This window comes from Salvia splendens, chromosome 21 (assembly GCF_004379255.2).
Source record: "Salvia splendens isolate huo1 chromosome 21, SspV2, whole genome shotgun sequence".
Taxonomy (NCBI): Eukaryota; Viridiplantae; Streptophyta; class Magnoliopsida; order Lamiales; family Lamiaceae; genus Salvia; species Salvia splendens.
In genome coordinates, this window is record NC_056052.1 from 15,567,618 (window position 1) to 15,711,796 (window position 144,179).

General features: G+C 40.1%; 2 protein-coding genes, 1 long non-coding RNA gene and 1 pseudogene across 3 annotated transcripts; 1 reads left to right on the forward strand and 3 right to left on the reverse strand.

Annotated features, from left to right (window-relative positions):
* Nucleotides 1-50,946: 50,946 nt before the first annotated feature.
* Nucleotides 50,947-111,890, forward strand: LOC121784277 (annotated as a pseudogene).
* Nucleotides 111,891-113,159: 1,269 nt separating this feature from the next.
* On the reverse strand, nt 113,160-114,739 carry LOC121785137 (protochlorophyllide reductase-like). Its single transcript, XM_042183510.1, has 3 exons — nt 114,579-114,739; nt 113,535-114,506; nt 113,160-113,421 (listed from the first exon to the last, which is right to left on the reverse strand). Exons 1-3 carry the CDS (start codon nt 114,630-114,632, stop codon nt 113,263-113,265), a joined length of 1,185 nt encoding a protein of 394 aa, XP_042039444.1. The 5' UTR covers nt 114,633-114,739; the 3' UTR covers nt 113,160-113,262.
* A 16,111-nt stretch (nt 114,740-130,850) lies between these two features.
* Nucleotides 130,851-132,602, reverse strand: LOC121783836. Its single transcript, XM_042182012.1, has 2 exons — nt 131,213-132,602; nt 130,851-131,097 (listed from the first exon to the last, which is right to left on the reverse strand). The coding sequence occupies exon 1, from the start codon at nt 132,525-132,527 to the stop codon at nt 131,835-131,837; it is 693 nt and encodes a 230-aa protein (XP_042037946.1). The 5' UTR covers nt 132,528-132,602; the 3' UTR covers nt 130,851-131,097; nt 131,213-131,834.
* Nucleotides 132,603-132,760: 158 nt separating this feature from the next.
* Nucleotides 132,761-134,453, reverse strand: LOC121783837. Its single transcript, XR_006046655.1, has 3 exons — nt 133,602-134,453; nt 132,934-133,521; nt 132,761-132,794 (listed from the first exon to the last, which is right to left on the reverse strand). It is a non-coding gene; the product is annotated as an uncharacterized LOC121783837 (long non-coding RNA).
* Between the last annotated feature and the right edge of the window lie 9,726 nt (nt 134,454-144,179).

The window sequence follows — 144,179 nt, forward strand, 5'->3', positions numbered from 1 at the left end:
AAGTGGGAAAAACCGTCGGCCACCTTGTGGGAAAGAGAAAGAAGAAAGCTTTTGGGCTTGGAAAAAAAGTAATTCACTTCTATGTTGTGGGCTCAATTAATTTATTTTTGGTTTGGGTTAAAAGATAAATTGGAAGCCCAAGTTAGTAACATACTATTATTTGGTGGATTTAAAAAGTAATAAGAATCCAATTATTTTGTATTTAATTGGACTTCAAATTTATTTTGGAAAGTCCAAAATAAATTCATACATTATAATTTTTTTCGTATTTTCCCTCGTCAATTAAAAATTCACGGGAACTTTATTAAATTTCGTTATCTTGTCTTTACAACGATTAAAAACGCCCAACACAAAATTATACTATTTGGTGTTGTTTCAAATATAATTCCTTCGACCGTTCCTCGATTTACGTGCGTCATCTTCCATAAAAAGTACGGGCGTTACATTCTACCCACCTTAACAGAAATTTCGTCCCGAAATTTGCTCATCTCATACTATCATCAATCATACTCCATTCATCATCACGTCCAACATCATTTGCATAAACATTTCTCATTTAAAAACATTTTACCTTCTCTCTTGTTGAGCGCGGCGAGACGTCACGCCCGCATTTTCACCACATTTTGTTGCTCAAGATCCAATATCTAGAGGTATAGCATAATGTTCGATCCCTTAGCAACTCGCTATTAGCGGTATGTAAAAGCTGAAAAAAAATTTAACACCTCGTGTTCGTGGTTATATCGTTGCCTCTAGTTGGTGTATCACTTTTACGCATTTCTGATTATGGAAATTTATTCCCCCGTGTGCATTCGAAAAGCTCAACCTCACTCTTTCCGCCAATTCTAGTATCAAGAACTCGAAAGTTGATCAAACAGTCTTACTTGGATATAAACTGATTTAAAAATTGTAGCAACACTGCTGAAAGTGTCTTAATCAAAAAAAGCTGCAGAATTGATCAAGAAAACAATAACAACATTTCTAGCTCGACTCTTCTTAATCTCATCACCAACTTGAGAAAATTGGTTTGTAAACAAAGCAAGGACTAAAGCCATTGAACTTAACACATCCATTCTGAGATTTAAATGGTTTAAACGGTATCAAATAAAATCCATAGAGCTTGGGAATTTACTTCTGATGAGAGCTCGAAAGAATATGAGATAGGTCATGAAAACATGATGAAACTGAATTAAGTCTCAAATTCCATAGTAGGCTGCCAAATAAGATATTCAATTGTCAAATCAATGTGCAAAATATCAGCATCAATGAATGATGGCTCAAACATGTCATGGCATGAGATGATCAATCGTGGGAGGGTTTAGAAGCATAGACAAATGTCATGATGTAGCACTGATCAATTCTGTCACGATCGCGCTTCCTAAGGATAGGAAGCACGAGGAATCGTGACTAGTGGGGGAATTAAGAAGCGGGGAAGAAAGGGAAACAATCAAAGAAAGTACGACATATCGATCGAAATACGAAATTTCATTTATCAACAGGGTTCCAAATCCCGAAGGTACATAACGTGAATGACATAGTTTGACAATTCAAAGGAAATCAAAGAAATTCCTAAACTTGGCATAGCAGAAGCATTTGAGAGTTAGCTACTACTATGTATGAAGACACAATAGCAAGCGGATCATTTATTGAATATTGTCTCTGTCCAATGCTCAACATCCTCCGTCCCCCGTCCACGCTCAACCTGCACATAGGGAAAACATATACAGGGGCTGAGTACTTGATGCACTCAGTGAACTCATGCCCGGAATACATTCATCAATAAAGTTATGTCAAGTCATCATTGAGTGAAACTAGGGTTTTACTTTAAAAATGCCGAGAAACACTAAAATCATTTCTATCGTAAAACATGGCTGCGCAGCCCATCATCATCATCCTCCCTCATCCTCCATCATGTACCATATCTGAACCATCATGTGAAACGAGAATGTGGCCACAAACTCGATCACTGGACCGGCCGACCACAAAGGACGGCTCACGATCCCCATCAGTGCACTAGTCTGAGTAGGGACTCACTCCCTAGTCAGACCCGAATTCGTTAACCATCAAAGTCTAGTAGAACGTTATTATAGTAGACAATCAGATAGGCAATTCAAAACATAAAATACGGCATGACATAACATTTAAACCACCCTTATCTCACCATATACATATCATTGCAAATAAAAGAGTTTAAGTAATAAAGCCCACCTCAAAAGCTTAGGATTTCTGTAAAAAGTTCCTCGTTCTGACTTTTAGCGTGCGTGCAAACCACCTTCTCGGAAAATACATAAAATTCATATCAATCTCGGTAACAAAAACCATTTTAGAATGCATGCACTCTAATTAAATCTTTTAATTTGTTTTCTCGGTTTTCGTGCATTTTCAGTTATTCGGCGGCCGCCCAAGGCGTCGCGTGCGACGCCGGTCGGCCGCTTACGCTCTTTCTTTTCCTCCGTTGGCTCCTCGTATTTTCCATGTCGTCGGAATAATTTCTAAAAAATTATTCAAGCGCATGCTTAACTTTTCGTAATTATTTACCGTTGAAAAAGTATCATTTCATACTTAGGTAAATTATTCATTCTTCAAAAAGTCTTACGGGAATTAATTAAATAATTCGCCACGATTATTTATCGGCCCAACGATTTAATTAAAGTCCAAGAATTAAAGAGTTGCCCCCAACCAAAATCTCCTTAATATTAAAAAGAAAGGCCCATTCTTATTTTCTCAATTTTTACCTTTAGAGTCCAAACAATTGAAAGGTTTGGCCCAATTTCTACAAACAACAAAAGAGGCCCAATCTTCTTCACTCTCCTACCCCACTTCTCTCTCTCCTTTTATCTTCTTCTTCTCTATCTTCTCTCTACCCGCCTCTCTCTCGGGAAAAAAAAAGAACGCAGCAGCCGCCTCTGCCGTGAAGACACGCCCCCGTAGCTGCTGAACCGGCCTGCTGTTCGTCGGCGTCTCCACTCCTCGGCGGAAATCGCCGCTGCAGCGAGGAGGGAGGACGCCGTGTGCTGCCATCGCTGCTCACTGCCGTCGCTGCCGCCGCTGACCGCCACTGCTGCTCCGTCGCCACCTGGAGTCAGCCGCCGCTGCTGCTCCGTCGACAGTTGCTGCTGCCACGAGGAGGAGCCGCTGCTGTCACCGGCAGCTCGCCGCTGCCGGCTGCTTCCTCTTCTCCGGAAACACTCCGAACCACCCCGAATCAACCCGCAACAAGCGTTCTCATTATAAAGTTAAGTTCTTTCGTATCTTCGATTGTGTTCGGCGCTTGTTCGATTGGTTGATTGTTAATTGGTTGAGTTGGTTATGGAAAGGAATTATGAAATTGATATATGCAAGCTATCATTTAATCATGCTTTAAGATTTAGAAAAGAGTATACCTCAAAAATGGTTGATTTTGGTGGTGAATGGACAAGAATGGTGAAAACAAGAATGAACTCTTTCTCCTCCTGCTTCCTCTCGGCCATCTCTCGATTTCTCTCACTCTCTCTCTCTATTTTTCTTGTTTGAAGTTGTGGATGTGAAGTGTTAGAGAAGAGCATAAGTTGAGGAGTGGTGGTGACTCTTGGTTTGTGGGTATTGATGGTGGAAGGTAGAAGGTGGAGGAAATGGGGAGTCCCCCCCATGAAGTGGGAAAAACCGTCGGCCACCTTGTGGGAAAGAGAAAGAAGAAAGCTTTTGGGCTTGGAAAAAAAAGTAATTCACTTCTATGTTGTGGGCTCAATTAATTTATTTTTGGTTTGGGTTAAAAGATAAATTGGAAGCCCAAGTTAGTAACATACTATTATTTGGTGGATTTAAAAAGTAATAAGAATCCAATTATTTTGTATTTAATTGGACTTCAAATTTATTTTGGAAAGTCCAAAATAAATTCATACATTATAATTTTTTTCGTATTTTCCCTCGTCAATTAAAAATTCACGGGAACTTTATTAAATTTCGTTATCTTGTCTTCACAACGATTAAAAACGCCCAACGCAAAATTATACTATTTGGTGTTGTTCCAAATATAATTCCTTCGACCGTTCCTCGATTTACGTGTGTCATCTTCCATAAAAAGTACTGGCGTTACACTTTCATCTAAGTTTCTGAATTTTGGAAGTCTAAAATATAGATGATGCTCATATTTGTTCCTGTGGGGGACTTGTTCTTGTAGCTATTTGTTGGTTTCGAAGCGAAACTCCATGTTGTGATTATACTAATAGGACTGTCGAGCATAGGTTTATGTGATGTCTGTTCAAGTGATTATTTCATACTGTTTAATCCTAGCTGTGGCATTGCAAGGTTCGAATTTAGTTCTTGAGCATCTATGCTCCTAGGTTCTCATGTTCTAGCTATTTGCTTGTTCTATATGATTCAATTATGGTGTTAAGGGGATTACCTCTTGTGAATGTGTTGGTATGAAGTTGTCGGTCTCTGGCCACGTCTTAAGCCGAGCTCTCTGCTTACAACTCCTGATTCCTCTTCCCTCTCTCCCTTCCAGTCTTGGCTAAAATCGAAGTTGATATGTGGTGTGAAAGACAGGCTAAGGGTTACTCCTATATTTATCCTGAATCTGTAACTGAAAGCCTGATAAGGCTGATGTACTTGGCTGAAACAAGATCCTTAGGTTGTGCCAAAATTGGTTGGCCTTCCTGCAACTCTGTAGGCTGTGTACTCGTGGTTTTATTTGAGTTGCTGAGATTTTGCTATGCTCTGCAGCATTTTAACTGTTTTTGGCTTCATGTGGGGGTCTAGTACTTGGTGTATTTATGGAGTGTTGTCTCATTTGTCTCATTTCTGGTGGTAGCAGCCTTCATTCTTACCTATTTTGGTGAGTTTTCGGTTCCCACATCAGATAGTATTGTCTCTCATTCTCATTTGGTTTTGCTTATCCAATTGCCTTGTTTGCTAATGCATTTTCTTGTTGGTTCGGTTAGTGCTCGGCAGAGAAATAGGGATGCTAAGTGTGGTTCTCACCTTGGTGTCCCAGTTCGTGTATTTGGACAACGTTTTTTAGACTTAGAACATACTACACCCTAGCCCCTAGGCTTGTTAAACCCTTAGGGAAAACAAGAACGTGCGCCAAACATCGAAACACGACCCAGCTTTAATTAAACGGGTCAGGATAAATGTTCATTACGTATCACAAATAATGCATTACAGAAACTAATCTACGCATTATACTCTACAATATGTACATTATGTATATAAGAAAAAAATACCTACACGATATGCATGTGCAACCCCATCTGAATTACTGTAGCTCGTGTATTTGGACAACGTTTTTTAGATTTAGAACATACTACACCCTAGCCCCTAGGCTTGTTAAACCCTTAGGGAAAATAAGAAGTCAAACATCGAAACACGGCCCAACTTAAATTAAACGGGTCAGGATAAATGTTCATTACGTATCACAAATAATGCATTACAGAAACTAAACTACGCATTATACTCTACAATATGTACAATATGTATATAAGAAAAAAATACCTACGCGCTATGCATGTGCAACCCCATCTGAATTACTGCAGCTCGTGTATTTGGACAACGTTTTTTAAGACTTAGAACATACTACACCCTAGCCCCTAGGCTTGTTAAACCCTTAGGGAAAATAAGAAATGTGCACCAAACATCGAAACACGGCACAACTTAAATTAAACGGGTCAGGATAAATGTTCATTATGTATCACAAATAATGCAGTACAGAAACTAAACTACGCATTATACTCTACAATATGTACATTATGTATAGATGTTCATTCCATGGTTCAGCACAACAAAAGCACCGACGAACAGGTTGTGGATATCTCTGCACTTCGCCGAGTCAATCAGGCTATTTATCTGCTCACCACCGGTGCCCATGAAAGTGCCTTCCGAAACGTCAAGACTATTGCCGAATGCCTTCCTGATGAACTAATCAATGCCGACAAAGGTTCTTCAAGCAGGTGAGCAACCGCCGATCTCAATCTCAATCTCAATCTCATCACTTTTTTAGTCTAATCTATGATGTCAATTTGTTTGTATTGACAGCTACGCCATAAAGAAGAAGGATGAGATTGAGAGAGTTGCTAAGGCTAAGAAATCGGTGACGTCCGCCGCAAATATACAAACGGTGTTTCTCACTAAACAAAACCTGCGGTGAACCAGCGGTGATCTGCAATGATAATAACCGCAGAGATTTAGGAGAGAAGAGATATTGAAATCGTGATCTGCAATGACAATAACCGCAGAGATTTAGGGAGAGTAAATCAAGGCAGTTACCATAACAAACATCTTTGCATATACCGAATATAGCCTTTTTTGATTTTTTAATGATTATAATTTAAGTTCAGTTGGCAATATTTGGGGCCGTTAGATCTCCAGATTGAATGGACGAGATTAAAAATATCAATAGAACAAAAGATACAAAAAGGAAATGAATACAACCCTATATATATATATATATATATATATATATATGTTTGTGTTAAAATGACAACACCTCTTAAAGTGACACCTTACCACCTAGCCAATCATTTGTACACATGGACGAATAATCAGCTGCCATGTGGCAATCATAAAAAATGGTCTAGGGTAAATTTTCTCGGCCTGCAATATCCAGTACGCTAGACTGCAATTTTTGTCCGTCTGCAATATCCAATACGCTAGACAGCAATCTATAGATTACAGTGCAACATTTATACTATTGCAGTGTAGCTTTTATAATATTGCAGGATACGTGGTGTCATAGTGTCACTTTAAGAGATGTTGTCATTTTAACGCACCCCTATATATATAAACATATATATTGATAAGTCGTATTCTAGGCCTTGGTTACTGGTTAGTATGATGTGCAAAATTGATTATATCTGCAAAACAGTTGCTCAAAGTGTGCAGGTTAAGTGTTCTAGCCAGTAGGGAAGTTTCGGAATGTTCAGGTGAAAAAGGGCGCCAGCATGATCTCATACTGATCAGTATTCGTGCTGAAACGGCTTGAGATGGAGAAGACGGATAGCTGGGACGGATTACCCACAATTGAGGGCAAAGAAGTCAACTTGCAATGAGGATTTACCCTAAAATCAAGGGTAAGCCTCCCTATAAAAGGAAGCCAAGAAGGAGAGAGAAAAATATACACATTCACTCATTCACCACCATCTTTAGGTAGAGATTTCTCTCGGTAATACCAGTCTTTCAGCCGTGTCCCACTTCTTGACTCGCCGCAGCCATGATCACCTGACGCCCAGATGTTCCCGGAGTACCAGTCATCCTTATTTCCAGCCAGCAAGATCATAGTTTAGGAGTTCCATCGCCCGGAGTGGCAAAACACTTTTATTTCGCTTTCGTAGTTTAATTTACTTGCATTTTCCTTACGTTGGATCTTTGCTGCTTTTGAATTTCACTGCTTTGAAGTATTTTGTTGAAGATCCGAACAATGTTTAATGCTATGAAGTTGTTTTCTGTTCAGTTTGTCGAGCTGCTTTCTTTCTTTTCTGCCTAGTTAGTTAGATCTAGAGTTTCTGGTCGTTTGAGTATCGAATCATATGTTTCCAGTTAGTAGTTTATTTCTTCGAGTTAGCATAATCTGTTTACTTTTATGTCATAGAGGTTTGTTTCATGCAAGGTGCAGTTATGTGTTTCTTGTCTTCTTCCATGCTGATCAGTAGGCGGGATTTCAGTTTCGATGTTTGATTTTCGATTTGGAATTTTTGATTGTAGATCTGTGTTCGTGAGCTATTAATCTGTGTTTTTATGGTGCTGAATCTGGTTTGTTTTCTGATTTTAGTTTGTGTTTGTTGAAGAAGATGATGTCCATATCCAAGTTTGGGACCACTTTTGCTTTTTAGATGCTTTTTGCTTTTTGTCCTTCACCTTTAGTTTGTACCCTGCAGATATGTCAGCCTAGTCACCACAACTACCACTTATTCTCTGCTTTTCTGTTTAGCCTTTTATAGAAACCTAGTACTTTCCGCATATTTTCTGTTACACCGCATCCACCATAATTCCACGTACACCACTACATGTCGACCACCATTCACCCTTCCTAGTCAGTAGGACATCATCTTAATTTCCCGTCTAGGTAGAGACTCAACCCAAGCGTGGTAGCTAACCAAACCTTTCCAGAATATCACCACAATAGTTTTAACGCACCATCTCTATGGGATTCGACCCCTACCTTCACTATACTACCCAGTAGAAGAGGGTTGAGGAATCTTTGAAACCGGGGTCTAGGCTTAGTTAGGATCTCTATCCTAACCAGTAGGATATATCCTTGCTTGAACGACACCTACGCACCCTTAGTCTCTTTCAAATGGCGCCGTTGCCGGGGATGGCTGGCGTTTTTGAGTTGCTATTGTGTGTGATACTTTGGTGTATATATTGTGTATAATTTTCCTTTTTCTTTTCATTTCAGTTTATGAGCAGTAGCTCGTCTCCTGATCAGTGGAGGCCGAAAATACTCAAGCGAGGAACTATACTCGTAACCACTCGTTCTGGCCTGTCGACCACCTTGTCTGACCTAGGCACGAGTAGTGACGAAGAGAAGGGCACCATAGAGGGACCAATACCAGAAGAGAAAGCACTGTTGGAAGCCAACCCAAGGGAAATGGCCAACCAGGGAGATGAAGACCCGGAGATCGGGACGCTGAACGCACATACTGAAGGAGAGCCCCCGCAAGCCATAGTCGTTACTCCAGGGCAAACCACCTGCGATGTGAAGCCTCATGTGATCGTGATCCTGCCTACATACTGTGGGAAGAGCTATGAAGGGCCGTATGAGTTTCTTCATGAGTTTTGTAAAATTTGTAGGGCGCAGAGGAGACCAACAGGAGCGACTGAGGATGATTATAGGCTGAAGGCTTTGCCATTTGTGCTCCAGGGGGAAGCTAACACCTGGTTCATGCGCCTGCCCCCCAACTCTATTGAGACTTGGGTCGATTTCAAGTCAGCATTCCTGGGCGTGTTTTTTACGTCATCCAAGACAAGCGCGCTGAAGAGGGAAATAACTAATGTGAAGCAAGGGTATGATGAACCCTTGAGTGATTATTGGGCAAGATACATGGGTCTTTTGGAATCATGTCCCAACCATCGCATGGCGGACATTGAAGTATATCATACTTTCTACGAAGGTATGAACGCGGTAACCAAGGACCTGGCAAATTCATCGTTAGGAGGAAGCTTCACGCAATTACGGGTCAGTGAAGCAAAGAGAGTCCTAAGGAAGCTACTGAATGCAAAGAAAGAGTATGACCATTCAAGGGAAGGATACAACCGAGAGCGGGCTGCTGTTGCCTCGTTTACTGATCAGGAAAATAAGCTGGAGCAGAAAATGGATTTGAAAATGGATGAGCTGAAGAAGTCACTTCTGAGTGCGATCGAGAAGAGCACTCCACCACCTCCCCCAGCTGGGAATTACAAGGGTGCAGAGCAGGGATATCAAGGACCGAACTATGATCAGCCTAATGACTTCGGGAATATGGAGCAAGTTAATGCTGCAGGGTACTTCAATTCTAGTGGGCATTGGATTCAAGGTAGACAACGGGATGCACCATGGAGGGATCATCCAAACTTCCGATGGGGTGACGGAAGCCAAAATCAGAACCAAGGTCAGAACCAGTATAACCCCCATCCGAACCAAAACCCTAACCGTGGACCAGCAAACCCAGACTACCAGCCCAACTGGTCAGGAAAAAACCAACAATCCCAAAACCAAAACCCACAAAACCAAAACCCGAACCCTGTCTATGTGCCGCCCCACCAGAGAAACTTCCAAAATTTCCAAAATCAGCCGAACCCAGGACCCCAACACCATCAGAACCGAAATCATTTCCAAGGCCAGCACCAGAATCAATATCCTCAAGATCAGTACACCCCTCCTGCCCAGTATAACCAATACCCGCCTAATCAAGGCCAGCAAAACTCCCAGAACTATCAACACCAAGGGCCGAGTCATTTCCAAAATTCGAACAGGCCAAGGAGATCCGTTGAGGACATGATGGGTGAAATGCTAGCATCACAACAGAGCATCAAAGGAGAATTGCAATCCCATAATGAGGTCGTGCAGGGGATGCAAAATGCCCAGAAGGAACATAAGGTGAACATGGATATGATGAACAGACAGTTAGCCCAACTGGCCAGTTCGATGGGTGATTTGAAGGGAAATGCGGGGAAACTCCCATCTACAGTCCAAATGACCAAAAAGGCAAATGTGAGTAAGGTTACGTTGAGGTCAGGAACTACTTATGACGCGCCTCAACCGAAATGACCTAGTGGAGGATCCAATGGAACGAAGATAGGAGGCGATACCATTTCAGCGGAAGAATTAGGGAGACCTATGCCTCGGATGCAGGATCCATTCTTCTTGGATGATACACCAAGTGTAAGAGGTGAACCCGACACCCTACTGACCAGGAAGGAACCTCCTCAAGAGGAAGAGCCCAGAATGGAGGCCCAGACCCAGGAACTACCCAAGAAAGACTCCAAGAAGGTTGCTGAGGGGCCAGTAGAGGAGAAAAAAGGGGAGAAACCATTCCCATTCCGATTTGTTACAAAGAGGAAGAAAGAGAACCCGGTTGACTACTTGTCGATTTTTGGGAAGTTGGATGTCACCATACCATTCCTCCAAGCCGTGAAGCTACCCCCTCTCGGGAAATTCATAAAGGACTTCATAGCTGGGAGAGCCCAGAAGGATGGCAAGATTATGGTGGAAGGGATAGCGTCAGCGGTAGTGCAAGAGAAGTTACCACCCAAGAGAGCCGACCCAGGTAGGTTCACCCTACCCATAACTGTAGGAGATGTGAAGGTCGAACATGCAATGTGTGATTTGGGGGCATCTATAAATGTCATGCCATTGTCTATCTATAACCGGTTGAAAGGAGTGAGGCTGTCAAATACTAGGGTGTTGATCCAACTGGCTGATAGGTCGTGCATAAGTCCTGAAGGAGTTTTAGAAAATGTGTTAGTAAGAGTGCATGATTTTACATACCCTGCTGATTTTTATGTGATCAAAATGAGTGAGCATGAAGCGAGGGAGTCTAGTGGAGTCTTGTTAGGAAGACCTTTTTTGAGAACGGCCAAGACAATAGTGGATATGGCTGAGGGGACTATTTGCATTGATTTTCAAGGGGAGAAGTTTACCTTCGATATAAATGATGCCATGAAGAAACCCATCGATTCTGAAAATCTATGCTATGTTGATGTGATTGACCCCCTAGTCCAAGATGTTCTTGAGACCAAACTATTGCAAAAGAAACTCCAGGCTTTAGATGTTTATGAACAGGCTGACATAGAAGCTGCTGCATGGTGTGATCTGATTAGTAGCCAAGGGTTGACTGATGAAGAAATAGAAGTAGCGATCAAGGAATTCTGTCAGAAATCGGAGTTCATTGGAGCCGCAGGGGCTCAACTACCAGTCAGTATAGAAGAACCATCAGAGGGAGATTTAGAAAAAGAAGGAGAGACTGAGAAAAACCCCTTACCCGAAGACACACTTCCACCCCAAGTTGAGCTGAAGAAGTTGCCACCGAATTTGATGTATGCCTTCCTTGGAGAGGAGAACTCATATCCAGTGATCATCAGTAGCAGCCTTACGAAGGAACAAGAGGCTAGGCTACTACTGTGTTGAGCAAGAACAAGAAGGCGATTGGATGGAGTCTTACAGATTTAGTGGGGATAAGCCCCGACGTCTGCATGCACCATATTAGGCTGGAAGAAGGAGCGAAAGCACATAGAGATGCTCAAAGGAAGGTAAACCCGAACATGCGAGAAGAGATATTGAAGGAAATCTTGAAGTTGTTGTCGCTAGGGATTATCTATTCAGTACCGGATAGTGAGTGGGTCAGCTCGATCCACATGGTCCCGACGAGGCTAGTCACGGGTTGGCGAATGTGCATCGATTACCGTAAGCTGAACAATGCGACCAGGAAGGACCATTTTCCCCTGCCGTTCATCGACCAAATGTTGGAGAGATTAGCTGGGAAGAAGTTTTTTTGCTTTCTAGATGGGTACAACGGGTATTTCCAAATTTACGTATATCCTGAGGACCAGGACAAGACCACTTTCACTTGCCCGTTTGGAACCTATGCATACCGTCGCATGCCTTTCGACCTATGCAACGCTCCAGGTACGTTTCAACGATGTATGATGAGCATATTTTCCGATTTGATTGAGGATTGCATAGAGATATTCATGGATGACTTCACGGTTTACGGAGACTCATTCAACTCTTGCCTTCACCATTTGGATATAGTTTTGGAAAGGTGTCAAGCAAAGAGTTTGGTGTTGAACTTTGAGAAGTGCTATTTTATGGTCACCGAAGGGATAGTTTTAGGACACGTGGTCTCAGAAAGAGGTATCCAAGTGGATCGAGTCAAGGTAGATGTTATATCCAAATTACCATTCCCTACTGATCAGAAGGGAATAAGGGGTTTTCTGGGGCACGCCGGATTTTATGGAAGATTTATCAAGGATTTCTCCAAGATCGCCCAGCCCCTTACCAGATTACTTCAGAATGACGTTGAGTTCATTTTTGATGAGCAATGCAAGGCTGCTTTCAACCTTCTCAAGGAAAAGCTGATATCCGCACCTATTATAAGGGCTCCTGACTGGAACCATCCTTTCGAAGTAATGTGCGACGCCAGCGATTTTGCGGTAGGAGCCGTGCTGGGTCAGAAGATCGATGGGAAGAGGTACGAAATTTTTTATGCGTCCAAGGCTCTGAATCAAGCCCAGCGGAATTACGATACCACTGAAAAAGAGATGCTGGCAGTGGTGTATTCTTTCGTGAAGTTCCGGCCATATTTGCTGGGATCCAAAGTCATAGTGTATACTGACCATGCAGCGATTAAGTATCTGATTGCCAAGAAGGAATCCAAACCACGCTTGATCCGATGGGTACTCTTGTTACAAGAATTTGATTGGGAGGTGGAAGATAAGAGAGGAGTCGAGAACAAGGTGGCAGACCATTTGAGCAGAATAATGCAAGATGGAAACGGTGAAGAAGTGCATGACAAGTTTCCGGAGGAACATTTGTGTGAGATGATTTTTGCGCCCAGAAAAATTGATTGGGAAGAAGTGTTCAAACTTACTGGTCAGAATGATACAGCAAAAGGGAAAGAGAAGGTAGGGCAAGAGCCATGGTATGCGGACCTGGCCAACTACCTAGTAACTGGAGAGCTTCCGGAAGTACCGAGTGTTACCAAAGCCCAAAGAATGAAGATCAAGAGTGAAGCAAAATACTAATTTTGGGACGACCCCTATCTGTGGAGAGTAGGGTCCGATCAAGTGATAAGGAGGTGCATTCCTGATTGGGAGCAGCGGGATGTTTTAACCCACTGCCATTCGTTAGCATGTGGAGGGCACTTCGGGTCCAAGAAGACGGCAAGGAAGATTCTGGATAGCGGCTTTTACTGGCCAACTCTCAACAAAGATGCGTACGAGTTCTGCAGGAGCTGTGAGCGTTGCCAACTGACCGGTGGAATATCTGCCCGGGATGAAATGCCGCAGGTACCCATAATAGTTTGCGAGCTATTCGACATATGGGGAATGGACTTCATGGGTCCGTTTCCTTCATCCTATGGGAATCTGTATATCCTAGTTGCTGTAGACTACGTCTCCAAATGGGTAGAAGCCAAGGCCACAAGCACGTGTGAAGCCAAGGAGGTGGCCAAGTTCTTAAAGAGTCATATTTTCAGCCGATTCGGTGTGCCCAGGGCGATCATATCTGATCAAGGTACGCACTTCTGTAACCGTACAATTGAATCCTTGATGAAAAAGTACGGTGTGCACCATAGACTATCCAGCCCTTACCATCCGCAAGCAAATGGTCAAGCGGAGATTTCTAACCGCGAGATAAAGAAAATTTTGGAGAAGACTGTGAACACTTCTAGGAAGGATTGGAGTGTAAGGTTAGAGGATGCTCTCTGGGCATATCGAACAGCCTACAAAACCCCCATAGGCATGTCCCCTTACCGGATTATTTTTGGGAAGATGTGCCACTTACCGGTTGGGATCGAGCATCGAGCATACTGGGCAGTGCAGAAAGTGAATATGGATGCTACAGCCTGTGAAGAGGAAAGGAAGCTGCAACTGCAGGAGCTTGAGGAACTTAGGTTGGAGTCATTCGACTCAGCCATGTGGTACAAAGAGCGAACTAAATTGTGGCATGATCGAAATCTAAGAACTAAGGAGCTCCATGTTGGCCAGAAAGTACTACTCTTCCAGTCAAGATTGAAGCTGATGCCAGGAAAGCTCAAGTCCAAATGGACAGGACCTTATATCATAACTGCGCTCCGTTCCAATGGAGCAGTGGAAATTTCAGGGAGTTTTTCTAACTCTGAACCTTTCATAGTAAATGGACATAGGTTGAAAATATTCAGGGATAATAGCGAGGTGGGTGTAGTGGATGAAATTCCACTACAACCACTTACATCGGTTTCATACTGATCAGTAAGATAGGAATTTGGAGTTACACGTGGCTAGTTTCTTTTTGAAAATAGTTTGCATATACTGGCCAAGTAGAATTCCAAATTGCCTAAGGAAGATGTAAATATTGTAAATACGTAGTTAATCTCTGCATGCAAGATAATTTCTAAAAATCCAAAAATATTTTCGGGCCTTAATTTTAATTTGGAATACGTATTGAAAAATTGCCTATCTGGTGCTATTTCAGATTTTATTTAAGGGCCCATTTGATTTATTTTCCTTATTAGGTAAGTATAGGGGGGATTATGGAGAGGACGAAAATTTGAATTAAAGTTGGTGCAGCTTTTGCAGGGTGGCAGCGGCTGGGAGTGGCGTGTGAGCAGAGAGAAGGGACACGCTGACCAATCAGAGGCCAGCAATCTCAACCGCCTCCCTTCTGAAGCGTCGCGACCGGCAACCCCTGATAACCGGTTACAACCACCTGCAACTGCTCTCTCTCACCCAAATTAAACTCACCGTCCCAACCCTTTTCCCTCACAAACCCTCATTTTCAAATTCGCTTTCAAGAAATTCTTGTCCATCTCTCTCACGGAAACATCATTCTCAACCCCAACTCTCTCCAAGATATCAAACCCTACTTTCCACCACTAAATCGCAGATTTCCGATCATGGGGAAGAGAGAGTTCGCCAAAAAAATCAAACCGCGCCGCCAAGAAACCCAGGAGGCACAACCACAGCAAAATCCACCACCACCAGCACTGACCGCTCAGCCACCACCTATGATTTCCATGGATGCCATGATGGCATTTCTTCGTCAACAGGACCCTACTCGGGACTGGACGGCGGCATTGGCTGGTTTCGGTCAAATGGGGGGCGTAGGAACCGCACCCAGTGAAATTTCACCTGCACCGGTCAGTCACGCAGAAGTACAATCGGAGGAGGGATCTCCCTCGGTGACCGCGCCATCGGAGACCTCGGTACCAGATTCGGCGGAGCTCGACGCTGTCGCCGCCCATTACGACTCCGACCCTGAGGAGCGTAAGAAAAGGGCTAGCCAAGAAGAGGCAACCCATGAGGAGTGGCAAAACGGAGAGGACGCCCGAGGAGGAGCCGGTGTCTCATGAAGTGGAAAGGGAGGACATAGATCTGAACGAATCAGCCCAGAAGCGGTCGTTGATGACAGATGAGGAGTTTGATTCCATCTTGAACCAAGTAGGCCAAGCAGCGGAAGCTACTGCCTTGGAGGCTGAGGGTCTAGACCTCGCTTCGAAGGCGGTAGGCATGAGCAAGGAAACAGGAACAGAGACAGCAGAACCAGAGGTAGAAGCATCCACCCTAGTGGCACCTCAGGTAGTAAAGCCGATTCCCATCAGACGGAAACTGGTAGTGAAGACAGACTCCAAGGCAGAGCCGGCCAAACCGCAGAGGATATCGCAACGTTGTTTGGGTAAGTGGGCAGCTAGTAAGGCGAAGCCGAACACAGAGGCAGATCCCGTGGAGATCTCGAGTGAAGAAGAAAGGACCACTCCCACAAAACCTGGGGAGGAGCCCTTACCTGTTACCGACCTAGAGGATACTGCAATGGAAACCAGAGCGGTATCTCCAACACTGAGTGGCCAAGGTGAAGAGGCTGACGGGATGGCTGAGGGTCTGGACCTCGCATCCAGGTCAGTAGGCCACAAGGAGACCAGTCCTACTATCCAGGATCCACTTTCAACACAAGCTGAGAAGGAACCCGAAGATGAGAAAGACATAGATGACGGAGAGGAAGTTAGATACCATGAAGAGAGAAAACGAAAGGAGAAGGCCCCTATGAGGAAGAAGCCCAGCAACAAGAAGCCACGTACAGTAAACACTGGCATAGTCATTACTGAGTCAGTTCAGCGAGTCCAGGAACACCGGAGGGAGCGAAGTGATAGCGAATACGCTGCCAGCGAGGAATCAGCCTCCGACAGCGATATCTCTTTGGAGGAAGAGGAGTACGCAGAACAACAGCTTCAGAATGATCATCGAGAGTTAGTCCACCCACCGGTAGAGAGATTGAGGTACCGGCGCTGGACAGTGGACCTTACTGATGATCTGGTGGAGGAGATGAAGCTTTTCGACTCGAAGGAGCTACAGAAAGCTTTCGATAGCAGAGATGAAGGGAGTAAGCAGGTGAAGAGCGGAAAGGTACTTCACATTCCTTCTTTAGATGAGTTAGGTGCCCGCGAGCAGTTTCTATCTTATTTGCACGCGTTAGGATTCGAATGGTTGTTGGAGAATGGGGATCCGAGTGTCCCGATTAGATTAGCGAATGAGTTTTTCACGACCTTTAGGTTTAAGGTCACCACTGATCTAGATGAGGAATGTATCAGTTTTAGGCTGTTTGGCGGAGAGATACGGATGAGCTTGAAGTGGACCGTGCGTCTGGGAATGTGCAGTTTAGAGGAGGCCATAGGGCCTGAGTGTAGAAGTAGGGAGCGGGGAATTCCCCGCAGACATGTGAAATTTTAGCCCCAGGAAGCCTGGGAGGAACTTACTCACCCTGATGCAGGGTAATTCCAGTCCACTATTTCCCGCTCCGTTCATTTCAACAACCCAATACTGCGTCTTGTACAGCTTTACCTGGATTTCAATTTATTGGAGAAGTCGAAATCCGCTGTTAGGACATCGATGACGGAGTTATATCTTCTCTGGTGTGCCAAGCAGGGAAGGAAGTTGCATCTGGGTTTTTGGACCGCTTACCAATGCTATCTAATTGCCACCCACCTAGCGAGGAACCTCACTCTCTGCCATGTCTTGGGAGTGTTCGTCAGAAACAACATCATCATCACGGAGGCCGAAGATTTATCCGACCAGATCATGGTGGATCCTCCTGGTCTTTTTGATACACCTTTGTTCGTCCGAACGAACACCGTTTACATGAGGCAGGGCGCACCCCAATTCTACGCAATGGGAGAAGAAGCTATACCTACCGGAAGGGTAGCAGCAACCCAGGAAGTTTCAGAACAAGAGCAGCGTCGCGAAAGGATGGAGAAAGCGATGGAAGAAGTGAAAGAAGAGACTCAGCAGTTGAAAGCGGAGGTGGTGCGATTGGCAACGGTAATGGAACGAATGTTGAAGGAGTCTGCAGGACAGACGAGGCAGAGTCAGAAGTAAGAAGCTTTGGAGACGATTGTTACCAGGCTAGGAGAGGAAAACCAACGGTTGATAACAGAAATGGCCAGGATGGCGTCCGTGATAGACGAGATATTGATGGAGTTAACACAACGAGGCCAAGAGGAAGCTGTTGAACCAAGTGGCCATGGAGGCCGAGCTAATGAACCACGAGTATCAGAGGAGGTATTAACCGAGACAAAAGAAACAGAGCAGAAACTAGAGGCGGAACAAGAGGAAGGAGATGCCAAAGAGTCGGCAGAATCTGGGAACAAGCAATCCGAGAATGAGGAGGAGAAACCGGTAGAAACACCTGCACCACAACCTGCCCCGCGAAGGAGCAGGAGGAACAAGTGACCACCACACCTACTGACCAGTTAGTTTTCTTTTTATTTTCAGTTTTTAGTTTTTCGTATTTTAATTGTGTGTTTTTTTTAGGTAGTATAATTTCTGTTTGTGCGCAAACCCCATTCATAACACTTAGCCTATTTTATAGTCTAAGTGTGAGAAGTTAAGGGTTTGTCTTTTTGGCGCATGTGTTTGTGTTTTCTGTTTTCTTTTTTCGTAAGCATGTTGGCTCACACTTAGCCCATTGCATGGCCTAAGTGTGAGGAGTTTTGTATATATGTGTGTTTTGTTTGTTGGTTTCTGTTTAGGTTTTCAAACTCTCCCACTTAGCCCATTCCATAGTCTAAGTGTGAGAAGTTTTAGTTTTAATATGTTGTTTTTGTCTGTTTGTCTATGTGTCCATCATACTGGCCATTACCTTTTCCACTTCACAACCCTATCTGAGGGCAGACACTTGTGAAGTGGGAGGGGGGACGCAATGGCCAATATGATGTATGTGTATATGTGTGGTTTGTGTTTGTGCTTGTGTTAGTGTCTTGTTAGGTCTAGTTTTTTTTTCTTTTGTGTGTTGATTGGGCTTAAAACTCAACTGTCATGAGCTGACGGTGAGGGGAATTGAGGGAGATACGACATGCTGGAAAACAGAAACCACCCCCCTTAGAACCTCCTAGCCAGGATAGATGATGCGAGTATGAAAGAAAAGCCCATACTTAGAGCCAAACACGAAAGCCCTCTTAAAATGTGAGTTATAAGCTTTAAGTGGAACCACTTTCCACATGTTTAGAAAAGAAAAGAGCGGCTGCCACAAATTGCCTAGGGTCAAGTGACTGCGTGTAGCAACACTGAAGGCAGTAGGAACCCCCCCCCCCCCCCCCTTAAAAAGAAAAAAAACCACCTTTAGAACCTCTTTTCTAACTCTTTATACCCAGATAAATACCCCTAGCCACTGGGATTGTGTGTGTGCAAGGCATGGAAAGAATGAAGCTTACTGGCCAGAAAGGTGTATAAGAAGGCAGGAACCAGCTGGGTAAGAAAGTTTGGAAGAAAATCGGCCAGGGAGTCATCCCAGGCCCAAAAAGAAGGTATAAGGGTGGCGAAGCCACAAAGAAAAAAAAGGGGGGAAAGAAAGAAAAAAAGAGAGAAAAGATGAAGGAAATTAGTCAGAAAAACTTGGCCACAAAAAAATGAAAAAGACATAAGGGTGGCGAAGCCACAAGAAGCTACTGACCAGTTGGAGACCAAAGCCAGAAGCACCAACTAAGAAAAGCAACTAACCAGAGGCCCAAATGCACACAGTTCCCCCACATCAAATAAAATAGAAGTGTTTTTTTTTTGAACCTAGAGCCTTAGGAACATCTACCCAAAACACTACAAACCAATAGCCCCGTTACAAGCCTTTAAGCCCTTCAGTAGCTGCACGTGAAATCTAAGTCCGAAACAATTGTGGTTGAGCACTATGAGAGAACAGTCCTAACATTCCCTGAGAGGTATGAGTGACTGAGTGAACCTAGTGTTTGGCCGAAAGTTTGGGCGATCTTGACGAGCGGATATACTGACTGAGAGAGAAAGGGGGGGCGGCGGAAGTTCAAGGCTGTCTAAGGCCGGGTTGCACCTGATCCCGAGGGGAGGGATGGTTGAAAATATAGCCCAATCTTTGTGTTTAGTCTTTCTGTGTTCGTTTATGTGTTTTTCTTTTCTGCGCTTGTTTTTGTTTTTTTTGTTTTCTCTTTCCGTTGTAGTCTAGGGTCTAGTTTAGGATTGAGTCAGTCAGGGGAGTAACCAGGCTAGAATCCGACTTATTTCTTTTCGTTTGTTCTTCACGTTGAGGACAAGCATGTGGTAAGTGTGAGCAGTTTGATAAGTCGTATTGTAGGCCTTGGTTACTGGTCAGTATGATGTGCAAAATTGATTATATCTGCAAAACAGTTGCTCAAAGTGTGCAGGTTAAGTGTTCTAGCCAGTAGGGAAGTTTCGGAATGTTCAGGTGAAAAAGGGCGCCAGCATGATCTCATACTGATCAGTATTCGTGCTGAAACGGCTTGAGATGGAGAAGACGGATAGCTGGGACGGATTACCCACAATTGAGGGCAAAGAAGTCAACTTGCAATGAGGATTTACCCTAAAATCAAGGGTAAGCCTCCCTATAAAAGGAAGCCAAGAAGGAGAGAGAAAAATATACACATTCACTCATTCACCACCATCTTTAGGTAGAGAGTTCTCTCGGTAATACCAGTCTTTCAGCCGTGTCCCGCTTCTTGCCTCGCCGCAGCCATGATCACCTGACGCCCAGATGTTCCCGGAGTACCAGTCATCCTTATTTCCAGCCAGCAAGATCATAGTTTAGGAGTTCCATCGCCCGGAGTGGCAAAACACTTTTATTTCGCTTTCGTAGTTTAATTTACTTGCATGTTCCTTACGTTGGATCTTTGCTGCTTTTGAATTTCACTGCTTTGAAGTATTTTGTTGAAGATCCGAACAATGTTTAATGCTATGAAGTAGTTTTCTGTTCAGTTTGTCGAGCTGCTTTCTTTCTTTTCTGCCTAGTTAGTTAGATCTAGAGTTTCTGGTCGTTTGAGTATCGAATCATATGTTTCCAGTTAGTAGTTTATTTCTTCGAGTTAGCATAATCTGTTTACTTTTATGTCATAGAGGTTTGTTTCATGCAAGGTGCAGTTATGTGTTTCTTGTCTTCTTCCATGCTGATCAGTAGGCGGGATTTCAGTTTCGATGTTTGATTTTCGATTTGGAATTTTTGATTGTAGATCTGTGTTCGTGAGCTATTAATCTGTGTTTTTATGGTGCTGAATCTGGTTTGTTTTCTGATTTTAGTTTGTGTTTGTTGAAGAAGATGATGTCCATATCCAAGTTTGGGACCACTTTTGCTTTTTAGATGCTTTTTTGCTTTTTGTCCTTCACCTTTAGTTTGTACCCTGCAGATATGTCAGCCTAGTCACCACAACTACCACTTATTCTCTGCTTTTCTGTTTAGCCTTTTATAGAAACCTAGTACTTTCCGCATATTTTCTGTTACACCGCATCCACCATAATTCCACGTACACCACTACATGTCGACCACCATTCACCCTTCCTAGTCAGTAGGACACCATCTTAATTTCCCGTCTAGGTAGAGACTCAACCCAAGCGTGGTAGCTAACCAAACCTTTCCAGAATATCACCACAATAGTTTTAACGCACCATCTCTGTGGGATTCGACCCCTACCTTCACTGTACTACCCAGTAGAAGAGGGTTGAGGAATCTTTGAAACCAGGGTCTAGGCTTAGTTAGGATCTCTATCCTGACCAGTAGGATATATCCTTGCTTGAACGACACCTACGCACCCTTAGGCTCTTTCATATATATATATATATATATATATATATATATATATATATATATAGGGGAGCACTAGTATGCATCCTTAATTAGAGTGCTAACATACATCCAATCACGTGCTGCTACGTGGCACGTAAAATGCAATATTATAAACACAAAAATGCAATACACATTTGTGAAGTAGTACATGCATTTTCGCAGATTGCATTTTAGTTATAGGCAAATTACATTTTATATTGTTAAGTTTGTATTTTAACATAAATTGTCTACAATGCAAAATAAGCTACATATAAATGCAAACCGTCTATATATAAAATGCAAATTAAACAGACAATATTTAAAATGCAAAACTCAGCAATAAAAATGCTATCTGCCTATAATTAAAATGCAATCTACCAAAATTCATCTATCACTTCTACAAATGTATATTGCATTTTTGTGTTTACAATATTGCATTTTTTGTGTCACGTGGCAGCACATGATTGGATGTATGTTAGCACTTTAAAATTAGTTAGCATATTAGTATATCCCTATATAAGGGAGGGATCAATTGCTAACTCAACTTTTAATTGCAAACTACAACTAATTTAAAGCCATAAGATATGTAGATATCTAGTGGGGGTTGTGTTAGTGTGCTAACTAATTTACAGTAATAACTAATAACTTTCAATTCTGTGTATTAAAATTATCAACACAAAGACATAATTATGTCAATACAACATGTAAATTTAAATATCAATACAAACACATAATTTATCAATACAAGAAAGATTGATAAAGATTGATAAATTTATGCCTTTGTAATGATATTTTTAACATACAAAATTGATATTTAGTCATTATTTATTATTGTAAAAAGTTAGTATTTGATCACACACCTATCTAGTGGTCTACAAATTGCCATACGTAATTTCATTTTATTATTATTTAATTTTTAAAAAATTAGAAAACTACCAAAATTAGGGTTCCGGAGCAAAATGTCAATATAGTGTATTAAACATATTAATATGATTCATTGAATATGTCAACACAATTTAACATTGACATTTTATGATAGCTACATTGACATAAAACTGATAATTGAAAAATACAAAAATTTAAAAAAAAAATCAAATTTTGACATCGAAACATATGCAAGTGAGATCTCGTTAGAATTCTTATAAAATTATCTTTAATTTGATGTATATTCTGTAAAACAATAATTTAAATTGAGATAACTATACTCATTTTAAGTTTTGGGATATTTTTTAAAAGTTAGTTATAACTAACTTTTTGTTAATTGACATTAATACCCATAATTGACCTTTTTTGTACACTAGATTGATATCCGTGACTAAATGCTCTTGTGACTTGATTTAATGATTCAAGGAATATCATTTAATTGTAGTTAGCAATTTAAGAATTAGTTAGCAATATAACACTACCCTAATGCAAACTCCTATATTTTACAAACTCCAAACTTTTCAACACCGTATCAACACAATGTCAACACAGTGTAAAATTTTGAGATTTTGATGTCAACACAATGTCAATACAATGTCAACACCGTATCAACACAAACTCCAAACTTTTCAACACCGTATCAACACAATGTCAACACAATGTAAAATGTCGAGATTTTGATGTCAGCACAATGTCAATACAATGTCAACACAATTTCAACACAACATCAACCGTTGACATGTTGACCATTTATTTTCATTCCATAATTCATGTCTCCCATGATTTGGTAGTTATATTGCATTGATTTATTTTCCTTTCTTAATCTTGAATATATTAGTTGATTAACTTAATTATTTTTGCACCATCTGTATATCAACTCATACATCAAGTTCTTATGATGGCTATGTTTAAAAGTGACAACGTACATTATTATAACGTTTTTGTACATTTGGTTTATGTTTCATATGGAACTTGATGTACGAATATGATTTTGAAATGCATGAAAGACTTAGTTTAATGTACGAAAGAATTAGTTTGATGTCTTGCAGCACGTTGAATCCATATCCTTTGGGTTTAGCATTCCATCGCGGCTAGGTTGTAGTACCGACCGACTAACGAAAACTTCACCAAGAGAAGTGAGATAACTCATTTCCCCTAGGGTTTAGCAATCCATTTGGCTAGGGTATATTACCAACAATTTCCTATAATTTCTGTTTATTTCCTTTGGGTTTTTGGTTTCAACTGGAACATGATGTACGAATATGGCTTCGTAATGTACGAATGACTTAGTTTAATGTACAAAAGGCTTAGTTTAATGTCTTGTAGCACGTTGCATCCATACCCTTTGTTAGAGTTTGTATACTAGAAATCACCTTTCGAGTGATTGAATTCTGTAAAAACTCTTATTTTATTTTCCAAGGAATAAAACATATTATTTTTGTCGTAATGTTGTTATATTTTACATTTAATGGTTGTTTTATTGCATATTTAAATGTATAACAATGTTAACAAAGTCTAAGTCTTTGTTTTAGTAGACCGGTTGTGGGCGACGTCCACTTTAAGCTAACACAATCAGTTCTGAACATAGAAAAAGAATAATTTCAAAACCTAGATGGAATTAGACTGCCCATCGTGAAATGTTGCAATGTCAGTCCACATATTTCTAAGCCTTACTGAAGTAAGATGACATTGGTGTGGTATAGCACTGAACGGATCTAACAGTAAGAATTGTCTTTATGCTTGATAAGGCTCGTTTCATGCATTGGTTTTTGGTGATATTATATGCTTTTGGAAGATATAATGCACAAATTGTGAGCTTAAGTGTGCAGGTATCTGCTGGATCAAGTAGATTGTGAGCATATTCAGATTGAGCAGAAATGGAGCAAAAGTGTAAAAAAAGTCGCCAAACAGATCAAGGAGACAGAATGACGTGCTGATATAACAAGTTGTAAGAGGAAATATCATAGTGAATGAGAAGGGAAAAATAGCCAAAAAGCGGAACGAACTGATCAAGTGAGTGAGGATAAAGTGACCATGCCAGGCAGCCATGCTAATTGATCAAGCTGGATCAAGTAGATGGTGCAAGCTGATCAAGATTGGGATGACATGCTAATTGATCAAGCTAGATCAAGTAGATGGTGCAAGCTGATCAAGAGGAGCTCACCACCAGAAGACATGAGATGATTGAGTTGATCAAGAGGAGCTCACCATGATCAAGAGGACCTCACCACATGAAGGCGTATCTGCTAGATCATCCTAAATTTCTGCAAGGGTAAAAGGGTCAAATCGGATGAGAAGTTGCCTTAGGGTTGAAGTTTAAGCTGCGCTATAAATAGAAGCTTTCCACAACGAAGAAGCGGTGTTTAACGCTATCGTAGTTTAGGTAGGAAGCTTTCATAGGCGCTTAACGCCACCGCTATCTTAGCTTAGTTTAGTTTAATTTGCTACTTTCTTAGTTCAGTTTCATGGTTTCGACAGAGGGATTGACAACTCCGATGTCGGGATTACATTTAATTTTATGTTTACAAGACTTTAGTGTAGATTTACAGTGTGTTGGTCGTTCAACGGTGCCTCCATCATAGAAGCTCTTTCACACCTCGCTTTCTAGTTAGATTTAATGGGTTCGGCAGAGGAATTGACGACTCCGGCGTCGGATTTCACTTATTTCCAGTTTTATGAAGCTTTGGTTTATTTTCATTTTAATGATGCTATTTACTCATATTTCTTGGATGCTTTTCGCAATTGGTGGTTTAGATGTTTAGATCCATGTAGCTTAGCTCTGTAGTTTCGACGGAGGAATTGACAACTCCGACGTCGGGAGTAACAACTCCGACGTCGGGATTAACAACTCCGACGTCGGGATTACATTTCATTTCATGTTTTCAAGACTTTAGTGTAGATTTACAGTGTGTTGGCCGTTTCATCGGTGGAATTGATGCCTCCATCTTAGAAGCTCCTTCACACCTTGCTTTCTAGTTAGATTGAATGGGTTAAACAGAAGAATTGACGACTGCATTGTTGGATCTCGGTTTATTTCCAGTTTTGAGAAGCTTTGGTTTATTTTCATGTTGATGATGTTATTACTCATGTTTCTGAAATGTATTCAAGGTTTTCTTTATCTCAAGTTGCCTTTAATTTAGGAATGTCCATGCCTAAGTCTCTTTCTCCAGTTAATTGCTTCGCACAATGCTTTCAAAACACTCTTCCATTCATGTTTTCTTAGTTAGATTTAGTTTAAGCTCTCAAACCCAGTTTAAATTTCAAGTTTCCCACTCTAGTGTTTACGCCCATGCTCAAGTGCTTAAGGCGTGGTGGCTAACACCAACCCCGTGTCGTAGAAACAATCTCGAGTAGGTCTATGGTCTCTGTGGTTCGACCCCGCTCTTGCCGCTTATACTTAGTAGTATTTGTTGCAAAAGTGGGAAACTATAAATCTTGTTGAACGGAGGGACACGTGCAAAATTCATCTCTTCAATGCTATCTTCTGAAAGACGAGGTCTAGATAAATATTTATTTCTTAATCAGTATATGTTAACATTGAGCATACGGTATTAGTTATGAACTACTTTGACCTATAAATTGTTCGGGTTTTTCGTCACCCAATAATCCTGATATATTGGGTAGTGGTGATTGATATCTAGCGGTGCTAGGATTTTTTATTATACTGAAACGTGTGCGAGGTGAGTCTCATTTGATAATGTCCTCAAGAGGAGCGTGAAACAAGGTTTTATTATTCGGAACCTAGCTAGTTGGAGTTTGATTACTCTCTGAATAATAAATAAGTGTTTCATGCTAAGTCCACTCTTTGAATTTATAAGAAGTTAAATAAAAATTAATGGACATTAATTAATTAATGAACATTTATATCTTAAGCGCGGTAAATAAAAGTTAAAACGGTAACCCGGATTACGTTTAATTTAGGATTTGGATGGGGAGTTCAATATTACTTCTGTAATGGCTGCTCGTAATATTCCAATTAAAGATTATATTAAATTGTGGGTTCAAATTAATTAGTAAAAAAAGGCTAATTGTGGGAGCTCATATCCAAAACCTTCCACAGATCCCTGTCTGGGCTCAATATGAACTTATTATAAATAGGAGAATAAATTAGACAGAATATACGCTTAATTAATTTATGAAAATTTTGACTACTCCTTCAAATGGAATCAGAGCCAGTCTTTGGCTATGATTATTTGGATTTAAATTTCACGAAATTCATGTATGCATGTGTTATATGATTTCGAAGCATGTTCTTGTATTTAGTTGTTATATTTTATGCATGATGAACTCAAGAACAATCGAAGCAAAGAACTTGAATTTTCGACCGCACGAGACGTGCGATCCGTCGACGCTCACGCCTAAACGAATCACGCTACGTGCGATCGTAGATAGGAATATCGAAACAGTGGGACAATCAGGCAGCGATCACGCATCGACGCGCATACGAGCGTGGGCTAATGCGCGCTGCCGACCGAGATCGCATGGCCCGTGCGGATCCCAGAACTGAGTCGATGACGGGGTCTGGCCTGGTAAGGTGGTTCGTCCGAGAACCAGCCGAGACGCCGAGCCGAAGGGCCCCGAGCCCTAGGCGGAAGCATCCGAGACGGAGCGCCCAGCCCTGGCCGAGAAATGCTCCGTGCATGACGTTACCGGAGCAGTGGGAGCATCAGGTCTCGGAGTGCCGTGATGGAGGGCGTCGGGTCATGCCAAGACGGCCACGGTGTGACCGAGATCAGTGACACCTCCGGGCGTGCTGCTGGCCGAGAGATCGAGCCTCCCCGATGAGCCGGTGTGCGAATCAAAAGGCCGAGAGCTGGTGCACGCGATGAGCACTGCTGGCCGTGACGCCGTGCGCGTCAGGTTCCGATGACGAACCTCGATTGATGAGATAACGATGATGGAATATTTTAATAATTATTTGATTCCTTAATTAAAAGATATCATTAAAATAATATTATTTTATGGTAATAAAATATTTTGGGAAGATTTCCCTAGATTTTTAGGAATATTTTAATTATTGACTATATTTATGGTAATAAATATATTTCTTTTATTCCAAGATGATATGGACACGATTAATTTAATAGTTTCATATATATAATATATCTAGAATCCTAATTAGGATAGATATAAGATTACATTAAAATAATATAATTATTCTCTTCCTAATCTTGAACATGGAAATAATTTGAATTTAGATTTTCATGTCTAATTAAGATTTAAACAATTTACTTTATTTTAGATATATCTGATAGTAGACGTGAATAAAAATTAAATTCTAGATTAATTAATTTCCTTAAGTAAGATACTAAAAGATAATAAATGTTTTAATTATCCAGCAAATTAAATACCAACAGAATTTAATTAAGTCTTTCTCCGCCTTAAGGCTAAGGATAATTAATGAAAAACCATAACCGAAATATCTAAGCGATAATTACGAACTTAAAGTTTGTATATGGTCTCCATCGGTTGGTCTACCAAATTTTGTGAAGCTAGTTTCTAATATTATCACCACCCATTATGTGGGGACAATAATCATACGAAACAGTAAGTTCATGAGGGTGGACTTCTCAAATAATAAATAGTATGAACTAGAAAGTGGTTCCTAATATTATCGCCACCCATTATGTGGGGACAATAATCATAAGGAACTACAACTTTCAGATGTTCAAATAGAATTTATGAGATAGCTTGATTTTGTTATCAGCACATGAGCATTGTTATGGGAGTGTGTTATATAAATAAAATTCTGTAATGCTAAATCTGATAGTTGTGCTTAGGCAACATTAGGCGGCCATGCCATTATATGGTCTCTGGACTATTCGTCGGTGTTGTGACCAGTAAAATTGCTAAAATTTTAATGCGTATTAACCTCTTATGGAGGGCACAAAATTTTAATTTTATGATTGTAAGATTTTGAAAATTTTTATGGTTAATCTAATCAATTATCTTACATAAGTTTATGACAAATAGTAAATCTTCTGTTTTTGCAGTGCGAATCAAATCGTCTAAATGTCATTCAATCCTCTTTCGCAATCCTTAAAGAAAACAAACTCGAGAGCTTTTGTTTACATAGAATGGAAACAAAATTTGGACATCGTTCTCACAGCTGAAGAGTATAGATTTGTGCTCACTACTCCACAGCCTCCTGTGACGGCTGCGAATGCTGCAGCGGCGGTTCGAGATGCGCATTGACGGTGGCATAAGGCGAATGAGATGGCTAAGTGCTACATATTGGCATCTATGTCTTCACTGCTCAAGCATCAGCATTCTACCATGGCGACTGCTGCTGAGATTATGCAAAATCTCACAAATCTTTTTGGTACTCAGAATCGAGCGGCTAAGTCTCAAGCCTTTCGGAGTATCATGACGAAGACAATAAAGGAAGGAACATCTGTGCGGACCATGTCCTCGAGATGATGAGCCACCTCAACCAGATTGAGGTTTTGGAAGGGACGATCGATCCCGAGTCCCAGGTTACTATCATCCTTCAGAGACTTCCCCCTAGCTTCCAGCAGTTCAAGCTCAACTTTGAGATGAACAAAAGGAATTACACCTTGGCTAAGTTGTTGACTGTACTTCATTCGGCGGAGGACCTCATGGTTCAAGCTAAGGTAGCTATACTGAGTTTGGTGCCTCATTCCTCTGGCTCTAAGCCTGGCACAGGAAAGAAGAAAGCACCGAACCTTGTTGCAGCTAAGAATGCTAAAGGAAAGAAGAAGAAGAAGAAGAAGAAGAAAAAGAAGAAGAAGAAGAATGCTAACAAGAAGCCTACAGGAAAGTGCTTCAAGTGTGGAGAGAAAAGGCATTGGAAGCCAGACTGTCCGAAGAAGGGCAAGGCTATAGGTATGCACCAAGCTCAAGTTGTTGAGTCATGTTTGGCTTCGAAATGTACTCATACTTGGGTTATTGACAATGCAACTACTGATCATATTTGTTTTGATCCTGACTTAATGCAGGTGACAAGATGGCTACATTATCGTGAGATCGAGGTCCAGCTGGGCGACGCTACCAAAGTGGCGGCCGTTGCAGTGGGAGACGTTTATTTATGTTTTAGTAGTGATAGATTTTTTATTTTGAAGAATGTTTTGTTGATACCTTCTTTTAGAAGAAATTTAATTTCAGTTTCTAAATTGGTTTTTGATGGATATTCGATTTCTTTTAATGACAATTGCATTATCAAGAAAGATGGTTCTTATATCTGTCGTGGTATCATGGAAAACAATCTGTACACAATCACTTCTACACAGTTTAACAAACGTAAATCAGAACTCAATACAACATCGAAAATTTCAAGGAAAGAAAGAACCTTCAAGTTCAATGAAGGAAACATACTTATGACACCTTTGACTTGGTCATGCCAACGAAAGAAGGATTCATTCTCTAGTGGATCAAGACCTTATTAAAGGTCTAGAGAAACAGCCGTTTTCAACGTGCGAATCATGTTTAAGAGCAAGATGACTAAGAAACCTTTTAGGGAAAAAGCTAATAGGGCCAAGGAAGTACTTGAGCCTGTTCATACTGATGAATGTGGACCGATGTCAACCGAGGCAAAGGGTGATTTTTGATACTTCATCACCTTCGTTGATGACTTCTCGAAAATTGGATACGCCTATTTGATGTGCTACAAGTCTGAATCTTTTGACAAGTTCAAGGAGTTTAAAGCTTATGTAGAGACGTATCATGGTAAGAGTATCAAGAGCCTGCGATCTGATCGCGGAGGCGAATACCTTAGTGCCGAGTTTTTAGACTACTTATCAGTGTAGGGAATTGAATCCCAACTGACTGCGCCGGCCACGCCCCAGCAGAATGGCGTAGCTGAAAGAAGGAATAGGACCTTGTTGAACATGGTCCGATCGATGATGAGTTATGCACGGTTACCAATTTCATTTTGGGGATATGCCTTGCTTTCTACAAGTCACATTTTAGACAACTTACTGTCAAAATCAGTACCTATTACTCCATATGAGTTGTGGACTAGGGTAAGCCCAATCTAGAACATCTCAAGGTATAGGAGTGTCCGGCTCATGTATTGGAAAAGGATCCAACTAAGCTTGAATCAAGGACTGAGGTATGTTTGTTTATTGGTTACCCTAGAGGATCAAAAGCTTATGAATTCTATGACATTGTGAGCACTCATGCCACATTCTTAGAGGAATACTTTGTAACGAATCATAAACCCAGCAGTGAAGTGGCTCTTGAGGAGCTAACTTCTGTCACAGGTTCCATAAACCAAGAACAAGTACCCAGTGTACAAATAGTTCCAGAAATTTCAGCTTCAACTCCGAATGTTGTAGTGCCGCTTCGCGGTGGGAGGGTTTCTCATGAACCCGATAGATACATTGGTTTGGGAGAATCTATGGATCACTCTTCAGACAGAATGTATTTGATCCCTGGATGCAGAGGCGCAGGCGGATGCCGATCATTGCAAATGGGTTAAAGCAATGGATTGAGAACTACAATATATGGTAGACAAAGACGTCTACGATTTGTCAGTCCTACCTGAAGGCTGTACTGCCATTGGGAGCAAATGGATATACAAGCGTAAACGTAGACCCGATGGATGAGTCAAAGTCTTTAAAGCCAGACTAGTGGCTAAGGGGGAAGGAGTCTTTAAAGCCAGACTAGCAATGCTCAAATCGATCCGTATACTTTTGTCTATAGCAGCTTACGTGGATTGAGATGTATGGCAAATGGACGTTAAGACTGCGTTCTTGAACGGTAGTCTTGAGGAGATCATTTACATGGAACAACCCGAAGGATATGTCGTGAAGGGCAAGGAACACATGGTTTGGAAGCTTAAGAATTCCATTTATGGTCTCAAGCAAGCATCTAGATTGTGGAACCAGTGTTTCGATCAAACTATTCAGAAGTTTGGATTCAAAAAATGCCCCAGAGAAAGCTGCGTGTATAAGAAGGTTGAAAAAGGAAATGTGGTGTTCTTAGTTCTATTTGTAGATGACATTCTTCTAATTGGAAATCATAAAAAGATGTTGTTATCAGTACAAACGTGGTTATCGAACCAGTTCGAGATGAAGGATATGGGAGAAGCGGGACACATTCTCGGCATCAAGGTTCTTCGTGACCGCCAAAAGAGGACGTTGTGCTTATCTCAAGAACCTTACATCGACACTGTACTTATACGCTTTATCATGCAAGATAAAAAGGTTTCTTACCTTTTAGACATGGCATCCATTTATCTCAAGAGATGTATCCTAAAACAACGTCTGAGATAGAAGAGATGAGAAGGATACCATATGCTTCAGCAGTTGGTAGTCTCATGTATGCTATGCTTTGTACTAGTCTCATGTATACCATAGGCCGTGAAGAACATACTCAAGTACCTTAAACGGACTAAGGACTATGTTTTAGTTTACAATGCAGCCGAGCTTTATAAGTCCTGGTGTTTCGATGAGATCAGCCCACACTGATATCGGAATATGAGTTCGGGAACCAGCCAGAAGATCCGTGGTCTAGTACTCGACGCCTCACGTGGAGAAGTCCCGAGCCATCATCGATTCTTTGGAGAATCAATAAGGTATTATTCCTACTCCGTAGAAAAGCATGTTTTAAGTTTCAATTGTACTTAAAGCATGTTTAATTCAAGTTATGAGCATGATACATGTGATAATTATGCGAATAGAATTTGTCTAAATAATCTGCTGAATAGATCTGATTATTATGTGATTTATTTGATGCACGCTTCCGCTATTTTATCCTTTGGTTTTGGTTTCATACAGAACTTGATGTACGAATATGGTTCTGTAAGGTACGAAAGACTTAGTTTAATGTGGATTATAATGTATGAAAATGGTATTTGAATATATGAATCCCAGACATTAATGTAATTAAAGTACTGAATAATGTATATACATATATAGCTACATCATGTCGCAGAGAATGATATTTTGAAGTCATGTAAAAATATGTACGTATAATGTATCATGGGTTGGGGAAGGTTCTATATCCTCCTTAGAGTGTCCAATATGGGACCGCCGCGCCTATAGCCCCGACGGGGGCTGTCTATAGTGGAGGTGTTGTCCGCCCCGGGGCGGTAGGCGGCGGACGGACATGCGGCGAGTTTGGGGCGAGGACGCGCCTACTCCGGGGCAGACGCGGCGAATAGGCGGGGCTGCTATAGTGGAGCCTTGCCCGGCGCGGCGATAGGCGGTTATTTTTTTAATTCAATTTAATTCTCCTATAATTACACCCCATTTCATTCATTATTTTCACACCATTCCAACTCTTAATCACTCAGAATTTCTCTCACTAGAATTTATGGTCAGAAATGGACAGTTTGTGGAAAGACATGTGGAATGATCTGATTCAACGGGTGCAACACCAGGCCGCCCAGGAGGATGCAGCGTGCTTGGCAGAGGCTGCGATCCCTCGTGCGATTACTCATCGACGGACCATCCAACGAGACCACGTCGGTGCGCACCAGCGTCTAATGGCTGATTACTTTGTGGATAACCCCCCGTTATCCACCCGAGATATTCCGCCGGAGATTCAGAATGTCGCAACGGCTGTTCAGCCATATAGCAAGAATTTGGAAGAGCGTTACCGGTGCTTCACCCTCCGCCGTGATTCCCTCCGCCGTGATTCCGCTGGCCGGATCGGGCTGTCTACGCAACAGAAGTGCACCACTGCAATCCGGCAGCTTGCCTACGCCCCACCAGCCGATATGTTCGATGATTACCTACAGATGGGTGAGACGACTAGCCTCACGGAGCTTAAGCAGTTTTGTAAGGGGATCCGGGAAATATTTGGTGGGGAGTTTCTACGGAAGCCCACCCCTGATGAGTGTCAGAGCCTGCTGGATATGCACAGTTCGATCCACGGGTTCCTAGGAATGTTAGGAAGCATCGATTGCATGCATTGGGAGTGGAGGAACTGCCCCGTGGCATGGAAAGGCCAGTTCACAACTGGATTCAAAAGCAAACATCCATCGATGATTCTGGAAGCCGTTGCCGACTACCATTTGCGGATCTGGCATGCGTATTTCGGTGTGGCAGGTTCGAACAACGACATCAATGTTCTTCAGTCATCGTCGTTCTTCAACGATGAGTGCCGGGGGAGGGTCCAGAAATCAGCTTCGTAGCCAACGGCACGCAGTACAGTAGGGAATACTATTTAGCAGATGAGATATATCCGCGGTGGCCCGTATTCGTCAAGACTGTCCGCCAATTGGTTGGACCGAAGAAATAATATTTTGCGCGCAAATAAGAGGGTGCTAGGAAGGATGTTGAGCGGGCTTTTGGTGTCCTCCAATCGCGGTGGGCCATTATACGGTGCCCGCCACGGCTTTGGCACGAAGATGATGTCGGGAATATTATGTTAGCATGTATCATATTGCATAATATGATAATAGAAGATTAAGGATTTGCGGCAGAGCGTTGGGCACCAGAAGAGGGCGCAAGTACAAGTCACGGTGTTGCCTCTGCGCCGATCCAGATGGGCGTACCACGGAGCAATGAATATTTGATCCAACATTTCGCTGATATGCGCAGGACAACATTTCACTCCAGGCCGATTTGATAGAAGAAGTGTGGGCACGTAGGGGAGGTGGCGGCGCAGTGTGAACACCTATGTGATTTGCACTAGATTAAATTTTCGTTGTATAATTTTTCCTGTACTTTAATACGACGAAAATTTAGTGTTTAATTTTAATTTCTTCGCGTATAGTCGTTTTCTTCTAATTACGTATAGTCCGATAAATTTATTCATAATTACTTGAAACATTAAAATAAAAATTGATTATAAAATTTTGTGGCTATTGGTGTCCACCATAGTGGCGGAAACAAAAATTTGGGGCTGTGGACAAAAATTGGGGCGGGTCTATTTGGGTGTCCGCCTTATAGTGGACACCCTTAAAGTCCTCATCACCAAAATTTTTTTGGCGCTTTGTACCTATTCAAAAATATTGACATTGAGGAGATTAGACTACAACCAATATCAAATAAAGTATGAGGAGATTACACTATAAGCAATATCAAACAAAAGTACATCAAATACTAATGTAGATAATCAATTGTACGTAATGTACAGAACATGTTCACCAATGTAACTCAAACTATCATAACACATATTAATGCAGCATATATCAAGGACTAATTGTCACGACCGCCCTTACTAAGGATAGTGAAGACGGGGAAAATGTGACGAGGGGAGGGACTAAGGAGCGGGGAAGAAATGAGGGACACAATAAAAGTTGACACTTAATGCAAAAATTTGATTAACTTCCAAAAGGGAAAATACTTTAGTCTACAAAAACATTTAGTTTATCAAAAGTAAGCAGCAGAATTAATTCTCAAAGTATTTGACACAATAAAGTCGTACGAAGTAAAGTAAACTCTTGTGACATCAGTTTTCAAAAGTAGCAGCGGAAATAAGTTATCAAAGAGAGTCATAGGATGAGGCCTATGTATGAAGACACAATGCATCCAAATTTCCTAAGCCGACTCAACATCCATCGCAACACCCCGCTCAACCTGCACATAAAGAAAACATATGCAGTGCTGAGTATTTGATATACTCAGTGAACACACGCCAAAATATTTGATAAAAGTTATGTCATCCATACCATAGTGAACTCGAGTTTTAACATTTTAGAAAAGAAGTATCATCGAGTATCACAAAAACATTTTCATAGCCTGGCCAGGCAAAACAATCTCCCCACTTTCTCAACAACCTATCATTCACATCCTCTTACCATAGTGCGACGAAAGTGTGGCCACACTATTCGCCCACGAGATCGACCGACTAGCAAGGACGGCTCACGATCCCCTCTGTGTACACATCCTGATAGGGTTTGCGGCCCTACTCAGACCCGAATTCGTTTATCATAGCCCTATGGCCTAATGGAGCGAACTCACAAACTAGGCATCAAGCACAATCTCAACATAGCCCTATAGCCTAACGGAGCAAGCTCAAACGAGCTAGGCATCATGCAATAATCTCAACATCACACATAGCCCTATAGCCTAACGGAGCAAGCTCAAACGAACTAGGCATCAGGCAACAATCTCAACATCAAAACAATCATGGCATGACATAACACTTTAAACCACCCTTGTAGCTCCATAATCATATTTTTGAAACGTAAAAGAGTTTAGTAAAGAAAGCCCACCTCGCTTGCTTATACCACACAATCACAACTCAAAAGCAACCCTCGTTCCTTGTGCTCACGTACGCACAACAACCCTTGTCAACACCACAACACAATCAGCCTTCCATCAGTACAATTTATCATGCATGTCCTATTGTTCCTTTCATCGTTTTCTTAAATTACCCATCCCAAACGTTCACCAACATAAGGAAACACACCATAGTATACCTCAACGTATAACACATAACCACGCCATAAGATACGTTCCTTAATCACCCATGCCTCATGTAATTCATTCAAACTTGACAACAAGTATTATTTTAACATGACAGAAATCTGACAGAACTGCGCAGTCGTTTTGTAAAAATCATTAAAAATCCATCCGACCTCCGTTGGCGCTGAAATTTTATCACAACACAGTAGACACGTAAAATATCATCCAGTTAAAATTTAACAACAAAATCACATCTTTAGGTCAGTCAAATAAAAAACGAAACTTACTGGACGAGAATACAAATTCTGACAGAACTGCGCAGTTAAATTTAAAATATCATTTAAAATTCATATTTCGTAAAAAGAAGCTGAAATTTATACACAACACAGAAGACATCTCAAATTTTACTCAGTTAAAAATTCGTGCCAAAATAAGATCGTTTGGTTGGTCAAACACACGTCAGAATCTACTGTCCGAACACCACAGTTTTTATGCTTCACAAATTCAAATTAGGGTTTATCTATCATTCATCCAAACACATATATTCATGCTTCCAACACATAATCATGCTTCAAAAAGATCTCACAACCAAGTTCTCATATATTCACATATCATTCACCAACGAATCATCCACAACCTCACACATACACATACATAAACGCATATCCACATACTTTCTCATGCAAAACATCAATCCCAACCGATTACTTTTTAGATCTATGATTTCTACACTCTCTATATGCATGAGGGAAACAAGAAACATGGGTTCAATGGAAAGGATGAGAAAGAGAATTCAAATATACCTTTCTTGTTCAAAAACAATCGGTAGGAAAGATAATTGATGCGATTTTTCGATGAATCTTGAATTTTCAACTCCAAATTGATGCAAGAACAAAGGATTGGTGATGAATTGGTGGAGAAGGAGAGGAAGAGAGGGAAAAACGTGTAGGAGAGAGAAGAGGGAGGCGAAAATATGAGTGCTAGGGTTAGGGTTCTTTTAATTTATAGTCTATGATAAATCCCATAATAAAATAAAATAATTAAATTGTGGGGGAATAAAATAAAATCCCACAATTAAAAATGAAAGTAGGCGTGTGGAATGGGAGAGATCAAGAAAAAAAATACTTAAATCCTCAAATCAAATAGGAATAGGATTTAAATTTGGCAAGATATGGTAAGATTTAATTGGATTTTAATTCAAGGAAGGAGACAAACAAGATACCAATTAAATCCACAAAATAATTCCTTCTCCTAATTACTAGGAGATTTCGAAAATGTCAAGGGATGGCATAATTTGGTTTGGATTTAATTTGGATAAATATCCCAAAGTAATTAATTAAATCCAAGAAAGAAAGTATTATTTCCAATAAATAGAAGGGCCGAAAATTTCAAACAAAATGGCTAGAATGATTATGCATGATCCCACTTAATTTAATTCACACATTGGAAGCTTAATCACATTAACTCACATAACCCACAACAACTAATTTCACATAATTAACTCAAACACATAGAGACTCAATTTCCACAAAAGAAATTCTTATTCAACATCCACATTAATAGAAATAGAAGTCGCAAAATTTAGGGGTGCTACAATAATCTAATGTGTTACATCAGTGTAATTTGTACAAGTTTTGGGTAAATAATGTACATCTGGTATTGTATAATGTACGTATTATTTCCAATAAATAGAAGGGCCGAAAATTTCAAACAAAATGGCTAGAATGATTATGCATGATCCCACTTAATTTAATTCACACATTGGAAGCTTAATCACATTAACTCACATAACCCACAACAACTAATTTCACATAATTAACTAAACACATAGAGACTCAATTTCCACAAAAGAAATTCTTATTCAACATCCACATTAATAGAAATAGAAGTCGCAAAATTTAGGGGTGCTACAATAATCTAATGTGTTACATCAGTGTAATTTGTACAAGTTTTGGGTAAATAATGTACATCTGGTATTGTATAATGTACGTAGTCTATATCACAATAATGAACAAAAGGTTTTGTTAGTGAGTCGGTACTATACTCTAGCCCCATGGATTGCTAAACCCTTTGGGGGATGGATTTAATTTCATAACACATTAAACCCATTATAATCTATATTAATAAGATTGTGACATATACATTAAACAATCATAATCGTACATTAAATTCAAAGAAGTATTCATAGTGATTGTTTGATAACCGTACATTAAATAACCATAATCGTACATTACCGAATTAATGTACCAATTTGTGTGGATAATGTACACGACTTGAATGTTAAAAAACATTCAATTGGCGACAAGCACTCACCAACAACACATTACAGTCGAAATCACATTTAGAAAGATGGTTTAGGGTGAATTTAAGCACTACATCAAAGTGTATTACACCACTTTCGACCATAAAATGTAGCATATTATACCATAATCTAGAATAATGTAGCACGACAGTACGTAATACAAATATTGAGTTAAATAATGAACAAATGCTTTTTAAAAGAAGATATAGATGAGTATATAGAACAAGTAATGTACGAGCACCATTTAAATAATGTAGCAAACCAAAATCGATATCCATCACCAAACCATAAATTGTAAATTGACCGAATAATTGTAGAAGCACTAAAACGAACCCCAAAAATTCAATTAACGAACGACATACAATAGGTAACCTAAAATTAGATTTCGGTAATGGAAGAAAAAGACCTTAGATTTACAAAAAAATAGTTTTCAGTATACAAGAAGTGAAACTATTGCTCAATCATCGTATTTCGATCAGAAATTTTACCTGCTTTTGGGGTACGGATACAACCGGCGGTGTCTGGTTGTGGCAAAAATAGCAAAATCGACCCTCGAATGATGAGAACAAGATCAGAGTTTGCTTTGGTTGGATTTCCTGTCATCCTTGCAGCACGAATCTGCATTTTTTCTTGATCTGTGGAAGTAAAACGGCGCGGTTAGGGTCTGGGAAGAGGGGAGAAGTGAGGAAGTCGCGACTAATGAAAGAGAATGGAATGAGCGATATGTCAATCGTCTCTCCAAATAACCACGTAATTATCGCACTTGCAGTTTTGAAACTGCTGATATAATTTCCGTGTTTACAATTATACACCTATAATGTACCACGAACATGGTTTAATGTAACACGAAACATAAACTCTCATCATCATCTAATCCATTCAAAACCTTAATCTAATGGTTAATATTAAGTTAAAACTTAACACTATAGAGTAGTAGGACCTATATATATATATATATATATATATATATATATATATATATATATATATATATATATATATATATATATATATGTTAGTGGAGAATGAGTATCACCTCATTAGTGAGATAAGTGTTTCTAAAATTAGAAAAGGCATATTCTTATGGGACGAACTAAAAAGGAAAGAATGCATATTTTTGTGGGACGTAGGGAGTAGTAGTTTGGAGTTTGTACAATATTTAGAGTTTTCATTTGATTACATCTCTCCATATTGTACAAACTCCAAACTACTACTCCCTACGTCCCACAAAAATATGCATTCTTTCCTTTTTAGTTCGTCCCATAAGAATATGAACATTCTAATTTTAGAAACACTTATCTCACTAATGAGGTGATACTCGTTCTCCACTAACAATAATTTATTTATTTTTTCTCTCTACCTCTCTCTTCCTTTACCAATTTTGCATTAAAACCCGTGCGCAAAGTACATATTCTTTGGGGACGGAGGGAGTATGATTTAAATCGTTAGAAAATGTCAACAGGTGACAAAATAATATCAACAAAAAATGTCAACACAATGTCAACAGTTGACGCTGTGTTGACATCAAAATCTTGAAATTTTACCATGCGTCATCCGTTGACAATGTGTTGACATTTTTGTTGATATTATTTTGTCATATTGACATTTTCTAATGGTCTGGGTCATATTTTGGAATTTGTACAGTAGTTAGAGTTTGTATTAGTTTATATCCCTATAGGATGTGTTATATTGTTAACTCACCCTTATATTACTAAATACAACTAAATAATAGACATTATATCTTTAAATCAAGAGCCAAGATCATTCAGCCTCGAGTATAAATACAGTTACAAAAAAGGTCAATTAAGGTATTAATGTCAATTAACAAAAGATTAGTTATAATTAACTTTTAAAAAATATTTCAAAAGATTAAATGTATATAATTCTCTTGATTTAAATTATAGTTTCCCACAACATATATCAAAAATTTGATAAAAGTTTGGCTAAAGTTATTTTGGTCCCTTACATTTGGCCAAAATAACTTTTTGATCCTTTACATTAAGTTTGTGACATTTTGGTCCAAATTTAACATTTTCCGTTAAAACTAACGATCAAACGTGTTTGACCAAATTAATGAATTAATTAGTACTCCATCTGTCCCATTAAAAATGAAACATTTTTCCTTTTTTTGTTGTCCCATTAAAAATGAAACGTTTCCTAAAATGGAAACAATTCTATCCATACTTTTTCATCTCTCTTACTTTACTCTCTCTTCATTAACTCACAAAATAATTTTACATAAAATCATGTGCCGATTTCCAGATATTTCATTTTAAGTGGGACGGAGGGAGTATAATATAATTAACCTAATTAACTTAATTAATTTAATACTTAAAAATGATAAAATAAGTACTCCCTCCGTTTCTTCATAGTTGAAGCAAAACTTTTCGGCACGGAGTTTAAGAAAAGGATGTTGAATGTGTTAAATAAATAGATAAAAAAGTAAGAGACGGAAAAAAGTAGAGAGAATAAAGTAGAGAGAATAAAGTAAGAGAGTAAAGTAAGAAAGAGAAAAAAGTTACTATATAGAGAAATGATTCAACTTTGAGGAAACATCCAAAAATAGAAAAATGACTCCACTATGGAGAAACGGAGTGAGTATTTTTTCACTTAAAATGAAAATTAATTAAATTAAACTTTTTTTTACTTAGAATAAAATTAAAAGATAATTTGCTTTCCAACAAATTTCGTCTCTCTCTCAAAATTCACCATTGTCGTGGCTCGCCATCATGGTCGACGGTATTTCAACCGCACTGGTCCCCGTTTGGGCCGTGAAACGCAGTTTCCGGGACTCGGGCCGGCCTGCCATGGGGTCACGCTGCTATTCTTAAGTTGCCATCGCTGCTGTGGTTCCCGAGACCACAGCGCCACCTGCTCCGCCGCCGTTCTTTGGGTACCACCTCGCCAGCGGCTCCCTGCTTACTCCGTCGTGCGTTGCTGCTCGGGCAGCACCCACCCCCTCGAAAGCTTAGCTTTTATTTCAAATTTCGTTCTTTTCTTATGTTCGATTCATAATTCAAATTAAGAGAGTTTGATGGTGGTATTCGATTATGTTGTTTGAACTACTCCCTCTTAATAGAAATCGCTAATATTTCCTTTGTCATTCTTAGATTGAACCAAGAAGATGAAGAAGCTTCTAGATCACATGCATCACATACACACGTGAAGAAGAAACATAGCTATCAACGGCTCTCTACCTAACCACCTCCAACGGCTATGAATGTTAGTTAGTTGTTAGTTATAGTTTGTTATGCCAGCTGTCGTCTAGTTAGTTAGATTGTTGTTCTTAGCTAGATTACATCACTGTGTATATAAGGTGATGTGTCTTCCCACTTTTGTAACTTTTAATTCAATCAATAAACAACTGAGATCTCTCTTTCTTCAAGCATGATTGTTGTAACTTTTGTAGAAACCCCTCAACAAAATGCAAGAGTGGAAAGAAAACACCAACATCTTTTGAATGTTGCAAGGAGCATAAATAAGTTCTCACCTAGAGCCATAAAGTGTATTTTCATTGGCTATCCTTCTGGATATAAGGGGTATAAAGTTATGGATCTTGAAAACAACACCATCTTCATTAGCAAAAACGTTGTCTTCCATGAAAATGAATTCCCACTTTCTCACTTAAACCCCACCCTCTTTCCAATATCTACTTCTGATATTCCAGAACCTATTTTGCCTCAACAAATATTCCAGCCTCAGAAAAACACTCCATCCTCATCACTTCTGCCTCAACAAAATTCCTATACTCAAATTAGCAACAAAAATGATGCTTCAGCCACAAATCCTCATCATTAATCCTCAGGAAGAACTATCAAAACTCCTGCACATCTCAGTGATTATATATGCAACTCAGTGGTGACTGATTCTAAATATCCTATCTCTTCATACTTTTCTCTTGCCAAGCTATCTCAACCTTATCAGAGATTCATTATCCTTCTATCCACACTCACTGAACCTAAATCCTACAAGCAAGCTGCTCAACATTCTGAGTGGGTGTTGGCAATGCAAGAAGAGTTACAAGCTCTGATAAGGACCGACACTTTGTTAATTACTATGTTACCTCCGGGCAAAATTCCAATATCTTGTAAATGGGTATACAAGATCAAATTCAAGGCTGATGCTACAGTAGAGAGATACAAAGCCCGGTTGGTTGTAAAAGGTTTCACACAACAAGCTGGAGTGGATTATCATGATACTTTTTCTCCAGTAGCAAAGCTCACTACTGTCAAGATGGTGCTTGCTCTTGCTGCTATACATGGATGGAAGCTTGCTCATCTAGATATAAACAATGCATTCCTATATGGTGAGCTTGATGAAGAGATATACATGACATTGACTCCTGGCTTGGTTGTTCCAGAGAATGCTATGGCTGGTCAGCTTGTTTCCAAATTAAAGAAGTCTCTTTATGGACTAAAACAGGCTTCTAGGCAATGGTATTTGAAATTCTCACAAGTGGATTTGGTCTCTCTCAATCTGCCTCAGACCACTCATACTTCTATAAACATTCCACAGATGGATCTTTCTTTGGAATTGTTATTTATGTGGATGATATTCTTGTTGCTTCTAGTGATGATGAACAGATAGAGAGCTTCAAGAGGTTTCTCACAAGCCATTTCAAGTATACGGATCTAGGTTCTCCAAAATATTTTCTGGGAATTGAGATTGCTAGAAACACCAATGGCATCTTCATTTCCCAACACAAATATGCACTGGATCTTGTAACCGATGCAGGTCTTCTTGGATGCAAACCCTCTTCCATACCTATGGATTCATCTAAAAGTCTTCAACAAGATGAATGGGATCTTGTCACTGATCCCACTGCCTATAGAAGACTCATTGGCCGTCTTGTCTACATCTGCATAACTAGGCCAGACATCACCTTTGCAGTGAACAAGCTTAGCCAATTTTTGTCTAAACCATGCTCTGACCACCTGCTTGCTGCTGAAAAGGTTCTCAAATATCTGAAAAGTACACTAGGCCATGGTCTTTTTTATTCAAAAAAATCAGCTCCAGAGCTAAGCATCTTCTCAAATGCTGACAAGGCTTCCTGCCCAGATACAAGAAGAAGCATCTCAGGTTTTTGCCTTTTTTTAGGCAACTCTCTTATCTCTTGGCGCTCTAAGAAGCAACACACCGTGTCTAGGTGTTCGGCAGAAGCAGAGTATAGATCAATGGCTTTAACTTGTTGTGAGGTTGTTTGGATTTTAGTACTACTTAAAGACTTTGGTGTCTCTATAAACCAGTCTGTTCCTCTCTATTGTGACAACCAAGCCGCTGTCTACAATAGTTCGAACCCGGTTTTTCATGAGCGCACCAAACATATTGAAATTGATTGTCATACTATTCGTGAAAAACTACTTGAAGGCATCATAAAACCTGTGCACATCCACAACAACCTACAGCTTGCAGATATATTCACAAAGCCCTTGGCTTCATCTCCATTTCACAATTTGTTACCCAAGATGGATTTCAAATCTGTTTACAGTCCATCTTGAGGGGGCTCTTAGATTGAACCAAGAAGAAGAAGGAGCTTCTAGATCACATGCATCGCATACACACGTGAAGAAGCAACATAGCTATCAACGGCTCTCTGCCTAACCACCTCCAACGGCTATGAATGTTAGTTAGTTGTTAGTTATAGTTTGTTATGCCAGCTGTCGTCTAGTTAGTTAGATTGTTGTTCTTAGCTAGATTACATCACTGTGTATATAAGGTGATGTGTCTTCCCACTTTTGTAACTTTTCATTCAATCAATAAACAACCGAGATCTCTCTTTCTTCAAGCATGATTATGCTTCGTTTATAATCTTCTCAGTCATCGTTCTATCCAAATAGTCCATATCCATTTATAGCAAATTCTCCTTTTCTTTTACTTTATTATTTATGGGCCCCTATCCATTATATAATTTTAATTACTTTTTCTCCCATTCCCTTACTTTGCCAATTACCAATTATGCATTAAACCTCGTACTCATACTAAATGACCTATTTCTATGGGACAGAGGGAATATAAGATTCACGAAGAGTTGGCACATGGTTGTTTGGAATTCATGAATTATGTTAAAATGATCATGCTTTTAGAAGAGTGGGAATGGATGAGGGATTAAACCTTATTTGAATTAATAGATAAGGGATGGACAATTTTCTGTTGATTATGGTTTCTGCCATAATATTTAATGAGTTGGCACATTGTTGTTGATTATGGTTTCTGCCATAATATTGTACAACCATAGGGAATTAGTGAGCGAGTGGAGAAGATAGTGAGCAATGTGGGGAAGGGGAAGAAGGAGAGGAGAGAGAAAGTTTGATTTTGGTCTTTTTTATTTAATTTAATTTTACTTAATCATTGATTAATAGGTTAAAATATCACTAATTAGTTAATTAAATTAATTAGATTATAAATAATTTATTAATTTGGTCAAATATGTTTGACCGTTGGTTTTAACAGAAAAAAATTGATTTTGGACCAAAATATATTGTTTGGAACCAAAAGTTGATTAAACCTTATTTGAATTAATAGAGAAGGGATGGACAATTTTCTTTCAATTATGGTTTCTGCAATAATATTTTATGAATTTGATTGTATAATCTTAGGGAATCAGTGAGAAGAAGACCTTTGGGAGATAGTTGTTTTATCTTTTCAATACTTGAAAAAATAAAAACTAAACTACACAACACAATTTATAAACCATTATATCTCCATACTTCTATTATCTTAAATTAATTATAATTAATAATTAAAGAATGAGATAGTAATTGATTACACCTCCATCAATAATAATAAAATGCAAATTCTATATATTATATAAATCTCAAACTATAACCTGGACTGATATCAACATATATAAATAACAAAATAGGAATATAGTGTCAAATCATAATTTGTATACCGTTTATAAGAGCATCCACAATAAGAATAGCCCTCCCATAGTCCAGCCATAGTCTAGCCACAAACTCTTCCAGCCACATCATCAGCACTAAAAATCCTCCTGCCACATCATCAAAACAAGCAAATAGCCCAGCAATAGCCTAACTGTAACATCCTAAATTTTTGTGACTCTTTTTATATGTTTATTTGAAATTTTCAATTATGAAACTTTTGTTTCTACGAGATTAAGTGAATTGCGTGAAATAATTGTCGTGAGTGATATGGAATGAAGTGCGTGATATTTTATATTTTCCAATGTGGGGAAAATAATTAGTAGGATCATGCATTTATATTTTTCGAGCCAATTCATGGGAATTTTCGGTCCTTCCTAATTATTGAAATAGTATTTCATTTCTTGGATTTAATTAATTATTGTGGGATATCTATCCAAATTAAATCCAAACCAAATGATCCCTAAATGGTACTACATGAAATTCGAACTCTAGCCTATTATCCTTGGGAGTTTCGAAAATCTCCAATTTAAAATAGGAGGATGAATTATTTTCTTTGATTTAATTGGTGCTTTGTTGACTTCTTTCTTTTGAATTAAATCCAATTAAATCATGCCACCTATTATTTCTTCACCCAAAATAAATAGAGAGTTGAAATATTTCCTTGGCTATTTAAGTCTAATAATTTTCAGCCCCTTCACTAATTTTTGGAGGATAATTTATTTGTTTTCTATTTTGTGGGATCCCTTTTTATTCGATTAAATACCATACTAATACCTATGCCAAATTAATTGGGGATGTGAACATTTCCTTATGTTGTATCCTTCATGTCACACGCCCTACACTAGTATTTTTCCTTGTGAGAATATAATTATTTGTTACCTATTTTATGGGAGCCTTTTTCCCATAAAGAAATTATAAAATTTAAATCCTATTCTATTTAATTGAGGATTTAAATAATTCCCTTGTGCAATTCCCCTTAAATTTTCGGCCCTTACTTCATTTTTCCTAATTGGAGATTTAATTTATTTTGTTCCCTTGTTTATGGAATACTCATTGTTTTATTTCCTAAATTGTGGATTTATTTCTCTCCAAGTAAAAATATTAAAAACAAATTCCTTGTTTAATTGCCGCCCTAATTTTCGAAAATTAGGCTTCTTATAATTGTGGAATTTTTATTCATTAACCTATATTTTAATTCTCCACAATTTATTTATTTAATTTACTCATGGACTTAAACCTAGAATATAAATACCACTTAAACAAACCCTAGCCCCCACTCTCCCTCACCAAAATCGTCCACCCCTCTCCCTCTCTTTCCCTCACACGTTTAACCCTTGTTCTTTCAACCATTGAAGTTATTTTCAAGTGTCTCCGACGAATCGCATCGTTTAGTGTTTCTACCGATTCATTTTTGTCAAAGAAGGTATACTTGCTCACTTTTCCTCATTCCTTTCGTTTGAACCATGTTCTTGAATCCTACATGCATGTAGTGGGTGTAGGAACCATAGATCGCAAAGTTAATAGGTGGGAAAGTGAGTTTGCTTGAGAACTTTGATAGTTATGCGATTTTTGATTGAATTGTGTGAAGTTTGATTTGAATCTTTGGTGAATGATCTAAGTTTATGTGCAAACATGTTTAAGAGAGTCTTATCAAGCATGATGGTGTGTTATAAGCATGAGAATTTGTGTTTGGATGATTGGGAAAGAAACCTTAATTTCGAAATTGTGAGTCTGAAATCTGTGACGTTCGAACAGTATTTCCTGATGTGTGATTGACCTAACAAACGATTGAATTTTGGTATGAAAATTTTACTGAGTGAATTTCGAGGTGTGCTCTGTGTCTCGTATAAGCTTCAGCCCTTTTTTGTCTAAAAATGCATTTTTGAAAAATGTTTGAAGTCGACTGCGCAATTCTGTCAGTAACGTGTGTTCTCGACCAGAAAGTTTCGAAATATTTTTGACCGACTAAATGACCTCTGATTGATATGATTCTTGAACTATATGAAATTTTGAAGTGTCCTATGAGTCTTGTAAAAATTTCAGCCTTTTTGGACATCGTATGAATTTATGATGAATTTTTCAAATAAACTGTGCAATGCTGCCAGAATTTTTATATTCCGACCAGAGAGTTGTATTAATGTTTTTACTGATCAAATGACATGATTTAAGTGTGAAAATTTACCTGAATGAACTTGAATGTTTCTACTGTGTTGTGCCAAAAGTTTAGCTTCATATGAGGTCGGATGAATTTTTGGTGATTTTTACAAACCAACCGCACAGTTCTGTCAGTTTTGCTGATATGTGAAAATATCACTTATTGCTAAGTTTTGATGAATTACTTGGTGCATGTATGATTTGAGAAGGTATCCTATGATGTGATAATGTGTGACGTGTTGAGAATTTTATGACATGTCCTCTTTGTGTTGGTGAATGATGGGATGGGTGAGAGAACGATAAAAAGGAACAATAAGACATGCATGATAATATAAACTTATGGAAGGCTGATTGTGTTGTCGTTGACAAGGGTGATTGTGTATACGTGAGCTTGCGGAACGAGAGTTGCCATAAGTTGGAATTTGATTTATTAAGCGAACGAGGTGGGCTTTCTTTTCAAACCTCTTTAGTATGTGGCGTCATAAGGGTGGTTGAACTATTATGTCATGCCATGTTTTTGTTTGTGAGATTGTTGCCTGATGCCTAGTTCGTCTGAGCTTGCTCCGTTAGGCTATAGGGCTGTGTTGTGAAACGAATTCGGGTCTGAGTAGGGCCGTAAACCCTATCAAGCTGTGCACACTGGTGGGATCGTGAGCCGTCCTTGCTAGTCGGCCGGTCTCGTGGGCGAATAGTGTGGCCACACTTTCGTCGCACTGCGATACGAAGATTGTGATTGATGGATTGATGTGAAAAGTGGGGAGATAAATTGTCTGGCCAGACTTGAAATGTTTTGTGTTCTCGTGATATTTTCTTGCTATCTAAAACTCGAGATCACTGGTATGAATGACATAATTATATTAAAAATGTTTTCGGCATGAGCCCATTGAGTACAATAAGTACTCAGCCCTGCATATTATTTTTCTTATGTGCAGGTTGAGCAGGATGTTGCGGAGGATGTTGAGCCAGCCTTAGAATGCGTTGTGTCTTCATACATAGGCGTGATCCTTGACTCTCTCTTTAAACCTTATTTCCGCTGCTATGTTTTTGAACTATGTTTCACTACTTTAATTCTTTTTTTCCGTACTGTGTTTGAGCATGTGTAGTCGTGTTAGGTTTTTAAACGTTTATTTACATTAATGTCTGAAAATGGTGTTCTTTCCCGTGAAGTAAACTAAATGTTTTTCTTAGAAGTTAATTTGGTTTTTGATACTTAATTATCTTTTTTTTTTCCGCTGCTATCTTTTAAAGGTATTTATTGTGAGTCGTTTTCATCGAATAGAAAGGTTATATTTTTAAACTCCTTTAAATTAAAGTGTTTTCATTCTTCTAAGTTAATTGCGTTTTCATAAAAAGGCTACCCTTGCATGTTGTATCACGATCGCCGCGTTTGTAGTACCCCTAGTATGGCGGTCGTGACAGAGTGGTATCAGAGCTTCGTTCTTTCGCTCTGGTCCGAGAGTCTTCTTTTACTTTAAGTTTAATTAGTGAACCTTAGACTAGAAGTGTCACGAAGGCTCAACATCAACAGCATCACGCTCAACCAAGGAAAGTGAGGTATGTTTTAAGTTATTGATGAAATGAGGGAACGATGTATAAAGTTGAGAATGATATGATGAGGATGTTTTGGGCAAAAGTATGCATGAGCATGTAACTACGTGATGATGTGACGTTATTATCATGTTGAAATTTGAGTATAAATGATGTGAGGGCATAAATAAGTTGAATGTGAGCATGATTGGCATGATGATCTAAACACGTATTACATGTGTGAAAGTGATATTGTGATAGTGTGATTATGTGGAATATGAGCATGATTGGCAATATGATCTAAGCACGTGTTGTATGTGTGAATATGATATTGTTATGGTATGATTATGTGGGACATGAGCAAGATTGGTATTATGACCTAAGTATGTGTTATATGTGTGAAAGTGATGACGTAAGCATGTGAACATAGGAAGATGGAGTGTTTTATACGAAAGATGAAGATTGATGAGTTGTTTTGAGAATGTTGTAACTTTTTAAAAAAAATGTTTGTTTCAAACATATAGGTGAAGTGCATGGTGTCTGATTATGTGAAAAAAAACTTTGAGGTTGATGTTTTACAATGGTAATGACTAGTTGTTCATAGTGGAATTTGATTGACAAAACTATAACATGTTATGGAAAATTGTTGAAAATTTCGGAAAATCTTTGAACCTTGAACGAAAGCAAGTTAGTTCGTTTCTTTTGGGAAAATTTAGATCTGAAAGTAAATGAGGAATATGACGTAGTTATGCATGGCGATATACGTTTATGCATGTTGAATCTTTTGGTATGTGAATCATGTTTTAAGTGATGAATTATGAACGTAAAAGTGTGCGGTACTTTATGAAAGTGTTGATAGAAGAAAGTATGATGCTATGAACCTTGTTGCAAATATAGAATGCCCAAGATATCTGTTTGATCGAACGATATCGAACTTAGTTGTTACAACTACAATATCACTTTTCTGAGGGATAAGATAAATGGAAATATGTAGTGCGAATTCGAACTCCATTAGATAATTACAAATTCACCATCGTTTTCCTGAACGATAAGAATAAAGAGAATACGAAGAGACATTACGTACAAAAAGAACTTCAAGAGGAGATGCTAAATGATTTAATCCTACAACGAGGAGAACTCATACTTGTGATCCAATATGTAAACTCATTCTTGCGTCAAAAGTGGTGATGCGACGAGGACGACTGTAATAGCACGTTGGGAGCGCGAATAAAATTACGATGTTTTAAGAGAATGGTTTTTATAAGGTGCAAAGAATATTATGAAGATATGGATTTTGACTATAATTATTAGTGGCAACGATACGAAGAATCTCAGCGTGGAATCCACAGTTCCTAGAGCGATGTTACCAGTTTTGGCTCGCGAAAGATGAATGAGGAGGTGCAATTTTAATAGCTAGAACAAACTTTTTAATCAACAGTTCTTACTTGGATTCTAAGAAGTTGTCTTTCAGGACCTTTCAAATAATCGTGAGCCCTTGTCTATTTAACGTCTTGTTTCACTCACTCTTTGCAATAACGCATATTATTCCTTTTCATCCATTGATTCATAACTCACTTTCAGTTATTGGAAAGTGGAGTTTCCTTCATAACTTTGGACACCTGGATTGATTGTAGTCTTCCTTGACCTATTATTTACGAACAATATTTTGACCTTGTGAGCATTTGCTATTAAACTTCATCCCTAAGGCTGTTTGCAGTTATGTCCTTCAATATGTTCACATTTCACAGACATGCTTTCTATGGGATATTCTTCTTCGAACTATTTTTTTTCAGCCTTTCCTTTTGTAACCATGGCTGTGTCAAAGTTCTTTCTTACAGAGTGAAATTCCTTTGGTTATGTTCCACTATACGTATCATTTCCATATTGGAACTTTTCATTCTACAAAACATAGTTAAGGCCTACATTTTGTACCTTGCATTAACAAACTCAATCCACTAGATTTTCTTTCAAAACTTCCTTTGACCTTGGTAGCCTACTATGAGACTTGAGATTTAATTCGATTCCACCCTATATTCATGATCTATCTTATGTTCTTTCAAGCTCCGTGGAGATGATCATAACCAATTGTTGCAAGTTAGTGAGATCCGAAAGAGTCGAGCTAGAGATGTTGTTTTCTTGATTAATTCTGCAGCCTTTCTGCTTAAGACACTTTCAGCAGTGTTGCTACAATTTTGAAATCAGTTCATATCCAAGTAAGACTGCTTGATCAATTTTCGAGTTCTTAATGCTAGACTTGGAGGAAAGAGTGAGATTGAGCTTTTCGAATGCACTTTATGCGGACGTGTTTGTAGACATGTTGATTTGGGTTTGAGGGTGTCTTCACCTGTTGGAGGTTTGATTGATTTTGTGCAAACTTGCTCGAACATAGAGTTTGTGTTAGGAGAATAAGGAGTAGTGGCCCAACTTTTGCACGTTATGCCTTTGAAGAACGTAGACATAATCTTGGGAATGGATTGGCTTACCGAGAACCATGCGATGATTTACTGCAAGAAAAGACAGATTTCTTTTCAAGCCCCGGGCAAAGAGCCGACTATCTTGTATGGGATCTCCATGAACCGACGAACCTCCATAATCTCCGCATTGCAAGCAACTACTATGATAAGGAAAGGACGTCCGGCATATCTCGTATACTTGAATGGAGAGGAAAAGAAGGATTTGAGTGTGGAAGATGTGGTAGTAGTGCGAGATTTTCCTGATGTGTTTCCCAAAGCTTTGCCAGGACCGCCACCCGACAGACAGTTAGAGTTCACTATCGACTTAGAACCAGGGTCTGCGCCAGTGTCGAAGGTGCCATACCGCATGGCCCCTAAAGAGTTGGCAGAATTGAAGATTCAGTTGCAAGAACTGTTAGACTTGGGTTTTATTCGACCTAGTGTATCACTGTGGGGAGCGCCAGTGTTGTTCGTTAAGAAAAAGGATGGAACGATGAGGATGTGCATCGACTATCGTGAGCTCAACAAGATGACCTTGAAGAACAAGTACCCACTACCGAGGATTGATGATTTGTTTGACCAACTTCGAGGAACAGGCGTATTCTCGAAAATGGATTCGAGATCAGGGTATCATCAACTAAAGGTCCGACGAGAGGATGTACCTAAGACTGCTTTTCGCACTCGATATGGCCATTATGAATTCGTCGTGATGCCATTTGGGCTGACGAACGCCCCGGCTGTCTTCATGGATTTGATGAACCGAGTTTTTCACGAGTATCTCGACAAGTTCGTGTTAGTCTTCATCGACCATGTGTTAGTGTACTCGAAGAATGAGGAGGAACATGAAGGGCATCTACAAACAATGTTGGAAACGTTGCTAAAGGAGAAATTTTATGCCAAGTTTAGTAAGTGCAAGTTTTGGTTGACTCGACTGAACTTTCTTGGTCATGCAGAGTTGGAAATTGCCCAAAACGCCGAGTGAAATCCGTAGTTTCTTGGGATTGGTGGGATACTATCGACGGTTCATTGAAGGATTCTCTAAGATTGCGAGACCGATGACGCAACTGTTAAAGAAAGGAATCAAGGTGGTCTGGACGCCAGAGTGCGAGGCGAGTTTCCAACTGTTGAAAGAGAAGTTGACTACAGCACCAGTCCTAGCGGTACCAGAACCCGACAAGGACTTCGCCGTCTATACGGATGCGTCGAAAGTGGGACTAGGATGCGTGTTAATGCAAGATGGGAAAGTAATAGCATATGCTTCCCGACAGTTGAGACCGAATGAGTTGAACTTTCCGACTCATGATTTGGAGTTAGCAGCAGTGGTGCATGCACTGAAAATTTGGAGACACCATCTCTATGGAGTGAGATGCGAAATCTATACGGATCACAAGAGTCTCAAGTACTTCTTCGAGCAGAAGGAGCTAAACATGCGACAGCGACGTTGGTTAGAGATTGTGAAGGATTATGACTGTGGTATTCATTATCACCTGGGCAAGGCGAACGTAGTAGCCGATGCTTTGAGTAGGAAGAACCAACCGCAATTGGCTTATGTCCTAACGCAAGAGGAAGCATTGATTCACGAGTTCGACAAGATGAGATTGGAAATAGTGAAAGCACCCGAGACAGTAGAAGCAAGATTGGCGACGCTAGTGATTCAACCAGATTTGAGGACCAAGCTCATAGAAGCCCAACGACGTGATGAGAAGTTGGAAGATGTACGTGCGAAGGTGAGAGCCGAGAAGCTTGATCATTACCGTGAGGAGGCGGATATTGCCTTGACGTACGATGGACGATTCTGTGTGCCGAGCGATGAGACGTTAAAGGAGGAGATTTTGAGTGAAGCGCACGACACGCCTTATACTGCTCACCCAGAAGCACGAAGATGTATCGAGATTTGAAGCAACATTTTTGGTATAATGGAATGAAGGGAGATGTAGCGTCATATGTGGAACGATGTCTAGCATGCCAACAAGTGAAGGCCTTACACCAACGGCCATATGGGAAGTTGCAACCACTCGAAATTCCCGAATGGAAGTGGGAGCATCTAGTTATGGATTTCGTGACGGGTTTGCCGAAGTCACAGAAGGGCAACACTGCGATTTGGGTGATCATCGATCGACTAACGAAAAGCGCGCACTTTTTACCAATTCGAATTACTTATGGCGCGGACAAGTTAGCAAAGTTGTACGTGAATGAGATTGTGCGTTTGCATGGAGTGCCAAAGACTATTGTGTCCGACCGCGATACGAAGTTCACATCGAAGTTTTGGATGAGTTTGCAGCGTGAATTGGGCACACAACTGAATTTCAGCACCGCTTATCACCCGCAATCGGATGAGCAGTCAGAGAGGACGATTCAAACGCTTGAGGATATGCTGCGAGCCGTTGTCTTAGATCGAGGGGAAAGTTGGGAAACTGTTCTACCGTTGGTTGAATTCACCTACAACAACAGCTACCAAGCGACGATCGATATGGCCTCGTATGAAGCCTTGTATGGCAGGAAGTGTCAATCCCCACTTTATTGGGATGAAGTCGGCGAGAGGAAGATGCTAGGCCCTGACGCGATAAAGGAGATGGCTGAAATTGTGCATCAAATCCGCGCAAGGATCAAGGAAGCTCAAGATAGGCAGAAGTCGTATGCTGATGTGCGTCGAACGGAAATCAAATTCGACGTTGGTGACAAGGTGTTCTTGAAGGTATCCCCGACGAGAGGAGTTGTGAGGTTTGGAGTGAAAGGCAAGCTGAAACCGCGTTTTGTAGGACCGTATGAGATTATTGATGAAGTAGGTCCTGTTGCGTACCGATTGGCGTTACCTCCCAGCTTTGGGAACGTGCACAACGTGTTCCATGTGTCGCAGTTGCGCAAGTACGTGTTCGACCCCAAGCATGTGATCCATCAAGAGGAAGTGATCCTAACCCCCGACATGAGCTACGAGGAAAGGCCTGAGGCAATCCTAGATCGGAAGGTACAAGAGTTACGAAACAAATCGATAGCGTCCGTGAAGGTGTTGAGGAAGCACCATGGTCCCGAGGAAGCCACGTGGGAGTTAGAAGATAAAATGAAAGAAAAGTTTCCCGAGTTATTTTTGTGAGACGATCAAATTTCGGGACGAAATTTCTGTTTAGAGGTGAAGAATGTAACATCCCAAATTTTTGTGACTCTTTTTATATGTTTATTTGAAATTTTCAATTATGAAACTTTTATTTCTATGAGATTAAGTGAATTGCGTGAAATAATTGTCGTGAGTGATGTGGAATGAAGTGCGTGATATTTTATATTTTCCAATGTGGGGAAAATAATTAGTAGGATCATGCATTTATATTTTTCGAGCCAATTCATGGGAATTTTCGGCCCTTCCTAATTATTAATATAGTATTTCATTTCTTGGATTTAATTAATTGTTGTGGGATATCTATCCAAATTAAATCCAAACCAAATGATCCCTAAATGGTGCTACATGAAATTCGAACTCTAGCCTATTATCCTTGGGAGTTTCGAAAATCTCCAATTTAAAATAGGAGGATGAATTATTTTCTTTGATTTAATTGGTGCTTTGTTGACTCCTTTCTTTTGAATTAAATCCAATTAAAACATGCCACCTATTATTTCTTCACCCAAAATAAATAGAGAGTTGAAATATTTCCTTGACTATTTAAGCCTAATAATTTTCAGCCCCTTCACTAATTTTTGGAGGATAATTTATTTGTTTCCTATTTTGTGGGATCCCTTTTTATTCAATTAAATACCATACTAATACCTATGCCAAATTAATTGGGGATGTGAACATTTCCTTATGTTGTATCCTTCATGTCACACGCCCTACACTAGTATTTTTCCTTGTGAGAATATAATTATTTGTTACCTATTTTATGAGAGCCTTTTTCCCATAAAGAAATTACCAAATTTAAATCCTATTCTATTTAATTGAGGATTTAAATAATTCCCTTGTGCAATTCCCCTTAAATTTTCGGCCCTTACTTCATTTTTCCTACTTGGATATTTAATTTATTTTGTTCCCTTGTTTATGGAATACTCATTGTTTTATTTCCTAAATTGTGGATTTATTTCTCTCCAAGTAAAAATATTAAAAACAAATTCCTTGTTTAATTGCCGCCCTAATTTTTGAAAATTAGGCTTCTTATAATAGTGGAATTTTTATTCATTAGCCTATACTTTAATTCTCCACTATTTATTTATTTAATTTACTCATGGACTTAAACCTAGAATATAAATACCACTTAAACAAACACCCTAGCCCCCACTCTCCCTCACCAAAATCGTCCACCCCTCTCCCTCTCTTTCCCTCACACGTTTATCCCTCCTTTCCCACTCTTTCTCTCCAAAAATCCTCCAATCAAGCCTTGTTCTTTCAACCATTGAAGTTATTTTCAAGAGTCTCCGACGAATCGCATCATTTATTGTTTCTACCGATTCATTTTTGTCAAAGAAGGTATACTTGCTCACTTTTCCTCATTCGTTTCGTTTGAACCATGTTCTTGAATCCTACATGCATGTAGTGGGTGTAGGAACCATAGATCGCAAAGTTAATCGGTGGGAAAGTGAGTTTGCTTGAGAACTTTGATAGTTATGCGATTTTTTATTGAATTGTGTGAAGTTTGATTTGAATCTTTGGTGAATGATCTAAGTTTATGTGAAAACATGTTTAAGAGAGTCTTATCAAGCATGATGGTGTGTTATAAGCATGAGAATTTGTGTTTGGATGATTGGGAAAGAAACCCTAATTTCGAAATTCTGAGTCTGAAATCTGTGACGTTCAAATAGTATTTCCTGATGAGTGATTGACCTAACAAACGATCGAATTTTGGTATGAATATTTTACTGAGGGAATTTCGAGGTGTGCTCTGTCTCTCTTAAAAATATCAGCCCTTTTTGTCAAAAAATGAATTTTTGAAAAATGTTTGAAGTCGACTGCGCAATTCTATCAGTAACGTGTGTTCTCGACCAGAAAGTTTCGAAATCTTTTTGACCAACTAAATGACCTCTGATTGATGGGATTCTTGAACTATGTGAAATTTTGAAGTGTCTCATGAGTCTTGTAAAAATTTCAGCCTTATTGGACATCGTATGAATTTATGATGAATTTTTCAAATAAACTGTGCAATGCTGCCAGAATTTTTATATTCCGTCCAGAGAGTTGTATTAATGTTTTGACTGATCAAATGACATGATTTGACTGTGAAAATTTACCTGAATGAAATTGAATGTGTCTACTGGGTTGTGACAAAATTTTAGCTTTATATGAGGTCGGATGAATGTTTGGTGATTTTTACAAACCAACCGCACAGTTCTGCCAGTTTTGCTGATATGCGAAAATATCACTTATTGCTAAGTTTTGATGAATTACTTGGTGCATGTATGATTTGAGAAGGTATCCTATGATGTGATTATGTGTGACGTGTTGAGAATTTTATGACATGTCCTCTTTGTGTTGGTGAATGATGGGATGGGTAAGAGAACGATAAAAAGGAACAATAGGACATGCATGATAATATAAACTTATGGAAGGCTAATTGTGTTGTCGTTGACAAGGGTGATTGTGTATACGTGAGCTCGAGGAACGAGAGTTGCCATAAGTTGGAATTTGATTTGTTAAGCGAACGAGGTTAGCTTTCTTTTCAAACCTCTTTATTTTCCGAAAATAGTATGTGGCGTTATAAGGGTGGTTTAACTATTATGTCATGCCATGTTTTTGTTTGTGAGATTGTTGCCTGATGCCTAGTTCGTCTGAGCTTGCTCTGTTAGGCTATAGGGCTGCGTTGTGAAACGAATTCGGGTCTGAGTAGGGCCGTAAACCCTATCAGGCCGTGAACACTGGTGGGATCGTGAGTCATCCTTGCTAGTCGGCCGGTCTCGTGGGCGAATAGTGTGGCCACACTTTCGTCGCACTGCGATACGATGATTATGATTGGTGGATTGATGTGAAAAGTGGGGAGATAAATTGTCTGGCCAGACTTGAAATGTTTTGTGTTCTCGTGATATTTTCTTGCTATCTAAAACTCGAGATCACTGGTATGGATGACATAATTATATTAAAAATATTTTCGGCATGAGCCCATTGAGTACAACAAGTACTCAGCCCTGCATATTATTTTTCTTATGTGCAGGTTGAGCAGGATGTTGCGGAGGATGTTGAGCTAGCCTTAGGATGCATTGTGTCTTCATACATAGGCGTGATCCTTGACTCTCTCTTTAAACCTTATTTCCGCTGCTATGTTTTTGAACTATGTTTCACTACTTTAATTCTTTTTTTCCGTATTGTGTTTGAGCATGTGTAGTCGTGTTAGGTTTTTAAACGTTTATTTACATTAATGTCTGAAAATAGTGTTCTTTCTCGTGAAGTAAACTAAATGTTTTTCTTAGAAGTTAATGTGGTTTTTGATACTTAATTATCTTTTTTTTTCCGCTGCTATCTTTTCAAGTTATTTATTGTGAGTCGTTTTCATCGAATAGAAAGGTTATATTTTTAAACTCCTTTAAATTAATGTGTTTTCATTCTTTTAAGTTAATTACGTTTTCATAAAAAGGCTACCCTTGCTTGTTGTATCACGATCGCCGCGTTTGTAGTACCCCTAGTATGGGCGGTCGTGACACTAACAATAGCCTAGCCACAACACTCAAAATTATATAAAACAAATAATTAACAGTCACACAAAATACGGAATTAAATTTACGACACAGATACGGGAAAATTCAATTATATTATTAAAATTAAAAAGTACATTAATTAAAAAAATTACATTAATTAAAAAAAAACCGCCTTCGTCTCATTCCTCGTCGCCTCCGTCACCGTCGCCCCCCAACCGTGCCGCGACGGCATTCAAATCGTCTCGCATGCTCACGAGCATTGCGTGAAGATAACTCTTCTCCTCGGGGTCAGTTGTCGTCTTCCAATCGGCTAAGGTCTTGGCCATCTGAGGCCGTGTTTGTTGACGCGCGAAGAAGGCGAGATTGGCTGTCGACTGGCCAACAGGGGGGATGCCGACTGGACCTCCTGGGACCCCCCGGCGACCCCCCTCGATTCCCGTTGCCCCGCCTTTCACCAGCCGGGCGAGTTCGGCGAGCGAACGATGGAGGGGACCCTCGGGGAGGTCATGGGAACTGCCACTGCTGCCGCTGTAATCATCGGTATAGTTCAGTCGCTGCTTCTTCGGCCAGCCAGCTTCGACACCTGCCCGGAACTTCTCGGAGTCTGTCAGCACCTCATAGCAGTTCCAGTAGGTGAACTCCTTATAGATCCCGGGCACGGGGAAGGCTTTCTCCGCTATCCTCCTGCTGTCCTCGTCAGTTTGGCCACTGCTCTGCATGCGGAGGGCATTGGCGTACAAGCCAGAAAATCTGGAGACCCCAGCCCTGATTCGGTCCCACACCTTCCGGCACTCCTTCCTGTTGCGTGGCCTCCCCTCCGGGCAAAATGCCTTGTAGGCTGCTATTTTGGCCCACAAGTTGACGATCCTCTGATTGTTCGAAGTGAGGGAATCATCGCAAACACTCACCCACGCCTTGGACAGCGTGACGTTCTCCGCATCCGTCCACTTCCTCCGTACCTGGCTGTCGTCATCAACCGGCTGCGAGGACTCGCCGACCCTTTTGCCCTTCCCCTTGCCCTTCTTCTTAAGGCCGCCCCGACCCCGCCCTACCCCCCCCTCCCGTTTGAACGGGAGTTTTCGGAACCTTGAGAAGATCAAACCCCAATTCCTCTAAGGAGAAAGCCTCAAATTGCGTGAACTGCATCTCCGATGGGGTCGATGTGTGCGAAGAAGCATTCGAAAAATCAAAACTGGGGCGATAGACGTTGTCCCCCCCCCCCCCCCCCCCCGGCGTCCCCTGCATCACGGGCTGCATCGCCGGTACCCCCTGGCATCATCTGCATCCCGGGTGCCCACCCCGACATCATCTGCATACCGGGATGCATTCCCAGTACTCCCTGTCATCCCGGCATACTAACCCCGCCTGCCATCCTGGGCATACTACCCCCGCCTGCCATCCCAGGCATCATATGCTGCCACGGGTACATGTTGTAGTACACGGGCATCAGACCCCGTCCACTTTCCACGGGTACCGAGGGAGTTTGAGACCCGCTCGTCACTGGAGTACCTTCATTGTTGTTATCCATTTCGTGTTGTTGCTCTTGTACAGAAATTAAGATAGAGAGAATACTTGTTAAAACAAGCGGTGCAAATGAAAATGACGTGCAAATAGCGTATATATAGTGTTTCGAAAATTAAATAAAAAAAATCAGCTCGCCAATTTGCCGATTTTTTCGTTGCAATGGCGGCCAGCGGATCGGCTAGCGCTCGGAAATCGGCGTGCATTTACCGATTTTTTCGCTGAAATTCGGGTAGCCGGTTACAATGGTTCGGCGAGCGGACCGGCTAGCGCCGGGGATCGGCTAGCCGGTCCGCTCGTTGCTATCGTGGATGCTCTAAAACTTTATATTCTCATTTATTAATGTGTATCTATCGGCTAGCCGGTCCGCTCGTCGCTATCGTGGATGCTCTAAAACTTTTTATTCTCATTTATTAATATGTATCTATCGGCTAGCCGGTCCGCTCGTCGCTATCGTGGATGCTCTAAAACCTTATATTCTCATTTATTAATGTGTATCTTGTGTGAATCAAGATGATCGGACATGTGGCATTTGTGTAGCCCGTAGAGTGGACATTTGGATTAGGGCTGGGGAAAAATATCGAAAAAAGATATATCGCTCGTATCGTATTGAAAAATATAAAAAAGTATCGAATTTTCGGTATATCATAATTTTTGATACGATACGGTATCGTATCGTAAGTTTTCGATACGATAACGATATGAGTTTCCTTATATCGCGATATATCGTTTTATATCGAATATATGATATATATCGATATTTTCGATATATCGAATTATATTGAAAATCAATACATATTGAATTATCGATATATACCGTATATATCAAAATATATTGAAATTCAATATATTTTTGAATTAATTTTTGTGTTATTTTTCAATTTTGAAATTATATTTTTTTGATATACAGATATTTGAAACGGTACGATATTTCGGTATATCGTATAGATCTTTAATATATCATTCTAAACGATATATCGAATTTCGGTACGATATATCGAAATATTGATACAATAATGATATTGATATAATCCATATCGAAAGTTTGATATATCGAAACTTTCGATACGATAACGATATGAAATTCTTTCATACCGATATTTTCGATACGATATACGATACAATGTTTTCGATACGATATATCGTATCGACCCACCCCTAATTTAGATGGCACCACCAAAATTATGATTGCCGCTTCACTTGATAAAAAACAAACACCGATCTCAAGAATCCTCATCTCAAAGCCAAAAATGGGTGATCGGTTCTTCCCAAATGAAATGCCCGCTTACGTCCCATAAACTCAGTCATCCACCGCCGAATTTGATGATTCACTCACAAAAGCTTCTCCATCTTCCACTCAATATTCTGTCCGATCGCCTCAAGAAAGACGCCTTGGACATCAAGCATACAGTTGTTGAAAACGTGTAAAATTTGAAAAGGTTAGGCCTTTGGCCTTTCTTCTCCAAATGCATTATGTGATGCCTTAATGCCATGACTCTTCATGTAGGCTCACATATCCTATAAATAGATGGAGTTTTAGGAGAAGAGCACACACCAACAAAAAGCATTCTCTCTTCTCTCTAGCTCAAGCATTCTAGTGTGCATCTTATGAGCATTGCATTGCTCGGTTCTCGCCTCCAATTCAAGTTCGCCGGAGCCTACGAGTTTGAGGTGCTTCAACTCGATAGGAGGAAAGTCATTTCATCTTTGGGGACATTACGCCAATCCGTGAGCACTAGCCGGGGCGTATTTCGTCTTGCGGAGAGAGGGTCACCTCGACTTGAAGAAGAATATAGTTTGCATCTTGTTCCTTTTATTGTAATTACTTTGTTTTACTTACCTTCCAGTTTTTGGTTCTTTTGTAATAACAAGAGTTTGCCCGTCTAAAAGGCTTTACTATTTCCAACAATCGCAAGACGAAATATTGTACTCTTGTTGAAATCATGTCGACCGATGCTGGAGGAAACATGAAATTCAAAGCTAGAATAAAGCAACGAACGGTCGCAATGTCGATGCGCTATTCTCTTGAGAATGATGTTTATCGTTTGTCATTTGACAAGCAAGACCAATTTAGATTTGGTAGTAGTAATTGGGATGCATGGGTTAATGAATATACCAATGCACATTTGGTTCAATATAATTGTGTACTTATTGTTGGATACAATACTGTACAAATTATTTGAACGTGTTGTTATAAACAACAAAGATCACGAGGTGATCACAGTGGTCTCCGACGTGGACCATGGTAATAATCCAAATGAATGGTTTGTTGATACGGGTACCACATGTCATGTGTGCTCCGAGAGAAGCGTTTTTTCTACTCACAAATCTGTTGGAGGTAGAAAAGTACGTATGGGAAACCAAGCCTCTTCCGAGGTGGTTGGTGTGGGTAATGTGTTCCTAAAATTAGGATCCGGAAAGGTTCTTACCCTCAAGGATGTGCTGCATGTCCCAGACATCCGAAATAATTTGGTGTCAGGCTCACTTCTAGTAAATCATGGATTTTCACTAGAATTTGAGTGTGAAAAGGTTATATTAACCAAGTATGAAAAGTTCATAGGTGAAGGTCACCTAGTGAATGGGTTTTTTGAGCTGAATGTTACGGTCATTCACCGTGGAAAAGGATTAAGAAATAAGGAAGATGACACATCCTCTTATTTGCTTGAGTGCTCTGATTTATGGCATAAAAGATTGGGACATGTAAATCTAAATGCTATAAAAAGATTAGTAAATCTTAATTTACTAAAAGTAGATAAGTTTAACTCACAAGAAAAATGTGAAGTTTGTGTTGAAGCGAAAATGACCAAGCTATCGTTTCGCTCGGTAGAACGGAGCACAAAACCTCTAGAGTTAATCCATACAGACGTATGTGATTTAAAATTTGTGCAAACTAGAGGTGGTAAAAAGTACTTCATCACATTTATAGATGATTGCACAAGATATTATTACCTTTACTTATTCAGAAGTAAAGATGAGGCAATTGAAGCGTTTAAAGACTTCAAAAATGAAGCCGAAAATCAACTTAATTGTCGAATTAAGTGTGTTCGCAGTGATAGAGGTGGTGAGTATGTTGCCCCGTTTGCATAATTATGTCATGCAAGTGGTATAATTCACCAAACAACGGCTCCATATTCTCCCCAGTCAAATGGAGTTGCTGAACAAAAAAATAGAACACTTAAAGAGATGATGAATGCTCTGTTGATTAATTTTGGTTTATCCCAGAACATGTGGGGGGAGGCTGTGTTAATAGCGAATCATATCCTGAATAAAATTCCACTAAAAAATGGGGATGTGACTCCTTATGAGTTGTGGAAAGGGAAGAAACCTTCATATTCATACCTCAAAGTGTGGGGGTGTTTAGCGAAGGTAGAAGTGCCACCTCCGAAACAAGTTGCAATAGGCCCTAAAACAGTCGATTGCATCTTTATTGGCCATGCACTTAATAGTAGTGCTTATCGTTTCCTAGTCCAAAGGTCAGTTGTGCCTGGCGTGGCTGAAGGAACAACGATTGAGTCAAGGAATGCTATATTCTTTGAGAATGTATACCCTTGCAAGAGGCAAGAGGATCGTTCTAGTGAAAGAATGATGGATGAATCCACTAGTTCTAATCCTCCAAAAAGGACGAGGTCAAGTCCTGAGGATGTTGAACCAAGACGTGGTAAAAGAGTTAAAGTTGCTAAAACATTTGGTCCTGACTTCATAACTTTTATGTTGGATGACGAACCAAAGTCATTGACGGAAGCTATCAACAGTGAAATTGAATCCATCATGAGAAATAACACTTGGGTGTTAGTAGACTTGCCTGAAGGCTGTAAGCCTTTAGGGTGCAAGTGGATTCTGAAAAGGAAATATAAGCCCGATGGTACTATAGATAAGTACAAAGCTCGCATAGTTGTCCAAGGCTTTAAGCAGAAAGAAGGGTATGACTTTTTTGATACCTATTCACCTGTTACGAGAATCACTTCCATTCGGGTGCTTCTAGCGATTGCTGCTTTGCACAATCTTGAGATTCACCAAATGGATGTGAAAACTGCATTTCTAAATGGTGATCTGGAAGAAGAAATATATATGGAACAACCCGAAGGGTTTGTTGTGCCTGGGCAAGAGCGTAAAGTATGCAAACTGGTAAAGTCATTATATGGGTTGAAGCAAGCAACATTACAATGGCATTTGAAATTTGACAACGTGATGTTGACAAATGGATTCACTATCAATGAGTGTGATAAGTGTGTTTACATAGATAACGGGTTTGTTATTGTGTGTCTGTATGTTGATGATATGTTGATAATGGGCAGCAATAGTGTCATTATTAACGAGACAAAAAACATGTTGAAAAGAAATTTCGATATGAAAGATATGGGTCTAGCTGATGTGATTCTCGGAATCAAAATATTGAGGACTAATGAGGGAATTGCCTTAACGCAATCTCATTATGTTGAGAAAATGCTTAAGAAATTCAACTCGTTTGATTGTAAGCCAGCAAAGACTCCTTTGGAGCTCAATGTTCATCTGAGCAAGAATATGGGTGATTCTGTTGCTCAAGAAGAGTATGCAAAGGTCATAGGAAGTTTGATTTTTATCACAAACTGTACTCGACCTGATCTTGCTTATCCTGTAAACAAGTTGAGCCGATTTACGAGCAACCCAAGTAAGGAACATTGGAAAGCTCTGTGTAGAGTTTTGAGATACTTGAAGTATACTCTTAACTTTGGGTTGCATTACACAAGATATCCCCAAGTACTTGAAGGGTACTGTGATGCAAATTGGATCTCTGATTCAAAAGACTCATTTTCGACAAGTGGGTATGTGTTCACTGTAGGGGGTGGTGTTGTTTCGTGGAAATCAATGAAACAGACGTGTATTGCTCGTTCCACCATGGAATCTGAGTTTATCACATTGGATAAAGCAGGGGAAGAAGCCGAGTGGCTCAGAAATTTCCTAGAATGTATTCCATGTTGGAAGAAGCCAGTGCCCGCAGTATTGATACACTGTGATAGCAAAGCAGCTATTGGTAGAGCACAAAGTGGCTTTTATAATGGTAAGTCTCGACATATTCGTCGACGACATAATACCGTAAGGCAGTTGATCACAAGTGGTGTTATTACAGTTGACTATGTAAGGTCAGTGGATAACTTAGCGGATCTGTTAACAAAAGGTCTAAACCGTGATCAAATGCATAAATTGCTAAAAGGAATGGGACTGAAAACCACATCTTAAAAGATGAGTATAGTGGTAACCCAACCATACGATTGGCGGAAAGTGAGTATCTTCGGTGGGACGGAGAGAGTAGCAGCATTGATGAAATCTTGAAAAGGTGGATAATTGTGGTGTTGTTTGAACTTTTGCTGCTCTGTGATTTCTTTGTACTCCAATAAATGTTGATTTCTACTGTGTCTATGTTTTTTTTTTATTTGTCTTTACATCCATCTCCAGTAAAACATGTTGAAAATCTGTTTGAGTAGTACTCCCTCCGTCCCAAGGAAGATGACCCATTCCTTGGGTGGCACGAGATTTTAAGCAGTTTTATTTTGTGTGCTAGGTGGAGTGAATAAAGTAAGAGAGATGGAATAAAGCAGAGATAAAGGGATTTCCATTTTCAGTAATGGATCATCTTGTGTGGGACAAACTTAAGAGGAAAGTGAGTATCTTCAGTGGGACGGAGAGAGTAGAAGCATTGATGAAATCTTGAAAAGGTGGATAATTGTGGTGTTGTTTGAACTTTTGCTGCTCTGTGATTTCTTTGTACTCCATTAAATGTTGATTTCTATTCTGTCTATGTTTTTTTTGGATTTGTCCTTACTTCCATCTCCAGTAAAACATGTTGAAAATCTGTTTGAGTAGTACTTCCTCCGTCCCAAGGAAGATGACCCCTTCTTTGGGCGGCACAAGATTTTAAGCAATTTTATTTTGTATGCTAGGTGGAGAGAATAAAGTAAGAGAGATGGAATAAAGCAGAGATAAAGGGATTTCCATTTTCAGTAATGGATCATCTTGTGTGGGACAAACTTAATAGGAAAGTGAGTATCTTCGGTGGGACGGAGAGAGTAGCAGCATTGATGAAATCTTGAAAAGGTGGATAATAGTGGTGTTGTTTAAACTTTTGCTGCTCTGTGATTTCTTTGTACTCCAATAAATGTTGATTTCTATTGTGTCAATGTTTTTTTTTATTTGTCTTTACATCCATCTCTAGTAAAACATGTTGAAATCTGTTTGAGTAGTACTCCCTCCGTCCCAAGGAAGATGACCCATTTCTTGGGTGGCACGAGATTTTAAGCAGTTTTATTTTGTGTGCTAGGTGGAGAGAATAAAGTAAGAGAGACGGAATAAAGCAGAGATAAAGGGATTTCCATTTTCAGTAATGGATCATCTTGTGTGGGACAAACTTAAGAGGAAAGTGAGTATCTTCGGTGGGACGGAGAGAGTAGCAGCATTGACGAAATCTTGAAAAGGTGAATAATTGTTGTGTTGTTTGAACTTTTGCTGCTCTGTGATTTCTTTGTACTCCAATAAATGTTGATTTCTATTCTGTCTATGTTTTTTTTTATTTGTCCTTACTTCCATCTCCAGTAAAACATGTTGAAAATCTGTTTGAGTAGTACTTCCTCCGTCCCAAGGAAGATGACCCATTCCTTGGGTGGCACGAGATTTTAAGCAGTTTTATTTTGTGTGCTAGGTGGAGAGAATAAAGTAAGAGAGATGGAATAAAGCAGAGATAAAGGGATTTCCATTTTCAGTAATGGATCATCTTGTGTGGGACAAACTTAAGAGGAAAGTGAGTATCTTCGGTTGGACGGAGAGAGTAGCAGCATTGATGAAATCTTGAAAAGGTGGATAATTGTGGTGTTGTTTGAACTTTTGCTGCTCTGTGATTTCTTTGTACTCCAATAAATGTTGATTTCTACTGTGTCTATGTTTTTTTTTATTTGTCTTTACATCCATCTCCAGTAAAACATGTTGAAAATCTGTTTGAGTAGTACTCCCTCCGTCCCAAGGAAGATGACTCATTCCTTGGGTGGCACGAGATTTTAAGCAGTTTTATTTTGTGTGCTAGGTGGAGAGAATAAAGTAAGAGAGATGGAATAAAGCAGAGATAAAGGGATTTCCATTTTCAGTAATGGATCATCTTGTGTGGGACAAACTTAAGAGGAAAGTGAGTATCTTCGGTGGGACGGAGAGAGTAGCAGCATTGATGAAATCTTGAAAAGGTGGATAATTGTGGTGTTGTTTGAACTTTTGCTGCTCTGTGATTTCTTTGTACTCCAATAAATGTTGATTTCTATTCTGTCTATGTTTTATTTGGATTTGTCCTTACTTCCATCTCCAGTAAAACATGTTGAAAATCTGTTTGAGTAGTACTTCCTCCGTCTCAAGGAAGATGACCCCTTCTTTGGGCGGCACGAGATTTTAAGCAATTTTATTTTGTATGCTAGGTGGAGAGAATAAAGTAAGAGAGATGGAATAAAGCAGAGATAAAGGGATTTCCATTTTCAGTAATGGATCATCTTGTGTGGGACAAACTTAAGAGGAAAGTGAGTATCTTCGGTGGGACGGAGAGAGTAGCAGCATTGATGAAATCTTGAAAAGGTGGATAATTGTGGTGTTGTTTGAACTTTTGCTGCTCTGTGATTTCTTTGTACTCCAATAAATGTTGATTTCTATTGTGTTTATGTTTTTTTTTATTTGTCTTTACATCCATCTCCAGTAAAACATGTTGAAAATCTGTTTGAGTAGTACTCCCTCCGTCCCAAGGAAGATGACCCCTTCCTTGGGTGGCACGAGATTTTAAGCAGTTTTATTTTGTGTGCTAGGTGGAGAGAATAAAGTAAGAGAGATGGAATAAATCAGAGATAAAGGGATTTCCATTGTCAGTAATGGATCATCTTGTGTGGGACAAACTTAAGAGGAAAGTGAGTATCTTCGGTGGGACGGAGAGAGTAGCAGCATTGATGAAATCTTGAAAAGGTGGATAATTGTGGTGTTGTTTGAACTTTTGCTACTCTGTGATTTCTTTGTACTCCAATAAATGTTGATTTCTACTGTGTCTATGTTTTTTTTTTATTTGTCTTTACATCCATCTCCAGTAAAACATGTTGAAAATCTGTTTGAGTAGTACTCCCTCCGTCCCAAGGAAGATGACCCATTCATTGGGTGGCACGAGATTTTAAGCAGTTTTATTTTGTGTGCTAGGTGGAGAGAATAAAGTAAGAGAGATGGAATAAAGCAGAGATAAAGGGATTTCCATTTTCAGTAATGGATCATCTTGTGTGGGACAAACTTAAGAGGAAAGTGAGTATCTTCGGTGGGACGGAGAGAGTAGCAGCATTGATGAAATCTTGAAAAGGTGGATAATTGTGGTGTTGTTTGAACTTTTGTTGCTCTGTGATTTCTTTGTACTCCAATAAATGTTGATTTCTATTCTGTCTATGTTTTTTTTGGATTTGTCCTTACTTCCATCTCCAGTAAAACATGTTGAAAATCTGTTTGAGTAGTACTTCTTCCGTCCCAAGGAAGATGACCCCTTCTTTGGGCGGCACGAGATTTTAAGCAATTTTATTTTGTATGCTAGGTGGAGAGAATAAAGTAAGAGAGATGGAATAAAGCAGAGATAAAGGGATTTCCATTTTCAGTAATGGATCATCTTGTGTGGGACAAACTTAAGAGGAAAGTGAGTATCTTCGGTGGGACGGAGAGAGTAGCAGCATTGATGAAAACTTGAAAAGGTGGATAATTGTGGTGTTGTTTGAACTTTTGCTGCTCTGTGATTTCTTTGTACTCCAATAAATGTTGATTTCTATTGTGTTTATGTTTTTTTTATTTGTCTTTACATCCATCTCCAGTAAAACATGTTGAAAATCTGTTTGAGTAGTACTCCCTCCGTCCCAAGGAAGATGACCCCTTCCTTGGGTGGCACGAGATTTTAAGCAGTTTTATTTTGTGTGATAGGTGGAGAGAATAAAGTAAGAGAGATGGAATAAATCAGAGATAAAGGGATTTCCATTGTCAGTAATGGATCATCTTGTGTGGGACAAACTTAAGAGGAAAGTGAGTATCTTCGGTGGGACGGAGAGAGTAGCAGCATTGATGAAATCTTGAAAAGGTGGATAATTGTGGTGTTGTTTGAACTTTTGCTGCTCTGTGATTTCTTTGTACTGCAATAAATGTTGATTTCTATTCTGTCTATGTTTTTTTGGATTTGTCCTTACTTCCATCTCCAGTAAAACATGTTGAAAATCTATTTGAGTAGTACTTCCTCCGTCCCAAGGAAGATGACCCCTTCTATGGGCGGCACGAGATTTTAAGCAATTTTATTTTGTATGCTAGGTGGAGAGAATAAAGTAAGAGAGATGGAATAAAGCAGAAATAAAGGGATTTCCATTTTCAGGAATGGATCATCTTGTGTGGGACAAACTTAAGAGGAAAGTGAGTATCTTCGGTGGGACGGAGAGAGTAGCAGCATTGATGAAATCTTGAAAAGGTGGATAATTGTGGTGTTGTTTGAAATTTTGCTTCTCTGTGATTTCTTTGTACTCCAATAAATGTTGATTTCTATTGTGTCTATGTTTTTTTTTATTTGTCTTTACATCCATCTCCAGTAAAACATGTTGAAAATCTGTTTGAGTAGTACTCCCTCCGTCCCAAGGAAGATGACCCCTTCCTTGGGTGGCACGAGATTTTAAGTTTTTTTTTGTGTGCTTGGTGGAGAGAATAAAGTAAGAGAGATGGAATAAAGCAGAGATAAAGGGATTTCCATTTTCAGGAATGGATCATCTTGTGTGGGACAAACTTAAGAGGAAAGTGAGTATCTTCGGTGGGACGGAGAGAGTAGCAGCATTGATGAAATCTTGAAAAGGTGGATAATTGTGGTGTTGTTTGAACTTTTGCTGCTCTGTGATTTCTTTGTACTCCAATAAATGTTGATTTCTATTCTGTCTATGTTTTTTTTGGATTTGTCTTTACTTCCATCTCCAGTAAAACATGTTGAAAATCTGTTTGAGTAGTACTCCCTCCGTCCCAAGGAAGATGACCCCTTCTTTGGGCGGCACGAGATTTTAAGCAATTTTATTTTGTATGCTAGGTGGAGAGAATAAAGTAAGAGAGATGGAATAAAGCAGAGATAAAGGGATTTCCATTTTCAGTAATGGATCATCTTGTGTGGGACAAACTTAAGAGGAAAGTGAGTATCTTCGGTGGGATGGAGAGAGTTGCGGCATTGATGAAATCTTGAAAAGGTGGATAATTGTGGTGTTGTTTGAACTTTTGCTGCTCTGTGATTTCTTTGTACTCCAATAAATGTTGATTTCTATTGTGTCTATGTTTTTTTTATTTGTTTTTAAATCCATCTCCAGTAAAACATGTTGAAAATCTGTTTGAGTAGTACTCCCTCCGTCCCAAGGAAGATGACCCCTTCCTTGGGTGGCACGAGATTTTAACCAGATTTATTTTGTGTGCTAGGTGGAGAGAATAAAGTAAGAGAGATGGAATAAAGCAGAGATAAAGGGATTTCCATTTTCAGTAATGGATCATCTTGTGTGGGACAAACTTAAGAGGAAAGTGAGTATCTTCGGTGGGACGGAGAGAGTAGCAGCATTGATGAAATCTTGAAAAGGTGGATAATTGTGGTGTTGTTTGAACTTTTGTTGCTCTGTGATTTCTTTGTACTCCAATAAATGTTGATTTCTATTCTGTCTATGTTTTTTTGGATTTGTCCTTACTTCCATCTCCAGTAAAACATGTTGAAAATCTGTTTGAGTAGTACTTCTTCCGTCCCAAGGAAGATGACCCCTTCTTTGGGCGGCACGAGATTTTAAGCAATTTTATTTTGTATGCTAGGTGGAGAGAATAAAGTAAGAGAGATGGAATAAAGCAGAGATAAAGGGATTTCCATTTTCAGTAATGGATCATCTTGTGTGGGACAAACTTAAGAGGAAAGTGAGTATCTTCGGTGGGACGGAGAGAGTAGCAGCATTGATGAAAACTTGAAAAGGTGGATAATTGTGGTGTTGTTTGAACTTTTGCTGCTCTGTGATTTCTTTGTACTCCAATAAATGTTGATTTCTATTGTGTTTATGTTTTTTTTATTTGTCTTTACATCCATCTCCAGTAAAACATGTTGAAAATCTGTTTGAGTAGTACTCCCTCCGTCCCAAGGAAGATGACCCCTTCCTTGGGTGGCACGAGATTTTAAGCAGTTTTATTTTGTGTGATAGGTGGAGAGAATAAAGTAAGAGAGATGGAATAAATCAGAGATAAAGGGATTTCCATTGTCAGTAATGGATCATCTTGTGTGGGACAAACTTAAGAGGAAAGTGAGTATCTTCGGTGGGACGGAGAGAGTAGCAGCATTGATGAAATCTTGAAAAGGTGGATAATTGTGGTGTTGTTTGAACTTTTGCTGCTCTGTGATTTCTTTGTACTGCAATAAATGTTGATTTCTATTCTGTCTATGTTTTTTTGGATTTGTCCTTACTTCCATCTCCAGTAAAACATGTTGAAAATCTATTTGAGTAGTACTTCCTCCGTCCCAAGGAAGATGACCCCTTCTATGGGCGGCACGAGATTTTAAGCAATTTTATTTTGTATGCTAGGTGGAGAGAATAAAGTAAGAGAGATGGAATAAAGCAGAAATAAAGGGATTTCCATTTTCAGGAATGGATCATCTTGTGTGGGACAAACTTAAGAGGAAAGTGAGTATCTTCGGTGGGACGGAGAGAGTAGCAGCATTGATGAAATCTTGAAAAGGTGGATAATTGTGGTGTTGTTTGAAATTTTGCTTCTCTGTGATTTCTTTGTACTCCAATAAATGTTGATTTCTATTGTGTCTATGTTTTTTTTTATTTGTCTTTACATCCATCTCCAGTAAAACATGTTGAAAATCTGTTTGAGTAGTACTCCCTCCGTCCCAAGGAAGATGACCCCTTCCTTGGGTGGCACGAGATTTTAAGTTTTTTTTTGTGTGCTTGGTGGAGAGAATAAAGTAAGAGAGATGGAATAAGCAGAGATAAAGGGATTTCCATTTTCAGGAATGGATCATCTTGTGTGGGACAAACTTAAGAGGAAAGTGAGTATCTTCGGTGGGACGGAGAGAGTAGCAGCATTGATGAAATCTTGAAAAGGTGGATAATTGTGGTGTTGTTTGAACTTTTGCTGCTCTGTGATTTCTTTGTACTCCAATAAATGTTGATTTCTATTCTGTCTATGTTTTTTTTGGATTTGTCTTTACTTCCATCTCCAGTAAAACATGTTGAAAATCTGTTTGAGTAGTACTCCCTCCGTCCCAAGGAAGATGACCCCTTCTTTGGGCGGCACGAGATTTTAAGCAATTTTATTTTGTATGCTAGGTGGAGAGAATAAAGTAAGAGAGATGGAATAAAGCAGAGATAAAGGGATTTCCATTTTCAGTAATGGATCATCTTGTGTGGGACAAACTTAAGAGGAAAGTGAGTATCTTCGGTGGGATGGAGAGAGTTGCGGCATTGATGAAATCTTGAAAAGGTGGATAATTGTGGTGTTGTTTGAACTTTTGCTGCTCTGTGATTTCTTTGTACTCCAATAAATGTTGATTTCTATTGTGTCTATGTTTTTTTTATTTGTTTTTAAATCCATCTCCAGTAAAACATGTTGAAAATCTGTTTGAGTAGTACTCCCTCCGTCCCAAGGAAGATGACCCCTTCCTTGGGTGGCACGAGATTTTAACCAGATTTATTTTGTGTGCTAGGTGGAGAGAATAAAGTAAGAGAGATGGAATAAAGCAGAGATAAAGGGATTTCCATTTTCAGTAATGGATCATCTTGTGTGGGACAAACTTAAGAGGAAAGTGAGTATCTTCGGTGGGACGGAGAGAGTAGCAGCATTGATGAAATCTTGAAAAGGTGGATAATTGTGGTGTTGTTTGAACTTTTGCTGCTCTGTGATTTCTTTGTACTCCAATAAATGTTGATTTCTATTCTGTCTATGTTTTTTTTGGATTTGTCTTTACTTCCATCTCCAGTATAACATGTTGAAAATCTGTTTGAGTAGTACTCCCTCCGTCCCAAGGAAGATGACCCCTTCTTTGGGCGGCCCGAGATTTTAAGCGATTTTATTTTGTATGCTAGGTGGAGAGAATAAAGTAAGAGAGATGGAATAAAGCAGAGATAAAGGGATTTCCATTTTCAGTAATGGATCATCTTGTGTGGGACAAACTTAAGAGGAAAGTGAGTATCTTCGGTGGGACGAAGAGAGTAGCAGCATTGATGAAATCTTGAAAAGGTGGATAATTGTGGTGTTGTTTGAACTTTTGCTGCTCTGTGATTTCTTTGTACTCCAATAAATGTTGATTTCTATTCTGTCTATGTTTTTTTTGGATTTGTCTTTACTTCCATCTCCAGTAAAACATGTTGAAAATCTGTTTGAGTAGTCCTCCCTCCGTCCCAAGGAAGATGATCGTTTCTTTGGGCGGCACGAGATTTTAAGCAATTTTATTTTGTATGCTAGGTGGAGAGAATAAAGTAAGAGAGATGGAATAAAACAGAGATAAAGGGATTTCCATTTTCAGTAATGGATCATCTTGTGTGGGACAAACTTAAGAGGAAAGTGAGTATCTTCGGTGGGACGGAGAGAGTAGCAGCATTGATGAAATCTTGAAAAGGTGGATAATTGTGGTGTTGTTTGAACTTTTGCTGCTCTGTGATTTCTTTGTACTCCAATAAATGTTGATTTCTATTATGTCTATGTTTTTTTGGGATTTGTCTTTACTTCCATCTCCAGTAAAACATGTTGAAAATCTGTTTGAGTAGTACTCCCTCCGTCCCAAGGAAGATGACCCCTTCTTTGGGCGGCCCGAGATTTTAAGCAATTTTATTTTGTATGCTAGGTGGAGAGAATAAAGTAAGAGAGATGGAATAAAGCAGAGATAAAGGGATTTCCATTTTCAGTAATGGATCATCTTGTGTGGGACAAACTCAAGAGGAAAGTGAGTATCTTCGGTGGGACGGAGAGAGTAGCAGCATTGATGAAATCTTGAAAAGGTGGATAATTGTGGTGTTGTTTGAACTTTTGCTGCTCTGTGATTTCTTTGTACTCCAATAAATGTTGATTTCTATTCTGTCTATAGTTTTTTTTGGATTTGCCTTTACTTCCATCTCCAGTAAAACATGTTGAAAATCTGTTTGAGTAGTACTCCCTCCGTCCCAAGGAAGATGATCGTTTCTTTGGGCGGCACGAGATTTTAAGCAATTTTATTTTGTATGCTAGGTGGAGAGAATAAAGTAAGAGAGATGGAATAAAACAGAGATAAAGGGATTTCCATTTTCAGTAATGGATCATCTTGTGTGGGACAAACTTAAGTGGAAAGTGAGTATCTTCGGTGGGACGGAGAGAGTAGCAGCATTGATGAAATCTTGAAAAGGTGGATAATTTTGGTGTTGTTTGAACTTTTGCTGCTCTGTGATTTCTTTGTACTCCAATAAATGTTGATTTCTATTATGTCTATGTTTTTTTGGGATTTGTCTTTACTTCCATCTCCAGTAAAACATGTTGAAAATCTGTTTGAGTAGTACTCCCTCCGTCCCAAGGAAGATGACCCCTTCTTTGGGCGGCCCGAGATTTTAAGCAATTTTATTTTGTATGCTAGGTGGAGAGAATAAAGTAAGAGAGATGGAATAAAGCAGAGATAAAGGGATTTCCATTTTCAGTAATGGATCATCTTGTGTGGGACAAACTCAAGAGGAAAGTGAGTATCTTCGGTGGGACGGAGAGAGTAGCAGCATTGATGAAATCTTGAAAAGGTGGATAATTGTGGTGTTGTTTGAACTTTTGCTGCTCTGTGATTTCTTTGTACTCCAATAAATGTTGATTTCTATTCTGTCTATAGTTTTTTTTGGATTTGTCTTTACTTCCATCTCCAGTAAAACATGTTGAAAATATGTTTGAGTAGTACTCCCTCCGTCCCAAGGAAGATGATCGTTTCTTTGGGCGGCACGAGATTTTAAGCAATTTTATTTTGTATGCTAGGTGGAGAGAATAAAGTAAGAGAGATGGAATAAAACAGAGATAAAGGGATTTCCATTTTCAGTAATGGATCATCTTGTGTGGGACAAACTTAAGAGGAAAGTGAGTATCTTCGGTGGGACGGAGAGAGTAGCAGCATTGATGAAATCTTGAAAAGGTGGATAATTTTGGTGTTGTTTGAACTTTTGCTGCTCTGTGATTTCTTTGTACTCCAATAAATGTTGATTTCTATTATGTCTATGTTTTTTTGGGATTTGTCTTTACTTCCATCTCCAGTAAAACATGTTGAAAATCTGTTTGAGTAGTACTCCCTCCGTCCCAAGGAAGATGACCCCTTCTTTGGGCGGCCCGAGATTTTAAGCAATTTTATTTTGTATGCTAGGTGGCGAGAATAAAGTAAGAGAGATGGAATAAAGCAGAGATAAAGGGATTTCCATTTTCAGTAATGGATCATCTTGTGTGGGACAAACTCAAGAGGAAAGTGAGTATCTTCGGTGGGACGGAGAGAGTAGCAGCATTGATGAAATCTTGAAAAGGTGGATAATTGTGGTGTTGTTTGAACTTTTGCTGCTCTGTGATTTCTTTGTACTCCAATAAATGTTGATTTCTATTCTGTCTATAGTTTTTTTTGGATTTGTCTTTACTTCCATCTCCAGTAAAACATGTTGAAAATATGTTTGAGTAGTACTCCCTCCGTCCCAAGGAAGATGATCGTTTCTTTGGGCGGCACGAGATTTTAAGCAATTTTATTTTGTATGCTAGGTGGAGAGAATAAAGTAAGAGAGATGGAATAAAACAGAGATAAAGGGATTTCCATTTTCAGTAATGGATCATCTTGTGTGGGACAAACTTAAGAGGAAAGTGAGTATCTTCGGTGGGACGGAGAGAGTAGCAGCATTGATGAAATCTTGAAAAGGTGGATAATTTTGGTGTTGTTTGAACTTTTGCTGCTCTGTGATTTCTTTGTACTCCAATAAATGTTGATTTCTATTATGTCTATGTTTTTTTGGGATTTGTCTTTACTTCCATCTCCAGTAAAACATGTTGAAAATCTGTTTGAGTAGTACTCCCTCCGTCCCAAGGAAGATGACCCCTTCTTTGGGCGGCCCGAGATTTTAAGCAATTTTATTTTGTATGCTAGGTGGCGAGAATAAAGTAAGAGAGATGGAATAAAGCAGAGATAAAGGGATTTCCATTTTCAGTAATGGATCATCTTGCGTGGGACAAACTCAAGAGGAAAGTGAGTATCTTCGGTGGGACGGAGAGAGTAGCAGCATTGATGAAATCTTGAAAAGGTGGATAATTGTGGTGTTGTTTGAACTTTTGCTGCTCTGTGATTTCTTTGTACTCCAATAAATGTTGATTTCTATTCTGTCTATAGTTTTTTTTGGATTTGTCTTTACTTCCATCTCCAGTAAAACATGTTGAAAATCTGTTTGAGTAGTACTCCCTCCGTCCCAAGGAAGATGATCGTTTCTTTGGGCGGCACGAGATTTTAAGCAATTTTATTTTGTATGCTAGGTGGAGAGAATAAAGTAAGAGAGATGGAATAAAACAGAGATAAAGGGATTTCCATTTTCAGTAATGGATCATCTTGTGTGGGACAAACTTAAGAGGAAAGTGAGTATCTTCGGTGGGACGGAGAGAGTAGCAGCATTGATGAAATCTTGAAAAGGTGGATAATTGTGGTGTTGTTTGAACTTTTGCTGCTCTGTGATTTCTTTGTACTCCAATAAATGTTGATTTCTATTCTGTCTATGTTTTTTTTGGATTTGTCTTTACTTCCATCTCCAGTAAAACATGTTGAAAATCTGTTTGAGTAGTACTCCCTCGGTCCCAAGGAAGATGATCGTTTCTTTGGGCGGCACGAGATTTTAAGCAATTTTATTTTGTATGCTAGGTGGAGAGAATAAAGTAAGAGAGATGGAATAAAACAGAGATAAAGGGATTTCCATTTTCAGTAATGGATCATCTTGTGTGGGACAAACTTAAGAGGAAAGTGAGTATCTTCGGTGGGACGGAGAGAGTAGCAGCATTGATGAAATCTTGAAAAGGTGGATAATTGTGGTGTTGTTTGAACTTTTGCTGCTCTGTGATTTCTTTGTACTCCAATAAATGTTGATTTCTATTCTGTCTATGTTTTTTTTGGATTTGTCTTTACTTCCATCTCCAGTAAAACATGTTGAAAATCTGTTTGAGTAATACTTCCCTCCGTCCCAAGGAAGATGACCCCTTCTTTGGGCGGCCCGAGATTTTAAGCAATTTTATTTTGTATGCTAGGTGGAGAGAATAAAGTAAGAGAGATGGAATAAAGCAGAGATAAAGGGATTTCCATTTTCAGTAATGGATCATCTTGTGTGGGACAAACTTAAGAGGAAAGTGAGTATCTTCGGTGGGACGGAGAGAGTAGCAGCATTGATGAAATCTTGAAAAGGTGGATAATTGTGGTGTTGTTTGAACTTTTGCTACTCTGTGATTTCTTTGTACTCCAATAAATGTTGATTTCTATTGTGTCTATGTTTTTTTTATTTGTCTTTACATCCATCTCCAGTAAAACATGTTGAAAATCTGTTTGAGTAGTACTCCCTCCGTCCCAAGGAAGATGACCCCTTCCTTGGGTGGCACGAGATTTTAACCAGTTTTATTTTGTGTGCTAGGTGGAGAGAATAAAGTAAGAGAGATGGAATAAAGCAGAGATAAAGGGATTTCCATTTTCAGTAATGGATCATCTTGTGTGGGACAAACTTAAGAGGAAAGTGAGTATCTTCGGTGGGACGGAGAGAGTAGCAGCATTGATGAAATCTTGAAAAGGTGGATAATTGTGGTGTTGTTTGAACTTTTGCTGCTCTGTGATTTCTTTGTACTCCAATAAATGTTGATTTCTATTCTGTCTATGTTTTTTTTGGATTTGTCTTTACTTCCATCTCCAGTAAAACATGTTGAAAATCTGTTTGAGTAGTACTCCCTCGGTCCCAAGGAAGATGATCGTTTCTTTGGGCGGCACGAGATTTTAAGCAATTTTATTTTGTATGCTAGGTGGAGAGAATAAAGTAAGAGAGATGGAATAAAACAGAGATAAAGGGATTTCCATTTTCAGTAATGGATCATCTTGTGCGGGACAAACTTAAGAGGAAAGTGAGTATCTTCGGTGGGACGGAGAGAGTAGCTGCATTGATGAAATCTTGAAAAGGTGGATAATTGTGGTGTTGTTTGAACTTTTGCTGCTCTGTGATTTCTTTGTACTCCAATAAATGTTGATTTCTATTCTGTCTATGTTTTTTTTGGATTTGTCTTTACTTCCATCTCCAGTAAAACATGTTGAAAATCTGTTTGAGTAGTACTCCCTCCGTCCCAAGGAAGATGACCCCTTCTTTGGGCGGCCCGAGATTTTAAGCAATTTTATTTTGTATGCTAGGTGGAGAGAATAAAGTAAGAGAGATGGAATAAAGCAGAGATAAAGGGATTTCCATTTTCAGTAATGGATCATCTTGTGTGGGACAAACTTAAGAGGAAAGTGAGTATCTTCGGTGGGACGGAGAGAGTAGCAGCATTGATGAAATCTTGAAAAGGTGGATAATTGTGGTGTTGTTTGAACTTTTGCTACTCTGTGATTTCTTTGTACTCCAATAAATGTTGATTTCTATTGTGTCTATGTTTTTTTTATTTGTCTTTACATCCATCTCCAGTAAAACATGTTGAAAATCTGTTTGAGTAGTACTCCCTCCGTCCCAAGGAAGATGACCCCTTCCTTGGGTGGCACGAGATTTTAACCAGTTTTATTTTGTGTGCTAGGTGGAGAGAATAAAGTAAGAGAGATGGAATAAAGCAGAGATAAAGGGATTTCCATTTTCAGTAATGGATCATCTTGTGTGGGACAAACTTAAGAGGAAAGTGAGTATCTTCGGTGGGACGGAGAGAGTAGCAGCATTGATGAAATCTTGAAAAGGTGGATAATTGTGGTGTTGTTTGAACTTTTGCTGCTCTGTGATTTCTTTGTACTCCAATAAATGTTGATTTCTATTCTGTCTATGTTTTTTTTGGATTTGTCTTTACTTCCATCTCCAGTAAAACATGTTGAAAATCTGTTTGAGTAGTACTCCCTCCGTCCCAAGGAAGATGACCCCTTCTTTGGGCGGCCCGAGATTTTAAGCAATTTTATTTTGTATGCTAGGTGGAGAGAATAAAGTAAGAGAGATGGAATAAAGCAGAGATAAAGGGATTTCCATTTTCAGTAATGGATCATCTTGTGTGGGACAAACTTAAGAGGAAAGTGAGTATCTTCGGTGGGACGGAGAGAGTAGCAGCATTGATGAAATCTTGAAAAGGTGGATAATTGTGGTGTTGTTTGAACTTTTGCTGCTCTGTGATTTCTTTGTACTCCAATAAATGTTGATTTCTATTCTGTCTATGTTTTTTTTGGATTTGTCTTTACTTCCATCTCCAGTAAAACATGTTGAAAATCTGTTTGAGTAGTACTCCCTCCGTCCCAAGGAAGATGACCCCTTCTTTGGGCGGCACGAGATTTTAAGCAATTTTATTTTGTATGCTAGGTGGAGAGAATAAAGTAAGAGAGATGGAATAAAGCAGAGATAAAGGGATTTCCATTTTCAGTAATGGATCATCTTGTGTGGGACAAACTTAAGAGGAAAGTGAGTATCTTCGGTGGGACGGAGAGAGTAGCAGCATTGATGAAATCTTGAAAAGGTGGATAATTGTGGTGTTGTTTGAACTTTTGCTGCTCTGTGATTTCTTTGTACTCCAATAAATGTTGATTTCTATTGCTGTCTATGTTTTTTTGTATTTGTCTTTACATCCATCTCCAGTAAAACATGTTGAAAATCTGTTTGAGTAGTACTCCCTCCGTCCCAAGGAAGATGACCCCTTCCTTGGGTGGCACGAGATTTTAAGCAGTTTTATTTTGTGTGCTAGGTGGAGAGAATAAAGTAAGAGAGATGGAATAAAGCAGAGATAAAGGGATTTCCATTTTCAGTAATGGATCATCTTGTGTGGGACAAACTTAAGAGGAAAGTGATTTGGATTGTCTTTACATCCATCTCCAGTAAAACATGTTGAAAATCTGTTTGAGTAGTACTCCCTCCGTCCCAAGGAAGATGACCCCTTCCTTGGGTGGCACGAGATTTTAAGCAATTTTATTTTGTGTGCTAGGTGGAGAGAATAAAGTAAGAGAGATGGAATAAAGCAGAGATAAAGGGATTTCCATTTTCAGTAATGGATCATCTTGTGTGGGACAAACTTAAGAGGAAAGTGAGTATCTTCGGTGGGACGGAGAGAGTAGCAGCATTGATGAAATCTTGAAAAGGTGGATAATTGTGGTGTTGTTTGAACTTTTGCTGCTCTGTGATTTCTTTGTACTCCAATAAATGTTGATTTCTATTCTGTCTATGTTTTTTTTGGATTTGTCTTTACTTCCATCTCCAGTAAAACATGTTGAAAATCTGTTTGAGTAGTCCTCCCTCCGTCCCAAGGAAGATGATCGTTTCTTTGGGCGGCACGAGATTTTAAGCAATTTTATTTTGTATGCTAGGTGGAGAGAATAAAGTAAGAGAGATGGAATAAAACAGAGATAAAGGGATTTCCATTTTCAGTAATGGATCATCTTGTGTGGGACAAACTTAAGAGGAAAGTGAGTATCTTCGGTGGGACGGAGAGAGTAGCAGCATTGATGAAATCTTGAAAAGGTGGATAATTGTGGTGTTGTTTGAACTTTTGCTGCTCTGTGATTTCTTTGTACTCCAATAAATGTTGATTTCTATTCTGTCTATGTTTTTTTGGATTTGTCTTTACTTCCATCTCCAGTAAAACATGTTGAAAATCTGTTTGAGTAGTACTCCCTCCGTCCCAAGGAAGATGACCCCTTCTTTGGGCGGCCCGAGATTTTAAGCAATTTTATTTTGTATGCTAGGTGGAGAGAATAAAGTAAGAGAGATGGAATAAAGCAGAGATAAAGGGATTTCCATTTTCAGTAATGGATCATCTTGTGTGGGACAAACTCAAGAGGAAAGTGAGTATCTTCGGTGGGACGGAGAGAGTAGCAGCATTGATGAAATCTTGAAAAGGTGGATAATTGTGGTGTTGTTTGAACTTTTGCTGCTCTGTGATTTCTTTGTACTCCAATAAATGTTGATTTCTATTCTGTCTATGTTTTTTTTTGGATTTGTCTTTACTTCCATCTCCAGTAAAACATGTTGAAAATCTGTTTGAGTAGTACTCCCTCGGTCCCAAGGAAGATGATCGTTTCTTTGGGCGGCACGAGATTTTAAGCAATTTTATTTTGTATGCTAGGTGGAGAGAATAAAGTAAGAGAGATGGAATAAAACAGAGATAAAGGGATTTCCATTTTCAGTAATGGATCATCTTGTGTGGGACAAACTTAAGAGGAAAGTGAGTATCTTCGGTGGGACGGAGAGAGTAGCAGCATTGATGAAATCTTGAAAAGGTGGATAATTGTGGTGTTGTTTGAACTTTTGCTGCTCTGTGATTTCTTTGTACTCCAATAAATGTTGATTTCTATTCTGTCTATGTTTTTTTTGGATTTGTCTTTACTTCCATCTCCAGTAAAACATGTTGAAAATCTGTTTGAGTAGTACTCCCTCCGTCCCAAGGAAGATGACCCCTTCTTTGGGTGGCCCGAGATTTTAAGCAATTTTATTTTGTATGCTAGGTGCAGAGAATAAAGTAAGAGAGATGGAATAAAGCAGAGATAAAGGGATTTCCATTTTCAGTAATGGATCATCTTGTGTGGGACAAACTTAAGAGGAAAGTGAGTATCTTCGGTGGGACGGAGAGAGTAGCAGCATTGATGAAATCTTGAAAAGGTGGATAATTATGGTGTTGTTTGAACTTTTGCTGCTCTGTGATTTCTTTGTACTCCAATAAATGTTGATTTCTATTCTGTCTATGTTTTTTTTGGATTTGTCTTTACTTCCATCTCCAGTAAAACATGTTGAAAATCTGTTTGAGTAGTACTCCCTCGGTCCCAAGGAAGATGATCGTTTCTTTGGGCGGCACGAGATTTTAAGCAATTTTATTTTGTGTGCTAGGTGGAGAGAATAAAGTAAGAGAGATGGAATAAAACAGAGATAAAGGGATTTCCATTTTCAGTAATGGATCATCTTGTGTGGGACAAACTTAAGAGGAAAGTGAGTATCTTCGGTGGGACGGAGAGAGTAGCAGCATTGATGAAATCTTGAAAAGGTGGATAATTGTGGTGTTGTTTGAACTTTTGCTGCTCTGTGATTTCTTTGTACTCCAATAAATGTTGATTTCTATTCTGTCTATGTTTTTTTTTGGATTTGTCTTTACTTCCATCTCCAGTAAAACATGTTGAAAATCTGTTTGAGTAGTCCTCCCTCCGTCCCAAGGAAGATGACCCCTTCTTTGGGCGGCCCGAGATTTTAAGCAATTTTATTTTGTATGCTAGGTGGAGAGAACAAAGTAAGAGAGATGGAATAAAGCAGAGATAAAGGGATTTCCATTTTCAGAAATGGATCATCTTGTGTGGGACAAACTTAAGAGGAAAGTGAATATCTTCGGTGGGACGGAGAGAGTAGCAGCATTGATGAAATCTTGAAAAGGTGGATAATTATGGTGTTGTTTGAACTTTGGCTGCTCTGTGATTTCTTTGTACTCCAATAAATGTTGATTTCTATTGTGTCTATGTTTTTTTTATTTGTCTTTACATCCATCTCCAGTAAAACATGTTGAAAATCTGTTTGAGTAGTACTCCCTCCGTCCCAAGGAAGATGACCCCTTCCTTGGGTGGCACGAGATTTTAACCAGTTTATTTTGTGTGCTAGGTGGAGAGAATAAAGTAAGAGAGATGGAATAAAGCAGAGATAAAGGGATTTCCATTTTCAGTAATGGATCATCTTGTGTGGGACAAACTTAAGAGGAAAGTGAGTATCTTCGGTGGGACGGAGAGAGTAGCAGCATTGATGAAATCTTGAAAAGGTGGATAATTGTGGTGTTGTTTGAACTTTTGCTGCTCTGTGATTTCTTTGTACTCCAATAAATGTTGATTTCTATTCTTTCTATGTTTTTTTTGGATTTGTCTTTACTTCCATCTCCAGTAAAACATGTTGAAAATCTGTTTGAGTAGTACTCCCTCCGTCCCAAGGAAGATGACCCCTTCTTTGGGCGGCCCGAGATTTTAAGCAATTTTATTTTGTATGCTAGGTGGAGAGAACAAAGTAAGAGAGATGGAATAAAGCAGAGATAAAGGGATTTCCATTTTCAGAAATGGATCATCTTGTGTGGGACAAACTTAAGAGGAAAGTGAGTATCTTCGGTGGGACGGAGAGAGTAGCAGCATTGATGAAATCTTGAAAAGGTGGATAATTATGGTGTTGTTTGAACTTTTGCTGCTCTGTGATTTCTTTGTACTCCAATAAATGTTGATTTCTATTGTGTCTATGTTTTTTTTATTTGTCTTTACATCCATCTCCAGTAAAACATGTTGAAAATCTGTTTGAGTAGTACTCCCTCCGTCCCAAGGAAGATGACCCCTTCCTTGGGTGGCACGAGATTTTAACCAGTTTTATTTTGTGTGCTAGGTGGAGAGAATAAAGTAAGAGAGATGGAATAAAGCAGAGATAAAGGGATTTCCATTTTCAGTAATGGATCATCTTGTGTGGGACAAACTTAAGAGGAAAGTGAGTATCTTCGGTGGGACGGAGAGAGTAGCAGCATTGATGAAATCTTGAAAAGGTGGATAATTGTGGTGTTGTTTGAACTTTTGCTGCTCTGTGATTTCTTTGTACTCCAATAAATGTTGATTTCTATTCTTTCTATGTTTTTTTTGGATTTGTCTTTACTTCCATCTCCAGTAAAACATGTTGAAAATCAGTTTGAGTAGTACTCCCTCCGTCCCAAGGAAGATGACCCCTTCTTTGGGCGGCCCGAGATTTTAAGCAATTTTATTTTGTATGCTAGGTGGAGAGAATAAAGTAAGAGAGATGGAATAAAGCAGAGATAAAGGGATTTCCATTTTCAGTAATGGATCATCTTGTGTGGCAAAAACTTAAGAGGAAAGTGAGTATCTTCTGTGGGACGGAGAGAGTAGCAGCATTGATGAAATCTTGAAAAGGTGGATAATTGTGGTGTTGTTTGAACTTTTGCTGCTCTGTGATTTCTTTGTACTCCAACAAATGTTGATTTCTATTGTGTCTATGTTTTTTTTATTTGTCTTTACATCCATCTCCAGTAAAACATGTTGAAAATCTGTTTGAGTAGTACTCCCTCCGTCCCAAGGAAGATGACCCCTTCCTTGGGTGGCACGAGATTTTAACCAGTTTTATTTTGTGTGCTAGGTGGAGAGAATAAAGTAAGAGAGATGGAATAAAGCAGAGATAAAGGGATTTCCATTTTCAGTAATGGATCATCTTATGTGGGACAAACTTAAGAGGAAAGTGAGTATCTTCGGTGGGACGGAGAGAGTAGCAGCATTGATAAAATCTTGAAAAGGTGGATAATTGTGGTGTTGTTTGAACTTTTGCTGCTCTGTGATTTCTTTGTACTCCAATAAATGTTGATTTCTATTCTGTCTATGTTTTTTTTGGATTTGTCTTTACTTCCATCTCCAGTAAAACATGTTGAAAATCTGTTTGAGTAGTACTCCCTCCGTCCCAAGGAAGATGATCGTTTCTTTGGGCGGCACGAGATTTTAAGCAATTTTATTTTGTATGCTAGGTGGAGAGAATAAAGTAAGAGAGATGGAATAAAACAGAGATAAAGGGATTTCCATTTTCAGTAATGGATCATCTTGTGTGGGACAAACTTAAGAGGAAAGTGAGTATCTTCGGTGGGACGGAGAGAGTAGCAGCAGCATTGATGAAATCTTGAAAAGGTGGATAATTGTGGTGTTGTTTAAACTTTTGTTGCTCTGTGATTTCTTTGTACTCCAATAAATGTTGATTTCTATTATGTCTATGTTTTTTTTGGATTTGTCTTTACTTCCATCTCCAGTAAAACATGTTGAAAATCTGTTTGAGTAGTACTCCCTCCGTCCCAAGGAAGATGACCCCTTCTTTGGGCGGCCCGAGATTTTAAGCAATTTTATTTTGTATGCTAGGTGGAGAGAATAAAGTAAGAGAGATGGAATAAAGCAGAGATAAAGGGATTTCCATTTTCAGTAATGGATCATCTTGTGTGGGACAAACTTAAGAGGAAAGTGAGTATCTTCGGTGGGACGGAGAGAGTAGCAGCATTGACGAAATCTTAAAAAGGTGGATAATTGTGGTGTTGTTTGAACTTTTGCTGCTCTGTGATTTCTTTGTACTCCAATAAATGTTGATTTCTATTCTGTCCATGTTTTTTTTGGATTTGTCTTTACTTCCATCTCCAGTAAAACATGTTGAAAATCTGTTTGAGTAGTACTCCCTCCGTCCCAAGGAAGATGATCGTTTCTTTGGGCGGCACGAGATTTTAAGCAATTTTATTTTGTATGCTAGGTGGAGAGAACAAAGTAAGAGAGATGGAATAAAGCAGAGATAAAGGGATTTCCATTTTCAGAAATGGATCATCTTGTGTGGGACAAACTTAAGAGGAAAGTGAGTATCTTCGGTGGGACGGAGAGAGTAGCAGCATTGATGAAATCTTGAAAAGGTGGATAATTATGGTGTTGTTTGAACTTTTGCTGCTCTGTGATTTCTTTGTACTCCAATAAATGTTGATTTCTATTGTGTCTATGTTTTTTTTGGATTTGTCTTTACTTCCATCTCCAGTAAAACATGTTGAAAATCTGTTTGAGTAGTACTCCCTCCGTCCCAAGGAAGATGACCCCTTCTTTGGGCGGCCCGAGATTTTAAGCAATTTTATTTTGTATGCTAGGTGGAGAGAATAAAGTAAGAGAAATGGAATAAAGCAGAGATAAAGGGATTTCCATTTTCAGTAATGGATCATCTTCTGTGGGACAAACTTAAGAGGAAAGTGAGTATCTTCTGTGGGACGGAGAGAGTAGCAGCATTGATGAAATCTTGAAAAGGTGGATAATTGTGGTGTTGTTTGAACTTTTGCTGCTCTGTGATTTCTTTGTACTCCAATAAATGTTAATTTCTATTGTGTCTATGTTTTTTTTTATTTGTCTTTACATCCATCTCCAGTAAAACATGTTGAAAATCTGTTTGGGTAGTACTCCCTCCGTCCCAAGGAATATGACCCCTTCCTTGGGTGGCACGAGATTTTAACCAGTTTTATTTTGTGTGCTAGGTGGAGAGAATAAAGTAAGAGAGATGGAATAAAGCATAGATAAAGGGATTTCCATTTTCAGTAATGGATCATCTTGTGTGGGACAAACTTAAGAGGAAACTGAGTATCTTCGGTGGGACAGAGAGAGTAGCAACATTGATGAAATCTTGAAAAGGTGGATAATTGTGGTGTTGTTTGAACTTTTGCTGCTCTGTGATTTCTGTACTCCAATAAATGTTGATTTCTATTCTGTCTATGTTTTTTTTGGATTTGTCTTTACTTCCATCTCCAGTAAAACATGTTGAAAATCTGTTTGAGTAGTACTCTCTCCGTCCCAAGGAAGATGACCCCTTCTTTGGGCGGCACGAGATTTTAAGCAATTTTATTTTGTATGCTAGGTGGAGAGTACAAAGTAAGAGAGATGGAATAAAGCAGAGATAAAGGGATTTCCATTTTCAGTAATGGATCATCTTGTGTGGGATAAACTTAAGAGGAAAGTGAGTATCTTCGGTGGGACGGAGAGAGTAGCAGCATTGATGAAATCTTGAAAAGGTGGATAATTGTGGTGTTGTTTGAACTTTTGCTACTCTGTGGAATCTTTGTACTCCAATAAATGTTGATTTCTATTGTGTCTATGTTTTTTTTTATTTGTCTTTACATCCATCTCCAGTAAAACATGTTGAAAATCTGTTTGAGTAGTACTCCCTCTGTCCCAAGGAAGACGACCCCTTCCTTGGGTGGCACGAGATTTTAAGCAGTTTTATTTTGTGTGCTAGGTGGAGAGAATAAAGTAAGAGAGATGGAATAAAGCAGAGATAAAGGGATTTCCATTTTCAGTAATGGATCATCTAGTGTGGGACAAACTTAAGAGGAAAGTGATTATCTTTGGTGGGACGTAGAGAGTAGCAGCATTGATGAAATCTTGAAAAGGTGGATAATTGTGGTGTTGTTTGAACTTTTGCTGCTATATGATTTCTTCGTACTCCAATAAATGTTGATTTCTATTCTGTCTATGTTTTTTTTGGATTTGTCTTTACTTCCATCTCCAGTAAAACATGTTGAAAATCTGTTTGAGTAGTACTCCCTCCGTCCCAAGGAAGATGATCGTTTCTTTGGGCGGCACGAGATTTTAAGCAATTTTATTTTGTATGCTAGGTGGAGAGAATAAAGTAAGAGAGATGGAATAAAACAGAGATAAAGGGTTTTCCATTTTCAGTAATGGATCATCTTGTGTGGGACAAACTTAAGAGGAAAGTGAGTATCTTCGGTGGGACGGAGAGAGTAGCAGCATTGATGAAATCTTGAAAAGGAGGATAATTGTGGTGTTGTTTGAACTTTTGCTGCTCTGTGATTTCTTTGTACTCCAATAAATGTTGATTTCTATTCTGTCTATGTGTTTTTTGGATTTGTCTTTACTTCCATCTCCAGTAAAACATGTTGAAAATCTGTTTGAGTAGTACTCCCTCCGTCCCAAGGAAGATGACCCCTTCTTTGGGCGGCCCGAGATTTTAAGCAATTTTATTTTGTATGCTAGGTGGAGAGAATAAAGTAAGAGAAATGGAATAAAGCAGAGATAAAGGGATTTCCATTTTCAGTAATGGATCATCTTGTGTGGGACAAACTTAAGAGGAAAGTGAGTATCTTCTGTGGGACGGAGAGAGTAGCAGCATTGATGAAATCTTGAAAAGGTGGATAATTGTGGTGTTGTTTGAACTTTTGCTGCTCTGTGATTTCTTTGTACTCCAATAAATGTTGATTTCTATTGTGTCTATGTTTTTTTTTATTTGTCTTTACATCCATCTCCAGTAAAACATGTTGAAAATCTGTTTGGGTAGTACTCCCTCCGTCCCAAGGAAGATGACCCCTTCCTTGGGTGGCACGAGATTTTAACCAGTTTTATTTTGTGTGCTAGGTGGAGAGAATAAAGTAAGAGAGATGGAATAAAGCATAGATAAAGGGATTTCCATTTTCAGTAATGGATCATCTTGTGTGGGACAAACTTAAGAGGAAACTGAGTATCTTCGGTGGGACAGAGAGAGTAGCAACATTGATGAAATCTTGAAAAGGTGGATAATTGTGGTGTTGTTTGAACTTTTGCTGCTCTGTGATTTCTGTACTCCAATAAATGTTGATTTCTATTCTGTCTATGTTTTTTTTGGATTTGTCTTTACTTCCATCTCCAGTAAAACATGTTGAAAATCTGTTTGAGTAGTACTCTCTCCGTCCCAAGGAAGATGACCCCTTCTTTGGGCGGCACGAGATTTTAAGCAATTTTATTTTGTATGCTAGGTGGAGAGTATAAAGTAAGAGAGATGGAATAAAGCAGAGATAAAGGGATTTCCATTTTCAGTAATGGATCATCTTGTGTGGGATAAACTTAAGAGGAAAGTGAGTATCTTCGGTGGGACGGAGAGAGTAGCAGCATTGATGAAATCTTGAAAAGGTGGATAATTGTGGTGTTGTTTGAACTTTTGCTACTCTGTGGAATCTTTGTACTCCAATAAATGTTGATTTCTATTGTGTCTATGTTTTTTTTTATTTGTCTTTACATCCATCTCCAGTAAAACATGTTGAAAATCTGTTTGAGTAGTACTCCCTCTGTCCCAAGGAAGACGACCCCTTCCTTGGGTGGCACGAGATTTTAAGCAGTTTTATTTTGTGTGCTAGGTGGAGAGAATAAAGTAAGAGAGATGGAATAAAGCAGAGATAAAGGGATTTCCATTTTCAGTAATGGATCATCTTGTGTGGGACAAACTTAAGAGGAAAGTGATTATCTTTGGTGGGACGTAGAGAGTAGCAGCATTGATGAAATCTTGAAAAGGTGGATAATTGTGGTGTTGTTTGAACTTTTGCTGCTCTGTGATTTCTTTGTACTCCAATAAATGTTGATTTCTATTCTGTCTATGTTTTTTTTGGATTTGTCTTTACTTCCATCTCCAGTAAAACATGTTGAAAATCTGTTTGAGTAGTACTCCCTCCGTCCCAAGGAAGATGATCGTTTCTTTGCGCGGCACGAGATTTGAAGCAATTTTATTTTGTATGCTAGGTGGAGAGAATAAAGTAAGAGAGATGGAATAAAACAGAGATAAAGGGTTTTCCATTTTCATTAATGGATCATATTGTGTGGGACAAACTTAAGAGGAAAGTGAGTATCTTCGGTGGGACGGAGAGAGTAGCAGCATTGATGAAATCTTGAAAAGGTGGATAATTGTGGTGTTGTTTGAACTTTTGCTGCTCTGTGATGTCTTTGTACTCCAATAAATGTTGATTTCTATTCTGTCTATGTTTTTTTTGGATTTGTCTTTACTTCCATCTCCAGTAAAACATGTTGAAAATCTGTTTGAGTAGTACTCCCTCCGTCCCAAGGAAGATGACCCCTTCTTTGGGCGGCCCGAGATTTTAAGCAATTTTATTTTGTATGCTAGGTGGAGAGAATAAAGTAAGAGAGATGGAATAAAGCAGAGATAAAGGGATTTCCATTTTCAGTAATGGATAATCTTGTGTGGGACAAACTTAAGAGGAAAGTGAGTATCTTCTGTGGGACGGAGAGAGTAGCAGCATTGATGAAATCTTGAAAAGGTGGATAATTGTGCTGTTGTTTGAACTTTTGCTGCTCTGTGATTTCTTTGTACTCCAATAAATGTTGATTTCTATTGTGTCTATGTTTTTTTTTATTTGTCTTTACATCCATCTCCAGTAAAACATGTTGAAAATCTGTTTGAGTAGTACTCCCTCCGTCCCAAGGAAGATGACCCCTTCCTTGGGTGGCACGAGATTTTAACCAGTTTTATTTTGTGTGCTAGGTGGAGAGAATAAAGTAAGAGAGATGGAATAAAGCATAGATAAAGGGATTTCCATTTTCAGTAATGGATCATCTTGTGTGGGACCAAATTAAGAGGAAACTGAGTATCTTCGGTGGGACAGAGAGAGTAGCAACATTGATGAAATCTTGAAAAGGTGGATAATTGTGGTGTTGTTTGAACTTTTGCTGCTCTGTGATTTCTTTGTACTCCAATAAATGTTGATTTCTATTCTGTCTATGTTTTTTTTTATTTGTCTTTACATCCATCTCCAGTAAAACATGTTGAAAATCTGTTTGAGTAGTACTCTCTCCGTCCCAAGGATGATGACCCCTTCTTTGGGCGGCACGAGATTTTAAGCAATTTTATTTTGTATGCTAGGTGGAGAGTATAAAGTAAGAGAGATGGAATAAAGCAGAGATAAAGGGATTTCCATTTTCAGTAATGGATCATCTTGTGTGGGATAAACTTAAGAGGAAAGTGAGTATCTTCGGTGGGACGGAGAGAGTAGCAGCATTGATGAAATCTTGAAAAGGTGGATAATTGTGGTGTTGTTTGAACTTTTGCTGCTCTGTGATTTCTTTGTACTCCAATAAATGTTGATTTCTATTGTGTCTATGTTTTTTTTTATTTGTCTTTACATCCATCTCCAGTAAAACATGTTGAAAATCTGTTTGAGAAGTACTCCCTCTGTCCCAAGGAAGATGACCCCTTCCTTGGGTGGCACGAGATTTTAAGCAGTTTTATTTTGTGTGCTAGGTGGAGAGAATAAAGTAAGAGAGATGGAATAAAGCAGAGATAAAGGGATTTCCATTTTCAGTAATGGATCATCTTGTGTGGGACAAACTTAAGAGGAAAGTGATTATCTTTGGTGGGACGGAGAGAGTAGCAGCATTGATGAAATCTTAAAAAGGTGGATAATTGTGGTGTTGTTTGAACTTTTGCTGCTCTGTGATTTCTTTGTACTCCAATAAATGTTGATTTCTATTCTGTCTATGTTTTTTTTGGATTTGTCTTTACTTCCATCTCCAGTAAAACATGTTGAAAATCTGTTTGAGTAGTACTCTCTCCGTCCCAAGGAAGATGACCCCTTCTTTGGGCGGCATGAGATTTTAAGCAATTTTATTTTGTATGCTAGGTGGAGAGTATAAAGTAAGAGAGATGGAATAAAGCAGAGATAAAGGGATTTCCATTTTCAGTAATGGATCATCTTGTGTGGGATAAACTTAAGAGGAAAGTGAGTATCTTCGGTGGGACGGAGAGAGTAGCAGCATTGATGAAATCTTGAAAAGGTGGATAATTGTGGTGTTGTTTGAACTTTTGCTGCTCTGTGATTTCTTTGTACTCCAATAAATGTTGATTTCTATTGTGTCTATGTTTTTTTTATTTGTCTTTACATCCATCTCCAGTAAAACATGTTGAAAATCTGTTTGAGTAGTACTCCCTCTGTCCCAAGGAAGATGACCCCTTCCTTGGGTGGCACGAGATTTTAAGCAGTTTTATTTTGTGTGCTAGGTGGAGAGAATAAAGTAAGAGAGATGGAATAAAGCAGAGATAAAGGGATTTCCATTTTCAGTAATGGATCATCTTGTGTGGGACAAACTTAAGAGGAAAGTGATTATCTTTGGTGGGACGGAGAGAGTAGCAGCATTGATGAAATCTTGAAAAGGTGGATAATTGTGGTGTTGTTTGAACTTTTGCTGCTCTGTGATTTCTTTGTACTCCAATAAATGTTGATTTCTATTCTGTCTATGTTTTTTTTGGATTTGTCTTTACTTCCATCTCCAGTAAAACATGTTGAAAATCTGTTTGAGTAGTACTCTCTCCGTCCCAAGGATGATGACCCCTTCTTTGGGCGGCACGAGATTTTAAGCAATTTTATTTTGTATGCTAGGTGGAGAGTATAAAGTAAGAGAGATGGAATAAAGCAGAGATAAAGGGATTTCCATTTTCAGTAATGGATCATCTTGTGTGGGATAAACTTAAGAGGAAAGTGAGTATCTTCGGTGGGACGGAGAGAGTAGCAGCATTGATGAAATCTTGAAAAGGTGGATAATTGTGGTGTTGTTTGAACTTTTGCTGCTCTGTGATTTCTTTGTACTCCAATAAATGTTGATTTCTATTGTGTCTATGTTTTTTTTTATTTGTCTTTACATCCATCTCCAGTAAAACATGTTGAAAATCTGTTTGAGTAGTACTCCCTCTGTCCCAAGGAAGATGACCCCTTCCTAGGGTGGCACGAGATTTTAAGCAGTTTTATTTTGTGTGCTAGGTGGAGAGAATAAAGTAAGAGAGATGGAATAAAGCAGAGATAAAGGGATTTCCATTTTCAGTAATGGATCATCTTGTGTGGGACAAACTTAAGAGGAAAGTGATTATCTTTGGTGGGACGGAGAGAGTAGCAGCATTGATGAAATCTTGAAAAGGTGGATAATTGTGGTGTTGTTTGAACTTTTGCTGCTCTGTGATTTCTTTGTACTCCAATAAATTTTGATTTCTATTCTATCTATGTTTTTTTTGGATTTGTCTTTACTTCCATCTCCAGTAAAACATGTTGAAAATCTGTTTGAGTAGTACTCTCTCCGTCCCAAGGATGATGACCCCTTCTTTGGGCGGCACGAGATTTTAAGCAATTTTATTTAGTATGCTAGGTGGAGAGTATAAAGTAAGGGAGATGGAATAAAGCAGAGATAAAGGGATTTCCATTTTCAGTAATGGATCATCTTGTGTGGGATAAACTTAAGAGGAAAGTGAGTATCTTCGGTGGGACGGAGAGAGTAGCAGCATTGATGAAATCTTGAAAAGGTGGATAATTGTGGTGTTGTTTGAACTTTTGCTGCTCTGTGATTTCTTTGTACTCCAATAAATGTTGATTTCTATTGTGTCTATGTTTTTTTTTATTTGTCTTTACATCCATCTCCAGTAAAACATGTTGAAAATCTGTTTGAGTAGTACTCCCTCTGTCCCAAGGAAGATGACCCCTTCCTTGGGTGGCACGAGATTTTAAGCAGTTTTATTTTGTGTGCTAGATGGAGAGAATAAAGTAAGAGAGATGGAATAAAGCAGAGATAAAGGGATTTCCATTTTCAGTAATGGATCATCTTGTGTGGGACAAACGTAAGAGGAAAGTGATTATCTTTGGTGGGACGGAGAGAGTAGCAGCATTGATGAAATCTTGAAAAGGTGGATAATTGTGGTGTTGTTTGAACTTTTGCTGCTCTGTGATTTCTTTGTACTCCAATAAATGTTGATTTCTATTCTGTCTATGTTTTTTTTGGATTTGTCTTTACTTCCATCTCCAGTAAACATGTTGAAAATCTGTTTGAGTAGTACTCTCTCCGTCCCAAGGAAGATGACCCCTTCTTTGGGCGGCACGAGATTTTAAGCAATTTTATTTTGTATGCTAGGTGGAGAGTAATAAAGTAAGAGAGATGGAATAAAGCAGAGATAAAGGGATTTCCATTTTCAGTAATGGATCATCTTGTGTGGGATAAACTTAAGAGGAAAGTGAGTATCTTCGGTGGGACGGAGAGAGTAGCAGCATTGATGAAATCTTGAAAAGGTGGATAATTGTGGTGTTGTTTGAACTTTTGCTGCTCTGTGATTTCTTTGTACTCCAATAAATGTTGATTTCTATTGTGTCTATGTTTTTTTTATTTGTCTTTACATCCATCTCCAGTATAACATGTTGAAAATCTGTTTGAGTAGTACTCCCTCTGTCCCAAGGAAGATGACCCCTTCCTTGGGTGGCACGAGATTTTAAGCAGTTTTATTTTGTGTGCTAGGTGGAGAGAATAAAGTAAGAGAGATGGAATAAAGCAGAGATAGAGGGATTTCCATTTTCAGTAATGGATCATCTTGTGTGGGACAAACTTAAGAGGAAAGTGAGTATCTTCGGTGGGACGGAGAGAGTAGCAGCATTGATGAAATCTTGAAAAGGTGGATAATTGTGGTGTTGTTTGAACTTTTGCTGCTCTGTGATTTCTTTGTACTCCAATAAATGTTGATTTCTATTCTGTCTATGTTTTTTTTGGATTTGTCTTTACTTCCATCTCCAGTAAAACATGTTGAAAATCTGTTTGAGTAGTACTCCCTCCGTCCCAAGGAAGATGACCCCTTCTTTGGGCGGCCCGAGATTTTAAGCAATTTTATTTTGTATGCTAGGTGGAGAGAATAAAGTAAGAGAGATGGAATAAAGCAGAGATAAAGGGATTTCCATTTTTAGTAATGGATCATCTTGTGTGGGACAAACTTAAGAGGAAAGTGAGTGTCTTCTGTGGGACGGAGAGAGTAGCAGCATTGATGAAATCTTGAAAAGGTGGATAATTGTGGTGTTGTTTGAACTTTTGCTGCGATGTGATTTCTTTGTACTCCAATAAATGCTGATTTCTATTGTGTCTATGTTTTTTTTTATTTGTCTTTACATCCATCTCCAGTAAAACATGTTGAAAATCTGTTTGAGTAGTACTCCCTCTGTCCCAAGGAAGATGACCCCTTCCTTGGGTGGCACGAGATTTTAAGCAGTTTTATTTTGTGTGCTAGGTGGAGAGAATAAAGTAAGAGAGATGGAATAAAGCAGAGATAAAGGGATTTCCATTTTCAGTAATGGATCATCTTGTGTGGGACAAACTTAAGAGGAAAGTGATTATCTTTGGTGGGACGGAGAGAGTAGCAGCATTGATGAAATCTTGAAAAGGTGGATAATTGTGGTGTTGTTTGAACTTTTGTTGCTCTGTGATTTCTTTGTACTCCAATAAATGTTGATTTCTATTCTGTCTATGTTTTTTTTATTTGTCTTTACATCCATCTCTAGTAAAACATGTTGAAAATCTGTTTGAGTAGTACTCCCTCTGTCCCAAGGAAGATGACCCCTTCCTTGGGTGGCACGAGATTTTAAGCAGTTTTATTTTGTGTGCTAGGTGGAGAGAATAAAGTAAGAGAGATGGAATAAAGCAGAGATAAAGGGATTTCATTTTCAGTAATGGATCATCTTAGTGTGGGACAAACTTAAGAGGATAAGTGAGTATCTTCGGTGGGACGGAGAGAGTAGCAGCATTGATGAAATCTTGAAAAGGTGGATAATTGTGGTGTTGTTTGAACTTTTGCTGCTCTGTGATTTCTTTGTACTCCAATAAATGTTGATTTCTATTCTGTCTATGTTTTTTTTGGATTTGTCTTACTTCCATCTCCAGTAAAACATGTTGAAAATCTGTTTGAGTAGTACTTCCCTCCGTCCCAAGGAAGATGACCCCTTCCTTGGGTGGCACGAGATTTTAAGCAGTTTTATTTTGTGTGCTAGGTGGAGAGAATAAAGTAAGAGAGATGGAATAAGCAGAGATAAAGGGATTTCCATTTTCAGTAATGGATCATCTTGTGTGGGACAAACTTAAGAGGAAAGTGAGTATCTTCGGTGGGACGGAGAGAGTAGCAGCATTGATGAAATCTTGAAAAGGTGGATAATTGTGGTGTTGTTTGAACTTTTGCTGCTCTGTGATTTCTTTGTACTCCAATAAATGTTGATTTCTATTGTGTCTATGTTTTTTTTATTTGTCTTTACATCCATCTCCAGTAAACATGTTGAAAATCTGTTTGAGTAGTACTCCCTCTGTCCCAAGGAAGATGACCCCTTCCTTGGGTGGCACGAGATTTTAAGCAGTTTTATTTTGTGTGCTAGGTGGAGAGAATAAAGTAAGAGAGATGGAATAAAGCAGAGATAAAGGGATTTCCATTTTCAGTAATGGATCATCTTGTGTGGGACAAACTTAAGAGGAAAGTGAGTATCTTGGTGGGACGGAGAGAGTAGCAGCATTGATGAAATCTTGAAAAGGTGGATAATTGTGGTGTTGTTTGAACTTTTGCTGCTCTGTGATTTCTTTGTACTCCAATAAATGTTGATTTCTATTCTGTCTATGTTTTTTTTGGATTTGTCTTTACTTCCATCTCCAGTAAAACATGTTGAAAATCTAGTTTGAGTAGTACTCCCTCCGTCCCAAGGAAGATGACCCCTTCCTTTGGGCGGCACGAGATTTTAAGCAATTTTATTTTGTATGCTAGGTGGAGAGAATAAAGTAAGAGAGATGGAATAAAGCAGAGATAAAGGGATTTCCATTTTCAGTAATGGATCATCTTGTGTGGGACAAACTTAAGAGGAAAGTGAGTATCTTCGGTGGGACGGAGAGAGTAGCAGCATTGATGAAATCTTGAAAAGGTGGATAATTGTGGTGTTGTTTGAACTTTTGCTGCTCTGTGATTTCTTTGTACTCCAATAAATGTTGATTTCTATTGTGTCTATGTTTTTTTTGGATTTGTCTTTACATCCATCTCCAGTAAAACATGTTGAAAATCTGTTTGAGTAGTACTCCCTCCGTCCCAAGGAAGATGACCCCTTCCTTGGGTGGCACGAGATTTTAAGCAGTTTTATTTGTGTGCTAGGTGGAGAGAATAAAGTAAGAGAGATGGAATAAAGCAGAGATAAAGGGATTTCCATTTTCAGTAATGGATCATCTTGTGTGGGACAAACTTAAGAGGAAAGTGAGTATCTTCGGTGGGACGGAGAGAGTAGCAGCATTGATGAAATCTTGAAAAGGTGGATAATTGTGGTGTTGTTTGAACTTTTGCTGCTCTGTGATTTCTTTGTACTCCAATAAATGTTGATTTCTATTCTGTCTATGTTTTTTTTAATTTGTCTTTACTTCCATCTCCAGTAAAACATGTTGAAAATCTGTTTGAGTAGTACTTCCTCCGTCCCAAGGAAGATGACCCCTTCCTTGGGCGGCACGAGATTTTAAGCAGTTTTATTTTGTATGCTAGGTGGAGAGAATAAAGTAATGAGAGATGGAATAAAGCAGAGATAAAGGGATTTCCATTTTCAGTAATGGATCATCTTGTGTGGGACAAACTTAAGAGGAAAGTGAGTATCTTCGGTGGGACGGAGAGAGTAGCAGCATTGATGAAATCTTGAAAAGGTGGATAATTGTGGTGTTGTTTGAACTTTTGCTGCTCTGTGATTTCTTTGTACTCCAATAAATGTTGATTTCTATTATGTCTATGTTTTTTTTGATTTGTCTTACATCCATCTCCAGTAAAACATGTTGAAAATCTGTTTGAGTAGTACTCCCTCCGTCCCAAGGAAGATGACCCCTTCCTTGGGCGGCACGAGATTTTAAGCAGTTTTATTTTGTATGCTAGGTGGAGAGAATAAAGTATGAGAGATGGAATAAAGCAGAGATAAAGGGATTTCCATTTTCAGTAATGGATCATCTTGTGTGGGACAAACTTAAGAGGAAAGTGAGTATCTTCGGTGGGACGGAGAGAGTAGCAGCATTGATGAAATCTTGAAAAGGTGGATAATTGTGGTGTTGTTTGAACTTTTGCTGCTCTGTGATTTCTTCGTACTCCAATAAATGTTGATTTCTATTATGTCTATGTTTTTTTGGATTTGTCCTTACTTCCATCTCCAGTATAACATGTTGAAAATCTGTTTGAGTAGTACTTCCTCCGTCCCAAGGAAGATGACCCCTTCCTTGGGTGGCACGAGATTTTAAGCAGTTTTATTTTGTGTGCTAGGTGGAGAGAATAAAGTAAGAGAGATGGAATAAAGCAGAGATAAAGGGATTTCCATTTTCAGTAATGGATCATCTTGTGTGGGACAAACTTAAGAGGAAAGTGAGTATCTTCGGTGGGACGGAGAGAGTAGCAGCATTGATGAAATCTTGAAAAGGTGGATAATTGTGGTGTTGTTTGAACTTTTGCTGCTATGTGATTTCTTTGTACTCCAATAAATGTTGATTTCTATTGTGTCTATGTATTTTTTTATTTGTCTTTACATCCATCTCCAGTAAAACATGTTGAAAATCTATTTGAGTAGTACTCCCTCCGTCCCAAGGAAGATGACCCCTTCCTTGGGTGGCATGAGATTTTAAGCAGTTTTATTTTGTGTGCTAGGTGGAGAAAATAAAGTAAGAGAGATGGAATAAAGCAGAGATAAAGGGATTTCCATTTTCAGTAATGGATCAACTTGTGTGGGACAAACATAAGAGGAAAGTGAGTATCTTCGATGGGACGGAGAGAGTAGCAACATTGATGAAATCTTGAAAAGGTGGATAATTGTGGTGTTGTTTGAACTTTTGCTGCTCTGTGATTTCTTTGTACTCCAATAAATGTTGATTTCTATTGTGTCTATGTTTTTTTTTTTTGTCCTTACTTCCATCTCCAGTAAAACATGTTGAAAATCTGTTTGAATAGTACTCCCTCCGTCCAAAGGAAGATGACCCCTTCGTTGGGCGGCACGAGATTTTAAGCAATTTTATTTTGTGTACTAGGTGGAGAAAATAAAGTAAGAGAGATGGAATAAAGCAGAGATAAATGGATTTCCATTTTCAGTAATGGATCATCTTGTGTGGGACAAACTTAAGAGGAAAGTGAGTATCTTCGGTGGGACGGAGAGAGTAGCAGCATTGATGAAATCTTGAAATGGTGGATAATTGTGGTGTTGTTTGAACTTTTGCTGCTCTGTGATTTCTTTGTACTCCAATAAATGTTGATTTCTATTCTGTCTATGTTTTTTTTAATTTGTCCTTACTTCCATCTCCAGTAAAACATGCTTGAAAATCTGTTTGAGTAGTACTTCCCTCCGTCCCAAGGAAGATGACCCCTTCCTTGGGCGGCACGAGATTTTAAGCAGTTTTATTTTGTATGCTAGGTGGAGAGAATAAAGTATGAGAGATGGAATAAAGCAGAGATAAAGGGATTTCCATTTTCAGTAATGGATCATCTTGTGTGGGACAAACTTAAGAGGAAAGTGAGTATCTTCGGTGGGACGGAGAGAGTAGCAGCATTGATGAAATCTTGAAAAGGTGGATAATTGTGGTGTTGTTTGAACTTTTGCTGCTCTGTGATTTCTTTGTACTCCAATAAATGTTGATTTCTATTATGTCTATGTTTTTTTGGATTTGTCCTTACTTCCATCTCCAGTATAACATGTTGAAAATCTGTTTGAGTAGTACTTCCTCCGTCCCAAGGAAGATGACCCCTTCCTTGGGTGGCACGAGATTTTAAGCAGTTTTATTTTGTGTGCTAGGTGGAGAGAATAAAGTAAGAGAGATGGAATAAAGCAGAGATAAAGGGATTTCCATTTTCAGTAATGGATCATCTTGTGTGGGACAAACTTAAGAGGAAAGTGAGTATCTTCGGTGGGACGGAGAGAGTAGCAGCATTGATGAAATCTTGAAATGGTGGATAATTGTGGTGTTGTTTGAACTTTTGCTGCTCTGTGATTTCTTTGTACTCCAATAAATGTTGATTTCTATTCTGTCTATGTTTTTTTTAAATTTGTCCTTACTTCCATCTCCAGTAAAACATGCTGAAAATCTGTTTGAGTAGTACTTCCTCCGTCCCAAGGAAGATGACCCCTTCCTTGGGCGGCACGAGATTTTAAGCAGTTTTATTTTGTATGCTAGGTGGAGAGAATAAAGTATGAGAGATGGAATAAAGCAGAGATAAAGGGATTTCCATTTTCAGTAATGGATCATCTTGTGTGGGACAAACTTAAGAGGAAAGTGAGTATCTTCGGTGGGACGGAGAGAGTAGCAGCATTGATGAAATCTTGAAAAGGTGGATAATTGTGGTGTTGTTTGAACTTTTGTTGCTCTGTGATTTCTTTGTACTCCAATAAATGTTGATTTCTATTATGTCTATGTTTTTTTGGATTTGTCCTTACTTCCATCTCCAGTATAACATGTTGAAAATCTGTTTGAGTAGTACTTCCTCCGTCCCAAGGAAGATGACCCCTTCCTTGGGTGGCACGAGATTTTAAGCAGTTTTATTTTGTGTGCTAGGTGGAGAGAATAAAGTAAGAGAGATGGAATAAAGCAGAGATAAAGGGATTTCCATTTTCAGTAATGGATCACCTTGTGTGAGACAAACTTAAGAGGAAAGTGAGTATCTTCGGTGGGACGGAGAGAGTAGCAGCATTGATGAAATCTTGAAAAGGTGGATAATTGTGGTGTTGTTTGAACTTTTGCTGCTATGTGATTTCTTTGTACTCCAATAAATGTTGATTTCTATTGTGTCTATGTTTTTTTGGATTTGTCCTTACTTCCATCTCCAGTAAAACATGTTGAAAATCTATTTGAGTAGTACTCCCTCCGTCCCAAGGAAGATGACCCCTTCCTTGGGTGGCACGAGATTTTAAGCAGTTTTATTTTGTGTGCTAGGTGGAGAAAATAAAGTAAGAGAGATGGAATAAAGCAGAGATAAAGGGATTTTCATTTTCAGTAATGGATCAACTTGTGTGGGACAAACATAAGAGGAAAGTGAGTATCTTCGTTGGGACGGAGAGAGTAGCAGCATTGATGAAATCTTGAAAAGGTGGATAATTGTGGTGTTGTTTGAACTTTTGCTGCTCTGTGATTTCTTTGTACTCCAATAAATGTTGATTTCTATTGTGTCTATGTTTTTTTTTATTTGTCTTTACATCCATCTCCAGTAAAACATGTTGAAAATCTGTTTGAGTAGTACTCCCTCCGTCCCAAGGAAGATGACCCCTTCCTTGGGTGGCACGAGATTTTAAGCAGTTTTATTTTGTGTGCTAGGTGGAGAGAATAAAGTAAGAGAGATGGAATAAAGCAGAGATAAAGGGATTTCCATTTTCTGTAATGGATCATCTTGTGTGGGACAAACTTATGAGGAAAGTGGGTATCTTCGATGGGACGGAGAGAGTAGCAGCATTGATGAAATCTTGAAAAGGTGGATAATTGTGGTGTTGTTTGAACTTTTGCTGCTCTGTGATTTCTTTGTACTCCAATAAATGTTGATTTCTATTCTGTCTATGTTTTTTTAAATTTGTCCTTACTTCCATCTCCAGTAAAACATGTTGAAAATCTGTTTGGGTAGTACTTCCTCCATCCCAAGGAAGATGACCCCTTCCTTGGGCGGCACGAGATTTTAAGCAGTTTTATTTTGTATGCTAGGTGGAGAGAATAAAGTATGAGAGATGGAATAAAGCAGAGATAAAGGGATTTCCATTTTCAGTAATGGATCATCTTGTGTGGGACAAACTTAAGAGGAAAGTGAGTATCTTCGGTGGGACGGAGAGAGTAGCAGCATTGATGAAATCTTGAAAAGGTGGATAATTGTGGTGTTGTTTGAACTTTTGCTGCTCTGTGATTTCTTTGTACTCCAATAAATGTTGATTTCTATTATGTCTATGTTTTTTTGGATTTGTCCTTACTTCCATCTCCAGTAAAACATGTTGAAAATCTGTTTGAATAGTACTCCCTCCGTCCAAAGGAAGATGACCCCTTCGTTGGGCGGCACGAGATTTTAAGCAATTTTATTTTGTGTACTAGGTGGAGAGAATAAAGTAAGAGAGATGGAATAAAGCAGAGATAAAGGGATTTCCATTTTCAGTAATGGATCATCTTGTGTGGGACAAACTTAAGAGGAAAGTGAGTATCTTCGGTGGGACGGAGAGAGTAGCAGCATTGATGAAATCTTGAAAAGGTGGATAATTGTGGTGTTGTTTGAACTTTTGCTGCTCTGTGATTTCTTTGTACTCCAATAAATGTTGATTTCTATTCTGTCTATGTTTTTTTTAAATTTGTCCTTACTTCCATCTCCAGTAAAACATGTTGAAAATCTGTTTGAGTAGTACTTCCTCCATCCCAAGGAAGATGACCCCTTCCTTGGGCGGCACGAGATTTTAAGCAGTTTTATTTTGTATGCTAGGTGGAGAGAATAAAGTATGAGAGATGGAATAAAGCAGAGATAAAGGGATTTCCATTTTCAGTAATGGATCATCTTGTGTGGGACAAACTTAAGAGGAAAGTGAGTATCTTCGGTGGGACGGAGAGAGTAGCAGCATTGATGAAATCTTGAAAAGGTGGATAATTGTGGTGTTGTTTGAACTTTTGCTGCTCTGTGATTTCTTTGTACTCCAATAAATGTTGATTTCTATTATGTCTATGTTTTTTTGGATTTGTCCTTACTTCCATCTCCAGTAAAACATGTTGAAAATCTGTTTGAGTAGTACTTCCTCCATCCCAAGGAAGATGACCCCTTCCTTGGGCGGCACGAGATTTTAAGCAGTTTTATTTTGTATGCTGGGTGGAGAGAATAAAGTATGAGAGATGGAATAAAGCAGAGATAAAGGGATTTCCATTTTCATTAATGGATCATCTTGTGTGGGACAAACTTAAGAGGAAAGTGAGTATCTTCGGTGGGACGGAGAGAGTAGCAGCATTGATGAAATCTTGAAAAGGTGGATAATTGTGGTGTTGTTTGAACTTTTGCTGCTCTGTGATTTCTTTGTACTCCAATAAATGTTGATTTCTATTATGTCTATGTTTTTTTGGATTTGTCCTTACTTCCATCTCCAGTAAAACATGTTGAAAATCTGTTTGAGTAGTACTTCCTCCGTCCCAAGGAAGATGACCCCTTCCTTGGGTGGCACGAGATTTTAAGCAGTTTTATTTTGTGTGCTAGGTGGAGAGAATAAAGTAAGAGAGATGGAATAAAGCAGAGATAAAGGGATTTCCATTTTCAGTAATGGATCACCTTGTGTGAGACAAACTTAAGAGGAAAGTGAGTATCTTCGGTGGGACGGAGAGAGTAGCAGCATTGATGAAATCTTGAAAAGGTGGATAATTGTGGTGTTGTTTGAACTTTTGCTGCTATGTGATTTCTTTGTACTCCAATAAATGTTGATTTCTATTGTGTCTAGGTTTTTTTTTATTTGTCTTTACATCCATCTCCAGTAAAACATGTTGAAAATCTGTTTGAGTAGTACTCCCTCCGTCCCAAGGAAGATGACCCCTTCCTTGGGTGGCACGAGATTTTAAGCAGTTTTATTTTGTGTGCTAGGTGGAGAGAATAAAGTAAGAGAGATGGAATAAAGCAGAGATAAAGGGATTTCCATTTTCTGTAATGGATCATCTTGTGTGGGACAAACATATGAGGAAAGTGGGTATCTTCGATGGGACGGAGAGAGTAGCAGCATTGATGAAATCTTGAAAAGGTGGATAATTGTGGTGTTGTTTGAACTTTTGCTGCTCTGTGATTTCTTTGTACTCCAATAAATGTTGATTTCTATTCTGTCTATGTTTTTTTTAAATTTGTCCTTACTTCCATCTCCAGTAAAACATGTTGAAAATCTGTTTGGGTAGTACTTCCTCCGTCCCAAGGAAGATGACCCCTTCCTTGGGCGGCACGAGATTTTAAGCAGTTTTATTTTGTATGCTAGGTGGAGAGAATAAAGTATGAGAGATGGAATAAAGCAGAGATAAAGGGATTTCCATTTTCAGTAATGGATCATCTTGTGTGGGACAAACTTAAGAGGAAAGTGAGTATCTTCGGTGGGACGGAGAGAGTAGCAGCATTGATGAAATCTTGAAAAGGTGGATAATTGTGGTGTTGTTTGAACTTTTGCTGCTCTGTGATTTCTTTGTACTCCAATAAATGTTGATTTCTATTATGTCTATGTTTTTTTGGATTTGTCCTTACTTCCATCTCCAGTAAAACATGTTGAAAATCTGTTTGAATAGTACTCCCTCCGTCCAAAGGAAGATGACCCCTTCGTTGGGCGGCACGAGATTTTAAGCAATTTTATTTTGTGTACTAGGTGGAGAGAATAAAGTAAGAGAGATGGAATAAAGCAGAGATAAAGGGATTTCCATTTTCAGTAATGGATCATCTTGTGTGGGACAAACTTAAGAGGAAAGTGAGTATCTTCGGTGGGACGGAGAGAGTAGCAGCATTGATGAAATCTTGAAAAGGTGGATAATTGTGGTGTTGTTTGAACTTTTGCTGCTCTGTGATTTCTTTGTACTCCAATAAATGTTGATTTCTATTCTGTCTATGTTTTTTTTAAATTTGTCCTTACTTCCATCTCCAGTAAAACATGTTGAAAATCTGTTTGAGTAGTACTTCCTCCATCCCAAGGAAGATGACCCCTTCCTTGGGCGGCACGAGATTTTAAGCAGTTTTATTTTGTATGCTAGGTGGAGAGAATAAAGTATGAGAGATGGAATAAAGCAGAGATAAAGGGATTTCCATTTTCAGTAATGGATCATCTTGTGTGGGACAAACTTAAGAGGAAAGTGAGTATCTTCGGTGGGACGGAGAGAGTAGCAGCATTGATGAAATCTTGAAAAGGTGGATAATTGTGGTGTTGTTTGAACTTTTGCTGCTCTGTGATTTCTTTGTACTCCAATAAATGTTGATTTCTATTATGTCTATGTTTTTTTGGATTTGTCCTTACTTCCATCTCCAGTAAAACATGTTGAAAATCTGTTTGAGTAGTACTTCCTCCATCCCAAGGAAGATGACCCCTTCCTTGGGCGGCACGAGATTTTAAGCAGTTTTATTTTGTATGCTGGGTGGAGAGAATAAAGTATGAGAGATGGAATAAAGCAGAGATAAAGGGATTTCCATTTTCTGTAATGGATCATCTTGTGTGGGACAAACATATGAGGAAAGTGGGTATCTTCGATGGGACGGAGAGAGTAGCAGCATTGATGAAATCTTGAAAAGGTGGATAATTGTGGTGTTGTTTGAACTTTTGCTGCTCTGTGATTTCTTTGTACTCCAATAAATGTTGATTTCTATTCTGTCTATGTTTTTTTTAAATTTGTCCTTACTTCCATCTCCAGTAAAACATGTTGAAAATCTGTTTGGGTAGTACTTCCTCCGTCCCAAGGAAGATGACCCCTTCCTTGGGCGGCACGAGATTTTAAGCAGTTTTATTTTGTATGCTAGGTGGAGAGAATAAAGTATGAGAGATGGAATAAAGCAGAGATAAAGGGATTTCCATTTTCAGTAATGGATCATCTTGTGTGGGACAAACTTAAGAGGAAAGTGAGTATCTTCGGTGGGACGGAGAGAGTAGCAGCATTGATGAAATCTTGAAAAGGTGGATAATTGTGGTGTTGTTTGAACTTTTGCTGCTCTGTGATTTCTTTGTACTCCAATAAATGTTGATTTCTATTATGTCTATGTTTTTTTGGATTTGTCCTTACTTCCATCTCCAGTAAAACATGTTGAAAATCTGTTTGAGTAGTACTTCCTCCATCCCAAGGAAGATGACCCCTTCCTTGGGCGGCACGAGATTTTAAGCAGTTTTATTTTGTATGCTAGGTGGAGAGAATAAAGTATGAGAGATGGAATAAAGCAGATATAAGGGATTTCCATTTTCAGTAATGGATCATCTTGTGTGGGACAAACTTAAGAGGAAAGTGAGTATCTTCGGTGGGACGGAGAGAGTAGCAGCATTGATGAAATCTTGAAAAGGTGGATAATTGTGGTGTTGTTTGAACTTTTGCTGCTCTGTGATTTCTTTGTACTCCAATAAATGTTGATTTCTATTATGTCTATGTTTTTTTGGATTTGTCCTTACTTCCATCTCCAGTAAAACATGTTGAAAATCTGTTTGAGTAGTACTTCCTCCGTCCCAAGGAAGATGACCCCTTCCTTGGGTGGCACGAGATTTTAAGCAGTTTTATTTTGTGTGCTAGGTGGAGAGAATAAAGTAAGAGTGATGGAATAAAGCAGAGATAAAGGGATTTCCATTTTCTGTAATGGATCATCTTGTGTGGGACAAACTTAAGAGGAAAGTGGGTATCTTCGATGGGACGGAGAGAGTAGCAGCATTGATGAAATCTTGAAAAGGTGGATAATTGTGGTGTTGTTTGAACTTTTGCTGCTCTGTGATTTCTTTGTACTCCAATAAATGTTGATTTCTATTGTGTCTATTTTTTTTTTATTTGTCTTTACATCCATCTCTAGTAAAACATGTTGAAAATCTGTTTGAATAGTACTCCCTCCGTCCAAAGGAAGATGACTCCTTCGTTGGGCGGCACGAGATTTTAAGCAATTTTATTTTGTGTACTAGGTGGAGAGAATAAAGTAAGAGAGATGGAATAAAGCAGAGATAAAGGGATTTCCATTTTCAGTAATGGATCATCTTGTGTGGGACAAACTTAAGAGGAAAGTGAGTATCTTCGGTGGGACGGAGAGAGTAGTAGCATTGATGAAATCTTGAAAAGGTGGATAATTGTGGTGTTGTTTGAACTTTTGCTGCTCTGTGATTTCTTTGTACTCCAATAAATGTTGATTTCTATTATGTCTATGTTTTTTTGGATTTGTCCTTACTTCCATCTCCAGTAAAACATGTTGAAAATCTGTTTGAGTAGTACTTCCTCCGTCCCAAGGAAGATGACCCCTTCCTTGGGCGGCACGAGATTTTAAGCAGTTTTATTTTGTATGCTAGGTGGAGAGAATAAAGTATGAGAGATGGAATAAAGCAGAGATAAAGGGATTTCCATTTTCAGTAATGGATCATCTTGTGTGGGACAAACTTAAGAGGAAAGTGAGTATCTTCGGTGGGACGGAGAGAGTAGCAGCATTGATGAAATCTTGAAAAGGTGGATAATTGTGGTGTTGTTTGAACTTTTGCTGCTCTGTGATTTCTTTGTACTCCAATAAATGTTGATTTCTTATATGTCTATGTTTTTTTGGATTTGTCCTTACTTCCATCTCCAGTAAAACATGTTGAAAATCTGTTTGAGTAGTACTTCCTCCATCCCAAGGAAGATGACCCCTTCCTTGGGCGGCACGAGATTTTAAGCAGTTTTATTTTGTATGCTAGGTGGAGAGAATAAAGTATGAGAGATGGAATAAAGCAGAGATAAAGGGATTTCCATTTTCAGTAATGGATCATCTTGTGTGGGACAAACTTAAGAGGAAAGTGAGTATCTTCGGTGGGACGGAGAGAGTAGCAGCATTGATGAAATCTTGAAAAGGTGGATAATTGTGGTGTTGTTTGAACTTTTGCTGCTCTGTGATTTCTTTGTACTCCAATAAATGTTGATTTCTATTATGTCTATGTTTTTTTGGATTTGTCCTTACTTCCATCTCCAGTAAAACATGTTGAAAATCTGTTTGAGTAGTACTTCCTCCGTCCCAAGGAAGATGACCCCTTCCTTGGGTGGCACGAGAGATTTTAAGCAGTTTTATTTTGTGTGCTAGGTGGAGAGAATAAAGTAAGAGAGATGGAATAAAGCAGAGATAAAGGGATTTCCATTTTCAGTAATGGATCACCTTGTGTGAGACAAACTTTAGAGGAAAGTGAGTATCTTCGGTGGGACGGAGAGAGTAGCAGCATTGATGAAATCTTGAAAAGGTAGATAATTGTGGTGTTGTTTGAACTTTTGCTGCTATGTGATTTCTTTGTACTCCAATAAATGTTGATTTCTATTGTGTCTATGTTTTTTTTTTATTTGTCTTTACATCCATCTCCAGTAAAACATGTTGAAAATCTGTTTAAGTAGTACTCCCTCCGTCCCAAGGAAGATGACCCCTTCCTTGGGTGGCACGAGATTTTAAGCAGTTTTATTTTGTGTGCTAGGTGGAGAGAATAAAGTAAGAGAGATGGAATAAAGCAGAGATAAAGGGATTTCCATTTTCTGTAATGGATCATCTTGTGTGGGACAAACTTAAGAGGAAAGTGGGTATCTTCGATGGGACGGAGAGAGTAGCAGCATTGATGAAATCTTGAAAAGGTGGATAATTGTGGTGTTGTTTGAACTTTTGCTGCTCTGTGATTTCTTTGTACTCCAATAAATGTTGATTTCTATTGTGTCTATTTTTTTTTATTTGTCTTTACATCCATCTCTAGTAAAACATGTTGAAAATCTGTTTGAATAGTACTCCCTCCGTCCAAAGGAAGATGACCCCTTCGTTGGGCGGCACGAGATTTTAAGCAATTTTATTTTGTGTACTAGGTGGAGAGAATAAAGTAAGAGAGATGGAATAAAGCAGAGATAAAGGGATTTCTATTTTCAGTAATGGATCATCTTGTGTGGGACAAACTTAAGAGGAAAGTGAGTATCTTCGGTGGGACGGAGAGAGTAGCAGCATTGATGAAATCTTGAAAAGGTGGATAATTGTGGTGTTGTTTGAACTTTTGCTGCTCTGTGATTTCTTTGTACTCCAATAAATGTTGATTTCTATTATGTCTATGTTTTTTTGGATTTGTCCTTACTTCCATCTCCAGTAAAACATGTTGAAAATCTGTTTGAGTAGTACTTCCTCCGTCCCAAGGAAGATGACCCCTTCCTTGGGCGGCACGAGATTTTAAGCAGTTTTATTTTGTATGCTAGGTGGAGAGAATAAAGTATGAGAGATGGAATAAAGCAGAGATAAAGGGATTTCCATTTTCAGTAATGGATCATCTTGTGTGGGACAAACTTAAGAGGAAAGTGAGTATCTTCGGTGGGACGGAGAGAGTAGCAGCATTGATGAAATCTTGAAAAGGTGGATAATTGTGGTGTTGTTTGAACTTTTGCTGCTCTGTGATTTCTTTGTACTCCAATAAATGTTGATTTCTATTATGTCTATGTTTTTTTGGATTTGTCCTTACTTCCATCTCCAGTAAAACATGTTGAAAATCTGTTTGAGTAGTACTTCCTCCGTCCCAAGGAAGATGACCCCTTCCTTGGGTGGCACGAGATTTTAAGCAGTTTTATTTTGTGTGCTAGGTGGAGAGAATAAAGTAAGAGAGATGGAATAAAGCAGAGATAAAGGGATTTCCATTTTCAGTAATGGATCACCTTGTGTGAGACAAACTTAAGAGGAAAGTGAGTATCTTCGGTGGGACGGAGAGAGTAGCAGCATTGATGAAATCTTGAAAAGGTGGATAATTGTGGTGTTGTTTGAACTTTTGCTGCTATGTGATTTCTTTGTACTCCAATAAATGTTGATTTCTATTGTGTCTATGTTTTTTTTTATTTGTCTTTACATCCATCTCCAGTAAAACATGTTGAAAATCTATTTGAGTAGTACTCCCTCCGTCCCAAGGAAGATGACCCCTTCCTTGGGTGGCACGAGATTTTAAGCAGTTTTATTTTGTGTGCTAGGTGGAGAAAATAAAGTAAGAGAGATGGAATAAAGCAGAGATAAAGGGATTTCCATTTTCAGTAATGGATCAACTTGTGTGGGACAAACTTAAGAGGAAAGTGAGTATCTTCGATGGGACGGAGAGAGTAGCAGCATTGATGAAATCTTGAAAAGGTGGATAATTGTGGTGTTGTTTGAACTTTTGCTGCTCTGTGATTTCTTTGTACTCCAATAAATGTTGATTTCTATTGTGTCTATGTTTTTTTTTGGATTTGTCTTTACTTCCATCTCCAGTAAAACATGTTGAAAATATGTTTGAGTAGTACTCCCTCCGTCCCAAGGAAGATGACCCCTTCTTTGGGCGGCACGAGATTTTAAGCAATTTTATTTTGTATGCTAGGTGGAGAGAATAAAGTAAGAGAGATGGAATAAAGCAGAGATAAAGGGATTTCCATTTTCAGTAATGGATCATCTTGTGTGGGACAAACTTAAGAGGAAAGTGAGTATCTTCGGTGGGACGGAGAGAGTAGCATTTATGAAACGTGATACACCATATGTTCATGTTGTTTGTTTGTTCTACTTTGCATAGTAAAATAGGATTTTGATTTATCTTCTACTCACAGCTGATGCAAAAGTGTTTATAATTGGAGTTGTGTTGTTTAATTGCAGGCGTGTCACGTTCCTCAGTGGAGAGGTCGGCGTCTATGCTCTTGGCGCTGTGGTGGCACACCACAATGGTGATAAGGAACTATGCCAGCACTATGTATCACACTTCAAAGAGGTTGGTCAAATCGTTCCTGTTTCCACGTTCATATTCCTTTTCTTTCTTGCTGATATCCACTCAGTTTTCTTCAGATTAAGCTATCCATCGATCTTCCAGACAAACTATTATACGGGAGAGCCAGGTTTTTGTGGGCTTGTTCGTTCTTGAACAAACACATTGCTCCCAATACAGTATCCTCCAATAGATCGGTAACACCGTTGTCATATCGAACTTTGATAGGCGCTTTATTAATTTGATTTTGAATCTCTATAGAGGGTTGTTGTCAATGAGATCATGAGGTCTGGTCGGAAGCTGGGAAATGTGAGCTGCCCCTTGATGTATGAGTGGCATGGCAAGATATACTGGGGAGCAGCCCATGGGGTGGCCGGGATTATGAACGTGCTGAGAGCTGAAGCCCGATGAGGCAGAAGATGTCAAAGGCACGCTACGTTACATGATCAAGAACCGTTTTGCTAGTGGAAACTTGTTAAGGGTGTTTCCCTTAACAAGCACCGGCGGCGAGTTCGCTCGGCGGTGGAGATAAATTTCCGGCGACCAACAGGCTCGGCGGACGATTGCAGAGTTTCTGTGCGCGGGAGTCGCTCCCGTCGGGCAGATAACTCGGCGATTGATAGAATACTCCGGCGTCCAATTAGGATCGGCGGAGGGAATCCAAAATTAGGATTGGAAAACACACGTTATCTTTGGGGGAGAAAATATTTCATTAATTGATTGAATGAATAAAAAAGATAACAGTCTATCCTATTTATAATGCTACTGACTTAATGAACAAGAAAACAAAGATATAGAAAAAGATATGTTAAATCCCTATAATATCTAAACTAAATAATAATAATAGAGGTTCGTATCAACTCCCCATGGTTAAAATCCACCTTGTCCTCAAGGTGGGAACCACGAAGCAAAAAGGAGAGTTGAAAGCAGAAGCTTCGGCGAGGCAACTCCTCCTGGATCAAACACAAACCGAACAGATGAACGTCTCCCTTCTTCACTTCCATAAAAAATCAACAAAGGAGACCCAACTTTGTCGGAAAAATTCCTTGCCAAATCGAAAAGCTTGTCCACGTCTCCCAGAATGCCCAAGCATGGCATGTCATTACTCGGAGGGATCCGCCTTGCATCTTTGTCGAGCGATGTTGATCGATGATTCATACTTGGAACATCACCGACATTCAAATCCACATAGACACAAGCAATTACGGGCAAATCGGTGTAAGCACCATCTCCTTTCTTGCCCCAACAATTTCCAACAACATTTTTGTTGACACTTGAACAACATTGAGTGAGGCGATTATCTTCTCCACTTCACCAATAGAACCATCCTCCTCTTTATCTTCTAGCAATGTCTCCTCCTTTTCACCAATCTTCTCATCATATACCCCAACGAGCACTTGCGGTGACTCATTGTCGTTCTTGACAATCCCTTCGTTCCTGACGAACTCTTCAGGGGACTTGTTATTTGGAACATCAAGAGAAGCGCCATCATTGTGAACATCGGTAGTGTCATTGGGAACATCATCACCGAATACTATCGTGGGAGTATTGGGTAGACCACGCTGCTTCCCCGAATCAATAAACTTGCTGGACTGTTGTGGCCGATGCGTGAAGCCGGACCGTGGCGGGGCAACGACAGTCAACGGAGCTGTGCCGTGACTCAAAAATCGGTCGGACTGCGGTGACTGGTATGTAGGCTGCTCGGCGGGGCCATTATGAAGATGTTGGTATCGTCTCGGATACTTCTCAAGCTTCTCTAAGCGGCGATCTGTGGCGTCTCTCCAAGCATCGAATTTGTCCAATCTGTCCAAAACGCGATCTAGTTTACTGGAAACGGGTTCATAATCCGAGTATCCTTGCGATGCACGGTGGGGCGGTGGTTCCCAACACGAAGGCTGCCTTGACTGTGGTAGGTCATAAGGTTGGAAACTCGGCAGTGGTCGGGTACCGGGAAGATCCCAACAGGTGGGGCGGCGTGTCTGAATAGACCCCATTTGGTGAGTTTGTGGCGGACCATAGGGTTCACGCCTGTACTTGGGTGGCGGCTGATCATAGGGCGGAATACCCGATGGATTGCGGCTGCCCGGAGGGTCCCAGCAGGTTGCACGTCGTGGTCGGATCGACTGGTAAGGATGTAACTGCTGCGCGACCTGAGGAGGGTCGTATTGACGACGGTGACAGTCGTATGACATGTTGACGGACTGAGGCGTGGCTGTGGTGGATGATGATCGGCTGACTTCGACGCGGCACGCGGGAATCCTTCCCGTCGGGCGTTGCAAAAGTAGAGTTGTCCGGCGGCTAGCGCTCGGCGGACAGGCAGGACTCGACAACCAAAGCAGTTGTTGTGCGCGGAATGTTTTCCGTCGGGCAGTTGTGTAGCTTCGGTTCGAGATGGTGGGAGGGTGAGCTCTCAATGAATGCACCAGTTGTTAAGGGTGTTTCCCTTAACAAGCACCGGCGGCGAGTTCGCTCGGCGGTGGAGATAAATTTCCGGCGACCAACAGGCTCGGCGGACGATTGCTGAGTTTCTGTGCGCGGGAGTCGCTCCCGTCGGGCAGATAACTCGGCGATTGATAGAATACTCCGGCGTCCAATTAGGATCGGCGGAGGGAATCCAAAATTAGGATTGGAAAACACACGTTATCTTTGGGGGAGAAAATATTTCATTAATTGATTGAATGAATAAAAAAGATAACAGTCTATCCTATTTATAATGCTACTGACTTAATGAACAAGAAAACAAAGATATAGAAAAAGATATGCTAAATCCCTATAATATCTAAACTAAATAATAATAATAGAGGTTCGTATCAAAACTATCCCTCGAGAGAAGGAAAAGAAGCGGATGAACTTGTCCACTGGTGCCACGGGCCCCAGGCATTGCGCTGACTCTGCTGAAAGCAGCTGAGGTGATATTACTATTACTTCTTTCAGATGTTCAGTCTTACGGCTAAGGTTTCAATATTGTTCGGCGTTGTGAAGGTTTTCAAAGGAGAGGAGTTTGCGCAAGCTGCGATTGAGGCGGGGGACGTGGTATGGAACCGGGGCCTGCTCAAGCGAGTTGGGATTTGTCATGGCATCAGTGGGAATGCCTATGTATTCCTTTCGCTATATCGGTTAACTGGCAAACCGGAATACGTGTACAGAGCCAAAGCGTTCGCCTGCTTCCTCCACGACCGGTGTGAAACCCTCGTGTCGGAGGGTGTTATGCAGAGAGGGGATCGTCCGTATTCGCTGTTCGAAGGTATTGGGGGAATGGCTTTGCTCTTTTTAGACATGAACGAACCATCTAAGGCTAGATTTCCCGCGTATGAACTCTAGTTTACTTAGTAATTATGTAGCGTATGTAATAGTTTAACAGCTTGATCATCTACTTTAGGTTTCAAATCCTTGTAAATTTCCTTCTCTTGCACTCCTTTGAGTTTGGTTATAGAGATTATGTAAATTTCCTTTTCTTGCAAGTTCCACTCAAATAGACCTCCCTAAGATTTAATGCTAAAATCTAAACAAACTCAAAAACATTTCAGGGAATGGTTATAGATGATCCATTCGAAGCATCAAATCTTATACTATGATGAAGACCAAGTTATTGATAATGATATTCTAATTTTGGGTAATGATTTTTCCTATAAAAATAGGGAATGCCTTTTCACTGAGAGTGGAAGATGTAGTGTTCATCTGGGAGATTTTATCGTATTCCTCTTTGCCTAGATTTTTCGTATCAATAAAATATCCTACTAAAACAAAACTCAAGGGGAATCGATTTTGAAAATAATCATCGGACCCGTCTATGGATACCCTTGATAATTATCAAACAAATTTATATATATATATATCTTGACGATGGTAATCGAGAGAGGCATATCATATTGACGAAAGGATTGTAAGTAGAAGGTGATATGAGTAGAAGATATGGTTTGTATTGATTTTGATATTTTACAAAGAATTACAGCCCCTCAATATATAGGGAATACACTTCCCTAACTATGGAAAATACCATAAATGTGTATCTTCTATTTTCGGCTATAATGTGATTGATTCAATCAATTATCTCGTAATTTTCTCTCTTGATTTGCTCTCTTGATTTGATAATCTTTGACAACATATATATCCTAATAATATTTTGGTCGTTTATTGAATCAATTTTGACCACGACAAGGTCCAATGTGCGATCGCCAGGATGAGGAGAGAAACTAAGCAGAGATAAGGAAAATGGATTTTCAGCATTTCTAGATCATCTCCCTATAATGACCTTCCGTGTGACCTTCCGTGTGTTTGGTCAATTATTAACCATTAGATCAATCTATATATATATATATGGAGAGAGATTGGTGTGTAATCTGAGAAAGTAATTTCAGATGGATTAACTTATTCTTTGAGTTAAAAAGTCAGAAAAGTATAAAAGCATCTAAAATTGATTATTCCTTATGTCCAGAGATTGTCATGATATCAAAATTCATCAAAAGATGGGAAAAGTGAGAACACAAAATTTTTATGAGCTATTTTTGTAGTTTACTCTTTAAATTTTTTGTTTGGAGCAGTTATATGTGATAAGAATAAGAAATGTGTGAAGAATTTAGATGAAAAGTATTTAGCAGTACAAAAAAAAAGGATGGATTGAGTGTTTTATTATGATCCTAAACAAGATGAATTTTGTGATACTCTCTCCCTCTCTACATAAACTTCCTCAACCTCAGTCGGCCAAGCCAACGAGCTTCTCGCTGACTTCCCACAATTTTCGCGCCTTTTCAACATCGCTGGCCTCCTGCGACAACTGGTTCTCGAACGAGGCCGAGTCCTTGTTCCAGCTCCAGTAAACTCCAGATTTAGTCAAGCTCGGATCGCTCACAACCTACATCATCTCAGTTTTGGTCACTTGTTGAATTTTGACTGACAAGAAATCTATAGTGGTTTCAATTCTTTCTTTACACGATATATTATTATAGTTATTTTTGTTTCATTCACCTGAGCAAGTCTTTTTCCAGCTTCTTCCTCAGATACAAAGCCTTTGGTGATGAATTTTTGGAAAGGAGGGAAGAGCAGCCTGAACAAGGGGATGTGCTCCCGGAACAGCCCGGTCGTGGCAATGCAGCCGGGGTAGAGGGATGCGAAGGTGATGCCGGTTTCCTCGTGGAAACGGCGGTGGAACTCCTGCATTATCAGCATGTTGCACACCTTGCTATCCTTGTAGGCCTTGGCTCCGTCGAATTCTCCCCCGTCTATCATGGATGAGGTGTTGAGCCCGCTGAGGCCGCCTTGGAGCCCCCTCAGGTCCCCAAGGTTCGCCTTTGGAGGCACGTTCCCAGCCAGCGTATTCGTGTTCCCCGTGATGGAGCCGACTATTATGAGCCTCCTCGATGGATAGTCAGACTTGACAAGGTCGTCGAATAGTAGTCTCGAGAGAAGGAAGTGGCCAAGGTGGTTGGTGCCCACGCTGAGTTCGAACCCTTCGGCTGTGAACGATGGCTCTCTGGCCGTGGGCTGGTACACGGCCGCGTTGCAGACGAGGACGTCGAGAGGCTGGCCGGTCTGCTTGAAGTTGTTGACAAACTGCCTCACGCTGTCGAGAGACGCGAGGTCCAAGTGCATGATGGTGTAGTTTTCCTTGGCCATCCCCACGGACTTGGCGGCCTTCTCTGCCTTGAGGAAGTCGCGGCACGCCATGATCACATGCCATTTACCGCCCTCGGCCAAGGCCTTTGCGGTGGCCAGCCCTAGCCCTGAGGAGGCTCCCGTCACGATCACCGTGCCCTTCCTTAGAGTCTTCTTGCCTTGTGCCGTGGCTGGGGCGAATGTCGGGGCTGCTGTCGTTGCCACCGCCTCTGCTCTAGTCACGCTCTGTTTCCTCGAACCGTGCTTTAGTTTCAACGAAGAATCGGCTTTGATATGGTCGGAAAATGGTACTCCAAAGAAGCATGAGTCCTTGCCGGATTTTCCCTGCACAAAAGGAAATACGACTCAACTACATTGAGAAAGTATTTAATTTGGAATTATTCAACAAAACAATACCTCTTTATGGATAGAAAATGCACAAGGTAATAGAGCAGCAGACTGCAAAGCCATTGAAGAAAAGATCTTAAGATTTGTTTGATGCAATGGATATTTTTGGAGATACAATGTGTGTGAGTATATATACTAAGAAATGTGTCCGATTTGGACAAAAAATGGGAGTGCTGCTTTGGATATGAAATCTAGCATGGATAAGATAATATTTAGTGGCGGTATATGCCACGTGAAGTTAAGAGCCAATGAGAAATTGTGGTTGAGATTTCGTGTTGATATATTAGATATTTTAATGTTAAATTATTATATAGGGTGGTCACCCACAGTTATGGGGCTGGAGTATTATTGTAGCGTTATGGGTGAATAATGCAGTGATTGCTACTGAGAGATAAGGTTTGGTGGAGGGAGTCTCGTACCATAATTTGGCTGAGAGGGGACTACTTTTGAGTTCTTTCATTAAATTCATTTCACATGATATCTGAGCATCCAATGAATTCGCAAAATATGAGGTGCACTAAACTCATTAATAACCTTAGTATTCCAAAATATGAGGCCTGCAAAATGTCAAGTGGTGTGATATATTAACAAATGTACTACTTTCTCGTCTCATTGAAAGTGACACATTTCTTTTGGGCAAGTTTTTAGATAGTGGTATTTAGTGATTAAATGAAGAGAGACAAAGTATGAGTGAGAAAAAAGTAGAGAGAAAAAGTAAGAGAGAGATAGAGTATTGTTTTATTGCTATAAAAAAAATGTCGTAGGACAGTCCAAAATGGAATGCGACTCACTTATAGTGGGATGGGACATAGGAGTAATAGTATTAAGTATTTCAAGGATTAGACACTCCAACAAACTCGGATTTTAATTGATTCATTCATCAACACTAATGATAGTAACAATTGAATTAACTTTAGGATTATTTTTATACAATGAATCACATCCTTAAAGTAAACGTCCTTTATTGTTATAACCTTTACGTCGATGATCACCATAAACCCTACATATACTCTACAAATCCTTGAATATAGTAAGGGCATCCACAAAGGGGCGAACGATAGGCCGCCCGATGCCTCGGGCGCCATTGTCCGCCACTGTGGGTGTGCGGACGATGCCCGATGCATCGTCCGCGCCCTACATCGTCCGCGCCATCGTCCGCCCACTGTGGACGACGCAGACGATGGCGCGGACGATGCAACGCGTTTTTGTTTGAGCGATATGTGCGATAGAGCGCTTTTGTCGTACCAGTCATTGTACGGTGACTTCAAGCATTTCAACATCTGGGTTGTAATATCCGAAAAAAAAAAAAAAAAAAAAATTTAGAATTTTATTCTTTTAAGTAAGGTTTGAATTTTTGTGAATATCTTGTTTAAGATATAGTTGGTAAATCTTATTTGTTTATTTTATTTTTTTGTGGATATGTTTTTACCTAAGCATTTGTTAGTTGGGATAATTAATTAATCAATGAATTAAACATCCTAATTAACTAATTGTTTCCTCTCCCTCTCCCTCTCTCTTTTTCGAAAACCCCTCCCCCTCTCCCACTAATTTCTCAACCTCTCCCCACTCCTCACAACCGATCCAAAATAGAAAAAAAACTATCTACTCTCTCTCAACCTTTCCCTCTCACCGTCGCTCATTTCTCTCTCTCTCGAAGTTGTTCTCTCACCGGTAAGGCTTCTCTCTTTCTCCCCCTCGGTTCTCACCTTTTTCCTTTCACTCCCTCTCATCGAATCTTGGATTCTTCAAGGTGTTACTCTCTCTCGTTGTGAATCGGGGTCGGAAGAGGAAGTAAAGCGTTTGAACTACGTTTGAACTATCCGGGAAAGGTAACCCAAGACCCTAACTCATGATAATTTCGAAAACACATGCATTTAGGACGTTTTGAATGTTTTAGATGCTGAATAGGCTTTGTGATTATGTGTTTGTGTGGGGTATGTCTTCGGTGGTGACTGACAGTGGGTTCCGACCCCTTTTTGACTGAGCAAACGATCTCCTTTTAGTACGAAATTTTAACTGTTTAAACTTTGGTGTGTCTTCTGTGTGGTGTGTAAATTTCAGCTTCATTGGATGTCGGATGATTTTATAATGATATTTGTAAGTAAACTGCGCTTTTCTGATGGATGTGTGTTTTTGGGGGATGTATTTGTGTGCAATGGGGGTGATTCTGGGTGCTTCGATAGTGTGAGGTATGTGGATGTGTTTGGCCAGGGGATGGCTCGGGAAAACAGCGTTTGGTTCGGGTGGTTTGTGTGTGTTGGCCGAGAGTTTTGGGGTTCGGCCTAGGGCAGTGTTGTGGAGAGTTTTGAAGGGTTGATCCCATGGGTTTGGGTGTGTTTTGGGATGTAGAATGTATGGTGGGAATGTCGTATAAGGTTTGAGAATCGTGGGTTGGGGGAAAACGGGTGAACACTTGATCGGGCCAGGTGCCGAGCCAGTGCCGAGACAGGTGCCGCGCCAGGTGCCGAGCCAGATGCCGAGACAGACGCCGAGCCAGGCGGCCGAGATGGTCGGCCGAGGTGCCGAGCCAGGCGGCCGAGACGGTCGGCCGAGGTGCCGAGCCAGGCGGCCGAGACAGTCGGCCGAGACAGTCGGCCGAGGTGCCGAGCCAGGCAGCCGAGACGGTCGGCCGAGACACCGAGCCAGGCGGCGAGACAGCCGGCCGAGGTGCCGAGCCAGGCGGCCGAGACACCGAGCCAGGCCGATACGCCGATCCTTTTTCCGAACCTTTTCCGAGCCAAGTGAGCCGTTTGCACAGTGAGGGTATGCCGGGAGTATGAGTGTTGTGTGTGTGTCGTGTGCGCGTCTTGAGTACGTTGTATGCGTGTCGGGTGCGTGCGTGGTGTGTTCCGGACGTGTGATTTTGTGTGATTGGCTTATAAGATGTTGTTAAGTGTGTGTACGTGTAACGTGCTAGATGTTGAAGTCATCCACGTAGGAATCATGCATTGTCGTTTAAACCTCGTCTTTCCTGACTCTAATTATGATATTTATTTATCTTTCAAAAGGGTGATCTTTTACGAGGAAATTGTGGTTGAAGAAGGGAACTATTTAAAAGCTAAGCAATTGAGGTGGGCTTTTCTACCCTACTATTTTGTGGGTTATCTTTAATACGGACGCTGTTCCGGAAATGTTTATGGAGATGAACTGTTTGTCTTGCCAACTGTTTTGTTTTGAAACCTATCTGAAGTGGTTTACCACATATGTTTAATCGAATTCGGGTCTGTTGGGCTGCGAACCCTCAGGCTAGTGTACACGAGATCGGGAGCCATCTGAGAGCAAGTTGGCCGGTCTAGTTGACCTGGGGTGTGGCCACGCCCCTTGTCACCCGTTGGATCAGATAGTGTATGATGGTGGGAGTAAGGGTGGCAATATCTGAAAATGACTGCGCAGTCGAATTTATGAAATATGTTTTAGTGTACTTGGGTTATTTTCTTACACTTAAAACCCCAAGGTTACACTGATATGGCATGACAAACTATGATTTTGGCGTGTGTCCACTGAGTGCAATAAGTACTCAGCCCTGCATGTTGTTTTCTTAATGTGCAGGTTGAGCGACGATGGGGATGACGGATGTTGAGCAATTAAAGTCAAAATTGTGTTTTTACTTTGCCTTTTGGATGGTGTCGTGTCGTCATACCCGGCATTATCTATCTCTTGGTCTTTTCCGCTGCTTTGTAATCCGATACAATGTTTTCATTTAAACTCTGTTTACTTTAACTTTAGAAATGTCGCTACAGTACATTGTTTTGAAGTGAACTTCCTCTAATTAAACGTTTTCGGGTCAAGTATTCTTGTTCTCCCCTTTCTTCCCCGCTTCTTTATTCCTCCCCTAGTCGCGGTCCACCGTACTTCCTATCCTTAGGAAATGCGGGCGTGACAGAGTGGTATCAGAGCCTAGATTTTCTTTCTGCTCTGGATCCAAGAGTCTTTTTCTGTTTTGAGTAAGTTTTCAAAAGTGTCATTGGCTCAACATCCGACTCATCACACTCAACCTGAAATGAGGTAATGAAAATTTTGAATTTTTGGAAAGTATATGGAAGTGGAGGAAATTGTGATTTTGGGTTTTGAAAATGATTTTTGGAAAGTTTAAGTAAATATTGATGCATGTGGAAGGGTACAAAGTGATGTGAAAAGTTGGAAATTATGAGAGTTATGAACTGTTTTTGTGTGTTGAATTTATATGAAAGCATGTGGCTGATGTGTGATGCTATGATGACGTGAATGTTGATGTGAGCTTTTACGTGTGAATGTGTTGGCCTTTTGAATGATTGAACTTAGACGTGAGAGGTTTCACTAGTGCTTCTTGGACCTATAGTAGATAAGGACTTATGGCCTTTGAACACCAGCGGGCTTGGAATTAGAACAGCGATACGTCTGCATACACATATCTCTCTCTTCTTCGGTTATGCACCCTGTTTTTATATGCGAGGCGATTGTTTCTGTTTTTCTATAGATGGCGCGTATGTTCCGAACCCCGCGACGGAGTGATCGTGATAGACTTAGGGCACAGAGGGTGCTCAGGGAGTATAGAGTGTACCGGAAGAAGGATCACATACCGTTGATTGAGTTCGTAGCGCACTTCGATACCCTCTGGAGGGCAGCTCAGGAGTTCGGAGTGACAGAGCATGACGGCATTGAGAAGCTAATAGAATTGCTCCCTGACAGCTGGAAGGAGTGGGCTGAAAGAACGGCGAGGAGGTACACGTGGCATGAGCCCGTTACCGATGACATGGTGGGCGACATGGCTGGCTTTCGGAAGGACGTGTATTGTGCACTGGTAGACTCTCGCGAGGAGCAGCCCCCACAGGATGTGCAAGAGAGGATCGTGTATCAGGACAAGTACGTGAGTATGTACGAGGATGAGCAAGGGTTTGAAGATGACTATGAGGAGGAACCCGAGGAGGCTCCGCAAGGGAACCCCGAGGAGGACGATGACGAAGACCCGGAGGAAGGGCCTATGGATGAGGATGATCGAGTCGTAGTCTAGAAATAGAATAGTTGATGTCTTTTTAGTTTTGTTTTTAGTACGATCTGCTCTTGGGAAACAACGTTTGACCTCCTTTCTTTTAATGAGAATTTGATTTTGATATATATCCTATGTGTTGCATCTTACTACATGAAGATTATGAGAAAATTTTGAGAAAGTGGTAATTTTGGATGAGAATTGTAGTAACACTTTTTGGATATTGAATCAGAATGCCGCCAAGACGTGTACGCCAACCACGACAAGGACCCAACGTGGAGGCACCACCTCCACCACCACCTCCACCCCCGCCTCAGCAAGAAAGATTCATAGTTACGTTCTCCAGGCAGAATCCCCCTAAATTCGATGGACAGGGAGATCCCTCAAAAGCCGAAGAGTGGATACGCGGCCTCGAGCGTATTTTCAGGGTCATGGAGTGCACAGATAGGGAGCGCATTGCTTGCGCCACCTTTCAACTATCAGGTGATGCCGATTACTGGTGGGAGACTCGGCAAAGAACTATGAATCCTGCACGCTTGGAAGCGTTAACATGGGAGGAGTTTAAAATGGAGATTGATAACAAGTATGTCCCAAAGACGTACAGACGGGCCAAGGTGGTAGAATTCCACACGCTGAGCCAAGGCCGAATGACTGTAACTGAGTACGACCGAGCCCTCGCACAGATGGCACGATATGCGCCCGAGTTGATGGACACCGACGAGAAATGGGCGGTGAAGTTCCGGGCCGGGCTCAAGGATGAGATAAAGGCCGCATTGGCTTGTCGAGGAGAACTCTCCTACTCGGAGATCTTGACTTGTGCACTGGACGTGGAAGATGCACTCCCTAAACCAAAAGTGGTGGCGACAACAAACGCGACACCCCTACAAGCTCAGTCAGGTCATCAAGAGAAGAGGAGGTGGGATGGTGATCAAACTCAGTATGGTGGCAAGAGGCCACAACACATGAAGAACCCACCCTACAATGGCGGGAGACAGAATACCTATCACCCGAGGGCAAGCTTTCCGCCGAGGAACCCTCAATGTGGAAGATGCTTCAAGTACCACACCGGAGAGTGTCGAGACCCCAGATGCTTCAGCTGTGGTGGAAGTGGCCATTACTTCCGAAATTGCCCAAATAAGAACATGGGGACAGGGGCGAGACAGAACCAGTTAGGTTTCCGTCCACCATCCCAGGCACTACCTGCACCTCAACCGCAACAACGCCGCCAAGGACTGCCGTCGCAAGCAAGAGCCTACGCCTTGAAGGGGAAACAGCCGGCAAACGGGAAAGAAACCTTTGGGCAAGGAAACTTGGCAGGTATGGGCACACTTCTCAACATGCCTATAGTTGTCTTGTTTGATACGGGTGCATCGCATTCCTTTATATCAACTTCTTGTGTGGATACATTAGGATTACCTACTGTTAAGACCGAACCCACTATGAGTGTGACCTCACCGGTAGGCGGGACTATAGATATATCCCGATCTTGTGCGTGTGTGAACTTTGGAATAGGTGAACTCAGTTTGTTGGCTCATAATTTACAAGTAATGACCGTAGACATAATCTTGGGTATGGATTGGTTAGCGGAGAACCACGTTACCCTTCATTGTAGAGAAAGGGAAATTTCGTTTGAAACCCCAGGAAAAGAGCCGACGAGGTTTTACGGAATCTCAATGAACCGACGCAAGTCCATTGTCTCCGCGCTGCAAGCCACTACAATGATGAGGAAGGGATGTCCAGCGTACCTTGTTTATTTGAATGGGGAGGAGAAGAAAGACAGGAAGATAGAAGATGTGGCGATAGTGAGTGAATATCCCGATGTCTTCCCCGATGCATTGCCGGGACCCCCACCCGACAGGCAAGTAGAATTCACGATCGATCTGGAGCCCGGATCGGCACCAATATCCAAGGCACCTTATAGGATGGCGCCAAAAGAGTTGGAGGAGCTTAAGGTGCAACTACAAGAGCTACTGGAATTGGGATTCATTAGACCTAGCGTGTCGCCATGGGGAGCACCAGTGTTGTTTGTGAAGAAGAAGGATGGAACGATGAGGATGTGCATCGACTATCGAGAGCTAAACAAACTGACGCTGAAGAACAAGTATCCACTACCAAGGATAGACGACTTGTTTGACCAACTTCGAGGGGCAGGAGTCTTCTCTAAGATGGACTTGAGGTCTGGGTACCATCAGTTGAGGGTTCGGCGAGAAGATGTACCCAAGACGGCTTTTCGAACAAGATATGGTCACTATGAGTTCGTTGTGATGCCTTTTGGACTGACGAACGCCCCGGCAGTGTTCATGGACCTTATGAACCGCGTGTTCCAACCGTATTTGGATCGGTTTGTCCTAGTTTTCATCGATGATGTGCTCGTTTACTCAAAGAACGTGGAGGAGCACAAAGCGCACTTGAGAACCGTCCTAGCAACCCTAAGGGACGAGAAACTATATGCCAAGTTCAGTAAATGCGAGTTTTGGCTCAAGGAAGTGAATTTTCTTGGACATGTAGTAACTTCAGATGGAATTCGTGTAGATCCGGCCAAGGTGGAAGCGGTGCAGGAATGGAAGTCGCCTTCTACACAAAATGAAATTCGAAGCTTCTTAGGACTGGCGGGCTATTATCGAAGATTCATTGAGGGATTCTCGAAGATAGCCAGGCCAATGACACAGCAACTGAAAAAGGGAGTCAAGATGATTTGGACACCAGAATGTGAGGCGAGCTTTCAGTTGTTGAAGGAGAAATTGACCACCGCACCAATTCTAGCTGTACCGGAGTCAGGGACTGACTATACGGTGTACACGGATGCGTCGAAGGTGGGACTTGGATGTGTACTTATGCAGAAGGGGAAAGTGATTGCATATGCATCGAGGCAATTGAAGCCCCACGAGCTGAATTATCCGACACATGACTTAGAACTGGCAGCCGTGGTACATGCACTGAAGATCTGGAGACATCATCTCTATGGAGTCCGTTGTGAGATATATACGGACCATAAGAGTCTAAAGTACTTCTTTGAGCAAAAGGAGTTGAACATGCGCCAACGTAGGTGGCTCGAGTTGGTGAAGGACTACGATTGTGGTATAAATTACCATCCGGGAAAAGCAAACGTAGTGGCCGATGCTCTTAGTAGGAAGTCTCAATCACAGCTGGCCACCTTTCTTACTATCGAGGAGAGTCTAATCCAAGAGTTCAGTAAGATGCGGTTGGAAGTAGTGAGAATGCCCGAGACTGTGGAAGGAATAGTAGCCACGTTGGTGATGGAACCCGACTTAAGAGCCAGAATTGTGGAAGCTCAACGGCGAGATACGTTACTAGAGAAGATTCGCTCAGAAGTGAGGACGGGTGAACCCGGAAACTTTCGTGAGGCAGCGGATAATGGTCTCACATACAAGGGAATGTTGTGTGTGCCTAAGGATGAAGGCCTGAGGATCGAAATCATGAGAGAAGCACATGAAACCCCATACGCTGCTCACCCAGGAAGTACCAAGATGTATCAAGACATGAAGAGGCAATTTTGGTGGAACGGTATGAAAAAACATGTTGCAGCATTTGTGGAGAGATGCCTGGCATGTCAACAAGTAAAGGCGCTACACCAACGGCCCTATGGGAGATTGCAACCCCTTGAGATTCCAGAATGGAAGTGGGAACATATTGCAATGGACTTTGTGATAGGGCTGCCAAAATCCCAGCGAGGAAACACTGTGATTTGGGTGATTATAGATCGTCTCACCAAATCTGCTCATTTTGTACCGGTTCGTGCTACTTATGGATCCAACGAGTTGGCTAAAATATATGTGCGGGAGATTATACGCTTGCATGGAGTACCAGCGACAATTACATCCGATCGCGATGCCAAATTTACTTCTAGGTTTTGGACGAGCCTGCAGCGCGAGTTGGGGACTAAATTGAATTTTAGTACTGCCTTCCACCCACAAACCGATGGGCAGTCAGAGAGAACGATTCAAGCCTTAGAGGATATGCTGCGAGCCGTGGTGCTAGATCGAGGTTGGGGTTGGGAAGAAGTGTTGCCTTTGGTTGAGTTCGCTTACAATAATAGTTACCAGGCGACGATCAAGAAGGCTCCATATGAGGCATTGTATGGAAAGAAGTGTAGATCGCCACTTTATTGGGATGAAGTGGGTGAGAGAAGAATTCTCGGACCAGACTCTGTAGAAGAGATGATAGAGATTGTCCGACAAATCCGTGGGAGGATCAAGGAGGCACAGGATCGACAGAAATCATATGCGGATGTTCGAAGGACCGATTTACAATTCGAGGTCGGAGAAAAGGTCTTTCTGAAAGTTTCCCCTTCTAAGGGAATAACTCGTTTTGGTGTGAAAGGAAAGCTGAGACCCCGATTTATCGGTCCGTACGAGATTTTGGATAGAGTCGGCGCGGTAGCATACAGATTGGCCCTACCACCAAACTTTGGAAATGTGCACAACGTCTTCCATGTGTCACAATTGAGGAAGTACGTGTTTGACCCCACACACATAGTTCACCAAGAAGAGATGATGGTCCTAAATCCCGATCTAAGTTATGAGGAGAAGCCCGAGGCCATTTTGGATCGAAGGGTGCAAGAATTGAGGAATAAGTCAATTGTTTCGGTGAAAGTACGGTGGAGGAATCATGGGGTCGAAGAAGCAACATGGGAATTAGAAGATAAGATGAGAGAGAAGTTTCCGGAGCTGTTTGAGTAATCTAGGCAAATTTCGAGACGAAATTTCTTTTAAGGTGGGAGGAATGTAATATCCGAAAAAAAAAAAATATAGAATTTTATTCTTTTAAGTAAGGTTTGAATTTTTGTGAATATCTTGTTTAAGATATGGTTGGTAAATCTTATTTGTTTATTTTATTTTTTTGTGGATATGTTTTTACCTAAGCATTTGTTAGTTGGGATAACTAATTAATCAATGAATTAAACATCCTAATTAACTAATTGTTTTCTCTCCCTCTCCCTCTCTCTTTTTCGAAAACCCCTCCCCCTCTCCCACTAATTTCTCAACCTCTCCCCACTCCTCACAACCGATCCAAAATAGAAAAAAAACTATCTACTCTCTCTCAACCTTTCCCTCTCACCATCGCTCATTTCTCTCTCTCTCGAAGTTGTTCTCTCACCGGTAAGGCTTCTCTCTTTCTCCCCCTCGGTTCTCACCTTTTTCCTTTCACTCCCTCTCATCGAATCTTGGATTCTTCAAGGTGTTACTCTCTCTCGTTGTGAATCGGAGTCGGAAGAGGAAGTAAAGCGTTTGAACTACGTTTGAACTATCCGGGAAAGGTAACCCAAGACCCTAACTCATGATAATTTCGAAAACACATGCATTTAGGACGTTTTGAATGTTTTAGATGCTGAATAGGCTTTGTGATTATGTGTTTGTGTGGGGTATGTCTTCGGTGGTGACTGACAGTGGGTTCCGACCCCTTTTTGACTGAGCAAACGATCTCCTTTTAGTACGAAATTTTAACTGTTTAAACTTTGGTGTGTCTTCTGTGTGGTGTGTAAATTTCAGCTTCATTGGATGTCGGATGATTTTATAATGATTTTTGTAAGTAAACTGCGCTTTTCTGATGGATGTGTGTTTTTGGGGGATGTATTTGTGTGCAATGGGGGTGATTCTGGGTGCTTCGATAGTGTGAGGTATGTGGATGTGTTTGGCCAGGGGATGGCTCGGGAAAACAGCGTTTGGTTCGGGTGGTTTGTGTGTGTTGGCCGAGAGTTTTGGGGTTCGGCCTAGGGCAGTGTTGTGGAGAGTTTTGAAGGGTTGATCCCATGGGTTTGGGTGTGTTTTGGGATGTAGAATGTATGGTGGGAATGTCGTATAAGGTTTGAGAATCGTGGGTTGGGGGAAAACGGGTGTACACTTGATCGGGCAAGGTGCCGAGCCAGTGCCGAGACAGGTGCCGCGCCAGGTGCCGAGCCAGATGCCGAGACAGACGCCGAGCCAGGCGGCCGAGACGGTCGGTCGAGGTGCCGAGCCAGGCGGCCGAGACGGTCGGCCGAGGTGCCGAGCCAGGCGGCCGAGACGGTCGGCCGAGGTGCCGAGCCAGGCGGCCGAGACAGTCGGCCGAGACAGTCGGCCGAGGTGCCGAGCCAGGCAGCCGAGACGGTCGGCCGAGACACCGAGCCTGGCGGCGAGACAGCCGGCCGAGGTGCCGAGCCAGGCGGCCGAGACACCGAGCCAGGCCGATACGCCGATCCTTTTTCCGAACCTTTTCCGAGCCAAGTGAGCCGTTTGCACAGTGAGGGTATGCCGGGAGTATGAGTGTTGTGTGTGTGTCGTGTGCGCGTCTTGAGTACGTTGTATGCGTGTCGGGTGCGTGCGTGGTGTGTTCCGGACGTGTGATTTTGTGTGATTGGCTTATAAGATGTTGTTAAGTGTGTGTACGTGTAACGTGCTAGATGTTGAAGTCATCCACGTAGGAATCATGCATTGTCGTTTAAACCTCGTCTTTCCTGACTCTAATTATGATATTTATTTATCTTTCAAAAGGGTGATCTTTTACGAGGAAATTGTGGTTGAAGAAGGGAACTATTTAAAAGCTAAGCAATTGAGGTGGGCTTTTCTACCCTACTATTTTGTGGGTTATCTTTAATACGGACGCTGTTCCGGAAATGTTTATGGAGATGAACTGTTTGTCTTGCCAACTGTTTTGTTTTGAAACCTATCTGAAGTGGTTTACCACATATGTTTAATCGAATTCGGGTCTGTTGGGCTGCGAACCCTCAGGCTAGTGTACACGAGATCGGGAGCCATCTGAGAGCAAGTTGGCCGGTCTAGTTGACCTGGGGTGTGGCCACGCCCCTTGTCACCCGTTGGATCAGATAGTGTATGATGGTGGGAGTAAGGGTGGCAATATCTGAAAATGACTGCGCAGTCGAATTTATGAAATATGTTTTAGTGTACTTGGGTTATTTTCTTACACTTAAAACCCCAAGGTTACACTGATATGGCATGACAAACTATGATTTTGGCGTGTGTCCACTGAGTGCAATAAGTACTCAGCCCTGCATGTTGTTTTCTTAATGTGCAGGTTGAGCGACGATGGGGATGACGGATGTTGAGCAATTAAAGTCAAAATTGTGTTTTTACTTTGCCTTTTGGATGGTGTCGTGTCGTCATACCCGGCATTATCTATCTCTTGGTCTTTTCCGCTGCTTTGTAATCCGATACAATGTTTTCATTTAAACTCTGTTTACTTTAACTTTAGAAATGTCGCTACAGTACATTGTTTTGAAGTGAACTTCCTCTAATTAAACGTTTTCGGGTCAAGTATTCTTGTTCTCCCCTTTCTTCCCCGCTTCTTTATTCCTCCCCTAGTCGCGGTCCACCGTACTTCCTATCCTTAGGAAATGCGGGCGTGACATGGGTACTCTTGAAAGACAAGCAGAAGTTCCAAGGCGGGATTCCGCCATCGGCTGCGCCAAAGAGGACGAAGACCACCGAAGCCGGTGCTTACACGAGCAGCGAAAGCGACGCATATCCGGTGGACCTCAACCGGACAATATACGAGGAGGAAGAGAGTTCCGGCACACCGGTGTCCTCCCGACGTCCCGTTGGCGTCAAGGCTGCGAAGAACAAGGGGAAAGCGACATCCTCCTCACAAGCCGCGGCCGCCCCCCACCCGACCCCGACCCCGAGCCCGGCGTCACTTGCCTATGCGGAGTTGGCAGCGGCCGCCAACCGGAGGACGTTGTTGGACACGCACAACGCCCTCATGCAGTGTCAGGAACCGGCCAAAGCCGAATACCTCCAGGGGATGAACGATGAGCTGCGCCGCAAGTTGGGACTTGTGTAGAGTAGTCAACTTTTTTTTTCGTTTCTAACTCGTGTAACTTTTTTTTAATCAATGTAGGATTTGCCGTTTTTAATTAATCGTTGTGTTTTTTAATTATTTTGCATTGACATATTTGAAAACATTTAAATTAATTAATAAAACAATGGTGAAACCTATAGGGCGCCTGGGCTGTTACTGCACCACGATGGTAAGGGCAACCCTTCACTGCCATTGAATTGAAGAACAACCATCCGTGCCATTTGGTACTCTGCCTCAAGTATCTTGGAGGGATTGCCGCCGATACATCTTGACAGTGAAAAAGCTCGGTATTCACCCTCGTGTCTCCAAACATAAACATACGAATCATCACTGGCAGAGACCACATATTTTCCATTAGAAGTAAGGGAGGCCGAAATTTGGCTGTTTGTGTTATGGAACCCTGTTAACACAAATACATGGGCTATACGAGTTTGAACCAAATACAATTGCATCATAATATAAAACTGAAATGTAACACGCCAACCGTACCACAAGGCCATTATGTTAACTCACAAGTTGCAATTCAGTGTATTACACTAAAACTACTCATCAGCCTCCACAAAATTCAACATAACTTGATTTATAAGTATACTTAAATGGATTATATGATTTTGTATTTTAGTTTAAATATCAAACTAATGATGAATAAACCATATTCCACATATATTTGCTTAATGAGTTCTTATAAGCCCAGCATTAAGTAATTTCCCACGAAATTCTCTGCCCTATTCTTACATAAGTTGCAATCTGGGACATGATTTTAATACTGCATTCCCTAGACATTACAAAGACCAAGAAACTGTGTTTCCTTCAGTTCTCGAAAGAGACAAAATGACACAAAAAGAGCTAGAAAAGTAAGCCATATGAGCCAACTAGATTGTGTCATCAATGTATCAACCATAAAGCTAATAACCCCATTACAAAATATTGCTTCCTATGAGTAGCCTTCCAAAAAATGCACTGTATAAGTGTGCAATCTAGATAAGACCAATAAAATTGAGTTCAGAAATGCAAACTTCATTGGGAATGACAGATGAATGCCCCCCACCCTCTGCCCAAAAATTCCCATCTTACATCTTTATTTTCCCCAAGGAAATATCAGATCTACTAGTTCAAGGCACAAAGGATATGAGTTGTGTCACAAATTAGCTATCTCCAGCTTAACTTAAAAGCCAACGAGTTTCAGTGTTTCGCACCCCATGATGGTCAATAAATGCATTAGTTAAAACAAAAAATGTACCTTTGAACTTGTGAACTAGGTCTACACCATCTATAACTCGAACTCGGGAATCAGCCGATGTGACAATGAACTCGGATGTACTTCCTGGTGCAAAGTGTGCAATAAAAAAACTAGCAGCATTCGTTAATCCGAAGAAAATTCAAATTTTTAAAATCAAGGACAACATAAAAAAAACATCATTTGCTATCATAAATTAGATATGATGAGCTGAGACTCAACAACCGGCTAAATTCCACAAATGGACGTTATGGGAAAGTTATCTGCCATTTGTACCCGGAAAAAAAACATTTCCCATCATGGGAAAGACGCAATAGCCTCTCGCGTGTTTAGTAAACACGCATTAGCCTCTCGCGTGTTTCATTTAAACACGCTACTCCCTCTCGCGTGTTTGCCTTGAATGAGAATACGAGGCAGAAGCCCTCTTTCTTCACTCCAGCGATCCCCCTCTCCCCCTCTCGACGCGAAAATCGGCGAAATCAGCCTCCACCCGACGAAAATCGGAGTTAATCCAACACCTAGCTGCTCTCATTCCTCTTTTAAGTGTTGTTAGGTAAGTTTTTACCCTTAATTTCAGTTTTTATTGGTTATAGATTAGGGTTCATGATTTCGAATTTTTGGTTGAATTGTGATGAATTTGTTGAATTATTGAAATTGGTGTCGAATTTTTGTTGAATTATTGAAATTGGTTTCAAATATTTGGTGTTGGGATGAATTAATTGTGATGAATTTGTGAATTATTGAAATTGGTGGCAATTTTTTGTTGAATTATTGAAATTGGTTTCGAATGCCTGGTATTGGGATGAATTTGTGATGAATGTTGTGTTTAATTATGATGAATTTGTGAATGATTGAAATTGGTGGCAAATTTTTGTTGAATTATTGAAATTGGTTTCGAATGTTTGGTGTTGTGTTGAATTGTGAATATTAGGATGTCGCGATATGGACCAGAAGATCCTTCAGTATTGCATTATCAGCACAGTCATATATCTCGCAAGGCGTGGGCAGGCGAGGAAACAACTCCTTTCAATATTCGGCGCTTTGAGGGCCATTTTTGGGAAATAGATAATCATCACAGACGAGTGATTGATTATGTATGCAGATTTGGTTTCGGTGGTGTTTTTTACTGCGGGAAGGCTCTAGATGTAGATCATTCTTTGATCACAGCTTTGGTCGAACGTTGGATGCCAGAGACACATACATTCCATCTTCCCGTAGGGGAAACTACTATTACATTGCAGGACGTGCAAGTATTATGGGCTCTATGTGTAGATGGAGTACCCTTTACAAGAAGTGGTTATTGTGACTCTGGGTGGAGGAGTTTATGTGAAGAACTGTTGGGCTTTCGCGGGGTTTTGACCCAGCAGACGTCGTAGGATTGTTGCATGAGATTAACAGTCTTGCTCTTAACTGCCTTACCGATTGCGATGAGAGTGAACGCACGGTCATACCTTCCACACAGCGCACTGATGTGGATATGTCCCGGGGGTTTATCCGAAGAGCTCGCGGTGTTGGTCAGAGAGGTATCCGAACAGGCGGGCATGGTTATTCACGGCATTTCAGAATGTCCCAAGACATGCTAGGGTCATCACAAGCCGGAAATGAAGAAAATGTTAATTCAGATGACAACATAGATTTGGATACATTAATCGACAATTTTGCTGCTGAGCTCGAAATGCAAAATCCACCAGCACCAGATCCCTCTAGTTGGTTTCCTACCAGGTCGGACGCGCCACAGTCTAGTTGGGTGACTCCATTTGATAGAGTTGGGCTACCATGGAAGCCTACTACACATGATTCATTCTTCTCAGATGTCCATATCGTGCACTGTCCAACAAATGATGATGATGATGATGATGCTGATGATGCTGCTGCTTCTGATGATGATGACGATGATGATGATGTTGATGCCGATGCTGATGTTGCTCCTAGGAGTAGTGCCTACATAGAACGCCACACGAGGAGAGAACATATTGACCCTCCTAGGAGTAGTATCCAACTTGATCGGCCTAGTAGTACTTCACATACATCCCGTCCCGATAAGGAACGCTCCAGACCAAGTTTGTCGCATACAATTTTGGGCATGTTCCCACGTAGAAGGTCTAGCCATGACAACAGAGGAAAAGGCCTGAGTAAATATACACCATCGTCCTTTAAGTAGAATGTTAGCTTATTACATGTTGATTGATCTGAGATGTACTGTTTTTTATTACATGTTGATTGATCTGAGATGTACTGTTTATTTATTACAGGTGGATTGATCAATAAAAAAAGTAAACTCTGTCGAATTTTTTTCTAACAATATTACTTAAGAATGTCATTTCAGTCTTAAACATGGTTCAAACACATAATAAAATTCAAGCCTAAATCACGATTCTCAAATATAATATGACTACACAACACGTCCTACAGTGCACTTTCTTCTATTGTGGCCGGTCTCTCCACAAAGGCGGCATCGAGGAGGAGCTCTTGGCTCATCTTCTTTGCGCTCATCCATTTGGTTGTGTATCCTGACAAGATTCAAAAACCAACTCCAACTCTCATTTGTTTCTTCATCAATAATAGCAAAAACAACAGGCAAACAGTTCTTATTTGCATCGTACCCTACTGCAGTAAGTAGTTTACCTTTCAGTCTTCCACGCAGGTGAGTCCCATCAACTGATAAGACCGGCTTTGCTAGTTGGAACGCCTCTATTGCTGGCCCAAATGCCCAAAATACGTACCGGAACACCTTTGTAGTACCTTGACTCAATATAGGGTCATGCAACCACTCAACGATTGTCCCCGGATTTTGACTTTGCAACTCAGTCAGGTAGTTGGGGAGTTGTCTGAATGATCCCTCTCACCCACCATATACAAGCTCAATAGCTTTTCTGCGAGCATACCATGCTTTATTGTAGCTGATTTTCACGTGAAATTTATCTTTGATATATGTGCGTACCGCAGAAGGCTTGAATTCAACATCATTTTCAATTTGACTTCGAATACATAGAGCAATCATGGATGATGTAAGATTAACATGTTCACTTGGATCGTGATCTCCCATACAACAATTACGATCAACCCATGAGTTGATAGACCAGCTACCATCACGTTTCTTAAACGTTGCTTTAACCTCCCAATTACATGGGTATCGTTGCCCAAGGTCCTTGCCTTTTCTTTTCGGACCAAATGGGTCCCTACAAACTGCATGCCATCTTCTTGATTTACTATCCATAACCTCATACATCCGACCTGTTCCCACATGCTATAATGTCACAGCAGTTTTCAACTGCAATTTGCTATCAAATTTCGTTCCCACATCTATATGTCTCGGATTATCCTCATCCCAATACCACATATCTTCTTCACTCACTCCATGGTCTTCTGAAACGTAACCGCGGCTACCTTCACATGGTAATGATCGAAAAAAGGGTAACCCTTCAGGCACATAGTCGGGAACAGGTTGCTCCCCACGAACAGCTGGTTGTACATAATTCTCAACCATCATTTCAAGTGTCTCGTCGTATGTGGAATCTTCACATGATTCTGCACTATAATCAAGATCACTTGGTTGAGAACCATCGGAACCATCACAATCAGAACCATCTAAACCAGCACAATTATCAGAACCATCTAAACTATCACAATTATCAGAACCATCTGAATCATCACAATTATCAGAACCATCACAATTATCAGAACCATCTGAACCATCATAACCATCACATGTCACATTTGGTACATCTAGTTGTTCATCAACCTCCCTCCCAAATGTGTTGAATTCAGTGCTATGATATTCATCATCCCTCCTAGATGTCCCGACATCAAAACTATGATAATCATCTCTCCTAGACGTTCCAACATCATGCTGAGTGATAGGTGGTTCAAATTGCAACGCAGTAGTCACAGGAGTATATTCAATAAAAAGTTCAATTTGACGTGGATTTTCAGCAAACATATACTCCAACAAATTATCATCCACTGGTGTAGCTATATAATTCACCACTCCACTAAAAACCACAGGATGCCTCCATGTTAAATCAATCGTATGTGAATCCAAATCAATTCTAATTTTTTTCACATATCATTGAAACTAGCTGATAATAAGATATCTTTCCATTCAATATAATAAATGATTTTGCACGATGGGGATCATAAGCAACACCCAAACCTGGGAGCTGAATAATTTTCCCATCCCAATATAAACTCACAAACACCATCAAACCTGCAAAATAAGTACGACAAAACATCATATACTCTAAATTCAACCAAATTCAACAAAAAACTTTCAAACCATGAACCCTAAATCTTATACCCAACTAAAAATATACCAATAATAATCAAAACTAAGGGTAGAAAGTTACCTAACAACACTTCAAATTGGAATGAGAGCAGCTAAATGTCGGATTAGGGTTCGATTTTTGCTGGGTCGGAAGAATGGGGGCGACGAAGGCAGAAGCAGCCTCCAATGGTTTTCGCGTTCTAGACTGATTTTGTATCCAAGGGAGACACGCCGAATATTCAAGTGAAACACGCGTGAGCAATTCGCGTGTACCAAGTGAAACACGCATGAGCAATTCGCGTGTATAAATTAAGACACGCATGAGCAAATCGCGTGTTTAATTGAAACACGCATGAACGAAACGCGTGTTTAATATTGATACACGCGTGAGCTTCTCGCGTCTTTCCCCTCTCTAGAATTTTTTTTTTTCGGGTATAAACGACGGATACTAACTCCCAATAGGTACATTCGTGGAATTTGTCCCTCAACAACCAGCGTACATAAGAATATGTAGGTAGCAGTAACTAGGTGTAGGTAGCAGTAACTAGGTAATTGGTTGTATGGGTGTGATATGAAGTGGTTTTTACCTGGCACCCAGTTATTTTCTTAGGATGAGACTTCTTCTTCTTATTCTGAAGACTGATCTGGCTTTTCTCCAGCAACTTATTTTCTGGAAAAAGAAATGTGGCAAGCATAAAATTTAACCATAATTGACAGCAGAAGCTCAAATTTCTAAAGAAAATGTCTTACCTGATGTGTTGTATAAGCGACAGCTACCCTTGTATGAACCAACAAAGTTTCACAAATATATCGTTGAGAACATTCTACTGGTTCAATATAAATTGAAAAAATTAAGCCTGTCTTGTCAACATGCAATTTGTGTCTCACCAGTCCATCAGGTGTGTAACAAGCTGCAGTGACCATTTTATGCAAATCATTCCAGTCAACGACTTGGCGATCTGGAATGCTCCAGATACGCACCTAAGGATCCACTGATGAAGTATCTATCATCAACTGGATTAAACTGGATGCATGTTACTGAATCATGGAAAATTTAGAAAACATATCAATAGATGAACCATATTTTATGTTCTCAAGTAATATACACTGTAAAGATATATCGAAAGGAACTTTTACAATATCAATACAAGTATCTGACTACGATGCAGAATATTAAACCTTAATAAGAAGTAGACTAAGCAATCTAGATGCTAACCAGGTCAACAAGTAATTATTTCTTCAATCAATGGACACGAAACTTAAACCATCAACCACTAGAAATACTCCCTATGTGCCGTACCTGAGCTTTATTAGCATAACAATCCAAACTCAGTTGCAATCTACATTATATAGTGAAAATACCACGCAACTATGTTACACCCTAACTTCATAACTATCAAGCCATGAAGACGATTCAAGAAGGACACATATGATTTCTTGCATTTATTAGCTGTTATGGAGTAAAGGCAGCAAAACTTTCACACACACAAATTATTTGATGATGGAAGGCAAACGAAGGGTAAGAGTAGTTAGTGGAATGGGAATAGGATAAATTAAAGAAATCAGTAAATAATGATACTCCTCCTTGAGGCCACGGCTACACCGTTTACAATGATTTCCCAGAGATACCTCCTTCTATTCTCTGCCCTCTCTTATATAGGGTCTAGCAAATCAAAATCTCAGCCAATCAAATCCCAATCATTGACTAATCAATTAATCAAATCATAATTATTGATTGATCAATCAATCAAATCCCAATCATTGACTAATCCCCCAATCAAATCCTAATCAAGCAATCAAAGATAACAATAATAATAAGATAATCAGGATTTTCCTCAATCCTTGTCTTTGCGATCACGCCGGGTATACACCTTCCATTGGCGAGCGGTATCAATAGCCTCCTCCGTTGAAATAGCCTTGTCCGCAAGGCTGAAGAAGGGAAACTGACTTGCATATCTACGACATCAACCCACGTCGCATCTTCCTTCGGCATACCGGCCCAGAGCACAACCACCTGATCAATAGATGCATTATCCCGCTCAATGGAGCGTCGGTCCAAGACATGCTCAGGTAAGTAAGGTGGATCCACACGCAGAAGGTCCTCAGGCAGAGAAGGTTCGGCAGTCGTAGCACCAATAGCCCGCTTCAGAAGAGAAATGTGAAAGACCGGGTGGATGCGATACTCGGACTACCCCCACCAGTGCAACAACCTTAAAAGGCCCAAAATAGCGTGGCGCTAGCTTACGATTCTTGGAACGAAACAATGTGGACTGACGGTAGGGTCGGAACTTGAGATATACCAAGTCATCCACAGCGAATTCTTCATGACAGCGGTGACGATTGGCAGCTCGAACCATCTTTTGTTGGGCCCTCTCAAGATGGTAGCGCAGGTGGACCAATGTCTCATCGCGGGCACGTAAATCCTCGGCAACTGCCTGGACTCTGACTTCCCGTGGCAGAAAGCTCGTAATGGTGGGAGGTGGACGTCCATACATTATGTCAAATAGGGTGGTATGAGCTGTTGTCTGATAGCTTGAGTTGTAACAGTACTAAGCCCATGCGAGCCATTTACTCCATTGTTTTGGTTGCTCGGATGAAAAACAACGCAGATACGTTTCCAAACAACGGTTGAGCACTTCAGTTTGACCGTCGGTTTCTGGATGGTAGGCAGAGCTCATACGTAAAGAAGTACATGCTGATCGAAATAATTCTTGCCAGAAAGTGCTGAGGAAGACGGGGTCCCGATCTGAAACAATAGAGCCAGGCAGGCCGTGTAACGCATAATTTATCGAGTGAAGATTTCAGCCACTTGACGAGCTGTGAAGGGATGGCGAAGTGGCAGAAAACGTGCATACTTCGAAAATCGATCAACAACCACCAGCACACAGTCTACGCCCCCAGCCCTCAGCAATCCCGTGATGAAGTCCATACTAATATCCTCCCATACACGCAAGGGAATTGGCAAAGGTTTAAGTAGGCCGGCTGGAGCATGGGTATCATATTTATGCTTCTTGCACGTTGCACAAGCTGCAACAAATTGAGAAATGTGCTTGACCATTCATGGCCAGTAGACGTTAGCAGATCGGCGATATGAACGATAAGCCCTGCATGGCCACCACTTGGGGTGATGTGAAATTCTGCTATTAATTTGGGAATCCACTCAGAATGTCGTGGAACAACCAGAGGCCCTTATAGAACAATAGGTCGTGAGTTAAGGTGTAGTGTTTGGATAAAGGCTTGCCTTCCATAAGCGCAGAACGGACTGCCGAGAGATGGGAGTCCTGGTCGATTGAACTCTGCACAGCTGACCAGTCGAGCCAGACTGGTGTTGAGATAGCGGCACATATTATGTCTTCCTCTTGGCGTGACAAGGCATCTGCTGCCCGGTTTAACGCTCCTTCTTTGTAGACCACACTGAAGTGATAACCTAGAAGTTTAGCTGCCCAATTCTGTTGGGCCGGAGTGGTCAATGGTTGAGTAAGTGAGTGGAGAAAACTCCGCTGATCAGTGCGAACCACGAACCGACGACCAAGGAGGTAAGGTCACCAATGTTGAATAGCAAGGACGAGGCCCATTAGTTCTCTCTCATAGGCCGATTTGGCTAGCCAACGAGCAGATATGGCTTTACTGAAATAAGCAACGGGTTGTCGGTCTTGCATAAGGACAGTACCAAAGCCACGGCCTGAAGCATCACACTCTATCACAAAATCCTGAGAGAAATCAGGCATACGGAGCACTGGAGCAGTGGTGAGGGCTTTTTTGAGGGCCTGAAACGCTTCTTCAGCGGCGGAAGTCCACTGGATTTTCTTAGTGTCGGATTTTTTTAACAAAGCTGTGAGGGGTGCAGCGATTTTTCCGTAGTCATGAATAAAACGATGATAATACCCCGTAAGGCCGAGGAATCCTCGAACACCACGCATCGTCGAGGGGGTTGGCCAACGAAGAACTGCTGAAATCTTCGTTGGATCCATTTGTACTCCTTGAAAGGAAACAATATGACCGAGGTATTCAACCTGCTCTCGCCCGAGAATACATTTCTTCGGATTAATGATCAAAGGTTGTCATTGAGGATGTGGAAGACAGTCTGGAGATGTTCAATATGGGCCTCCCACGAGTGACTATAGACCAAGATATCATCAAAGAAAACCAAAACAAATCGTCGCATGAAAGGTCGAAAGATATCATTCATTAGGCTCTGAAATGTGGCAGGGGCATTCATTAAACCAAATGGCATTACCAGAAATTCGTAGTGGCCCGAGTGAGTGCGAAAAGCAGTCTTCGCAACATCAGAGGAAGCCACTATGATTTGATGATATCCAACGCGAAGGTCAAGTTTGCTGAACCATCGTGAACTATGTAACTCGTCCAAAAGCTCCTGAATAACTGGAATCGGATATTTGTCAGGCACTGTTCGCTTGTTGAGTTCACGATAATCAACAAAAAATCGCCATGAACCATCTTTCTTGCGAACTAAGAGGACAGGACTCGAGAACGGGCTAGTGCTTGGTTGTATGATTCCAGCGGTGAGCATCTCGGACACCAATTTTTCCATTTCATCCTTCTGGGCATGATAATATCGATAGGGCCGGACGGAGACTGGTTGAGAGCCTGATTGTAAGGGTATGCAATGATCAATGGGCCGGTGAGGAGGAAGTGAGCCAGCAGCTGTAGTGACTGTCGGAAAAGCTTCCATGAGGTCCTGGAGTTGATGCTTAGAGGTGGCTGGAAGGGTTTCAGCCAACCCAAAAGCTGTTGTGGTCTGATCTGCAACAAGGGACCAAAGAAGCCTATAGTCATCTGCTGCTTCAAAGGAACGGATCTCAGATGGCGTGCAAGCCCGACGAGTGAGAGTAGGATCACCCTGTAAGTGTACTAAGCGGCCTGACAGTGTAAACTCCATAGTTAAATCCCGCCAGTTGGCCTTGACGTCTCTGAGTGAAGCCGACCAAGAAATTCCCAATATGGTATCCACCCCTCGTAGAGGAAAGACATAACAAGATAGTAGAAATGGCTCTAAAGCCAATAACAGCTGGACATCGTGACAAATCCCACCGCTGCGCATTTTTGCAGTGGATGTGATGACAATAACCTGTCTTGATATTAATGCCCTTGAGATGACATATTTTCTTCTCTCTCCTATGACTCTGTTAGAGTTTGTATACTAGAAATCACATTTCAAGTGATTGAATACTGTAAAACTCTATATGTTATTTTCCAAAGGAATGAAACAGATTATTTTTGTCATAATGTTGTTATGTTTTACATTTAATGGATGTTTGTTGCATATTTAAATGTATAAGCAACGTAACAAAGTCTAAGTCTTTGTTTTAGTAGACCGGTTGTGGGCGTCGTCCACTTTAAGGTAACACGGTCACTTCTGAACAAAGAAAAATAAGAATTTCACAACCTAGATAGGCCTAGACTACCTATCGTGAAAGGTTGCAATGTCAGTCCACATATTTCTAAGCCTTACTGAAATAAGATGACATTGGTCTGGTATAGCACTGAATTGGATCTAACAGCAAGACAAGTCTTTATGCTATCTATTGAAAGACGAGGTCTTGATAATTAATTTCTTAATCAATGTACGTTAGCATTGAGCATACGGTATTGATTATGCACTACTTTGACTTACCAAAAGGTGCGGGTTTTTCGCAACCCAAGAATCCTGCTATATTGGGTAGTGGTGATTAATATCTAGCGGTGCTAAGATTGCTATTACATTGAATCGTGCGCGAGGTGAGTCTCGTTTGATAACGTCCACAAGAGGAGTTCGAAACAAGGTTTTATTATTCGGAACCTAGCTAGTTGGAGTTTAATTACTCTATGAATAATAAATAAGTGTTTCTTGCTAAGTCCACTCTTGGAGAAAATAATATGTTAATTAATTAAATCCATATCAGACATTGATTAATTAATGGACGTTTCTATCTTAAGCGCGGGAAATTGATGACACAAACAAATGGAAACCCGGAATACTTGTAATTTCGGAATTGGATGGACAGTGCAATATTACTTCCGTAGTGGCTGCTCGTAATATTCCAATATAAGCTTATATTAAATTGTGGGTTCAATTTAATTAGTCAAAAGCTAATTGGGGGAGGCCATATCCAGATTCTTCCATAGATCTCTGACTGGGCCCAATATGTGACTAAATATAAATAGAAAAATAAAGGAGACAGAAAATATACTTGTATTTTCTTCCAAATTTTCGTCCCTCTCACTATTCACATAGGGGACGATTTTCCTCTCCTCCGGGAGATAGGATTTCTGTCTTCTTTATTTAAGTCCTAGTTCTCTGGTGAGATCAGCCCACACTAATATCAGATTACAGTCTGGGAACCAATCAGAAGATCTGTGGTTTAGTACTCAAGATCTTCACATGGAGAAGACGTGAGCCACCTTCGATTCTCCAGTGAATCAACGAGGTAAATTGGCTAACTCCGTAGCAAGCATGTTTTAGGGATTATTTGTGCTAAAGCATGTTTAAATTCAAGTTATGAGCATGATAATCTGCTAAATAGATCAGAATTTTATGTGATCCGTTAGAACGCACGCTTCCGCTGCCAACCCCTACAGGATGCCCTTTGGCCTCTTTAATGCACCAGGGACGTTTCAAAGGTACATGATGAGTATCTTCTCCGACCTGCTCGAAGACTGCATTGAGATGTTCATGGATGATTTCACAGTCTATGGGAATTCCTTTGAGTCGTGCCTTGGTAATCTGGATCGGGTATTAAGAAAATGTCAAGAGAAGAATTTGGTGTTGAATTTCGAGAAGTGTCATTTCATGGTCCCTGAAGAAATTGTTCTGGGTCATGAGAAGGGGATACAAGTTGATAAGGCAAAGGTGGAGGTGATAAACAAGCTAACGTTCCCACAAATAAAAAAGAAATACGAGCCTTCCTGGGACATGCTGGGTTTTATAGGAGGTTCATTAGAGACTTTGCAAAAATTGCTCAACCATTAACCCATCTCCTCAAAAACGATGTAGAGTTCGTTTTTACGAAGCAAGTCAGAAGGCTTTCCAGCTTTTGAAGGATCGACTTGTCTCAGCCCCAATTATCATAGCTCCTGACTGGAATCACCCCTTTGAGGTGATGTGCGACGCCAGTGATTTCATAGTGGGAGCAGTTCTTGATCAAAAAATTGATGGAAAGAGTTATGTCATATTCTATGCCTCTAAACTTTGAATTAGGCCCAAAAGAACTATGACACAACCGAGAAGGAGATGTTGGCTATAGTGTATTCTTTTAAAAAATTCTGCACTTATTTACTTGGGTTCAAGGTTATTGTGTATACTGATCATGCAGCAATCAAGTACCTTTTTGCAAAAAAGGAGTCCAAACCCAGACTTATCCGCTAGGTGTTACTGCTTCAAGAATTCCATTGGGAGGCAAAGGATAAAGCAGAGACAGAGAATAGAGTGGCTGACCATCTTAGCAGAATAAATCAAGGGGGAGATAAAGATGATGTCTCTGACGCTTTTCCGGAGGAACATTTGTATTATGCCCAAGGTTCGACTGTGTTGATCAGTTTGAAGGATGTACTCGACTCAGCTGATCCAGAGGCATTTTTGAATGAATAAGTAAGAGAAAAGCTGAGTCGTGGTTCGCTGATCTATCGAATTATTTGGTAACTGGAGAACTGCCTTCTACACCAGAGGTGACTAGAGCCCAGAAATTGAAGATCAAGAGTGAAGCTAAGTACTACTTTTGGGATGACCCTTATTTGTGGAAAATGGGAGTTGATCAAGTAATTATGAGGTGCATCCCTGAGTGGGACCAAGAAGATATATTGGTTCATTGTCACTCTCGTGTCTGCGGCGGTCATTTCAGTCCGAAGACATCCAGGAAAGTCCTGGATGGTGGTTTCTATTGGCCGGATTTACATAAGGACGCCTATAAATTCTGTAGGAGGTGTAGTCCATGTCAATTGATAGGAGGAATTTCTGATGAAGATGAGATGCCGCAGGTACCCATCGTGGTCTGCGAGATATTTGATGTATGAGTAATGGATTTTATGGGCCCTTTTCCTTCATCCTATGGGAACTTTTACATTATAGCCGCAGTGGACTATGTATCCAAGTGGGTGGAGGCTAAGGCAACTATAACCTGAGAAGCTAAAGAGGTCTCAAGGTTTTTAAAGTCAAATATATTTAGCAGGTACGGGATTCCCCGGGCCATACTCTCGGATAAAGGTACTCACTTAGGTAATCGTACAATTAAAGCCATCATGAAGAAGTATGGGGTTAACAACCATCTGTCCACCCCGTATCATCCACAAAGCAATAGCCAAGCAGAAATCTCAAACAGGGAGATCAAGAGTATTCTGGAGAAAACGGTGAGCCCTTCAAGGAAGGACTGAAGCAAGAGGTTGTACGATGCCTTATGGGTTTATCGCACCGCTTACAGAACTCCAATCGGCATGTCACCATACAGATTGGTTTTCGGAAAAATGTGTCATCTTCTTGTGGGTATTGAACATAAAGCTTACTGGGCAGTCAAGGAAGTGAACATGCAACCTCAGGTTTGTGCCGAGGAAAGGAAGCTCCAACTACAAGAGTTGTAAGAACTTAGACTGGAGTCTTACGATGCAGCTATGTGGTATAAGGAGAAAATTAAGTTGTGGCATGACAAGAACCTACGTATAAAGGAGCTACAAGTTGGTCAGAAAGTTCTGTTGTTCCAGTCAAGACTCAAACTGATGTCTGGGAAGTTGAAATCAAAGTGGACAGGACCATACACCATCGTTGCCCTCAGAACAAATGGAGCAGTGGAGCTTCAGGGAAGTGACCCAAACTCTGCCCCTTTTATGGTTAATGGTCACCGGGTGAAACCATTTAGGGATAACTTAGAGGTGCGCACAGTGGAAGAAATTCCACTGCACACAACCGGTGTTCTCGCCTAAGTCGATCAGTTGGTAAATGTTCTAGGTGATCCACTTGATCAGTTGGACGAACCATGTCGAATCATGAATGGATCAAGTGAATCTCTAGAATGTTTACAAGACTTGTACATAATTGTGAATAGTGTCTTCTTCGTTCTTTTAAAATGAAAATCCAAACAAAGTAAAATGTTCAAAAATCGAAAAAAATATATTTTCGGGAATTCAGATTGAGTGGATCAAACTACACTCTTTGCAAAAAATTTAAAATCTTACGAGATCCATTTGGTCTGGATTCTCAAGTTTTAGATAAAGTTTTCTATTTTTCGCTAAGTGTTAAAAATGGAGAGATGATCGGCACGTGTCAGGAAAAAATGGGGGAAATGGAGATTTTTGGAGGGAAACCGAAAGGTCACAAATAGAATAGTAATATTTATAACCTCCGTACTCCACTCCAAAAATTTCTCACCACGATTTTTGTAACACCCTTACCTGAATAATTTAATAATTGAACAAGTGTTGTCACATTTCAGTACAGATCCCAAGATTTGTAAAAGGTTCTTAATTCTCTTTCATGTATACATGCATATAGACATCATTTTACTTAACAAAAAAAACGCTATATAACATCTAGAGTTAAATCATAAATCTGTTTCCAAAAGTCATTATATATATTTATACACACACACAACCTGTACTATTTGCAAAATATACAAGTTTAGCAAAAGATTAGGAAGTCATGTTAACGTCTAAAGTTTATTACACTTTCAAAATATGCCACATTTAGCAAACCCCAAAAGGATTACCCAAAACGCAAAAGTTTGGCTAGTGACCCGGCTTGTTCAGCTGTAAAACAAAAGCGCTAGTCTGGTTCACCTAGTCTGCAAGATGAAAACAAAGGGGTGAGCTTCCACAACTACAGTTGTAGAGTCTAATTTCCAAAATTAAGTAGATGTTATGAAACCTATACATTCACTAATATTAAACAAGAAGTTATTCCAAAGCTAACATCATCACATCCATATGCATTTCTTTGATATTGGAAATAAACAACTACTCTGATTAATAAGTACAGCACAAAATATTTTACAAATTTTATACAGCCCCAAATGCTTAGTGCAAGCCGACAGATAATTAGACCACCCATGAGGGTGCATATGTCAGATCAGATACAGAACAGACGATCATCAGATCAAACCACCCATTTAGGGTGTAGACAGATCAGAGCAGAGACAGATCAAACCACCCACTTAGGGTGTAGACAGATCAGAGCAGAGACAGATCAAACCACCCACTTAGGGTGTAGACAGATCAGAGCAGAGACGGATCAAACCACCCATTTAGGGTGCAGACAGATCAAGCCACCCACTTAGGATGCAGATAGATCAAAGCAGACAGATAATCAGATATCAGATGATCCTTCCATATTATACATATACCAGTTAACTCCTTCAATATCATCACATCTCATGTCATACACACATATACAATTCACATATTGAATCACCATAACATTCCTTATCTAATCACATAAACTTAATCCAGTGAAAAAAATTACTATATAATATACTACCTCGAAATCCAAATTGCTTTCTTGGATCACTTTGTTCTTCCACCTTCTCTTTGCTCATGTCAGTATCACCTTACAATATGTAATCTTTATCAATGCCAACACTAAAATAATGTAAGCATAAAAGAAGTTCTCTTATAGTCACTTTTAGCTGCTAATGCACATAGCTATGAAAATAATTTTATCCTTGGTCCAAATCCTTACTAATAATTTGTAACCAAATGTAGCTAAAACGTTATAAACTATGTTCTAAATAACCACAATAGCTGAGCATGAAAAAAAAACTCCCTTTTATCCATCAACATTGTCCCAACATTAAGAATGAAATCCCAAATATGCAATACTATTTTATTGTGAACATCTTCCAACAAGAATACATAAAAATCGTCAACTCTCACAATTAGGTATAGGCTGTCCCAAAAATGTGTTATAATAAAAGTACATATTTCTCAAAGTTTGGATTTAAGTCTTATAAGAAAAGTAGTTTCTCAAGGCAAATCAAATTTAGTAGAGCAAAGTTCCAATATTAATCAGGATTTCATATTGTCCCTAAATCCAAACACAAATACCATGCTTAACAATGACATTCCGTTCACTCCTCAAAATGGACTTAGTAAAAACTATTAAACAATCAAAGAATTAAATTTGTACCTAAATTTACTTAAAATCCAAATTGGGGAGAAACCAACTTAAGAACCCTAGCTTTAAGATGAAGCAGAAATTGAACAAATTCGAAAGGTGAGGGACTTGCTTACTCAAAGGGAAGACAAGTCTACTCTAAGATTGTCGGAAACGGGCGACGGAAGCTACCGGAAAGCCGACGGCGACGGCATTCTGGTGCAGAATTGGGGCTGCCGGAGGTGAGAACGGCC

Coding starts and splice junctions, on each gene's coding strand:
- LOC121785137 (XM_042183510.1), bottom strand. CDS start 114,632: ATGGCTTTGCAGTCTGCTGCTCTATTACCTTGTGCATTTTCTATCCAT. Junction 114,507..114,578: donor CATTTTCTATCCATAAAGAG/GTATTGTTTTGT, acceptor CCTTTTGTGCAG/GGAAAATCCGGCAAGGACTC. Junction 113,422..113,534: donor CTGGAAAAAGACTTGCTCAG/GTGAATGAAACA, acceptor GAGATGATGTAG/GTTGTGAGCGATCCGAGCTT.
- LOC121783836 (XM_042182012.1), bottom strand. CDS start 132,527: ATGTTTGCTGAAAATCCACGTCAAATTGAACTTTTTATTGAATATACT.